We start from the raw sequence: 118,307 nt of genomic DNA, 5'->3' as shown, positions 1-118,307 counted from the left end.
AAAAATGGCTCAGTGTTTTACCACTACTTACCAGAAACTTAGTTACTATTATTAGTTGACAATAGTTACTGATAAATATTGACTCTACTTCAAGAAGTAAGCTTAGCTGAAGGCTCAGTGTAGAATTTAGGTCCAACTTCATCTCTTGATGAATTGCAATGAAATTGTATTTCAAATTTAGCATCTCAATTTATAACGTGCAACAGAAATATTTACATAGGTGAGCTGAATGTTGTCTCAAGAAAGTTGGTTAGTAGTGTCTTGGTAAAAACTGTTTCGTCCCCACCTCACCCTCACCCTTTCATCTGACAGTAGCCTTTTTTGATGTCATGAATTATATTCTCAAAACGACCTGCCTACTGAACGATGAGGGAGTCCTAACTTTTTTAAAGCAAAGTCCCAGTAAGGGACACTATAAAGTCAACTCAAAATAGCTTCTTTGAAGATTCTAATAAATAGTCATTGTGAAAACAACTCTAAAAAGGTAGTCATTATTCTACAGAAACGACTTGCTATCTATCCATTCCTTTTCAGAGGGTCCTGTAACCTCCCTCTGCCGGTCCTGTAACCTCCCTCTGCCAGGCTGAAGGAAAGATGAAGTCCTAATGTATAAAGGCCAGTCCTTGCTTGGGACAACAAGACCCCTTCTTGCCCACCTCACCCTCCCAGGTGCCTCTGCATGAAAGCTATGGGGCTCTGGATGTGGAAGGTCAGTCAATGGATGATGAAGATGATGGTGCCTCTCCACCACAGATGTTACCAAGGCCAGAAAGACCTACACCTCGTATCAAGACCAGTCCCACATGGAAGAAAAGAAGGATTAAAGGATTACAGTGGCAGATGGTTCTCTTCTAAAGGGAACAGAAGGTCCAATATGCTGGAAAGAGACTCCCCTCAGGGATGTCTGCTACTTCCCTGGGGCACACGTCAGGGACTTCCTAGCCTAGTAAAGTGCTCAAACTATTACCCATTGCTGATCGTCCATACGGGTGGTGACAAACTCACAACATGTAATCCAAAGGCCATGAAAAGAGACTTCAAGGTCTTGGGATGATTGGTGAGGGAATCTATTCTTCCACGTGCAGGTAGTGACTGAAAGAAACTGATGGACCCAGTCTATTAATACATGGTTCAGTGGCTGGTGTCCCTTCCAAAATTTTTGTTTGTTTGATAATGGGATGGCCTACATGGCACCAGATTTTGCTGGCATCAGATGGGATCAAAGGCATCGCCTCTCTCAGGAGAGGGTCTTTGGTCAGGGGCTAGCGGGGCTTATTGTTATGGCTTTAAAATAGATATAATGGGGGGGGGATATCATCAGGTTTAACAGTGATAAGATGTCAGATGACTTGCCATCCCACTTACATTAGTTAGATGCCAGAGCCATCAAGAGATGCCCAGATCCTGGAGAGGGACTGCAAGTCAGCAGGAGAGCACCTGAAGGATAGCACAAGGGAATTCCAGGGACTCCAGACAGAAAATCAGCTTCATGGGGGGCCCAATTTAAATGCCTCCATGCTAATACATGCAGCATGGGGAATAAACCAGAGATGTGTGCATGCCTGCACAGCAATGATCTTATTGGCATCATGGAAACACAGTAGAAACTCCTAAGACTGCAGCATGCTGGAATGCAAGGATAGTCTCTTTAGGAAGGACAGGCAGGGGAGACCAGGAGGAGGTGTTGAGCTGCCTGCCAGTGACCAGCTAGAGTGCATGGAGCTCCACCTTGGGAGGGACTGGGGAGGAGCTGACTTAGAGCTTATGGGTCAGGATTAAAGGGAGGGCAAGCACAGGCTTGCTACAGGCCACCTGACCAGGAAGATCAAGCTGATGAGGCTCTCTAGACAGACAGGACCAGCCTCATATTCACAAACCCTGGTCCTCCTGGGGGACTTCAGCCACTGTGACATCTGTGTGGAGGACCAGGCATAAGACATGAAAGCATGTTTTCTCTCAAACATTCTGACTGTCGCAACAGGACAGTTGTGATTGGAAGAGAGGGCCCTGCATCGGTCCTGCTGCTGTGGATGGTCCAAGTCAGAGAGAGAAACCAGGACCAATCCACTTCCTTTTATAGTTTACCTGGCCTCTCATGTAAAATAGGTTTTTTGCACCATTCATGCTACATTGTTTGCATGTGTGCAGTCAGCCTTCTAGACTGACAGGAAAAGAGTCAGAGGAGCTGGGGGTCTGTGGTGGTCTTGGAGCCCCTTCTAGTGAGGTGTCTGGGACTCTATCCTTCTCTTGACACAGGTGCACAGAGCATAAGTCTCAGGACAGACTTTCAAGCTTAGCAACTGAAAAGGAAGTTGACTCAGAACAGCAAAGGCTCCAGCCAAACTTCCTGAGTTGCAGAAGATGAAAGATGGGATTGGGAGAATGAAGAACTGCCTGCTGCAGGAGAAGATCAGGTTCAAGACCATCTAAGGAATCTGAAGGTGCACAAGTCCAGGGGACATAAGGAGATACATCCATGGGTCCTGAGGGAACTGGCCAAGGAAGTGGCTAAGGCAGTATCCATCATATCGGAATAGTCATGGCAGTTCCCTATGGAACTGGAAAGGTGAAACATAACACCCATTTATTTTTAAAAGGGGAAAACGGGAAGACACGGGGAACCATAGTCTGGTCAGTCTCACCCCAGTACCTGGCAAGATCATGGAGCAGAGCCTCTGGGAACTATGCTAAGGCACATGGAAAATACAGAGATGATTGGTGGCAGCCAGAACGGCTTCACTAAGGGCAAATTGTACCCAACAAATTTGGTGGCTGCCTATGACAGCATTGCAGTGGTGCTGGATGAGGGAAAAGTGATTGATGTCATCTATCTGCACTTAGTGCAGAGCATTTAACACTGTCCCACATGACTTGGCTCTAAACTGGAGAGATATGGATTTGACAGATGAGCCACTCAATGGACAAGGAATTGACTGGATGGTTGCACTCAAAGAATAGCATTCAAGGTTCATTGTCCACCTGGAGACCAGCGAGGAGTGATGTCCTCAGGGATCAGTACCAGGACAGGCACTGTTCAACATCTTTATTGGTGACACAGTGATTTAAGAGGTGGGTGCATGCAACCCACATGAAGTTTTACAAGGCCAAGTGCAAGATCCTATGCCGGGGTTGGGGCAATCCCAAGCACAAACACAAGCAGGGTGGAGAATGGACTGAAAGCAGCCCTGAGGAGAAGGACTTCGGGGTGTTGTTGAGAAGCTTTACGTTACCTGGCAACGTCTACTTGCAGCCCAGAATGTCACAGAATCACAGAATATGCTGAGTTGGAAGGGACACACAAGGATCATCCAGCCCAACTCCTGGCTCTGAACAGAACCATTCCCAAGAGTCACACCATGTGCCTGAGTGCATTGTCCAAACACTTCTTGAACTCTGTCAGGCTTGGTGCTGTGACCACTGCCCTGGAGAGCCTGTTCCAGTGCCCAACCACCCTCTGGGTGAGGAACCTCTCTCTAATACCCAAACTAAACCTCCCCTGACACAACTTCAGACCATTCCCTCAGGTCCTGTCCCTAATCACCACAGAGAAGAGATCAGTGTCTGCCCCTCCTCTTCCCCTCCCAAGGAAGTTGTAGACTGCAATTAGGTCTCCCCTCGGTCTCCTCTTCTCCAGGCTGAGCAGACCAAGTGACCTCAGCCGTTCCTCATACGGCTTCCCCTCAAGGCCCTTCACCATCTTTGTTGCCCTCCTTTGGATGCTCTCTAAGAGCTTAATATCTTTCTTATATTGCAGTGCCCAAAACTGCACACAATATTCAAGGTGAGGCCTCACCAGTGCAAGGCAGAGCGGGACAATCCCCTCCCTCAACTGGACTGGCTGGCGATGCTTTGCCTGATGCCCCCTAGGACACAGTTGGCCCCCCGGCTGCCAGGGCACTGCTGACTCATATTCAACTTGATATCGACCAGGACCCCCAGGTCCCTTTCCATGGCACTGCTATCTCATTCCCCAGTCTGTCCATACAACCAGGGTTGCCCCATCCCAGGTGCAGAATCCATCACTTTCCATTGTTGAACTTCATCTGGTTGGTGATTGCCCAGTCCTCTCATTTGTTGAGGTCTCCCTGCAGGGCCTCCCTGCCTTCAAGGGAGTCAACAGCTCCTCTCAGTTTTGTGTCATCTGCAAACTTGCTTAGTATCCCTTCCAGTCCTGCATCCAAATCATTTATGAAGATGTTGAAGAGCACTGGGCCAAGGTGGAGCCCTGTAGAACCCCACTAGTGACAGGTCACCAGTCTGATGTTACCCCATTCACTGTTGCCCTCTGTGCTTGACCCATGAGCCAATTGCTCACCCACCACATGATGTGTTTATCCAGCTGTGTGTTGGGCATTTTGTTCAGAAGGATCCTGGGAGAGACAATATTGAAAGCTTTATTGAAATCCAAAAAGATTATATCAACTGGCTTCCTTTGATCAATCAGCAGATTCCACACAAGTTCAGGGTCAATTGGGAGTTGATCATTCTCACAGTCATGGGGTTTCAGCTCAGGGCACTGAGACCCCCTTGGTCCATCATCCATGTTGAAGACAGAGACAAAGAAAGCTTTAAACACGTCTGTCTTGTCTCCATCCCTGTTTGGGAGGTGACCATCCCCATCCTGTAATGGGACGATATTTCTATGATATTTCTATACTGCCTATTGCCATTAATATATGTGAAAATAGTCTTTTTATTGTTCCCCACATCTCTGGCCAACTTCAGCTGAGACTTGGCTGGATGAATTTTCTCCCTATAGCAGCAAGCAGCATCTCTGAATTCTTCCCATGTCACTTCGCATTGCTTCCACTAGGCATACACCTTCCTTTTTTGCTTTATTTGCAAGTGAAGATCCCTCTCAGTCAAGCTGGCCTTCTGCCTCATCTGCTTGACTTCCAGTATTTGGGAATTGTCTGTTCCTGTGACCTTAGGAGGTGATGTCTGAAAAGGGACCAGCACTGAGAGAGCCCAGCACCTGCAAAAAGGTTTTTCCAGGGGATCTGGATTGTCAATCGTATGCAGGCCTGCAATCAATAGCAGCGTGGCTCAGTCCTTAGGTTGAGGAAAGTGACTCTCCCTCTCTGCTCTGGTGAGACCTCACCTGGAGCACTGCATCCAGCTCTGGTGCACCCAATGTATGAAAGACTGATCTCTTAGAGCAAGTCCAGAGGAGGGCCACTAAATTGATCAGAGGGCTGAAACACCTCTCCTATGAAGACAGGCTGACAGAGGTGGGATTGTTCATCCTGGAGAAGGCTCCAGGCTGACCTTACAGCACCTTCCAGGTGCTATAGGGGGCCTACAAGAAAACTTGAGAGAGATTTTTTACAAGGAAATAGAGTGATAGTACAAGGGGGAACAGCCTGTAGCTAAAGGTGGGCAGGTTTAGATTAGATGTTAGGAATAAATTTACTGTGAGGGTGGTGAGGCAATGGAACAGGTTACAGAGAAGCTGTGAGTGCTCCATCCCTGCAAGTGTTAAAGGCCAAGCAGTATGGGGCTCTGAGCAACCTGGTCTATTAGGCAGCATCCCTACCCATGGGAGGGAGTCTGTAACCAATGACCTTTAAGGTCCCTTCCAAACCAAGCAATTCTATGGTTCTATCATAGCCTTGCACTCAGGGCAATGGAAAGCTCCCCTTCCAATGGAAGTCACTGTGAAGGTACGATGATGGATCTGACCACTGGCTAGGAAATAAAAATAATAACAATTTTGAATCTAAACTGTAGGTTTTTTCTAATGTTTTGATTATATTAAATTAGATTATAATAAAATTTATTTGTGAAATTATCTGTCTGTTTAACACTGTGCTGCTGTTATGTATCTTCAATCCAAAGGCAGAGGCTGCCCATCAAGAGATTTTCTGGAACTTTTCCCAGTACCATCCAGCAGCATTATTTGATCAATTTACTTAATGGGAAAGTAAGAGAGGATTACTGGACAGTGAGTAAAACTTCTCTTCTGAGATAATACAGTGCACTTAATGACAAACTGTATGCATGGCTTTGTCAAAAGTTTTTAAAATTTCACTACGTGCTGAAGTGTGCTCAACTTCTCCCATTATACTGCATTATAATTCTGTTTCATCAGACTGATTAACAACTTTAACTCAAAGTGGGTAACTTAAAACCACTTGCAAGCACTGCTTTCAAGCAAATCGAATTTATACTTGTCAAAAGAAAGTGCTCAAGCCAAGTGTTTAAAAGCAATACAATTTAGTGAGTATGTTCACAACTGCACTGACATGAAAGACCAATAAAAAACAGATGTTATTCATTTAAACTTTTATTCTTCTATCTCCACTTTTTCTATGCTAGAAGTCTTCAACATCATGCAACTCTTACTCTCTTGCCTCCATCTCACACTCCAACAGTTGTTTACTAATCTTAGCCCAGAGCTGATGAATATTCCCAGAGCTTGCACTCACATGCTCTGAAGCTGGACAGTCACCTTGAAGTCTAGAGAATGGATCAACTACAAACACACTGAGACAAGATGCTTAAAGATTTTTTTAATTCATTTATTACCTGTGCACAAGAGAAGTAACTACCAATAGAAACTCAAAAGCTATACAGTATTTTTACTTGGTGGTTAAAAGTAATTAGAGTATCATATGACCATGAATGAAAATAATGTCTCCAATTACAAATCAGAATATGTTAGAATCTCAGTGGAACAAGCCAAAAAGCCTTAGAAGCAATTCCAGAGCACAAGGCTCTGCACTGTTTAATTTGCACAATGACAAAAGTAATTTACAGTTAATCTTTGTGAATACTGAGATAATGTTATAATGCAAGTTTCTGTACAGTTAACTGTAAAGAGACAACCAGAACAGTAATTCTAGTATATTTTAACTGAACTTGCTTAAGCATTTTTTCTGAAATGGTTACCAAAGATCCTGGAAGATTCTACACCAAATCCAAGTCCTATGACTTTTTTTCCTGTGTTCTTTTTTTGGTGTTTGTGGGGGTTTTGTTGGTTTTTATTTTTTTCCCATTACTTATAATCTCATTCTATTGTAAGGTGTAAATCTCTAGAAATGAGCTGTCTGCATTGTATATATTGTGTTTATACAATTTAAAGCAAAAGATGGTACATTACTCAAGTGGTATAAATCTTCCAGCATTTTGCTAGTCAAGAAAAACAACATGCCAAAATCACAATGAGCAGTATTGGTACCCACAGCTTCAATTAATTTGTTTCCTTTTTTAATTTGTAATCTACATAAATTACTACTAAAGGATACTGTTTAGGTAGTAAATACATTGGCCATTTGTAGGTCAGACAAAACTTGTTCATCCAACTGTGAAAGCTGATATTGTTTCAAAAAAAAATCACAAATAATGCAGAACAAAATAACTGACGCATTCAAGAAAGTGAAGACGCATTGATTCCCACTGTTTGAAGAAAACTACTGCACTCCACCTTCAAATGCATCAGGCTGGTTTTAGTTATAACAAGACAATCCCAAGAGTCAGAATGAAATAAAGCAATTTGAAAGATTTAAGAGCTGTTATCAAAAATAAATTACATTTTTTAAAGTTAAAAGAAACACTGCTATGAAGGCTGAGAGCCAAGCAGCCTTTCAATAGCTGCATTGATGTCTCCTCCTGTTGCTATTAGTGCTTGTAAATTTGCTTCGCGGTTCAGAAAGCCCATTGCACTCAGCTGTTCCAGTTGTTGCTGAAATCGAACTTCTGGGTTTTGTAACTGCTAAGAAAAAAATTTCGAACTATAAAAGTGTAATACGCATATAGCAAAATACAGAAGTTAAATGTAGTTTTTTTCTGCACCGCTTTGTCTTTCCTAATTTTTGACTATACCTTTTTCAATTTCCAAAAAATATATACTGACAAATTCAATTAGCAATTGAATAATTTTTTTAACAAGTCAGCACCTTCAAATCTAAAGAGTAACTACACTTATATAACATTCCCAAATAACTGCAGGAAAAACTGATTGTTTGATAAAAGAGGATTAAAACTAAATTGGGTAAATTTACGTCCCATGATCCATTTCTTAAAGATATACATATATGTATTTTTTTAAAAATGAAACAGAGTTCAGCCTAGTAATGTGGAACAGCAAAGAGTATGATGTTGCTGTCACCAATATTGACCATCACAGGCCTTATTTTTCCTTGTCATAGAAATCCTCTCTTTTGTAACACTCCAAGTATTTGTTGACTAAAATCACCAAAATCTTAATTGTTAGAAAGCTTGAGGCTAAGGCAGCTGTGCTTTGAAAAATTCTGCTTACACAAACTTATGGAAAAAATATGCATTATTTAAATGGTATGACCTTCAGAGGCATTCTTTTAATCAGAACAATAACATGCTGGGACATTACTTTTTAAAATCAATGACTCAATTTAGATTGGTACACAAAACTTGTGCAGCTACTGCTAATTTCGCTGTTGTTCTAATTCAGCAGTTTCACACATCAAGAAATTACCACCTGTATTTAAAATCTGCATATGGTTACAAACCAGTACAGTGAAGATGTAACCTGAAATTTAAGAACTGCCCCCCAACCTGCTTCCCACAAACAAAACTAAACAAAATGTTGACCCAGTAGGGTAAGATTTGACAGCATAAGTGAAAACATACAAGAATATGGTTTGCTACAGTAACACCCATGAACGCTCTCAAGTGGTTAGATAACAAGAGAAAAAAATCTGTCAGATCAGCAAAACTGAACTAACTCACGCCATGGCAAATGAAGAGGGAAAAAGCAGGACTGCCCTTTCCACCAGGAGTGCTGTTTCACACAACACTCCTAGAAGTTGTGTCTCCTCACCACCCTACTACTACTGGAAGTTGCTACCTCTGCTTGACTTCTGGAGCTCTCTGGAAACCTTTAATCCCACTCAGTATGTTAACAAAATGCACTGCAATCTGGAACTGCAGGATATTAGAGTACGAATTCAGGCTGCAAATAGGCAGAGAGTGGCTATTCCAAAGAGGGGGACAGAGATTTAGTTACAGCTAAAGAGTGACAGCAATACAGGCAAAGAGCACAGAGGTAACAGTGTTCAATATGCTTAAGCTTTACTCTTGCGTGAACCTGCACTACGCTTATCAGTCAAACGTATCACCTTGATCTGCCGCAATCTGTACAAGCATTTCTGAAACTCCAGGGCATGAAGATGAGTATATAAAAATCAACCAACACTTTTACTCAAATTTGGTGGTTTTTCAGTATTTACTTACACAGCTGCAACAGCACTTTTAAGCCTCCTCTGCTGCCCTTTGACCAGAAGCATCCGGGGACCCTCCCTTCAATTACCAGCCTCCTTTCCAGTGGTTTACAACAAAAAAAGTAAAGCAAAAAGTCAAAACATCTAAAATATAGTGACATACTTTACCTGAGCATTTGCACCAGCAAGTGCCTGCAACATCTGGTGGACAAACTGCTGGTGACCAGGTTCAGCAGCTCCTGAAGCTGGACTTGTATTTTCAGTTGAAGCAGAACTAGGTACAGTGGACTCTGTAGGAGCTCCACTGCTTCCCAATCCACCTAAACCAGGATTAAATCTGTATAAATTACAGAAAAAGAAATACACCACTTGAATAATAAATACTAGCTTGTCTCTTCTCATTTATTTAATTACTAGGTACAAATTCCGTCAAAGAGTACTTTATTTAAATTGTCATCCTCTAAGAGAAAGACCAGAGTTATCACTGTTTAGAAGTACACAGCAGGCAAAAATGTGACAGATTCCAAAACAAGTGTAGTTAAACTAAAAAGAGGCAGGAAGAGGAGTGTTTAATAAAAACTTCATGAATCTCTAAATGTAAAACGAATGAACAATACAACAGAAAAGCTCCTGTCTAAATCAATTCTTACCCTGGTATAAGCCCCGGTGCTTCTGTTGCTAATGTCTGCAAGCCCTGCTGAATCTGTAGCAGAGCCTGCATTGCTCTAGGGTTTGACATAGCTGATAATGTGTCCGGATTCTGCATCTAAGAAAAGGAGAGAAACTCTTAATCATATGCAGATGTTCCAAGTTAATTTTTATCATTAGATCTCTTATAGAATCTGACACAATTTCAGAACTTGTTTTTCAATTTTGTAGTTGAATATTTATGGAAAATCCTTTAGATATCTTTTCTTCTGTGAGAAAACTTCCATAGAAAGTAATCAATGAACTCTCTAGATGTGGATAAAGCCTTTCAAATGACAAGTACACAAGGAGTAGTATTTTTCATTACAGACCTCAATCTTTCAAAGCCATATGTCTGTATTAGTAAAACATTATTCTAGAATTAGTATCCTATTATCAATTATCATACTACTGGTAAGCAACAATGCTCAATGTGATGAAACTTGCCCAACAGATATCTAAGAAAAACTAATAAATTTCTTTTTCCTAGCTAATTTTAGATCACAGCAGTTTGGTCATGACTATTTGTACACATCTTCTCATATGCAGTGCCTTCACAACCTGAAATGTAAAAAAATACATTGCAAAGTATACAAGCAAGTAGATGTATAACATTCAAGGATTCTCACTCTACTGTGACTTCAATTAAAAATTTGCTTTCACATCAACTAATGATTTAAAAGGCAAATCCTTTTTCATTTCTGAACTGAAGCACCCAAAACCCTGACTATTTTAGATACAAACTCAAAACTAGTGGCTTAAGCTTACTTCTGCTAAGAGATGGAACAGATGAGTGAAAAATAAGTTTCAGATACAAATGACACAGTTTTGGTAGCCAGACCTACTTCAAATAGCATACAGGCTTATTAATCTTAGCACCCTTCCCGTGGCAAGTAGACCAAATTACTTTTGCTGGAAAAACCCTTTTGATTCACATAGAAATCACAGATTAAGCTGCCTATGGTGCAGAGCAGAATTGGAGAATAGGACATGAAGAACTCTGCTCTGGAGTATGGATGCCTAAGGAGACTTCAGCACACAAGTTACTACTCTCCATTCATCTCTTGGATTTTTATCTTCCTGATAGTCAAAGAATAACTAAATATATAGATGGCAAAGGTTACTTAAATTTTAAAAAGGAAATGATTTTGGGTTCTCCAATGAAAACTGCTGCAACTAGTTTACTGTCTGATATTTGAAGCTGTCTTACAGAAATGGTGGCCCAACTATTCTCAGAGCACTTAGGTGACCTGGATCTTATCTATTAATGTTATTAACTCCAGTAGCAGCAATTCTTTCCTAGTTCTGCTGGGCAACTGCCCTTCATTGCAAAAGACGACTTCCATTATGAAGACTCTATGGTTTCTGTGTCCCAATCCCATGATATAAACACCAGTAGATAAGCAAGGAAGTACAAGTTGCAATATTATCAACATTCTGAAAATATCCAGGTATTTCTTGACTTTACCTCACCTGCTAATGTTGTTAGTCACCTGACCTTACACAGTGAATACAACACAGAACTAGCTGATAAACTCCACAGTGATACTGACAGGACATACCCACATGAAACAGAAATTATTCTTACTGTACATTCATTAATTACCATTTATTCACATATTTCAAAACATACATGTGGTACTAGCTCCTCAGATACTACTGATTATCACAAAGCGGTGGCATTATAAAACACCACACCCATTTATGTGGTTGAAACAATATAAACAGTACCTTCTAAACACTGAACTTGCTACTATAATTCAAGTATGTGCTAATTATTTTACTTATAAAACCTCCTGTGTGCAGTCAGATCTTGGCAATGTACATTTACACTGATCTGCAAGGACTGCCTAATGATGGCATTCATGCAGTGGATTTTGATTCCTAGAAAAATCATGCTTGCTCCTATTTATGGAACACAGTACTGCTACACACTGTGTCAACTAGTATCAAGCAGATACCTGGGCTGCAAGCACAATGTTAAGAAGACAATCTTTACGGGTAAAAAATGTCAGAAACCACTTCTTTTGAATTAGCTAATGACTTTGGTCTTTCAATGTGTGCCATAAGACCTCTTTTCCAAATATATAAGGCAGGTTTGAAGAAAGTAAAGCATAGTGAAACTAATTAGTAGTGGGAAAAGTACTAATCCTTTTAATTTGTGAAAGAAATCTTGTCACAAACAGGTGTTCTCTGGCTCGTGTGTAGTAAGAATAATTATTCCATCTAAGCAAAAAAGCAAGAGCAAATCTAAGTACTTGTTCTATCTAACTGCAGACAACAGTCAGTTTTTTGAAAGGGATGGAGACATTAAGCAAGAATATTATTAGAGGACAATCTGACTTAGTTTCTAAAGCTAATAAGAACATATTGCAAAATCTAGCTATCAGCCAAAGCGAAGACAGGCACCAGTTTACTAAAAATATTGCTTACTGACTTCCAGACAATTAATAACGGCTAGTATTTCATCTTACTTGCTGAAGGAAAGTTGGAAGTTGTTGTCTCATTTGTTCCTGAAGTTGAGGATTTCCAACAAATAAAGGATTATTCAACATCATCTGTAGGACAAAAATATTTAACTTCAAAGATCAAGCAGTAAAATCCACAGGAGGTTTTACAGCAACTACTGACATGGTAATAGTCAATGAAAATAACTTCAGATTCATGAATAGTAATCATCTACTTCTCCTTTGGCCAAAACTTTTTGGAGGTGTTTTGCTTTATTTTGGTGTTGCTTGGTTGCAGTTTTTTATCTTTTAAGTAAATGAATTTCCAGATACAAATGAGGTAGGCTTGCCAATTGTTACAAGAAAATCCTTTTCTGCTCAGCCTCAACAACACATCTAAGTAATAGCTCCCTGTAAACACTCCTTGAAGTCAAGGATATTTCCAAGTGAGTATCTAATAGAGAAAATGTTTTTTCAATCTCAGTTCAGGATTTGACTTTTGATACTACTGTTTAAGTAAAATTTGAAAGCACTTCTACAATACCATTCATAAAACAGCATCTCCATGTTTAGAGGGAGCACAGGTCACAGAAGTGAAGTTAAAAACAGAGTAATATCTAGATATGGCACCAAGTCCCCTCCCTTCACTTCTTCGAAGTTATTGGGGGTATTTATTTACCGATAGATCCACCTTAATTTACCAAAGCATTTGTTTTGTCCTTTTCTTATGCTGGGTCACAAGTTCAGGGCTATACAGAATGTACATAGCCTTACAAGTTATTTTAGAAGCATGTCAGGCATGATGCAAAATTACAAATTGAAGAAACTCACTGTGACAAACTGTTAAATGTAAGTATGTAATAATTTCAGTGAGTTAGAGATTAACATTAAAAACAGGGTAATTCACTGCACATAGCTGTAGAGCTATTTGAGTTTTGTGTTTTGGTTTTTTTTTACTGCAATACACACAATAAATACGTCACTACACCAAATGCAATTTACCTGTACTGCAAGATCAGGATTCTGGCTTAATGATTGCATCATGCTTCTCATGTAGGGTGCAGACAACATATTCTGCATAAGTTGTGGGTTTTCTGTTATCTGCTGCAATAAGCTCTGCATTCCTGGTGTGTTGAACATACCAGCTTAAAAAAAGTAAAAAGCCACTTTAGTAAACATCCTGACTACCACCAGATATCTAAAACCAGGATACAACCATCTGCTTTTTATGTGTTTTAGACCCTGAAATATATCTTACTGTTCTTCTGCTTACACAGACACATCTACCCTATCCAAGCAGTTCCATTACGTATCCACATTATTAGCTGTTTTCACATTTGCCTTGAAATAGAAAAAAAACACAGTTCATCTAGAGGTTCTCTACTTTTGCTATTTTAAGACAACTTAAATTTAAACAGTGTTTAAGTAACACTATTATAGCCCTAAATTATTTTTCATATTTTTTTCTACAGAGAACTTTGATACTAGTAAAATGTTCTACAAAAGTAAATAGCAATAAAAACTTTGAATCAAAAACTCTCTTTCTAATGAAAGAATCATTTCAGCAAGCTTCAAAGTACATGCAAATATATACAATTGCAGTAACAAACACACCTCCTAGTCCAGGCCCCAAATTCGGTCCAGTTGAGCTCTGTCCTGTAGTGCCAGAAGTGCTATTTTCAGCATTACTACTGCCACTGCTCTCACCACTAGTGCTGGTATTTGTTGTGGAAGTCTGTGAGTTGGATTGAGAAGCCCATGGATTTGGCAGAGGATCTCTATTTTCTGTACGAGATGGCTGACTGTCCCCTCCTGTTGATGCATTGCTTACTAAAGAAGCAAATGGGTTACCTCCAAACTACAGAGAGAGGAAAGCAAACATATCATCGCCAAGTTACCTTTCCAAATGAATCATAAAGATAAATGTTTACAGGTCTTAATCAGTTATACTCATGATTCTACAGTAACTAAAGGTAAATATTGTGAAAAGACACTAATATTGAGAGATACTACGACATCCAAAAAAATTAAATCACATTTCTAAGTAGTGTTGCTACTACACGGTATTTTTATCACAGTAAGATGGTATCTTGTATACTGGTTTCCAACTTCAAAGCTTTTTATTCTTCTCATCTTCAGTTCGAAGTTACTAAACACACCCTTAAAAAGACTTTACTGCACCTCCAAATTTTAAGGCAAAGAATTAAAGGAATTAAAAATTAAGTAATACAGAAATATATTAACTTTAAAATAGCTTCTCAATCACACAAAGTGATATCTATACTTCTTCAGGCTTAGAAGAATACAGGATTCTTAAAGTTCTTTCCTCTCAAGAATAAAAGGCTACATAAAAACTTCCGAGTTTCAAGAAATGTTTTGGCAAGTACACATTTGGAAATTTACATTACTTACATGCTTTTATTTAAAAAAAGAAATATTCACTTTTGGTGTCATTTGTAATCTTTTCTCACCTGTTCCTGTGCTGCATTCAGTATTGGCTCCTGAATATCTGTGTACATGCGTCGCAAGGCATTGTATCCCCCTGGTATACTTTCAAGGTTGCTCAAGGCCCGATCCTGGTTTCGCATCATTTCCTGCATCATTGCAGGGTTTCTAGCAAGTTCTAGTGTCTAGAGAAGTGGAACGTTTAATCTGTATTAATAAGAAATCCATTCTAAAGTGAAAACGTCAGCATTCGGCAATATCTCAGTTATCCCAGTCTAACCCGGTTTGAAATTATGATCAAAGCTGAATCAAGCCTAAGTGTGAGTCAACACAATTCAGTGTTTAGCCAGCATTCTACCACAACAGACTGGGTCAGGAAGACTGGTTAAACATAAGAAAACCCCCAAATGAACTACTCTTTTCTTCCTTCATCTTTTCCGCACAATATATTCATCATTTCTAGCACCATTACAGCAGGCAACCTATAGTATGAACTTTAAAATAAATACACACAATTTAAAAAGCATCTAGTTATCTATTTGGGTTTTGATACATTCTGCAACACAACATATCTTATGTATCATCTAATTTTAAAAGCATTTAGAAGTGAGATAAAATGAGAATTATTTTTGCTAAATTCATTGGCTAGACAACAGGCTTTAAGTGCAGACAGGCATATCCAATTCTAGCCTCAGAAGACATGACTATACAGTCTTCAATGTCTTTCAAAACTATGTTGCACGTTTTCTGAATTATCAGTCTATTCTGAACAATAACAAGTAGAAAAATAAACATTAGTTGTCTATGGCAACCTTTTATGGATTTTGAATAAGCTTAAACACTTCAAGAATGTTCACACACTCCACTAAGCATGTTCAATTCCTGCTCTGTTGTTTATAGTTACAGTATAATCAAAGGTCATAAACAGATCTTTCTACATACCTGTCTCATTATATCTGGATTATTCAGCATGTGACTGATTTCTGGATTTCTCTGTATCAGTTGCTGCATTTGAGGGTTAGCCATAATTAACTGCCTCATCAGGTCAGGATTTGAAAGCATGCTCTGAACAAATGGATTTTCCATTATCTGAACCATCATTTCTGGGTTGGACATAAGTTGCCGTTGCATCTGACTTTGCAACTCCGAAAAGTTTGAAGTATTTAAGCCCAGGCTACTCAGACCTGCCAAACCTCCAAGGCCACCTTTAAGAGAATGAAAAAAATATAATTGAACTTCCAGTTTCTAGTATACTTCCAAACACATCCAGGTCCTTTCTAAATACAAAATATTTGAACATATCCCACACTTCAAAAAAATGAAAATGAATGGAAAGTCCCATCTTTGCAAGGCTGTTAAGGAGTCACCCACTAGGAGTTTGCTTCTTTAAATAACAAAAATCTAAGAAACTGTATCTTAAATATAACTTGCTACAATTCTAATAGCTTTTCTTCTCACTTTCCACAGCCAGGATACAAGAGATGTTTGGGGCTTTAGGTCCAGGTCTCACCCCCTCAGCAACACTTACCAACTGCATTTGTAAAAATCATTTATCTGTCTCCTCTTGGTTAGTCTAAAACCAAGAGAGAACTCCAAATACAAGTCATACTCCCTATTCTAATTAAAAGCAGAGTTTCTCTTGGCAGTAATACTCCAAGAGCTAATTATGTTTTGAATTGCTCTCCTTTGCTGAGTCCAAATAAAAAATTTCAGGTACTAGTCAGACTGAGGAACCATTTAAACCTAAACAATCAATTCCTTACTATAGTTGGCTTTTCCAATCTGCCTTTACCCCACTCTGCAAATGCAAAAGAAGTGAAAAAGAATGAAACAAACCCCCGACTGCAATTATGAAAATACGTTATTATTTTAAGTCAATAGACTGCAGCCTCTTTATTCATAAAAGCGAAGACTCATAATACTATCAGACTTGGAACCTGAGAAACACTTAATTGTAAGATTAGCAGCAATTTTATTGTTTCTGTTGCAGATCTTTGCTTCGTGTTACAGGTCCAACTTCTATGATTCATCAATTCTCAGATAACAGGAATTCAGATGCACGTTTAAGGAGCACAAGGACACTGGAAGGAGTTTCATTATCCAGAGTGCCAAAATATAACATCAGTAGCGCCTTACTACTGAAGGTGAAAGGTGCAAGTCTGAAGTTTGTCGTGAAACAGTGGCACAGTTTGCCCAGAGAGGTGGTGGGTGCCCCATCCCTGGAAACATTCAAGGTCAGATTGAATGGGGCTCTGAACAATCTGATCTAGTTAAATATGTCCCTGTTCACTGCAAGGGGGTTAGACTACATGACCTTTAAAGGTCCCTTCCAACCCAAACTATTCTGTGATTCTGTATAAAATTAAGGAAACAACTTTCCTCTGGTAACTTACACATCAGAAACCTTCTACAACCAATTAGAAACATACGTGTAATCAGTTTCTTGGCTGGTGTGTTTGGAGGGTTTTTTTAAGTTCTGTCTATAATAGAATAAAGCTTCAGGGACAATTACCTGAATCCAAGAGAAGACACCCACAATGCTACCTAACCAAAATTCTTACCCAAGCCAAAAGGGTTACTATTTGTTGAAGTTGGTGTTGAAGTACTAGTGCTTGACATTGATGTGGTAGCAGCACTCCCAGTGGTGTTTGCCTGTTGAGCTGGGTGGTCTTGTGATCTAAAAAAGCAATTTTAAAACCTGTGAGTTTAAAAAGTTATTTTAAATAATGCCATTTAACATAGGAATAGTATTATATTTGAGAATCTTAAATTACATTTTGATTCTTTCTCAAAAACCGGTTATCCGCAGGTGGCTTTCTGAAACAAATCTTTCTCAGACACGTGCAATTTTTCAGAACAGTAGTTTCAAATATTAAAAATACAGATGGCTACCACTGCAGCCATTACCATTTTCTCATCCTATCCTGGGATGTCTGCCAATGAATTGTTTCCTCTGTCCTTATCTTGCTTTAAGGATCCATGCTTTACGCCACTATACTCAAATACTACCGATTACCTGCCTGCGCCTTGAAGAAATAAAGCCCAACAAATTTAATGTGGCATTTGTTTCACACCACATCTTTAACTGGAAGCTTTACTGAATGTGAAATTCAGTTATTGTTGCATTTCACTAGATATAAGACTCAATAACCTTTAAGACTTCAAGAACAGGCTACAAATGTAGTTACATAAAGCTAAGGCCAGCAGAATGTAGAGCAGGCACTAAAGGCTGCCCATATTATATACTCACCACACCTTTCTACTGCAGGCATAAACACAGGTGTTGCCATGTAGCAAAAGAGATCAAGGAACTGAGCTTGAATAAAGCCAGTTTGACCTCTCTGTTCAAAAAGAAAAGAGGCTAGTTTGAAATCCAAATCAGCTCTCTAGTCTAGTTCAACAATCAACCTAATAAATGCCTGTATTTGCAGTATTACAGCATAAAATAACTTGTAAAACTATTAATTCAGACTTCACACAGATTTGAAAATTTGACAGTACTCCAGACTTCATACTTCAGTTCATCTCGGAGTATCTTTCTGCTATAACAAAATTCTGTGCTTGTTCCACTCAAGAGAAGATCAGAAAAAAGAAACCCCAGCCATACCAAAAAAACCCATGCTTGAGAGATGGCTCAGATGCAGAGGTTTTCTAAGAGTTCTCTAACTCCATTAACAGCAACTGCAAACACAAGTACCATTGGCCAAGGAGCTGTAACTTGAATGAGGAAGATTATAGACTGTATATTGACTGTGAATCTCCTGTTAGAGATATTTGGTTTTCTTCAGTCTAGAAAACACATAAATCTCTTCTCCATAAGCAAAAGAAGAATAATAAGAATAAAATCCTATTTGTATTTTCAACTGAGAAACTGTTTTGAGAAGCAACTATACCTCTTCATGTAACAAACATGAAAGGTTCTCAAAAGCATGACAGAAAAGTAGATGAAACTGAAACTTGCAGTTCATATTTCTTCCATGGAAACTGGGGTATACACTCTGAAGATAATGGTTTGAGTGAGTGTCAAACCTGTCAGCTTCAAGTCTTTGAGTGAGACTCCTGTAAAGTGCACATCATCTTTTATATCCACTTTGCCATTATGATTCCTCCTGTTGCTTGTGAACAAATTATGTGTTGACCTGGAACTCTATTCAGAAATCCAGTGCATCTTCACTGCCCATTGCTAATCACTCACTGCTACTCTGACACCACATAAGCCAGGTTAGGAGACTACACTGAAAGTTTGTATCATTCTGGAAAATGTAGCACAGTTAAAAATCACCTCTTTTTCAACAAGGATTGGTTGGAATATATGAAGATTCCTATTTGAAAGTTACACACCTAATATTCTTTAGAAGGGAAAAGATCATGTTCAGATTCAGTTTTGGAAAAGAACCCTTGTCTGTTTAGACATATGGCAGCAACAGTAACTGCAACAGTCAACAGACAAGTAAATGGCATAATGTAAAGTGGTTGGGAACAAATCAATCTTGATACTCATGGCCAAAAATCAGCACTTGCCAGGCCACACCAGCATGGTCTAAATCTTGTCTTTCAGGACAAGCATAAAATTCAGGTATTTCAGCAAGAAGAATATTAAGATGTTTCAGGATAACATTATACTTTCGCAGAGGTGATTTTCACTGTGCTGACATTTCTCTCTAGCAGGTTTTAGGAGCATATTTTTACTTTACTCAAGCAAAGCTAGTGGGTGAAAATACTAATGCCTCATTTGAAGACAGCATAGGCACATGTAGATTTTGTTTGTACTTCCTTGTCCAAGACATGATTAAAACATTCTGCAGATAGTAGTAATACATTCTTCTAAAATTATGCAAAAAAGTAGGAGAGAGTGAAGAGATAGATTGCCATGCTGATAGGACAGATCCAGGGACACCACAAATTCCCCAAAAGCCACAAATGTGGCATTGTTCATAGGTGCTCCTTTGCCCAGAGGCCAAGTCCAAGAAGGTACCAGAGACTGGCACTGGTATTTCAGTATGTATAGCTATTGTAGCTCCAACCTCTGAACCCACTGAAGACTGCACAATCAAAAACATCCTGTTAACACTACTCATGGAGCCTCTCTGCCACACTCAAAAAAAGCAACAAAAAACCAGCAACAGTAGAACAGTAGTTCAGATAAACAAGGTACAGAATTGCAGTATTAACTAATATTGTATACAGGTTTGGCATGGAGGCTTGTATCAGCCTAAATTTCAGGCAGAGAAGGCACAGGACAGGGAAGGGAGACCCCTGAGAGTGCAAACAAGTGTTTAGACTCCAGAACAGAGAAGATAATCCTTCCGGGATGTGAACATGGAATTGAAGATAATTTCAGAAGGCACCTACATTTAATGCTAATGCAAGTGTTTATATTTCATGTTAATGTTACTAGCAAGCCTTTGTGACTTGGTGTGGCCTGGAAAGGGAAAGCTGTTCTGTTCTCTTTTTCTGTTCTCTCCTATGTTCCATTCACTTTCCTTCAACATCTGACATTTTCCTGTAAGAGGAGATCCTCATCACAAACAGGAAAGACGTAAGTAGAACAGGAGCAAGAACACTTTCAGTGTAGATAGTGAACATGCTATTGACTAAGCAAGCTACATTTGAGGGATCTATTCCTCTACTTGTTGAAAGGATTTTTGGGCACTTCACAGGATGCGCAGATGACACAACTCAACTGATACAACTTTCTCACCATCATTCTAAAGATACCTCAAGAAGCCCAAATCTCAAGTCTGTTCAGCCAGAGAAATTCATTGCACTAAAGCAGTTGTTAAAAAATTTCTTTCCTCATTTTACCAAAACAGTGAGTCTTTACTCACTGTGTTAGTAAAACAAGGAAAGAAAATTCACTGCAGAGGAAAGAAAAGGAAGAGGAGAGTAGAGGGGAAGGGAGGTGGAGGGGCAGACAAGAGAGGAGAAAAAAGCTTTTCTGAAGCTTTTCATGCATGAAAAGAAAACCTACACAACATGAATCTACAGAGTAAGAGCTAAATATCTAAGAACTATGGAGCCAAAACACTGCCAGCACTAAACCCAAGAAGTTAAATAACAAACAAACAAAAAAAAAGGCAGGAGATGCGTATTTAGAATTTGAATCCAATTAAAATACAAGATAAACCAAAGAAAAGAGCACTGTACTTTCAGACAGTTATTCTGCATCGGTTATAACTAAGGAGCTGATTAAAGTGACTTGGTCAAATCTAGGCTTGCCCTACAGAAAGCTATTAAGACTTTGCAGTATTTTTACTTCTTAGAAGTAAAACTGACCACTCATCATTAAGGTTACCTGTTTTGTGTTTTGATAACCAGGTGAACAGTGAGTCCATCATGAATTCCGTGCTGAGTCAAAGTATCTTGATCTTTTAAAATTTTTCCAGCAAATATCAACACAAGCTGATCAGTGTGGGACTTGAAACGCTTAGAGATTTCTTCCTTGAACTAAACAAAAAAATTAGTTCAATTAGTGCAATTAAATACTGAACTGTAATTTTTTAAAAAATTTAAGAACAAGCTATTTTTTACATTTGCTGTATTACCTCACCTGCACTGCACAAACTAGAAATACTTTATTAAGTTTTCTAAACCTATTTTTTTCAGAGAAAGATAGGAAATATTTCTTTTTCATACAAAAAAAGAACATGAGAAGAACACATCTAGATCACTAGTTATATAACTAGTGATAACAAAAATCTTATTTCTCTTAAAGACTACTGCAGGTTCAATCAGGCACACATTCATGAAAACAAATACATACTATTATATAAACTACTGAAACACATACATATATATGCACATGGTCAAGTACATATACATAATTACATACTAGCAAGTACACACTAATATATATACATACACACACACCACTGAAGCCATCCACTGCTGAAAGGCTGAGGATACAATGTCACAAGTAGGATAAATCTGTCTAGACTTTTGCTGGAAATGAGTATCCTTGTTTCTTGGACATCTTTTTGCTGCCTTCTTTCCATGTGTCAAAACCAGCATTCCTTCCCACAGAAGCAAAAGTTACACCTTAGGTAGCTCTGCTTCCTCATTCAACATATGACACAGCTATATAAAATGCAGCATAAATTGCAAGCCAGGGCATGGTGAATAGCTACATTTTTCAGTTCACTAAGACATTATTCCCCCATTGAAACAACTGAACACAGAAGCCCACTCTATACCTTCTTGCCTTCCTATTCAATAATAACCAAGTTCTGCTTTGAATGAGTTCTAATTGAAATTTATTCTTCTCTGGAAAAACACTCTCATCAAAACCAAAAAATTCACGAAACTTGAAAAGGAATATATCCAAGAAAAGTGCTAAGGACTAACTTCATTATAAGAATGCCAGATAAATGTATGCAACAAGACTAGTCTGCAGGTTAAGTAATTTTAAAACAATTCCAGGTAGTTAGAAAGTCTTTCAGAAGCTCACCCTGTTTAAAATTTTAAAATTAAGTTGACCATAGTACTTCAAAAAACATCTCCAACATCCTACAGAATTCTCATTCCATATAGGAAAATATAATATTAATCTTGCAACTAGTTATTAATAATTGCATTTTATAATAGGCAGGACTAAAATAGTAAAATACCACTGTATTATGCTTTCAAGGTGAGTCACTAATTGAAATATTTTATAGCATAGGAAGAGAAAAATAAACAGAGTTAAAAAAAAAAAAGAGAGAGTCCAAGAGACAATATACATTAAAAGACTCTGTGTTTGTGCAGGAGATTGCCCTTGGTTAGTTAAAAGTCTACACTGAGTTAGTTCCGGTTCTTGAAGAAATCACTTTTAAGTCAGCCTTAAGATTTATAAGTATTCCAGAAAAGTCACTTAGTCCATTCCTTTGCCAAATGGATTACTTATCTGAATTATTTCTATCAAGTTTATCTAGTCTGTTCTCTGAGGTCCCCAGCAACATTTTTCCAAGAAACTTATTTCACTATCCTATTTCTTTACTGTCCTTTCCACAATGGACAACACAAACAGATTGTTGTTTCCCTTTAAAAAAGGGATTCCGGTAAGCCTAATCTTTCCTTGAGGGAAATCATTCTAATCATTCCCATCACCCTTTGGACTTTTCAAAACCAATTACTCTGTTAAGAAAAAGTGAGAAATCCATGTGGGAAAATATTCATGCTGACTTATTTAATAGCTATAAAGTCTAGACATTTTGTAGAATCCCAGAAGGCCTAGCGTGCATGTCTTCAACACCAACAGTCAGATGGCTGTGGAGCTAACCAAGGATTGTTGGTAACAAGAGACAAGAATTGTAGGTAACAACCAAGGATTTTGGTTGTTGGAAAGAACAGGATGTGACTGGAGAAGGGGGCCATACAGAGGTAGAGGGACACTTTTCCAGGGCAAACATCCTTGTTGTGGCTCCTGTAGATAAGCACAACACAGTGCAGGAATGAGGCTGAGAAGTGGGCATGGACTGTAGGGCGAACCAAGACCAACAAGACACCCAAAGCCCTATGACCCATTTCCAGAAAGGTCTAGAAGAAAGGACTGCACATGATAACAAATTTCCATACAAAGTGAGAAACTTATCTCCGAGGCAAGGAAAGCCTTTCTATAAAAAGGTATCCCCACGAAGCCCAGGCACATCTGAGCCCTCAGGACCCTGGACTCCCTCTCAACTGGATCAATGCTGGATCACCAATCCAATGCAGGATTGGTGATCTCTTTTTCTCTCTTTCTTTCTTATTTTCTTTTTTCCTTTCTTTCTTTCCTTCTCTCTTCCATCTTACCCCTTCATTCAAAACCCGCTGCAACGTGCTCATAGTAGGGACTTAACATACTAGTGCCAGGTATGTAATTTACAAAGAAAACTTCCCAAGGTCTTGTGGAGCCTCTGGCTTTTGTCATTCCTTTCTGTGACATCTCACTCTTTAAGTGGAAGGAAGTATCTATGAATCTTGAGTGCTCACTTCTCACTTCCACCTTAAGGGTGGAATATCACACCTTTTTCTGCTGTTCAGGCAGTTGCATCCTATTCTGCATTCTCCTAGTTAATTATTGTTAATACACATTCCAAACCAACATAAAACCAGTAGAAATATTTACAATTTGGTACAAAGCTAAAGCATAAGAATAGAAGACTACCATACAGTGACAAATCAAAGAGTAATGTCATTTACCCAAACTCACCATCATATTTTCCACAATATGTTGTAACAGTGAGGTCCACAACTTAATTCTCATCAGAAAGTTGATATCGTAGTATATAAACAATATTCATGGAATCACAGAATATCTCAAGTTGGAAGGGAACTATAAAGATCATCAAGTCCAACTCCCTGCTCTTTGCAGGACTACCTAAAACTAAACCACATGACTGAGAGCACTGTCCATAAGCTCCTTGAACTCTCACAGGTCTGGTGCCACGCACTTAGTGCCAGCACTTTCCAAGGGACCCTGTTCCAGGGACCGACAACCCTCCCAGCAAGGAATCTTTTCCTGAAGTCCAATCTGAACCTGCCACAGCTTCATTCCACTTCCTTGTGTCCTACTGCTGCGCACAAGAGAGATCAGCTGCTCCCCCTCTGGTGCCCCACCCCAAGGAAGCTGCCATGCAAAACCAACGCTACAGTAAGACAGGAGTGCAACCGTGAACGTACCAGGACCCACAAAACAACCTTTATGACAACATACATGCATTATTCAAGTGCACACTAGATTTCTTTCCAGTCACAATAATAAAACTGCAGAGATTAATAAGCCAGTTTTGACTGGGACATATTTACATAAAAAGCCTACTCAAGATGCAGTGGAAATATTAGGTCTCTTCTAGATTCACTTTCATTTGCCACAACTTTGGAACCTCTGAAATGACAGGACATAAGCAGCCCATAAAGGGAAAAGTGCAGCAGTGCATAGTAGTGGAAAGGGCTCAGGACTCATGTTCTAGCCAGTTCTTTCTATTCCTTCCAGGGATCCTTCAGCAAGCCACTCCATTTCTCCAAGCTCTGACTTAGGAAAAATGGTTAGCTATACTTCTCTTCCCCATAAAAGCACCTGGTAATCTACTCCCTCCCTGTTTCCTGTGTACCTGCTCACTGGCAAAGCAAGCAAACTGTCAACTCCTTGATTTAGATTAAGCACTATCCTGGTTCTGGCCAGGAAAGGGTTAATTTTTGCAGTAGCCAGGAGGAGGCATTGCCAGAACCCACTGGTTATTCTATAGCACTTCAAGTCACTGCCTGCAGCAGAGAAAAGGGACTCTTCTGGGGAGAAGAGGTTGCTTCTGGTGGAGAAAATACGGTGGAAGAAGCCATCTGGTATTGTTTGTTACTGGGGTACTTTTTCCCCATGTGAATCATTCCTTTTCTTGTACCCTCTGTCATTGGTATTGTTGCCGTCACTATTCATTTTATCTCATTGCTGTTTCCAGTAGATTGTTTGTATCTCAACCTGTGATCTTCACCTTTTGTGCCTCCAATTCTCCTCTTCAGCTCCACACAGTGGGGAGAGAGAGGGGAAAACAGAGAAGCAAGAGAGAGCAGCATGTGGTTCGGAGAGTCTCGGTGGGGGCACTGAACTGGGGAGAACCATTCCTAAACCATGACAGCACTACTTAGCAAGAGCCAAAACGTTGATGTGTTATCAACATTATCCTTGTACTTAATCCAAAACACACAGCACCATACCAGCTACTAAGAAAATTAACTATCTCAGTCAAAATCAGGACACCATGTCACCATATATTCCAAATTCTTAATATTTTGCCCTAACTTTACTCCCAGACAGGGACCTTTTTACAGAGCCAAGGTTTATTGTCTCTAAGTCGAAACGTTGCCTGGCTCTAAAAATTTTAACATGACACCTCTACCACAGCTAATTATTTATTAAGGTTTTCTGTGCTGTTGGCAATTTTGAACTGTGTAAAAGACCATCTTTAAAAACTCTGTGATAATGCTGACTGAAGGTGATGGATTTTAGCAAAACAAACTCACGGGAGGAATGCAGGCCCTATGTGACATGGATAAAGTTTAAAAAAAATAATCAGAAGAAATACATGAATATTATGGTGTTACTTTTATGCAGATAAGTATCTACACACAAAACACTTCATAGTATTACTTAAATAGGTTTTCTTATTTTACTGTATCTGCCAGTTATTTATCAGAAAACATTTGCTGAGTACTATGGTCGGATAACTGATACCTTTGAGTTACATCTAACTAAGCCAACTGTCAGGAAAGTCATTATACATTTACTTCTGAAGGTTTTCTTCAATCAAATGGCAACCTACCATCACTCTCAAACAATTTTAATTAAGTTTCCAAAATCAGAAAAAAAAAAAAAACAGCTTAAGAAATATGAACCAGAGTATATTGCAAGGCAGACTCCATAAAGACTCCCATGGATGCGTTACAATGCACTGAGACTTCAGATGATGGAAAACCTAATGCTAAACAATTCAGGCACTCTAGTGCCTTGACTGTCAAGAGAAAGCTAAATCACAATCCTGGAAAAGAAGAATAAGTTGGATTCCAATATATACCTTCAACCTCCTTTGTTTGCACCATTCAGTAACCCCTGGATTACAGAAAAACAGAAAACCAGAACTGGATTAGGTTAAGAAAATTGAAATTAAACTGTTCTTTTAAAGTAAAACATTACATAAAATATTAAAAGCATATGTAAGCCAGGAAAGATGTTCCACTACCAATTTACCCAATGTTCTGTTTAACATTTACACCTCTGTGATCTTGATAAAGCAGAACACTTTTTGGGATTGTAAGAACCAGGCATAAACATGAAACCCCGGATTTCTGAATTTAAAGTATCAACCATGAGCTGGACTCAAAGTATACAAGTTTATGAGATCTCTATTTGACAAATAGCAGAGTCTCTACACAATGTGTATATATTTATACATATAATTAATTCTGTGGGTCAGGTTTTTTATCTGTAATTTACTCTAGTACAGAAAGCAAGTTTGTGTTCACCTAGTTTTAAAAACATATTACGAGCTGTTAAATATGCTATTACTGAAAACTATACTTCACACTGAAGAGAAAGTCCATTAAATGTTTAAGTTAAATAAAAAAATGGAAAAAAACCCCAAACCTTCAAAAGAACCAAATCTGTTTTCTGTGGAAGTAAACTCAATTTCACTAAGTTTTCCAGATGGGCATTGCTATGAAATTTTCATGTAATCACAGGACTGACAACAATTCTCTGCAAGAACTGCAAGCTTCTGAAATTATTACTGCAGATTTACTATATCCACTCTTTGTTGGCCTAGAAGTTAATAATACACAGCTAGTCATGTTACCCTGTTGCAGAGTTGCGATGTTCACAGAATGCACCACTTGTAGTGCGCTACACACTGGTGGACAGTAACTCTGAACCAGTTACAATAAACTGCAAATGTCAACATGAGGCATTAAAAGAGCACCATGAAGCCTCGGAAAGCTTTAACTCTTCAAAACTACCTCCCTGTGTAAATAGTCTAAACGATGAAGGTAAAACTGTTTTCCATGTAACTGATTCCAACACCTCACCACTCAAACAATTCAAGCTGTTCACTAAGACAGGAAGGCTTAAGTTGTTCCTAACATGAGTGCACCTTTTCTTTGCCAAAACACATTAAATCAACTCTGCTAGGCAAGAATTGCAAAGATTGTATTGCCATGAACTCAGAAAATAAATGGAAATAAAAAAATTAGGACAAGAGACAGTCTTACTGAGCTGATACTCTAGTATCAATTCTGTCAGGGTCAGCTAAAGTCAACAGGTTTACAGGTATTCATCTTCAGCCAGCATGTAGTCATGAAGTCTTTACACTGAGCAAGATCAGTACCATACCCAGTCAAGAAAGCAAATATTTGGTCCTTGTCCTAATACTCAACCAAACTGTGCTCAGCAGAATCAAACAGGTTTCAAAGAAAAAAAGGCAGACACTTGCAATCAACTGACCTCCCAGAGCGGCTTTGTACTTGAAGGTCACTTTCCATTCCAACTTGCATACTCACTGTTCCAGCTGCACAAGATCAGCAATAACAAATCCTGAAGTCTTCTAATATAGGAAAAAATCTTGACAGAAAAGTTGCAGGCCTGATTTGCACTCATGGAACAACATAAAATATGATTTGTGCAGCCCTAAATTGGGCCCTGATGAACCAAAACATTTTCCTAGAAAATCCAGGTTACTGTTCTGGCAATATTCTGAAATGACTGCAGAGAAATAAACAAGTCAACTCACTAAGTCATAATATAAGCTACAGAAATATACAACTGAATGGGGTTTATTCTGCTAGGTTGTTTGGGTTTTTTGGTTTTTTTTTTTTAACAAGCTGCAAGTTACTGGCCCACTTATCTCAACCATACAAACAACTTGCTGATTCCAGATGCATTTGGACAGATGTTCAATTTGTCTGGTATTTGAGATTAACCTATTTTCAAGGTTGGCTCAAGAAACATCACATCTACTGTTGATGCCTATTACTATCAAAAGCTCATTTTTACAGTTTAAGAGAAACAGCCAACATTAGTCACACTATGGGGACAGTGCATTTTTTAGTGTTGTCACACTGCCTGGGACTTCACACAAATGGTCGACTCATTGGTGCAATCTTACTTCACAGGAACGAAGACATAAGTGCAGATCTAATCTTTAAACAGCAGCTCCAAGAGAGACAACACTCAGAGCTAAGATATCTGTGGACAACAAAGACATTTGATGTAGTGTGCTCTGTTAACTCCCTAAACTTGCATGGCTGCTTTCAGTAAAAATTCATGCTCTTGCTGGGTTGTACAATTATTTCAGTTTAAGACAATTGCTTACTTGAAAGCCTGGTAGCTCTACCAGTATTCACATCTGAAACAAATTTGTTAAAGTCAAATATATTCTGAAATTCACATCTTAAGTAAATCTGTTTATAACTCCTGAAGGATACAAACTAATTGCTAACTGCTTTTCAGGAAAAATGCAATCCTTGGGTTAGATTCAGCTTATGAATCTCTCTTTTGAAATACCCAAACAAAACAAAAGCCCCCAAACTGCAAAGACTTTTACAAAAACTGCATTGATGCTGCTCACAAATCTATGGAGAATAGAGAAGTGAAAAGCACCCCTTTCAGACTGAGATTGCTGGGAAAGCAGTGAACAACATTAAAAAGCAAACACAGTCATTTTACCTTTGGGAGAAATGCCTAGATTAAGCTTGCAGAGAGAGCAGCTGATAGCACACAATACTGCAGCTGCCAAAAGACCAGTTAAGACGAGAGCAGTCTCAACCCACTGGCAGCTGGAGAGAAGCCCTCAATGAAACTTGGGTCTGGGACACATATAGGCCAAATGCTGATGTTAAAAAAAAAAAAACAAAAACAAAACCAACCAAACAAAAAAGACTCCTGAATCTAAAAAAGATAAAAGGGTAAAAAAATTGAAAGAAATATCAGCATTTTCTCTCTTCACAGCAACTAGGTGGAGCAAGAGTCTAACAGGTTAGCCAAGGTGGTAACACTACATTTGATACTTGGGAACCTTCATTTTTTGTATCCTGCTCTGATAACCAGGCAGTGTCTTTCAGTTTATGCATAAGGAATGATTTCAAGTTCTGTATCTAGACACTAATGGCACTCTCACACAGGTAACCTTTTTTTGATGAGGTGTGCAGTACCAGCCAAGCTAAAAAAAAATGTGGAAAAACACAGACTTGCCACATTCGGAGACATTTCAGTGAGAAAAATGGGAAATCCTAAGGAAATTGCAGGAGGCTCTGAATCTAGCAACATTCACAAGCAGGAGACTCCTGTTTTTTACGTTTTGATTACACCTTTTCTATGATTTGTAGCTTTCTAATCTAAACAAATGAAGTTCTAGTCGACAGTTGCATGGCAAACCTTCAAAAAAACCAGAAGACTTGCAGGAAATAGTGATGATGAATCAGTAGGCGTTACTACTTCTGTTGAGACAGAGGCACTATGGGGCACTCACCTTCACAAAAATTGTAATAACTCAGTTATCTGACAATAGTGCCATGCTAAGTACCATATCCATAGCTAGTACATTTAAGTACAGCAGACTGCAAATTTTACAGAGTACAAGGATATGACTTCCTCAAAACGAAGGCCTATTTGCTGTTTTTAAAGGCAGTGTTAGACCAAAAGAACTACTGGAATTGCAGAGATGCTGGTGAATGTATATATTTTCTACAGTCATGCTAGTCAGCCAGTGAGAGAACTACTGCCAAACTGAGTCAGCTCGACAGGACAACTCACACTCAAGGAATGAGAAAAGAGAAGGCTTCGTGGTGACCTAATTGCAGCCTTGCAGTACCAGAAGGGAACTTACAGGAAAGATGGGGCAAGACTATTTACCAGAGCGTGTACTGGCAGGACAAGGGGGAATAACTTCAAACCGAAGGAGTGTAAGTTTAGATTACGTATCAGGAAGAAATTCTCTGCTGTGAGGGTGGAGAGGCACTGAAAGCTGTGGGCACCCCATCCCTGGAAGTGTTCAAGGCCAGGTTGGATGGGGCTCTGAGCAACCCGGTCTAGTGGAAGGTATCCCTGCCCACGGCAGGGGGGTTGGAACTGTATGATCTTCAAGGTCCCCTTCCAACCCAGGACAGTCTATAAAATCACAGACTCTCTGTAGTTCAACAGGGAGGAGAGAAGCCGGGAAGAAGGGACAAGGAGGAGTTTCTCCAGTGCCCCCGCGAGTCTCAGATGGCAGCGCTGCTCTCCTGGGCCAGGATCGGCCGTGGGGCTCGGCCGGTGCGGCCCGAGCGCGCAGGAGATGCTTCGTCACCGGGACGGGCCCTCGCCCCGCGCCGCCGCCGCCCCTCACCTGTCGGATGCTGCTGGTCTCGGATACGGCGAACTCCTCCTTTTCCTTGGGAGTCTTCACCGTGACTTTGATGATCCGCGGCTCGGTGGCACCGGCGGCGTCCCGGGTAGGGGAGCCTGGGGGGCCCCCCGCGGGATCTTCGGCTCTCTCCGACATGCCGCGGGCAGGGCAGGGTAGGGCACGGCACGGCACGGCACGGCACGGCACGGCACGGCACGGCACGGCACGGCACGGCAGAGCCTGGCCGAGGTTCCCAGCGGTTTCCGGCGGCTCCCGGCGGCTCCAGCGGAGCGCTCCCGCCGCGGCCCCCACACCGGAAACGGCCCGGCCGTCGCGCGCCGTGATGACGCAGCCCAACGGGGAAGTTACTAGAACGGGGAGGTGCCGCGCGCCCCCGCACCGCGCGTGCGCGCGCCCCAGGGCGGGGCGGGGTCTGAGCTGCGTGACAAGACGGGGCGTGGCCCGCGCGCTTTTCCAGCCTTCCCGAGCCTCATCCCGACCGCTTCCATCCCCGCCTCCGCGAACGCTACCTTGTGCGGCACATGCGCAGTGCTAGGTCCCGTTCTGGGATCCTCAGTACCGGAAAGACAAGGACCTACTAGAGAGGGTCCAGCGGGGGCACAAAGATGGTCAGGGGTCCGGAGCATCTCTCCTGTGAGGAGAGACTGCAGGAGCTGCGCCTGTTTAGTGTGGAGAAGAGCAGACTGAGAGGGAATGTCAGCAACACATGCATGTATCTCGAAGGCAGGGCTCAAGAGGATGGTGCCAGAGTCTTTTTGGTGATGCCCAGCGACAGGACGAGGAGCAATGGCCATAAATTAAAACACAGGAAGTTACACCTCAACATGAGGAAGAACTTTTTTCCATTTAGGGTGGCAGAGCGCTGGAACAGCTGCCCAGGGAAGTAATGGATTTTCTCTCTCTGGACACATTCAAAACCCACCTGGACATATTCCTATGTAACCTGCTCTACATGACCCTGCCATGGCAGGGGTGTTGGACTGGATTATCTCTAGAGGTCACTTCCAACCCTAACTACTCTGTAATTCTATGTGATTTTAGATTTTAGTCCCATATTAATCTGTGTGCTTTAACCACCTAGTTAAGGTGGTTAAAGTGTGTGGAAGTTACTTTAGTGGTACACTTCTAGTGGTGCTAAGGTGGTACTAATAAGTAGTAGAACGAGCCTTGCCAACAAACTTCATTACACTTTCACTCTTACACAACCTGAGGGAACGGCCTGAAATTGTGTCAGGGAGGTTTATCTTGGACATTAGGAAAATGTTCTTCACCCAGAGAGTGGTTGGGCACTGGAACAGGCTCCCCAGGGAAGTGGTCACAGCACCCAGCCTGACAAAGTTCAAGAAGCATTTGGATGATAGTCTTGGGCACATGGTGTGACCCTTGGGGATGGTCCTGTGCAGGGCCAAGGGTTGGACTAGATAATCCAACTCAGAATATTCTGTGATTCTGTAAATCTGCCTTTGCCAATACCTTTACTGGTGATTTTGTTGAGCAACACAAACCACCCACTTGCAACTGCCCTTCACCTGCCGCACCAGGCCCTCCCACCCCACAGGCAGCACAGTGCCTCACCCACACAAGTCATGGGAAGCTTAACATTTATTGCCAGATGCAAGGGGCATGTGCTTTGGATTTTCAGTAAATCCACAGGGAAGGTCACCAGGAGTTTCCCAGCTAGGAGCTGGGAGTGCAGGTGCCTGCGGCACAGCTGTGGTTTGCAGGAGTCACGATCTGTAACACAATAGTGCAAGCTGTCACAGGGACCTGTCATGACATGGAGGGGTTTGGTGGTGGAAGACTCAAGAAAACTAACTCGGCACAGTTTGTGAAGATACATGAATGAAATAAATCAACACCTGATGCTTTTAAGTTATTTGGCAGAAGCCAAAGGGTAATAAATACTAAACATTGACTACTTTAAAAGTATTGCTACAGAAGTGGTCCATAGCTGGGAATCAGATTTTCCTCAAACTTGCACCAAAAAAACTCAATCACAAATTAAACTTCATATCACCAAGTCAGGTATTCTTCCCAAATATGCCTGCTTCTCAGGAAATTCAAGGTGTCTATTACTGTTTTGTTTTGAAATACATGTGTGGCCTTGAATTCTAGACTCAAATGTCCTTTTTTGCTCAAATAGTAGCCTGAATCATCAGATGATTTTCTGGTTTGGTCTGCTCTTGGGGTAGAGCAGACCTCTTGGAAGTTCTCAGTAGATTTGTTCAGCTGGTACTAAAAAAGTGTAATACAGCACGGTAGGCTCCAACTCTCTAACATTTTTAGTAAAGGAATGTAAGACCTGCTAAGACTTTAAAATAGGAATACCAAAGGCTGGCTGAAGGGAATTCCAGGTTTTGCCTGTTTGTTTCACACAAAAATTATTCCAGGCCTATTTAAGTTCTAAGCCTTTCTTTGGTCACACTTGTTCCTTTCCCACATTAGTTGCTATGCTACAGGGCATTGAATTCTGCTGCAGCAGAAGTCCTTTGGATTTTTGATTCTGGAGAACTGAAGCAATTCATCGAATTATTCTCTCTAAATATCTAGCAATTTAATGATCTCTTGAAACAGATTGATTAGATTTTGGGAAGAGATAGATATTCTGGATTTCCTAATGCAAAATTGCTTACAAATACAAATACGTTGGAAAAGAAGTCACATCTCAAAGTTATGGGCACCAATGATTTGATTAGAAAAAAGTCTTGGTCTTGTAACTCTTGGTAAATATTTCCTATGGGACAGCAGATAATGAAAACACACCTCCCTAAATAAAGGGGTTTTAGTTTGAATCAGACTGGTAACAAAGCAGATTACTTAATTTCAACCAGTAGTGTTCTATCTGTCAGGATAAGATTATGCACACCCTATGCTGTGTGGTTACAGGGTTCGCGGTTCTGAAAAGTGGTGTTAGTACATCCTGAAGATATAGTATTTGCAAATTATTTTCAAAGAGTTGGCCAGAAAACAAACAAACAAACAACAACAACAACAAAAAGGTAGGTTTTAGACGTACAGGTATTTTACTTTGTTTCTTCCTTAGTCTCTTCTCTGGTTCCTTCCCTCCAACTTCTGTGTTTTCTGCTTGTTCCCTGGGTCAGAGATTTTCTAATCTGTCTCTAGTCAGCCAGCTCCATTGTATTTCTGCAATGTTCCACTTCAAGAACTATCCCCAAATACGTAAGATCCCAGGATTTAACACTGCATTCAGTGCTACACAAACAATTCTGCATTTCTATAGCATATTGCATTCACAGTTAACATGGGACAAAAGAAACATTTGAGCTTAGTCTTTTTAGCACAAAAGAAATTGTTTATTACTAGGCAAGCTCTGAAGAACAATATAGGGCACTTTCCAAACCTAACAGGTATGGAAGATCTTTAGCCATGGTATTTGTACATGTCAGTGCCTACATTTTGCAGCTGAAACTCATGTAGGTATGAACAGGATACAGATAATAGAATCTTAGAATCATAGAACAGTTTGGGTCAGAAGGGACCTTCCAACATGTAAGTCTAGCCCCCTGCCATGGGCAGGGACATCTTTCACTAGGTTAGGTTGCTCAAAGCCCTGTTCAACCTGACCTTCAATACTTCCAGGGATGGGGCACCCACAAACCATTGTTACCAACTACCTATCTCCAACCTATTTATCTTTAAATTCTACTCATCTTTCCTTGCATTTATGAGCTACAAATTGCTAGGAGTTTTTGTAGATTCAGTCCAATGTTGAAGTGGTTAAAAAATCAATATGTTGTCATGTTTAAGAGAAGTTCTTTTAAAGCTGCAGTGTAACAAGAATGGAGTCCTGTATTTTGTCGTATCTTCTCCTATTACATATAGCAGTGGCGGTCTTAAAAATAAAAGCTAGACACGATCCCAGTATGGCGGAACTGGAATAGTTTATTGAACATGAGAACACTATTTTAAAGGATCTGGGGCTGGACATGTTAATGAAGAGGACGAGCTATGTTAATTAGATAATTACACAAGTTTTTACTACCGTCACCCAATGGGTTAAATATTTCCCTCAACCAAGATTACATAGGGGGAAAGGGATTAAAGGGGTTTAGACATGGTCTGATACAATCATCTCAAGAGTCCTTTCTGATTTCTGCTGGAGCCAGGCTCAATCCATAAGGTAGAACTTTAACAGGTCTTGTGAGAAGGGTCCAGCTCCTTCAGACCATGAGGTGTTTGTCAGCCCTTGTTTTCCTTTGCTGAAAGCTGGGTTTGGGCTCCCACATCTGCCCTTTTTTTTTTTATTTTTCTAAAAAACAAAAAACTTGGAAAAAACTTTGATTAAACGTTTGCTAATGCAAGATAAAATACAAAGCAATACAAATATTACCATAAATGTTTTCTTTAACAAGAGTATTAAATTTATCATGCTAACTAAACATGTAATCTAAGCTTTGATTACTGTTTTTTTTCTTCAACTTATCAATGCTTTGATGCATTAGTTCAGAGTGAGGTAAAAACAAATTCTATAGCTGCATTTTAGAAGCAAATGTATTCTTAAATGGATCTAACAAGAAATATTGCAGTCTTACTTTTAATACCACAAGTGAAATTAATTTTAACAAGGAGGCTCCTTTTTCAAGGAAATGTACAGTCTTTTATATACCTGAGATGGAAAGTATGATTATGCAAAGGCATTGTGTGTCAGAATAGTTTGGGCCACAAGGTTTGGCATTATAAAAGCATGTGAAGGAATCATAGCTGTTTTAAGGTATTCTGCATATTGCTACAAAAATTATTTTCTTAAACTTAGCACTAACATTAAGAACATTTAACCAATCAAAAAGACTATCAAACATTTTTGGATATAGAAAAGTAAACAAGGAACAAAATGCAAGAAGGAAAAATTCCAAACAATGTTAAACTAAATAACCCTGGATTAATACAAAACTTGTTTAAACAACTTAACTTAGTTCCATTATTTCTTATTAGAAATTACTCTTATAAAATCTTATTTAAGCTATCCTCTAAAGATCCTATTGACTTATAAGCAATTGATTTTGAACCAAACTTAATAACTTGATGACTTCAGGGTTCGTGTGCTTCTGACTTTTACCTGAAAGTTTTTTAGTGTTTGTTTTTGAAAACTTTTATTTAACTTAAAACATCTCTGCAAATGAAATTCTATTCAACTCAGGGTGATATGCTTTCTGTTTTTTATCTAAGGGTGTTTGTGCACATGTGAGGTAATGCGCATTTGTGAATAAATCAGAACATATTAATTATTGTATTTTCACACGCATGCATACATTCACACATTCATACTCGATGGCCATCGAACAAACATCATACAAACATACCTTTGGGTTTCATTTTACAGTGTCTTTTGGTTATGAACTGAGAAATTGGCATTTTTTGTTTCTCACCCTTAGATCAGTAATATATGTTTTCTGTTTTTTATGATAGTATAACCTGTAAAAACATAAGCATATTTTACTTCATGTTCAATTTAAATTTCAAATACATATAAACATTCCTATAGTTCAAGGATAAAATATATACTTCTTCTATTTTTAAGGCAAATATATGTCTTTCCGTGTTAAGTTGGCTTTTGGACTTAAAGAAAATTGTTATTGCAAAAACTTTAAAATTTTGAAAAATACAGCTATGCATACATTTAAAAACAATTCTGGCTATTAGCTATGGAAGGGTGTCTTCATTCAGCAAACGTTCTTTGCTTCCTTCGCTTTCCCCCTTTTTTTTTCTTTCTTTTGTTTGTTTGTTTGTTTGTGTGTTTTGCGGAGGGGGACAATCTCTCCATTGGTAGCGTTTTGTTCGCCTTACTCACACTATTAAACTGAAACAGGTTGATAAACAAAAGGGTTTGCAAAAAAAGACCAGTTCTTAGTTTAGGCTGCAAAGAAAAAGGAAAAAAAATCAAGGAAGGGGGGTTTTGCTGCTTTGCTTTGACTACTGCTGAAGTCGGCAGCTTTGTGTCTGCCCCGCTCCGTTTGTCTCTGGGGTCCCTCTGATCCTGGGTTTGTCTCGTGCTGTTGCCGCTGGGCTTCCACTTGCTCCCTCCTTCGCCGACGGTCCCGCTTGGGCTTTTTCCTCCCTCGGACCTCTCCCGGAGCCTCCCGGGCACTCCGTGGGATCCTTCCCGCCGCCCACGCTCTATAGCCCCGGTTTTTGCATACATCGTGTTCTACTCGTGTTTGTTTCTCGCGGTGCCTCTTTCGTTTGTGTGTTTCCAGGTTCCGGGTCCTTCCTGCCTTCTGCTTGGTTCCCGCTCGGGTCCCGCTGCTGCTTCCGCCGGCACGGGTCTCTCGATCTCGTTGTTTGCTGGGGCGCCGGAGGTGGTGGCCCTTCCTCAGGGACCTGCTCTGGGGTGCTGACCTCGCGGCTCTGGCCGCTGCTCGGCTGCTGCTGCTGAGAGCGGTAGCGGGCGGCGCTACGGGAACTTGCCGAGGCAGCGCTGCAGTTCGCTGGCGCCGGCTCGCACCCCGGCCCTGCCCGGGGTGGCTGCAGCGGCGGTGGCCGTGGTTCTGTCTCACACGGCTCTCTCCGGGCAGCGTGTGTCGGGCTGCAGTGTGCTTGTGCGCTCCGCTCAGCGGCTGGGGCCCGTCCCGGGCAGCAGCTGCTCAGGTTTTTTCGGGCGGTCGCCGAGTCCCACAAGCGCATCTCAAGAAGGTCAGTAACGTGCAGTTCTGACATGTGACGCTGGGCCCGCAGCAACAGCTTCTGCAAGGGCTGTTCGTCAATTTTCGCGCTATGCTGCTGGAGCTCGCATTTTAAGATTAAATAAATGTGGTTTTGTTCAGAAGATATTTGAGTCCCCATTGTACCCTACTTATAATGTTACGAAGTCTTTAAAATAATTAAGCAATCTGGAGTTCGTAATCAGCTCACTACAGCAGTTCCCGCCTGCTGAGGACAAGTTTCCGTGCACGTCTTCCGCTTTCTTTCAGTTCTGACTATGCACACACCACCGAAACACAAGGAGTGCTGCTTCCCTTCGTCCAGCCAGCCGATGGCCGACGAATCTTCTAAATGTTAGAAGGTTCTCAGCCCCACGGTTGTGGCGACATTAGTGGCGGTCTTAAAAATAAAAGCTAGACACGATCCCAGTATGGGGAAACTGGGATAGTTTATTGAACACGCGAACACTATTTTAAAGGCATCCGGGGCTGGACATGTTAATGAAGAGGACGAGCTATGTTAATTAGGGAATTACACAAGTTTTTACTACCGTCACCCAATGGGTTAAATATTTCCCTCAACCAAGATTACATAGGGGGAAAGGGATTAAAGGGGTTTAGACATGGTCTGATACAATCATCTCAAGAGTCCTCTCTGATTTCTGCTGGAGCCAGGCTTAATCCATAAGGTAGAACTTTAACAGGTCTTGTGAGAAGGGTCCAGCTCCTTCAGACCATGAGGTGTTTGTCAGCCCTTGTTTTCTTTTGCTGAAAGCTGGGTTTGGGCTCCCACATATAGCTGAAATTGGAAATCAGATTCACCATATGCTAAAAAAAAAGGTTTGTTTGTTAATAATTACATGGTATTCCTATACACCAGACTAGCTAGAGAAAAGGTCTCTCTCTCCCTATTTTCAGTCCATTATAGCAGTGTCTAGATAGTATCTAAAGCAAAAAAATTTCAATGAGGAATTGACGTTGTAACAAAATCCAGTAAAGAAGCATAGAATTATTTTAAATTAGTTTATTACTATTTTTGTTCATTGCTTAAAGTACACTGAGCAGGTTGACAGATTGGGAGCTTTCTGATGCTTCAAAGAAGTACTTTTACTTGTAGTTAATAAATATATGAACTTTAATAGCTGTTTTCACTTGAAATCTTCAGAAGCAATTTCTGCTTCCTCTTGACCAGCACTGTTACCTAAAATGAAATTTATCAGGAGATAAATAGCTGAAAGTTACAACTCTTCTGAGCGCCTCCCATAGGTAGTCAATATGGTTTTACAGCATCAGTAACTTGTAGCATGAACATGGTAAGAAATTATCAGCACCTCACATTTTGTCCTTTCTGTTCAAAGAGTTCACCATCTACAAAAACGTCAGAGGAATTAGTCATTACTCTCATCTGAGAAGGTGCTGTTAATAAAAGCCTCACCATACTAACTTGTAATGTATCCTAGTAGGCAGTCTTGAAACAACTGAACCATGACAAAAATGAAATTATTCATACATTGGAAAACAGTCAGCAATTATACTAATACAATACACAAAACACATTCTGCAAATTTGACTGCAATATACACAAAGGGATTTTATTATTTCTAAAGCTCAGTAACAAATTATAAAGTGTTTTTATTACATTATATAGCAACATGCCTCACAATGTATTAAAAAGAAAAATAACTAAATGCAGAGTATTTCTTAAAAAACTTGCAAGTATATGCATTTGAAAAATGTGGATATTCACAGGCATCTTCTCCCTTCTTTCCATTGCTACAATTTGCCTAGGATAGGTGTTTCCCTATGAATATTCAGGACATGGATACATTGTCCTGAACTACATGCTTCTTTCCCATGCTCATGTATAATCCAGTCTCTGGAATATTCATGTTCACAGTCTGATGGTGTACTTTATGGTAATGAATGTGTTGGCTCATTATCCTGCCCAGAGGGCAAAAGCCAAGCCTTACTTCACTCTGGGAGTAGCAGGGAAGTGGTTGGCATTTCTTTGTAGAAGGCACAGCATTGTCAGCGTGGAAAGAAACGGAAGCATCTGCTGGAGGAAGAACCAGTCTTGCTGAGCCTCAAAGAGAAACGTGGGGCCAAGAAGGCTGTATTGTGCATGTTAGGTATTGTGGTGTCATCGAGAGGTATGAGGCAACTGAAATAGCGATGAAATTGAACCTTCTTTTCTCCTCCATGTGAATAGCTCTGTTGTAGGTTTGGATTCTGGCAAGTAGGACATAGAACAATTAAAAACTTATAGCAACTGTTGGTTGTTGGTGTTTTTTGGTATTTTTGAGTTGGTTGAGGATTTTTTATGTCAAAGCACAGAACCACATTAGAAAGCACTTTTTTTCCCCTACAAGTATGTAAATCCTCTCTTTCAGCCTTAGTATGTAAGTAACTAGTTAGTAACTAAAAGCATGGAATTTTTCATTGACAATCTCGCAGTAACTTTTAAGAAATCAAGTGCATGACATATAACAAAGCTGTTAGTTTAATACCATTCAGACCCTTTTAGATAGCAAAATTCCTTTTTGTTAACCATAATAATTTGAGGTTGTAGATGCTGAAATTATATTAGAATCCAGGGAAAACAGAACAAAAATTTAAACCACTGTTATACCACTGCTACAGCTATAAATCAATGTTGTCTCTCCCTTGAAACTGAGAGTTGTAATATATTCCTGAAGAACAGTTCAGTAAAAATATGACACTTACAGCTATCTGATATACTTCTGTATGTTCACCCTCTTCAAATGGTCTACTGACCATTGCATAAACAGTTTCAGATAATATGCTCACATTTACTGGATGACAATATTTGATGGGATGTCTCTCCAAAGAGGCCCTTCAATTTCTTTTTCATCTCTCTGCTGGTTTTCTTATAGAAAAATAATTCCTTTTCCAGTTGCTGGACTTTTACTTCATACCCTTTCAAGGTTTCTGCAATACCTTCACTCTCTTGTTCTAGAAGAAATAAAACTAGTTTAAGAACCAAATGTCAGAAATCAAGATGCCCAGCTAGACAGAGTATGTCTTGTATCTTGATGGCACTTTGCTTGCAATGTGCGCATTTTAACTAGCATGACACAGGATTGAAAAGGCCATGTCAACCCTGCTTGTCAGTTTTAATAGTATTTGGAAGATCAAGATCAGCAGGAGCAGTATATTTCAACTTTCCAATATCAGTAAATTCAGTAGGAAAATACAACAATTCTGATTATATCTTTAAAAAAGATATAATTTTCCTCTCATGCAGACACCATGTGTCTGCTCCTTGGCATCATACATGACATCAGAATTAGTGACAGCCAAAATATATCTCTGAACCTTATTCTTTTATTTTTTTAGTTGGAATACAGTATTTCTCTGTAGTGACTGAAGACAGTACTTGCTGTACGATCCATTCCAAGCAGCAGATACCTTTCAAATGATGCAATATCAGCTGTATTTTTTTCTGGTGTTCTTTGCGCTGGAGGGTGAGCTGCCTGTCATACTGCAACTTCACGTGTCCAAGTGCTGATTCTAATTCATGTATTATGTTTTCCCGGTCCATAGCCTTCATTTCCTGTTCTTCAATCTGCAGTTGTAATTTTCGTTCAGACTCACGTAGGCCAACAATCTGAGAAAGAAATACACTTATTCTGATTTATCAAAGCATTTTAAGAAAACCTTTTACCCTTCAGCGTAATAGATTAAAACATACAAAACCAATGATCTCTACAAGCCATTAGGCTTATTCTGGAAACAGACTTGCCATTGCTACCAGCTGACACTTTAGAACTGAACTGTGTACCTTTTGATCACATGGACTAGTGGATTTTTTAATACTCTGTACAAAATTTAAACTGAAACAACAGTGGCTTCCTGATTCTGAAAAACTTCCAACTTGCATCCTGCAGACAACTTGTTTACAAAATCATCCAAAGTTACAAAGACACACCATATTCTAATGCATTTCATTTTTATGTTTCCAGATATCAGTATAATTCTTCAGTATGTAGCTGTACACATTGCAGGCAACTAATGCAAAACTAGTTCATATTCAATTTAGATAAAAAAAGTAGAAATATTAGCCTGAGCTTTATGAAGGTTTCTTGAAAGCCTGCAGTCAGGAAGAATTTCAATACACCACCACTATTTAAATATGCTGCTGCTCTGAAAGTTAGCAAAACAGAGCACTGGAAAGGGGGAAGGAAATATCCATATTTGCAGCACCTTTCAAGCCAATGACCTCAAAACAAGATATACAAAGTTAACACTTAAGTATATTATTTAGGTTAACATAAAAACTAAAATATGTGAATTAATAGCAGATCTATGTAACCTGAAGAGATTTTCACCAAAAGTTTCCTAAATTTATTTTTACTTCTTGCTACCATTTCATTATCTAGAACAGTAATATAAAATAGAATAAAATATTATTCATTAGCCAAAACAAACCTTGTTGAAATAATTGATGATTATAGCTCTGAGCTCAGCAGCAGACAGGGAAACTAGTTTCCCTATTACATTATTCTCACTCTGTGAAAGACTCTGAGAAGATGACCTAAGCAAGTGCTGGCGATTATAAATACTTTCATTCTTGTAATCAATAGCAGCCTCCAGAGCTTCAATTCCTTCTTCTAGCTGGAAAAGGACATGTTCTTCCTACAGAGAAACACATGAGCGAAACTTTTTTTAAGAAAAAAAGCTTAGAATTAATCTTTCAAGACATCTTTAACTTCACTCTCAAGAGCAAAACTAAACTTAAGGGTAAGAAGTAGTAGTAGTAGCACAGACAATGGAACAGGAAAAACAAGAGGTAGAGTGCAAATCTAGAACATCTGTCTTTTCCTGCCATAGTACTCCTAGCACGATACAGAGATTGATCAGATGAAAACCAGAAGTCATGTTTCCTTTTTTATCCTTTCCTCATCCTCACAATAGTTGACTTCTGCTATTTTATTTTTTTTTGGTTGTGCTAGTTTTTACAGGTCAATAAGGAGTTTGGTGACCAAAACTTGTGTAGGGAAGTGGCAGAAATGTGTGGCCTGAAGCACTGCAGATTTATTACATCTTCAACATAATGATTTCAATCAACTCAAGTGTGGGCCATCTAGGTAATATGACTTATTTTCGCTGTAAAAATACGGAGTCCTTCAGGTGAAGTTTGTTATTCCACAAAATCCTATGAAAATACTCAGGGGATGTTATTATGTCAGCACATTGCTTGTTCTGCGTCATTACATTAAATATCTGCCTGTGATAAACTGATGAACTTCTAGTTCCCTTATTCTCATTGTATGATTCTTAGACCAATAGACTTGGCAAGGCACTATCTGAATTAAGTCCCTCTGGACTTCAGCTTCGTTACCAGCATGTAATTGGTGCTATCACAGCAGTATTCTAACATTGCTATTTACAAAAATACACAACCTCGGTTCCTTAGTTCTAGCTTTTCTAATATTTGGAGACATTATTATCTAACACTAGCTAAAATCTATATTTATCTCTCAGAGGTGCTTACTTACTTCAGTTGACAACACTTTACCATCTCTCAGTTTCTCATCCACACTATTTTTCCTTCTGAGCAGCTGATCCCTTTCCATGTGGAGAACCTGAATTTTTTCCAAAATGTCTGTCTTGTCTTCAGTGGTGCTGCCCTGAAGCTGCATACTTTTATCACACAGCTCCTGATCCAGTACACTTAAGCGAGCTGACAGTTTCACACTATCTTTGTTTAAGGCCTAAAAAAACCCACAGCAACCACAGATATAAGACTGAGATACTCCCTTTGAGTAAGAAAAAAGTAGGTGAAACTGTCACATTCTGAAGTGAAAAAATTGCTTGCTTCTTGCAATGGGACCCCATTTATTTTGTGCAGACAGCTACCATAAGATATGCAAAAGATGAAAGAAAACAAAAGCACTCAAGGTGCAGTTTTCTACATACTAAAGGGACTAGTCATTATAAGTGACAATGATACTTCAAGCACAATTCACTTTTGCTACTGAAAAACAAATATTGCAAGATATTTCCCTGTCATATTCTCTAGTTTGCAAAAGGACTGAGTCATATTCATAAATAATATGATATCATGGATATCGTATTAGTTAATGCTCTGCATTAACAGAACTCCACAGTTCAGAACTGTTTGGTTTGATTTGGTTTGCAATTTTGGAGAGAAAACGTGAATAAAAATGATTGTCTGAGTTATTTACATTTTAATCGTTGATTGGTTAAGCCACCCAGTACTTACATCACCTTTAAAGACACTTGGCTTGAGCCTCCTCTGCTATCTTGTCTGTGTTCCCTGCCCCCTCACCCCATCCCCAGTCTTTCAGTCAGCCTTAATTTTCTTAAATTACCTGGCTAGATCTCAATTTCTTGATTTCCAGGTGGCTTTTCTCTTGCAATAATGCTTCTTTTTTGGCTACAATGGCTTCTCTTTTCTTTAAATCTTCTTCTAGTTCTGCTAACTGTTGGTGTTGTTGAAGAATTCTTTCCATTTCTTCATCCAACCACTTCTTTTGCTCTTCTAATTTCTAAAGTTTCAATACAGATCCAGAGAGCATTAGCCAGGACTTTTTGGGTCAGAATTCTATTATAATGTTTATCTTTTTTATAATTACTGATAAAACTGTAGCAGACATTGACATTTCTAATGTTAACTTTAATTCTGCAACAATATCTTGGCTAAAAATAATACAGAAACTGGACTAACTTAACAAGGGGCTCAGCAATGTTATATTGCTACATCTCATATAAACAAATTTGTATCAGATGTATTTAAGTGAGAGATATTCCTTTTCTAAGAATAGTTATATAAATAGATGTCATCTACCTAAGCACAGCAACTAGGTTTAGAAGGTACCATGGGAATTCAGCTAGCCCATCATCATTGCATTATAGTTGCCCAAGAATGGCTCTTTGTGGAAAAAACATTAGGAGATAAGAAACTGTGATGTTGAAAGAATTAAAGACAGTAAATGGCATCTCTGATCCAGCTAGCATAGTCCATTACAAATTTATTCTGAAGCCACAGTTTATCAGGGCTTTACAGTTGCATTTATTTAACTTTTAAAACTTCTTTTAGCCTTTAAAGACTTTAGGTAACTCAGGTTCCAGTGTCCACATTGAAATAATGTAGGTGGCACCACTGCATAGAACACATACTTTTCTAGCCCTGTTATGAACAACCAAAAGCAGAGACCACAGTAATTTATGTCAGAGTAGAAAACCAAACAAAATAAAATCCCCAAACAACCCATGGAATATTTATAACATTGCACAACAAGATCACCCTCAAACCTACTAGAAAACCAAACCTGTTGAACTCTTGGGTCTCTGAATCAGCATTTCTCACAAATTGTAGGGAAGAAAACTTTAAAGGCCCTCCTTTCTTTCTTTCATTGAAAAAGAGTAAAAGAGCTGCTAGACTATATTGCCATTTTTTGCTACAGCAAAAAAGAAGACAAAACTATGATGGAACACTCTTTTTCCAAACAGTTCACAAAGATATATGACTAGGGATGAAAATTTTTTTTTATCAGATTTGGAATAGATTAACTACCTGTAGTTTATGTGGAGTTCCCACAGAATTATTTGTCTTCTTTTTGAAAGCAGCAATTTCTTTATCCTTCAGTTCAAGGATCTTCTGTTGTTGCTCCATCTTAAGTTGAAATTCCTATGAACAAATAAAAAGCACCATTCTTCCTGCATCAGTCAGTCAAATGCATTTAATGTCAGAGTTCACACAAGTATATAATCTGAAATACTGACCCTAAATTTACCTGTAAAATTGCAATTTAGAACTAGATATCATGTAATAAAATGAAAAAAAAAAAAAAGCTGAAAGAGAAAGGCAAACTGAAGATTTATGTGAAAATGTTTACACACAATTTCTTGAGTGCATTTATCCAGAAAGTTATTAAGTCATTACTGAAAATTATGGAAACCCTGGCAGTATAGTTTATTGTCTTTGAGGAAGCAGGGGCATCTAATTCTTTGTCATAAAGAAACAGGAAAAATCCTACCTTAATTTGTTGCTGGTCCTGCTGAAGTTCTGCTTCTAGTTGCTTCTTTTTTTCACTCTCCTCATACAGTCTCTTCTGTATCTGGGATTGCTGATGCTTCATCTGAGCCACGTTCTGCTCAAGTTCTGTTGCTTCTCTCTCACTTTGGTTAGATAAGGAAGCCAGATTCTTAGTGTCTTGCTGCTTCTTTTGTAAGGCCTGAATATTCATGTCAAATTTCAGTTAATACCAGGAAAACTTATAACTAAGACTCAACTTCATTCTTTATTTCACTGAATTCTTAGAGTCAGCAAGACTTACTAACTTCTGCCCAAACAATCACCTGATATTCCTGAGGTTTCTGAGCTATCTGGTAAAGTCGCACAGGCAGAAAAAAGGTAAAATACAGTTCATGCCTGGCAAAACAGTGAAAGTAGTAAAATCTAACACCTCTAGAAAATGTGCAGAGACATAATGGTGACAGAATGCTGGTTCTGAGCTCAAGCCAATAAGCCAACTACCTTTTTCCACATGGAACTTTTCTGACCCACCATTCTAAGATTGAGAGGCACAGAGCACCTAAGCTGGCCCTACACAGAATTTAAACTTAGGTGTAGCAGAACTTAAAAACAGAAGGTCAGTGTCAAACAAATATGACTGTACTGGGCCTGGTATTGCAAACTATCACATGAATTTGCTTAGAGCTGGAATTTATATAGTATTTTCATAAAACATTGATTTTATGGCAGGTAATAAACTTGTAATAGACTCCTTGTATAGGTTCTTTTATGATACTACATACAATGGTATATGGACATCCTATATCTCCCACTTCTTTTTTGGCTTCTTTCCTACCAAGAAAATATTGTATGTATCTAACCATGTATATGTTAAATAGCATTCTGAGTATAATAGTATTAAGTTTCTCATAAGCTACTTCAATCCAGCCAACTTCTAAAGTGTAAAACAGGTGAGAATTTTACAAGCAGAGTGTTAAGGTTCAGATATGACAGGGAGACAGAGATTTGCAACCCTTAATGGTCAGACCAGAAATACCTGCACTTTCAACTTAGCTGCATCCATCTTCTTCCGGAACTCTTTTTGTAACTTGACTTTCTCAGGAACATCTCTCACCTCTTTACTGTCCAGCTCCTGAAGCTGCTTTTGTGTTTCAGCCAGTTCCATTTTGGCCTGTTCAGTTTCTTGCTCCAGTTTAGTTATCTTCAAAGAATATTGCCTACTTACAGACTGAGCATCCTTACCTTAAAGACAGCATAATAATCAGTTGAAATGTAATACTCAATTTTGTAGTTGAATCATTACTTACTTTGTTCTGGCTAAATCAGTAATTTCTGATTCAATTTCCAATACTAAAGGAACATGCAGTTCCCTTGTAACTCTGAAATGGACATAAAGGAAGGAGTCCTATATATGAATTTTTCACAAGTCACCTGATGTCACCAAAAGCCACCTGACTGCCAAATTTAAATTCTTCTGCCTATTGTAGTGTTTGCCAAAATGGCTCCCTGTATTTCGTAAATTTGTTTGGGTTTTTTTTCCAGAATAATATGCCATTTATTTATTACTCAGCTTTAAGCTTAATAATTAGGAAAAAAACCTTGGACAGTGTTTCTACTCCGTGACTTGTCCTGTTTGGGCAATTGGCGGTGGGGCACAGAATCTTCCTCAGTGCCAAAAGACAACCTCAAGAGAAGGTAAGCATAGGAGAGGAGTGTGATTGAAGGAGCTGAGAAAAGAGATCCTTACTGTCACCATAAGGCTAGTTTCTGTATCAGGACAGATGTGTAAGGGATGTAGGCTAACAGGGACACTGACCTTTTCCCTCATCCACTTCCAACTCCTGTTCCTCTACTGTGCTAAAACACAGAAGATACAGGGATGTATCTTGTCTCCTATCCCAGACACCATATGACAAATACATGTCCATGAAGAGATCAGTAGCACTGAGCTTACATGAAAAATTACATTATTGTTGGATAAGAGCAACAATCAACAAAGTACAAAAAGTATTTAACAAATACATCTGCATATCATAGCAGAGTAGGCTGTAATCAAAATTTACAGCCTTCAGTGCAATTATAGCAAGTAATCAGCAAAAGTTATAAATCTAAATTGTTAAAAGTATTCTTGTGTAAGGTAGCTATGTAAAAACTAAGACATGCAGGACTTCAGTTTTTTTGTGGCTTTTCTTTTTTTTCTGAATATCTTCACTCCAGTTATCCCTATAGTAGCCAGTTACCTGTTCTTACTAATTCCTTAATAAGTTCCTCTTTCCTTTTGATATTAAGTGCAAGTTCTCTTATTTTTTGCTCAGTCTCAGTGAATCTCAACTCTGAAATCTTCAACTTCTGCATGTTAAAAACATGAATTTTCTGGAGGCTGTCAATCTTTTCACCTTGAAAAAAACAAAGCAAAATGGAGATAAAAAATCTGGAATACATGCTGTACCCAAAAAGGTTCTGTGTGGAGTGCTTCCACATGAAGTAAAATAATCAAAAGGAGAGAATAGCACCAAGAGTCTTTTCCCTGCTATGCATCTAAACAGGAAAAGAAATGTATGCACTTGCATTTCAAGATTCTAAGCATGAGGAAAAATATTTCTGAAAACATTTCAGTGCATTTCTGGTAAGATAAGAGAATCCATTTTGTTTCACTGAAGAAGTACTAAGGATTATATCTAACTAGCTTTCTGGATAACAAATATTACTTAAACACTAAGGCTACTGACATCAGTTTCAGAAAGGGAAAGAAGAATAGAATCTTGAAAGCCTACATTGAGCTGTAACTAAAAAAATATTCGTATCAAATACACACAGTTTGCTGGGAAAAATAGTTACATGTCCTAAAGACACTCTTGCATATGCTGATACTGTAATAAGATTTGCTCTTATGACTTCCATTTTACCTGTGGCTGTGTCAATCTGTAGCACAAATTTGTTGGATAAACCAGACTTGTTTATTTGACATTTCATGTCACTTAGATCAGGAAGAGTGCACAGAGAAGCCTGATTTTGTGTCCATATTTGGTTTATGGAATGCCTAAGGAAGAACGATAAACATGCTAAACTGCGAATACACAGGGATATAATTTGCTTCGCGCAAATCTTATGATTCTAACAGAAAAGAATACCAAACTTACCACGGCATTTGTACCTTCTTTCCCATCTATGCTCCACACCACCCCCGATATTCATGGCAGATTCTGGCCCCAAACCAAGGATTATGCAATCTTTGTTAAACCTATGTTTATCAAACTTATTCTGCAATATGCCCAGTTGGTCCCACAAGTTTACCGTAAGTAACATTACAGATAGTCTCATATCATGGCAGGATTAGGCAGTAATTCTACCTTTATACCTATGCATTTGTCTGTAACAAAAGTTATAGAACAAAAAATTACTTAAATGAGGTTTTGTCTTTGCTGCCTGTATTTTCTTCCTCTTCATCACTCTGATCAGAGAGGTGGCAGTGAAGGACTTTATCCTGATCTTCTATCTTGCTCAGTGTCATCTGTCTGCGAGCATGGAATTCTGCCATTATCCTGTCCAGGGAGAAGGCACAGGGGCTGGTATACACCTGCCAGAGAGCACACAAAAATAGTGATGGGTAAAAACAGCTGCAACAATTTAGCAATTCTTTACTGATATTTTAAAAAAATATTTCAATTTAAAATTCTGACATCACCTGAGCTTGTAAGCAAAATTAGAAGTTTTCTCTAATAACTCTGAATACCTTTGTAACAAATGGTTTTGCAAGAGCTTCAAATGTGAAAACAGGCACTGTTAGAAACTTGTTATTCCACATATTCAATACAGTCGTAAAAATAATAATTCATTTTTGTTAATGTTTTGTATTTGAACTCTCAAAACCCCCAGAAAACCACCAGAAAATATTAGAGCCTTAGCACTTGTAAGTAGGAATTTTAAGCCTGAATATTTTGGATAATTGTGGCATAGCAAGTGTTGCAAGAAAATAATTTTTCAGAGTCTTTCATGAGAAGCTAAGCAGTATCTGAGAAAGCCACTGTCATGTCATGTCTAATTATTGGCCCATCATCATTACAAAGTAGAGGGGCAAAAATGTAAGATTTGGGTAGACCTTACCTTTTGGGTCTCTGTACCTGAAGGTGGGTGAAGGGAGCGTAGCAGATTTTTTGTGAGTGGGACACTGTAGGGCCTCCTTGCAAATGCTGACCCATCTTCACAAGCATTTGAGATACCTAAAGTTTTCACATCTGTAATCTTCTCTAATTTTTCTTTTAGCTGATCAATAAGCATTTGCTGTTCTACCATTTTCTCAGTCTCATGGGGAAAAAATAACAAAGCAAAAGTGAGCTCTGTATCATATTCACTATTTCTAAATTCCATACAAAGGTCATGAATCTTGTAAATCACTCACTGACCCTAAATTATTCTGCTGGGCACAGGCAAATTCTGTAACAAACTACAAATGCTATGACATATCATCAATCCACTCACACACCAACTCCAATAAATTTTAGACACATTTTTTTTAGAAAAACCTATCCCAGTTAAGTTACATGAGCCTATCTAGGCATCTAGTGAGAGGCGGACAACATAATTAGCAGCTTGAAATTCCTTTATATGGGTGTTTATGGAGAAATAAAATGGGAATTCAAAAAAAATGTTCAAATGAAACTCATGGTCTGAGTCTTATGAATTAAACATGTGTATGGGCTTCGTCTTTCTCTTTGAGCACTTCCACTTGAAAGATTATTTGTAAAAATAAACATAAACATGTACATGTCCTAGGATGACTTGCTGCTTTTTTCTTCCACCCAGCCTCAACTTTTGTTGGTAATGATAGTTTGGAGACCTTGTCTGCTTCTCCTACAGCATTCTCTGTACATCGTTCAAAAGTACTTATGTTATCTAAACAGATTTATCCACAAGGCCAAGATTATATACATTTTCAATTCACTCTCTTATTTTTGATTCTTTTCAAAGTATGGTTAAAATCTGGCCTTACAACAACAGAAAAGCTGAAGAATAGCTCATGATACATTTTGCATTCTCCTACTTTGAGTATAAGTTTCTATTCCTTCTTATGCTGTTCTCTTAGATTGAAAGTTCCTTCCAAACACAAACATACAACGCCTTACATATTGATGTTGTTTTGGAATACAGTACATATTATCCCTATGTTATAGGAAATAGAATATATGTATGAATATCACATTTATTATCATTTTGGAAGCAGCAACAGCTAACTGATTGACTAGAAGGTATTATTTAACCCTTTTAAGAATTTTTGTCCCTGACACTATTGTACATACAACCCCACAGTGTAACACCCATTCCATAAATACATATCTTTATAAACATTTAATACCTAATACTTGTTACTTTTAAAGTTTTTATTCTATCATGTATCATTAAATTACATATTCCTGTGAATAAAACTTAAAATATTTGACAAAAATACTTACTTTTCATTATTCTACCTGTTTTTACATAGAAATGGCAGTTTAGTGAAATAAATACCAAAATGGTGCCTGAAAGCTCTCAAGCTTCTCTGCTGTCTCCAATACTGAAAGTCATGATCTTTTACCTACACTGTTACATATTCCTGTATCCTACTTTGTATCCTCCAGAATTTATATAAGCATTATCACAGTGTATGTTGACACTATGGTGTACAGGTTAAAAATAAAAATCTAGACAGAGGTGACAGAAAAGAAAGACAGTGACAGAGGAAAGAAAAAGATGATGACTAGTATACTTACCTTTCAGTCATTGACTATGCCCAAGCCATCAGTAAAGAAGAGGAAAAAGGAGACAAAGTATAATAAGGAGAAGAGCACTAGCTATCCATGTTTATGCTTTTCTCTTTTAAAAAAGTTATATAATAATTTATCTGTCATCCATGTGACAGGCAACACCGGGAGAATGTTAACTATTCTATCTGCAGTCTTCTTGATCTTAAAATGTTATGCACATGATAGCCATCTTAATTTCATTAGCAAGCACAAGATCTAGAGAAGGAAAGAGGCAAGAAGCCTCTTTCTCACTATGTCTCTTTCCATTATGTCACTCAGTTTTCTCTATTAGTAAATGATCAGAAAGTTAGGATGGAATTCTGTCTTGTGAACTCAAAATGGAATAATACTCTAATTCTTAATAAAGCTATAACAAAATCAGTCCTGAAACTACTTAACAATAATGCAAATCCTGAAACATAACAGGAAGGCATGGGGAGAGTGAATGATTCATCTCAGGTTATACAGGAAGGTTGTGGCACAGCTAGGCTTACATACAGACTTCAAGAATCACATTATTGTGGTTCATCCACTAGATGAACCCAACTGATTAAGTGATACAGCTCTAATTCAATCAAAATGTTTCTAATATTGACTGGTAGTTAAATAAAAAAAAATACAGGGACTTGTTGAATGCATTCACACAGTGGAAGGATGGTTCAATACAGATACATGCGTATCAGTGGAAAAATACCTGTAATCTATGTGTTTCTTGAGCCTCCTTTAAAGATTCCAGTTGTTCTTCATTTTCCTGTAGTAATGTCTTTATCTGATTCTGTAGTATCTGGACTTCACGATCCTTCTGGCTGAATACTTCTTCATCCATAACTAGTGCCTGCTATATAATACAAGAAAAGTTCAGCTGGGGAAAAGGGCGGAAAGTGGAAAAGCTGGAAAATAAAAGCTCATTTGTTGTTAAAAGACATGATCAAAACTGCAAAGTTTTGAGGTATGTATGGCAAATTATCTAAGTGGTTATCTGCAGTTTCTACCAGTTATTTTTTCACTTCCGTTTCATCTATTGATTTTGTTCTGACAAGTTTCATTCTTCCAAAGGGAATAATTTACTCATAACCAAAGCTCCTTTACTGAAGTATATATCTGAATTCAATTATTCTCCTTAGCATGCTGTTACATGCAGCCACAAGATCTCAGCATCTTGTGATTAATACACTCATCAAATGAAAAAAATAAGAACAGCTGTTCTTGTTCTGAAACTCAGATAACAGCTTAAAGAAACTGTAAGAATGCTTCTTCAGGTGTTTGTCTGAATGAATAATCCAATACTGATTGAAGGAGACTTCCAAATGTTGTTACTCTTCCAGGAAGCGTGCAGAAGCCAAATACAAGATACAGAAACATAATGTCAACCCACAAACCTTCTCATTCCCGTTCTTCCTATTTTTTTCTCCACGAGTCCTGCTGGTGGAGGCACAAATTAGTTTGGCTGTTACCTATGGCTAATTCACAATGCCAGGATTTTAATTTTGTGTAAGACAGCATTATACAGGCGATCATAGCTGTTAGAAAAGAAATGGGTATGTGCACACAAGAATGGGTCCACTATTAGCTACTAAATCTGGCATATGCAAACACTGCTCTACACTCTGTAGTTACTCATTTATTTTAGCCTTTCCTTAACCATCTCCTCCTGGGGAAATTTAAGTCTAAGCTAAGCTCTTACACTGTTTTGAATATGGAAACAGGGGGTTAAAATAAGCCACAGAAGACAACGAAGAAGAAAAAAGTTGTGACTTAGATTGCTTGAGAACAAAAAAAAGACCACATCTGTTTATGCAATTGCCTGATAACAGTCTACAGACATGGCAGTTTGGTGTGCAAACTAAAAATGTGTTGATGTTACAAAATTCTAACTTGTTGGAGCACTGTCTCCTTCCACTACACGACAGACTCAAATTAGTTTTTCTAGCATTCATCTTATGTCAGAACTTCACTCAGTTTCCAACTAGTGTACAGTTGTTTTAAGTTATAAAATAAATTTGAGACTGTTTATCATACAACAATCTGCATTATTTCTTACATTTTGTTATTCATAGTCAACATTTTAACTCAGCATATCCAAAATTTGTACTTCCTAAATGTATATGGGGATGTTCCCAAAAAGATTTATTTATTTGATCATGTTTCGGTTCTGTGAGGAGACATTATCATGCTAGAGAAGGCTGAGAGCTCTTCTCTCCGTAGGATTGCCTAGGATTATTTTCTGCTGTCTGAGAAACAGCTAATTAGAACTACCAGCAGGACGGGACCCTTATGGGATATCTGCATGTTAAGACTCATATATCTTGTTTTGAAATTCTCACCCCAGCTAGAAAACCATAAACAAGTATGATGCCACTAAAAAGCAAGAGCTGATATCTAACACAAAAGCAAGTGTTAGAAAAGTGATTAGACAAAGAAATCTATAAGTAGTTCAGAAACACAGTTAGTTAAAGGCATGGTCATGAAAATAAAATACAGGAATTTTTTGTGAGAATACTGCTGAAGAAATACAGGTTAGGAAAAGCGCAATAAGAGTCACCACTGGAGGCTGCAGGTGGCTGCCCTCTTCTGATCCCTATGTCAATCCCACAGTCCCCAGCAATGGATCCCAGTTGCTGCTTCCCTATCTTCTAGTTCCAGACTGTCAACCCCACTACTCCAGCTCTGGAGCAAACAGGTAGCAATTAGCTCCTCTTGCTGTTAGACAAAATCTTTACACACATCTTGAAGCTTGGTCATGGATAGGGACCGGGTAGCTTCCAGCTCTTACTGTTTCTGTTTCTTTGCTTTCCTGTCCTGCTGCAGAACAGGCTGCCTCTTCTGATTCTTTCTCTCTCCTCCTCTGAGCAGGAGCTGCTGCTTCTCTTACTAAGTTGACCTCTGCCTCCACTTTTCTTCTTGACTACAAGAGCAACTATTAGAGTTGAGGGTTCAGTCTCTGGTTTAGTGTCTTGTTTGTGTGGCCTCAGAGCAAGAGACCTCCTCAATGCCTGTTTGTGGGCTTTTAGATCAGGAAAACCTCTTGCATTTCTAAGAGCACTGTACAGTGACTTTAAAGGCATGGGCCAGGTCTAACACAGTTTTACAAGTCATTGTGTTTCACCTCCCCTCCTTCAAATGATGTGTTAGTTTGATGGGTTAATGAGCCTGTTCAGGCACGAAATCCCAAGCTGTCAGAGGCAGCAGTGACCCTGTGTACCTTCCCAACTCCTCCCATACACACTGATACCCCAGATATCAATCACCTTAGAGAATGTCCCTGTGTGGCATCCCCAATTAGCTGTTTAACTTTATGAACAATAATCAAAATTGGGATCACAACACATCACTATAAACATGGTCTGGTTTATAGAGGATACCGAAAGAACTTAGAAGCCTATAGGCTTCAAGGCTATAAAAAACTGCCCTGAGGGAGAGGAAGGGATAGGTGTCATTTTTCCCTCTCTCCACAAAATGTCTCTCAGAGAAGAGGGGAAAAGTATAGTTATTAGTTCTTGGTGTACTGGGACACCCAGAGTGCAAGACCCAAATACCAAATTAGGCTGATGGCTGGTATTTTTTTCATAGGTCTCCCAAGCAAAGGAGAACAGAGTGATAAACAGCACACAAAGCAGGAAAATCTGAAAACAGTCATTAATGTCTTCTGGAGGCTGTTGTATAGCTAGAAAGGAATCAAGCATCTTATTATTCAAGGAAACACGCAAGTCAGCACCCAAAGCAAATATGTAGCTTCATGACCTGCAACAGTCACTCAAATAACAACAGGTATAACACCTAGAAGTTTAATCTAGCACACAAATCAAATCTGTTATACCTTGAAGACCTTCAGCCACAGTTTGGGTGCAAAAAAAGACTGTTGTAGGTTAACCTCAATAAGTAGCTAAGCATACACAGCTGGTCTCCATACACAGCTGCTCTCTCACTTCCCTCCCCACCCCCAATGGGATGGAGGAAGAGCAAAGGAAGAGTGAAACCAAGAAAATTCATGGGTCAAGATAGAAACTGTTCAGTAAGTGAAGGTGGAGGAGAGAAGGAAAGTGAAAGAAAATAAATGATGCAAAGGCCACCACCTCCCAAGGCTGACTGATGCTCAACCAGTTCCCAGGTAAAATACAGCTAATCTCCCTAAATATTCTACTCTCCCTTTTTATTGCTGAGCATGATGTTGTATGGCATGAAATATCTCTTTAGATAGTTTGGGTCATCTGCTTCGTTGTATGTGCGTTTCCACACAATTTGTGAATTCCTCAATCTATTCACTAGAGGGGCAGAGGCAGAAACAGAGAATGCCTGTTGCTGTGCAAACACTTTTTAGCAAGACCTAAAACATTAGTGTGTTATCAGCATTTTATTGGTTACAAATCTAAAACATGGCACCCTAAGAGCTACTACAAAAAATTAACTTCATCCCAGCCAGACCTAGCATACTAGCACAGCTAAAAATAAAAATCTAACAGATAAAACCACTCAGTTCCAGAGTCATCTTGAAACTTATTAGCCAAAATATAACCTTTACTTACCTCTGTCATGATTAAGATGACTGTGTATTCAATGATCCATTAAAATAAACCTATGTCCCAGAGATTAGCCAAACAAAATGATACAAAATTGCAAATTAAATTTAAATTGTCAAATTGTAAGGTGACATCTTTATACATATTTCAAAACTGAATTCAAGTTTTGGCAGATTGATTTTTCACTTAGTTACTTAAATAGTGAACTTATAATTAAATACCTGGCATTTCTTTAGTTCCTTCTTTAGCTGAAGAATCATGACATGATGTGGCTCTGGGCTGATCTCAGTCCTTGTGTCAGTTTCTTGGACGGTGAGAGCTTCCTTCCTTACTTTCTGTACCATAGTGATCCACCTCTGTAACCTGTCCCGCTGACTTCTTCTTAAGCTAACGTCATCATTCAAATCAAGTAGAAAGGGGAAGGCTTCATCTACACAATTTCTGTAACTGAAATACTGAACCTGAAGGCGGGTGAGCTGCTCCTCGAGTGAACTGATACGAGCTTTTTCTTCATTTAAGTCATGTAAATACTGATTACTGATCTGCTGGTTCTGCAAAGCATCCCGAAGTAATCTGATTTCAAGTTCCATTTCATCAATGCGGTCTTTTTCAGGGTTGTAATTTACTACCGGCTTATTTCTAATATTTTTGGCTCTGTTAGCATATTTGAGAGAATTTAAAGATTCATCAAAGTCCAGTGAGGATGGACTTATACATGTTATCATAACAGTCTTGGCATTTCCTCCAAGGGAGTCCTTCAGAATACGAGTGATTTTAGCATCCCTGTATGGAATATGTACACTTTTCCTTTTTGGGTCTCCAAGGGCACTGATGACATTTCCCAAGGCTAAGAGACCACTGTTGATCTGAATTGATTCTTTGAAGCGTTCACCAGTATTTCCAGTTTTTGCTACCCTCTCTGATCCTGCCAAATCCACAAAATGAAACTTCGAAGCGATCAAATCCCGTGCAGTATCAGTATTTTTTTGAGACTGTGCAGATTGCTTCTGACAAATACTGATGGTAAAAATGGCATGAGATCGACTAGAGTGCTCATTCATCTGCGTTGTGCCTGTATGACGAGCCGCATTGCCACTTTCCAGCAGGCTTATCACTTCATCTGCACATTCTACTTGGAATTCTTTAGCGCCAACAATCACTTCAAACACCAAAACAGGTGCAAGTAAGAATAATCCAATTAATTCTAAACTCTTCAGCAAAAGTTTACAGTAATAACTATAAATAAATATTAAAGAAACATACGAGCCTGCATTATTAGGTGGTCATAGCATATAGCTACAGAAAAAAGAAGACATCAATATGTGAAAAGCATGAGGTACAACACGTCTGAACCCTGCAGATATTTAATATATGGATGTATTGTGTCAGCATTTGAAACAGTATCATAGACACAAGACACAACTCATTTACACATTGCACATTGCCTTACACAATCCACAGTCTAGTGCTAGCTGGAAAAAGTATGAGCAAAGTCAGCTCAAAGAATATTTTGCAAGTTTAAAAAAGAAAAAAATACTAAAACCAATAAGATTTTTAGTAAAAATGATTCCTGGCCTGTGGTAAGAACAGAATTTTTATCCTAAATAGCTTGGATAATTGTGTCTTTGGGGTAGGTATCTGTTAATAACCTAATAAAGTAGAAGTGTACTTCTACAAAATACTCCTTCCAAGCATATTTTTTGTCATATTTTTCTTTACATTAATGATGGAAAATGTCCTAGCACAGTTTACTGAAGCTGACTCAAACTGTACTGAAGAAGAGAAATAGTTTAAAGTGTATTGTGGGATCGTTTTGAAGCAATTATATTGTCTTCAAGATTTGTGCTAAATTAGTGCCTTCTTCCAGCTACAGACAAGAAAACCATGACAGCTCAGTAAAACAAGTATAACAATAGTAAATACAATAATTAGAATATAAACAAGCAAACAAAAGCCAAACCTCAAACAGTTTGAGAATAAAATATCTCTGATGTGGATTCTTCTAGCATTTTCATGTGGTGAACAAGATACCTAGAGGGTGTCAATCTCAAAGCCTCCAAAAATATCTACTACTACAAAAAAAATCTACTCCTCTTAATGGTTTAATCTTAAAATACTTATTCCAGTGAATAATGACACACTATTTCTAGACAGAATTTGCAGAAGCAATAGTTGCATATTTATCATTTGCCATTTCCATCTATATTGGAATATCCACCTATTACTCACAGGCATCTAACCTCAAAACTGCTTCAAATAAGTTAAACTGAGTTTATATTCTGAAACTTGAACTATTTTTTCCCTAGCATTTTCAAGAGAAGGCAAGAATAACTTGGACACACAAGTGAAAACCAACTTTACCAGGGTGAATTTATGCTGATACTTTTGGTCTGTGTTTGGCCCTGCCACCTGTGAAAGCTTTGCTCTTTCCCTGCCAAGTTATGGGAAAACAAGCACTGATAAACCGGAAAGTTGTCCTTGAAGAGAGCTTCTTGTATAAACTGTTTTAATTGGTATCCTGCGATTGGCTAATTGTCCTCCAAGGTCGCTTGAAGGAGAGATGGAGGAGGAGGAGGATTAAGGACGCCCCCAGACTCATTTGGAAAAGACTCCCCAAGTGCAGTACACAGGCACAGGGAAAGCCACGCGTGCGCAGAAGAGATGCACTTACATAATAGGGGGTGGGACTGAGGGCCTCGGGCTGGGCGGTGCTGGCCACACCTGGGAGGTTGTGGTCACTCAGTTAATTGTATAAAAAGCAGATAGTGCTTTCTTGGAGGGAGCTAACTTTATACCAAGGAGAACGTTGCCTTTTGGCGGGGACGCCTGCCAGTTTGTGAACTTACTGACTCTCCAAGGATGCAGCTTCTGCTATGGGTAATTATAGGCATGCTAGGTCTGTAAGATAACTTTATGGGCAACAGCTGGGTAAGTGGGGAGGTCGTGCTGGGGGCTTATTTCTCTCCTCCTTCCTCCTTTTTGGGTTTGTTTGTTTTGTTGGCCACCTCTTGGTAATAAATATTGGTTTTTGTTAAGCTTTTAACGGTGTCTTGGTTTTCAAGATTCAGTATGGTTCGAACCCTCCATAATACACCAACACATCAAATTTTAGAGCTGAAATCCTACCTGTATTTCCCTTCTCATCTTCTCGGATATGTATTTCTTTCACAGAGGTCTCCAGCTCCAACAAATCTCGAAGTTCTTCCTTGTAAACCTCTATATAAGATACTTTCACATAGAAGTTAATATTACGGTTTTCAGAAATATGCTGAAATAATTCCTGAATAGCCCGTGGGATTATGCCTTTTTCATCCACTGCAACTGATGCTAAAATACAAGCACAAATTGCACAGAGGCTTGCAGTTATTCTGTCAGATAAATTAAAAAGACTGAAAACTGAGAGAAGTCTGTGAGATTTGCTACTGAATATTCTCGAGCACAAGTCCTATGATGAGAGGCTGAGGGAGCTGGGGTTGTTTAGCCTGGAGAAGAGGAGGCTCAGGGGAGACCTCATCACTCTCTACAACTACCTGAAAGGAGGTTGTAGCCAGGTGGGCACCCGTCTCTTCTCCCAGGCAACCAGCAGTAGGACAAGAGAGCATGATCTCAAGCTGTGCCAGGGGAGGTTTAGGTTGGATATTAGGAAGAAATTTTTTACAGAGAGAGTAATCAGATATTGGAATGGGCTGCCCAGGGAGGTGGTGGATTCACTGTCCCTGGAGGTTTTTAAGATGAGACTGGATGTGACACTTGGTGCCATGGTCTAGTAACCACGGTGGTGTTGGATCAAGGGTTGGACTTGATGATCTCAGAGGTCTTTTCCAACCTGACTGATTTTATGATTCTATGATTCTAAGGAATCTGAAGAGCACAGTGTTCACAAGGATTTCTGTAAATATTTTTTTTCTGTGGGGCAGAATATTTGTTTGCATCCATTAATAGGATTCAAAGTTCTAAATTACATGTTATAGTTATGAAAGTTATGAAAAATATGGAGTCCGTTTTAAACCTACACTCCTTAGAGTACAGATTTCTTCTTTATCCTTACTCATTAGGGTTGGCAATGACATCTAGAGGGTTTGAGAAACTACAAATGCTACTTAAATTTAAAAAAATCATCAGCACCTTAGTGAGACAAAATATATGACCAACATTTACAGTAATTTCCTATTTTTTCGAAGTAGACATGGAACACTAACACCAAACTCTATTTTTGTTTTTTAAATATTCAGCATAGGGCAATGCTTCCATTATTAATTTGTGTTCTTTATTCAAGAATATGGAAACTGTTTGTCTCTGAGAGGATACCCAGAATATTTTTCACCAAAAATCTAAAGGGTTGGTCACATCTAACTATGAATTTAGTAAATATATTTATAAAACTAAAATGTTGTCATTCCTGGACTGTGAATGGCTTTAGATCGTGGCACTCACTACCTAAACAATTTGGCTAGCAATGTTACTTAGAGGAACATTAAATAACTGCTAGTGGAGGGAATATAAGTGAAGTTACAACAGTAAGCAGAATAAAGAGGACAATGGTATGAGGTTCAATAAGGCCAAGTGTCGGGTCTAGCCCCTGAGTTACAACATCACCATTCAGTGCTACGAGCTGGAGGAGGAACAGCTGTAAAGCTGCCTGGCAGAAAAGTACCTGGGGGTGCTGGTCGACAGCAGCTGAACATGAGCCAGCAGTGCCCAGGTGGCCAAGAAGGCCAATGGCATCCTGGTTTGTATCAGCAATAGTGTGGCCAGCAGGACCAGGGCAGGGATCGTCCTTCTGTATGCGGCACCGGTGAGGCCACACAGCAAATTCTGTGTTCAGTTCTGGGGCCCTCACTTCAAGAAAGACATTGAGGTGCTGGAGCGTGCCCAGAGAAAGGCAGCGAGGTTGGTGAAGAGTCTGGAGCACAAGTCCTGTGAGGAGTGGTTGAGGGAGCTGGGGTTTTTTAGCTGGGAGAAAAAGAGGCTCAGGGGCGACCTTACTGCTCTCTACAAACCACCTGTAAGGAAGATGTAGCCGGGTGGAGGTTAGCCTCTTCTCCCAGGTAACAAGTGACAGGACAAGAGGAAACAGCCTCAAGGTGCACCAGGGGAGGTTTAGATTGGATATTAGGAAAAATTTCTTCATGGAGAGGGTGATCAAGCATTAGAACAGGCTTGTGGACTTAGCAAAGATCAGTTAATGACTGGACTTTATGGTCTTATGGTTTTTTTCCAACCTAAATGATTCTGTGGTTCTATGACTCTAAATAAAAGGAAAATTTTAATATCTACCAAGAGATTTAGAATAATCTATTTATATCCATTCGGAAGAATTAAATCAACTAAATAAATTTCTTTGATGTCACAGAAATGTCTCTCAAAAAAACCCAAACAAACAAAGCCAACACAGAGTGAGCAAGCAAACAATTAACTACCGAATGCAGGAATTTTCAAGGTAAGATAAACACAGCAAAAAACTTGAAAAACACTGCATTTCAGAAACAAATTCTAGTTTAAGTTGCATTTTAAAATGTGGAGTGTGAAAGAGCAATTTATAATTTTTTTTCTTCTTAGATATTTTTGGTATAGCCTAATTTATGGATAAGGCTTTAGAACAGTTTAATTAATCACATCAACTTTGGAAACCTTTTTTTCTTACTACAGCTTTTCTCATTAACCCTTAAAATTCCGCTACATCATCTACTGGGTAATAAACATTTAACTTGCACAAACACACTGCTGACCAGCTTAAAAAAAGAACCTACCAATGTGGTCACCGCCAATGGTGTAAGTCTTCCCAGAACCAGTCTGTCCATATGCAAACACTGTAGCATTGTATCCCTCAGTCAGAGACACTAGAAGAGGCTTAATGCAAACAGTATAAACTTCTTCTTGGGTTGAGCTTTTGCCAAATACAAAATCAAAAGTGAAGACGTGGTCCTTTCCAATGATAATTTGTTTCGCATTTGGGACTAATCTGACACACACTTGGTGGTTATGAAGTATTTCTTTGGAAAGCAGAGGTCTGACTCGGACTGCAACTTTAACTGGGATCTCCTCCATGCCAGGCTCCAGCCCTGTGCTTCCCATTCAGTGTTCAGATAGTCAGCAAGAAATCTGTTACTACTGCTTTGTTCACATGATTCGCAGTTGTCTGCAACTAAGAAAAAAAGTTTTCCACATTATATAATAAATAAGAATTAATTTCCTAAAATAGAAAGTTGATATTTCCTAAAGTATAAGTAAGCACCATTACAATCTTGAAAAATACCTAATATAAAAGCAGCTATATTAATAAATAAATTTTACCTCTAATAATTTCCAAGCTAGCAGACTTAAGCCTGAGAGTTGCCTGATTTTCTATTTGAACATAACACAGTCATATGAAGCAATTATATTTTAAGAGCTCGTTAACAGACACTGTTGATAAAGCAAACACTTACAATGAATCCTCTCATTTTCCTATTCCTGCATTCGTATTGCATAGGCAACATAAATCAGTCAAATGGAACCTTTTACTCCAAAAGTTGTATGTATATACCTGAGTTTTAAAACCCTCTTCCACTTATGAAGCACCAGACACTTGTAACTCGGCAAGCACAGAGAAAGAAGTTGTGTTACCTATGAAGGAAGTGTGATTTTAAATGTATCTGGTTACTACATGTAAAAGCCTTCCTCTGATTTCGATCTCCATCTTTAAGCACATATGTGGGAGAGAAACCCTATTTCATAGGATTCTATTTTATAAAAGAATGTGGGAATATGATATATTCCCAGTACACCGAAGTTACAGAGATACTTCGGTGTGGATGCATCGTTTGCCCTTGGCTGCCATAAGGCAGGAGCAAACATACTGCCGTGATGTTGTGCGGGCGGCCCAGAACATTTTCCGTCTTTGCCGCTTCTCCAAACCTGAGAAGGAGCCGGGAACGGGATCACGTCTGGGTCTCGGGAGCCGCCAAGGGCCGCGGAGCCCGCCGTCCCCCGGCTGCCGCCGCGTCTGGCCGTGCCGCCGGACCCGTGCGGAAGGACGGCAGGAGAAGAGAAGGCGGTGGCGGCGGCCGGGCCAGCGGCACCAGCGTTGGGCCGGTCCCGTCGCGCCGTTTACAGCCCCTCGCTAGGCAACAGCCGCCATGTCGGCACCGCCCGCGCCAGCACCGCCCCCAGCGGCCGGAGGAGCGCGGGGACGGACGGGTCGCCATGGGGGTGAGTGGCAGCGCTCCGCTCCCTCCCTCCTTGCCCACTTCGGGGCCCCTTAGTTCAGTAAGGACTTTGATGTGCTGGAGCGTGTCCAGAGACGGGCAGCGAAGCTGGTGAAGGGTCTGGAGCACAAGGCCAACGGGAGCGGCTGAGGGACCCGAGGGTGTTTACCCTGGAGGAGGCTCAGGGCTGACCTCATCACTCTCTCTACAACTACCTGGAAGGAGGCTGTCTCATGGCTGGGCTTCGCGAACGAAGATTTGGGAAGGGCTCTACCCACGCTTGTTGCAAGCGCGTTGGTGGCTAAAAAGGCCAATATGAGACAGGCACGTCCGGTTGCAAAAGGCACAGCAGAAAGACTCCCCAGGCAGTACACTCTGCAAGGCACGATTCTTTCTGCGCTGTCTTTTCTCCTCGAGAGTGATCCTGCGTGCTTTCTCAAAAGCATCAGCAGCGTTACAGATGGTGTGTCTCCAGACCTCCCGATTGGAGGCCAGAGTAGACCAGTTCTGGTGATCAATATGGCCAAGGCTGAGATGTTGTTTCAGGGAGTCCTTGTATCTTCTCTTCGGGGCTCCTCTCTTGCGGCAGCCGGAGGCAAGTTCACCATAAAGCAAGATCTTAGGGAGGCAGTGGTCCTTCATCCTGGAGACGTGTCCTGCCCAGCGCAGCTGTGTTCTCAGTAACATGGCCTCAATACTTGTGACTGCTGCTTGCTCTAGAACAGACGTATCGGTCACATACTCTGACCAGTGGATGTTTAGGATTGTGCGGAGACAGCACTGATGGAAGAGTTCTAGAGACGCAGGTGGTGGCGGTAGATGACCCATGATTCAGATCCATATAAGAGAGTAGAGAGCACAATGGCTCTGTAAACACTGATCTTTGTACTTTTCTTCAAGTGTTGTAGCACGGTAGGTATCGGCCTCTTCTCCCTGGCAGCGAGGCAACTAGCAGTAGGACAAGAGGACACAGTCTTAAGCTGTACCAGGGGAGGTTTAGGTTGAACATCAGGAGGAACTTCACAGAAAGGGTGATTCAGCATTGGAGGCTGCCCAAGGAGGTGGTGGAGTCACCATCCATGGAGGTGTTAAAGGAAAGACTGGTCATGGCACTTAGTGCCATGTTCTCGCTGACAAAGTGGTGTTCGGTCATAGGTTGGAGCTGATGATCTCAGAGGTCTTTTCCAACCTAAATGATTTTCTAATTCTTTCCCTCCTTCCCTTCCTGCAGGGAGCAAGCCCCCCAACCCCTGTTTTCCCAGGGGCTGCCCACACCAGTGAAAACACAGACACACACTGTGCCACATGTGTCACCACAGTGTTTATTGCATGAATGGACCAGTTCCGCTCTCACCTCTGAACGTGTGCCGAGCACCTGCTACCTCCACACCAGTGTGAGAGGGGATGGACCAGCATTAGGTGCCAGCCATGGGGAGGCGAGGTGCACCGCGAGATATGCACGCCCAGGCAGGTACATACACAAATACAGAGCTCGAATAATAATAAACCCTGCATTAACATGGGCTGTCTGGCAAAGTTTACACTGTTAATCCAGTCAGGACAAGCAAAATATTAAGAGGAAAGGGAAAAAAAAAAAGGAAGAAAAAAAAAAGCAAGTTGTTAATACATCACCAGAAAACAAACATTTGATTTAACCAGCTCCAAATTAGTGCATGACAAACCACTGTATGAAAAGCAAAACTGCAGTTCAAAAGATAATGCAACAATATAACAGCTATCCGACTGGATTTAGTAATATATACACCGCACTCGGTGAAACGGAATATCTTTCATGTCTTCCCTGTGATCCCTGGCATAGTCCCAAAGATAATAATCGAGTAAAACTGCATTGATCTTTTCACGCATGTCCTGACCCTTCTTCTGATAGAGCTCCTGCAAATGCTTACAAATCAATGCACAACACCAAATAGAACAGCCACGGATCTCTACCTCCTCTTTGTCTCCAGACTGGAAAATTGTTCCTGTAGACACAAGAGACAGCAATCCATTTACATGCAAGAGACAGAAAGACAAGGACTGTCTGAATTTGCTAATTTTTTTCACCTTCATATTTATTCTGTTCTAGAATCCAGTTGTCATGACTTACACTATAACTGTAAACAATAATTTTCTAATGATTAATTTTACCATATGCACTTAGAAGTTTACCTCCCATTCAATTAAAGCAACAGAACAGGCTATACTGCACATCATATGACCATTTCTTTGCTTGTAGAGACAAAAAGGATAGTCTTTCATTATGTATACTTTTTAGTATATAGTTACTACATTTTATAGTTTATTTTCTGCCAGTGTAACTCTAAGATAACCCCCCCCAAAAACCTAATGTAAAGGGAACCATTGGAATGGCCTGAATGGGAATGTTCTCATTAGGATTCATGGAAAGATAAAATGTCCATCTAGTCTACTTAATATATAGATACACACATAGACATACATATGGCCATTCTATTAAGATCCATGGACGGTTGCATTCATCTGTTTATCCTGCTGAGTAATTCTGCAATTGCATAACAGCAGACCTATCTCTAAATGCAGTCATTTTAAAGTGGAAAAAGGATTTGCTTATTTTTTTTATTCACTAAAGTTCATGCTTAATAAGTATTGGAAGTTGGAACCATGCTTAAAAAACGAGACTCTAGTTATATGCAATTAAATTCATTTAAAGTAGTATTTTTTTAATGGACCTTTATAATATTGCTTTGCTTGTTAACTAGAAGTTCAGTACAAATAAAGAGGAATTCCCATGCTTTTACATTCGCCTCTGAATTAATGAAGAAATCATTGCTGAAATCATACTGAAAGATAGTGTTGGTAGCAGCAGCCCTTCAAAAACTTGGAAATCAACAAGCTTAGAGTTTTCTTTAATCCCTCCCTTATCAATGTTTAATCCACAGAACAGTCAAGTCTTTATAGAAAAGAAACCTTAAAACCTCATTCAAGATCACTGTTAGGGAAAAAGTTCCTTACTCTTACCTCATCACTACATAGGAAATCCTTGTTCCTTGGAGGAAAAAATATACATAACCTTACATGTTACTAGTTCTAACATTACATTTTAGAACTAGTTTTAGTCTACCATGTCAAGAGATAAGATTACTTAATATTAGTAAGGGCAGAACAAACCTTCACGTAGTTTCTTCATTAATTCTTCAGAATACTTCATTGCTTTTAAGTGAACAAGAACTTGAGGAATTCTGTAGTCTGCAAATATTGTTAGACTAGAAATATCATCAAAAAAGCCATCTCCTTTGCCTTCTAATACACTCCATGTATCAGCCACAAGTATTTGTGCTCGTTTGTAGAAAGACACCTTCTTTTTCTGAAGAAAGAAATTTATGGATTATTTAAGTGCCTGAAATATCAATAAATGTAGTGAATAACATGTAGTTATAGTTATCATATGGTTAAGCATATTACTTAACTAGAACAGAATAAAAGTGCAACACTCTGAAACACCTTTAAAATATACAGAATACCAAACTACAAGCAAGGATTACATGAAATGCTCATTAATAAACTGAAATAAAAGAATAACATAATAGAATTCACCACAGTGGAATTCTATTGTTTAGTATCTGCTTGGATCTCAGAACACATTCATGTTGGTATACATCCACTTGGCAAATACTGGACTTGAAAGTCCAGCAAACATTAATTTTCAGACACTCTAGCATTTTTAATTTGACAAGAGAAGCATAATAGGCATGTGTTGGATTAGACAATTACAACATTTTATTAATCAATTTATCTGTAATGTTAAGGAAATAAAATTCTAGGAAAACTTTATTGACTGCTCCTCTGTGTTGTGCAGAGGAGAGAGGAAAATTAATTCCAGTGGTAGATGTACTTACACATACAATATTTTCCTAGATACTGTGTATGGTTCTATTTTTGTCCTAAACTTTTGTGACTACTGACAAGGGTAAAAACTAATGATATGCTATGAGCTCTAAGCTATTGAGGTTTTCACACTATGATGAATGGAATGTGTGACTGCATCTGCATTTTTAAGGAAAAAAGTATTAGTGCGTTGCATTTTTTCCCTCTCTTTAAAGCTAGATGAGATTTTTGACTTTTGACAACATGTGCTAAACAATATGTAACTGGAATGGTTAACCTGAATTACACATAGGTGAGGATTCAACTTATTTCTAGTCTTATTCTGCCACCTTACTGCCACCACAGTTTACAAATATTTCTAGTAAATTTTCCCATTATTATTTTCAACAGAAAGCACGGAAAGCATTAGGTAGATGATACCACATCTCAAAGAGGAAGAACTTCTTTATTGTGCAGGTGACTGAGCACTGAACAGATTGCCCAGAGAGGTTGTGGAATCTCCCTCCTGGGGTATTCAAGAACCATCTGGAAGCAATCCTGTGCCATGTGCTTTAGGATAGCCCTGCTTGAGCAGGAAGCTTGGACCAGATGATCCACTGCAGTCCCTTCCAACTTTACCCAGTCTATGATTCTGTCTGTGAAAGAAAGTACAATTTGTCGAAAAAACCAAACTTTTTACAAGATGGCAATAGAAAAAAAACCCTATGATTCTTTTTTTTTTTTTCTGCAACACCCTTCTTTTCCAGGAAAGGCTACCACATACAGGGATACTTACATCTTCTCTCCAATACAATGTGCTAGTATCAAGGGATACATCTATTATGGCCTACTGATATTAAAGGAAGGGAGGAGTACTGTGTTGGCAAAGAGCAAAATGTGATAGTGCAGCTAGTAAAGAAAAACAGCAAAGAATGTGAAGATCATGAGAATTTTACAAGCGCGGTCCCAGGTGACGGCAAATAAAAGATAAATACATGAAATGTCAATGACTGGAAGATCAAAAAAGACTCCACTATGTCTTTGTCAGAACACAAAACCCCTGATAATGTGAGTATAAAGTAGTCTAAAATTTAAACTTCTGTTGGGAATCAAATGCAGCACACCATCTAAATATGAACTATCCACCCAAAGAGAAAAAAATGTTTTGGAGATTTAGGTTGTGGTTTGCATTTCCTTTTTTCAGAAGAAACAAACATGGGCAATTTCTATAATTAGACACATAATTTTGAAAAATATGTTGTGTATGTGTTTGGAAAAACATATAGCCAAATAATTGTGTTTATTCTAGAAGTTCCCCTAGAAGGTTAGAACTTAGGACAGTTGTAGCAGTCTGTGACAGTATGATTCTAATGTATAATTTATTTTATAATTATGTATACTTCTACTATGTAGAGTTACTGGAAAGCACTGGTTTGCTCTTGGATATCTCACCATCTTTCTAGTTCCCTCCTAACCCTTTACTGAACACAAAGTCTTACTTGTGAGACCTCAACCTGCTGCCATAGAAATGACGTTGAAAATGTGACCCATGTCACCACCTTCAAAATACAGATCTTGCTTACTGAAAGCAGAAGAATAGCTTCCATATTCATGCAACTGGCTTTATTGCTGTGTCAGTGCTTACGATCTAGGGTCATTTTTGGAACACCTTTTCATTCTGTAGTCTGCTGCTGCTTTTAGGGAGGCTTGCTTTATAAAGCATTCGTCATCATCTCACGAAAGACATAACGTCAATGAATACAGTCACTATAAAGATAAGAAAATACTCTATCACTTTACGTGTAAAATATTTCCTTTTTAATCATAAAAATTGTTAAAATATTACTTAATATGTAAAAAAAAACCCCAAATTAACTAAACTAATAGCTTCAAAGATTAAATAGAAAGAACCTCTGATTTTTCATGTAAGCATATCTTACTTCATAGCAGGAGACAAAGGAAAATAAAATCATGCCACCTACTAAAGGATAGTAAATGCGACAAGTTCCAAGCTCCAGTGACTGGTATTCCAAGGAGCTACTTTAAAACGACTGCACAGACTATTAGTATAGGCTGCACTGTTACTAAAATAAAGTCTTTTGGACTTAATAATATAACAGCTGAATACAACTGCACATGCAGCTGAGCACAGGAGCAGCTACTTATGTCACAGATGCTAAATGCAGATCTGTATAGGAGAAACTGGGAGACAGAAAATACCAGATGGACTCTGCTTACTTCCCATCAGTTTCTTTCAGGAAAACAGCTCCAAAAATCTTCAGTGTACTGTCAACATGGATAAAAGCATGAGTTACTTCTAACCTGTACTCATTTGTGTAAAGCCTGTTGAATCAACAACAGTTAGAGGGTGGAGTCCCAGTAGCTGTACATTAATTCTACCAGTTTAATTTTCTTCATTAGCTGTGGAAAACTTCAAGGTAAAAGAAGAAAGAAGATGGGGGGAGGAGGGTTGGCTGCAATTCAAGGGAAGGAAAAGAAAGGAAAAAATATTTTGATTTTTCAGGCAGGAATTATCTCAAATACCATCCACTTCTAAGGAGTACACAGGAGGCGTGATCTAACTGGGAACCTGGAGTATATAAAAATAAATTACAACAAAGTAATGAAGACAGAGAGCATATGAAAAAAAAAAGGCAGTCTTCTGGTGGGAAAAAAAGTGACTCAGTGACTCCTGTCCTGTCTAGTTGCAGACTATCCAAGACTCTTTTACTGTTACTAAATTGCATGATTTTGTTTTCAGAGCTTTAGAAGTAGCTTACCTCAAATACAGCTTCATCTCTGTAAGAAGGAAAATTTTCCAGTACGAGATGTAGTAGTTTCTGAGCACTCTTCTCACTCATTTTAACACAGGTAAGGAAAGATCCTCCAAACTTCTCTAACAGAATTATTCCACTTTCGTTCAGCACCCGATGTCTTTCTTCAATCAAAGGTATAGGCACTTCTGTGTCAGAGCGAAATACATGCCTCAGTTGTTCAAGCGTCATGGTGGCAAAATATGATGCACTGGTGATAGGTATTCCTTCAGAAAAGTTAAAATGAGATGTTTAGGCTATCGTAACATATCCCGGGACCTAGCACAGTGGTCTGCTACAGATGAAAGCGCTTGTACAGGAAGATCTAAAAAGTCTTATCAACTCTTACAATCACCTTAGTTTTCAGTGATAATCGCACTCACAGAGCTGCTCAAAACAAAATTTGTGAGTGCCACAATGCTTGCTTCTATAGAGAAACATTTCCAGCAGGCAACCATGGACCCTTTCTTATTTTTTGTACATAATTTTTCCCGGCTGCTTAGTCTTTGTATTTTGAGTACGGTGTTTACGTAGCACGCTGGCAAATATAGTCAGTAACACAGCTAGAGCAGTCAGCATAGGCCTGTTTTCCCCTGCATCCTAATCCCGTTGTGCATTTACAAAAATGTCTTAATGCTAATGCCCCCTCAATTTACAACCAACCATGCAGAAAATTAATTAAAACTTTCATTTATACCTACAAACAGATTTTTTTTTCTTTTCTGAGGACAGCAACCAGAGTGAGTGCTAAAGTGCTAAACTACAAAACTTTAAAATATTGGTTTTAGAGGCATATGAGTTTTCAGACTCACTGGAGCTGCTCTGGTATCAGATTAGTCCAGACGATTCTCAGTTTATGCCTCATTTTTTTATTTGTCATGGAAACATACAATTTATCCTAAGAACATACGTGAAGTCACCCACAGCTGACTACTGCCAATCCTTAGAAATCTTTCGAATGGAAGAGATAACCCAGAGCAACGAGTTAGGTAGCTTCACTAAGAGGATGTTTTAGAAGCGTTTCCAGTTACCTCCCCGGAGCTCTACGGGACGGCCCGCACATACAGCGCTATCGAAACAACGAGCAGCACTTCACAACAGCGGGTCCCGCTTCCGAGGCGCCTCCTTAGTTCTACCCTCGACGCTCGGCTTCTATCGCCCTCGCCCCGGTGCCCCCGGCCCGGCCCCGCTCCCCCGGCACTCACTGACCCTCGTCCAGGGCCCTGTTGACGGCGGCGCAGAGGGACCAGTAGCCGCTGTAGATTTTATCCTTGTACTTCACCAAGTACTTCTGCTCCTCTTGCTCGGACCAGAAGGAGAAGTTGAGAGTGTCCACCAGGAACACCCAGTCCACTGCCTCCTTGCCGGCGGCGCGGGGGTTCAGCTCGTGGAGACTCTTCCACCCCGCCACCCCGAACTCCACGGCCGAGGCTTTGTCAAACAGGCTCTCCGCCACCCGCCGCGCCCCCTCCTCGTCCACGGAGACATCTTTGCTGTGGTCGGCGATGAACTTGGCAGACTCCAGGGGGGACGGGAAACCCTCCATGCGGGGCAGGACGCGCACGCCGCCCAACCCAGCCCCGCCGAGGCTGCCCGGGCTCACCCAGATCGCGGCCCCGCTCCACCCCCACCCCGCGAGGCCACGGCCGTGCGCAGGCGCGGACGGGGCGGGCCCGGGCGGCTCCCGCGCGGCGGGGCGCGCACAGAGCCCGGAGGGGCAGGAGCGCCGGGGCCGGCACCTGGGGAGCATCGGGATCGGCCCCCGCAACCCTGCCCGGCTGCAGCAGGATACAGCCTCTGCTTCGAACAAAAGTTTGCGTGTTGATACTTGCTGAGCTTTCCTCCCGAATTAAAACAGGACAGCACCAAACTAACGACCACTCACAACCCCACTCGTCCGTACATATGCAAGCTGGAGGCACACAAAATTCGGCAACTGTTCCAGTTCACTCGCATTTCGCCCAAAACCTTTGCCTCGATTGTAGACTTCTCCCTCTTAATTAAGGTTCGTTGGTTAATCAGCCAGGTGCCAGCTGCCTTCCTTCTGACAACACACAAGGCTGATGGCACTGTATACTTTCTACAGGTTTGTTACAGCTCTGCCAAGTAGGCCAGCCTTGCACGCAATGTCTTAGCTCCTTGCCTTAACCATTCCATTTAATGAGTAGCTGCTCTAAAAAGGCCAAGCTTAACCAATGCTCCGACAAACCACAGGCGGAAAAAAAATTCCCAACCACCAAAATAACAAAACACAAAAGAACCCAGGCTTAGTCTGGACCCATCATATCCATATGTGCAACACACTTCTACATTTTTTAATCTGTTTTTATTCAGGAAGTGAAATTAAAACCTTTAACTATAAATACAAATGCCAAGGTATTACATGAGATATCTAGAGGCTTTATATGTTTTTTTAAAATTTCTCACAAATAATTCTTATGGAATTCAACATACATCTGGGAAACCAAACAAGTTTAAGTTTTGCATACAATTACAAGTTACAGAGTTAGATACTGTTAATTTGCCAATTTGCAATTTCTACCTCATACAAAAAAAAGCTCAGGAAACAGCTATAATTTATTCAGAAATGGTAGAGCAACTGTCATTTCTAACAGCGTTATCTGCATTAAGCAAGCTGTCTATAACCAGGTGTACTTTACCACTGTTTACTCAGTGACATCACAAAGTTTTTAAATATTTTATTTATATACTGTCACCAATATATATATGTACTGCAAAGAGGGCCAAACACTTGCAAAAATGTCAAGTTTTACACATCTGTGTGAATATTTTAACTTTTTTTTTCCCCCCAAACAGCAAAGTAGTCATTGTTTTCACACAATTTCTTTTTTGTCAAAAAAACCCACATAACTCCATCTATATCAAGGAAGCTGAAGAGCAAGCTTAACAGCAACTTTAATTCATATGGGGAAAAAAACCCAACCAAACTAGGTGTATTCATTTTAGTTATTATCTTATGTAGACCTGAAGAAAAATGACCACCAAGAATAGGTTCACTAAATTTATTTAAAAATCCTAAAATGTTTCTTACAAAAAAGCATTACATTCTGCACACTGCTCTCAACAGATACCAGGGACATGTGGCCTACCAGAATTCATCCCCCTTTAAAATAAGACACAGTGTACATAAAAGCAGGGTGTACACAACAATTACAGAAAAACATTACAATTTACCACCAACGATGAACAAAAATAGAATTCAATCTCTCTGCTGCTTCAAAATTTCAGTGTTAGTCTCGTGCTCCCTCCCCCCATGTATTTGTAAGGAACTAAAACATTACATCTGGTGGACAGTAAAGATTCCACTACACCTCAAATGCAGAACACCTATGAAGCAGAGGAATGTTGGCTTTTTAAACAGAAGCAGATTAAAAAAAAAAAAATAGGGGTGCAGGACTCCTTCAGTTCTTCACTAGTCTTAGAAAAACTTTCCAGAATACTGCTTCACACTATAAAAAAGAAAAAATAATCTTGCATTAGAATCCTTCAACATCTGCATACTGCTTCACACTATAAAAGAAAAAGAAAAAAGCATGTATTAGAATGATGGACCATACATCTTGCATCAATATTCATAATGACATTTTTAGAGCAGATTAAATTACAAATTCCTAACACATTTAAAAGTGAATAATTATATAATTCTAAAATATCAATGGCTAATAATTGTATTAGTATATTTATGGTACATTTAAATATTAATACTCTAAAGCCAAACATTCCAGTTAAAACATTAAAATCTACTAGGACAGCCAGAAGTTAATAAAGCAAATGTTATCTGAAGCTGTTAATATTTGGTAGAAAAGGCAAAGTAATGTCAGCAAGGTGTGAAATGCTGCATAACAGCACCAAATCGATTTCAACTTGTCCTGTAGAGGCATGGTCTGTGCCATATGGCAGACTGTGATTTGTTGTCAATTTAGTTATCTAAAAACAACAAAATCACTAGTCTTCCACACAGAACTAGGCCAACATCCACTGAAATCTTCTATATTTTCTACAGGCTCTATATAATTTATTACAAGTACTTTTTTTGCAGCAGTTTTCACCAGAGAAAGGAGAGGACTGCTTGGTTAAGGTGTCTTCCAGCAAGATTAGTTTTGAGGGTGTCTTCATTTTAATTAGAATGGAGAACAGAAGAAAATCAAGGCAGAACTAGCACTGGAGAAGTTAGCTTCAAATAGTTACTTAAAACCTGCCTTCTTAAAAAATTGATTCACAGAGCAGTTTTATAATGTACACGTCAATTTAAAACTGACAGTAGAGAGAATATTAAACGTTAACTTGCCTGTTCTGCAGCAAATATTGTGCATTTTGTATCTGGTCCTGTGTTCCTGTGATAGTTATTATCCGATCTTCTGAGCCTTCTAATGGTTCATCAATTTTGATTGAAGCTCCTGACTCATGACGTATTTGTTTGATTCTCTGGCCTCCCTTTCCAATAATAGATCCTGCCAACTAGGGAAGAAAGCAAAAAATTCATTTCCCAATACAACTTTCTTTCTAAAACAAGTTAGAAAATCCCAGTAGCATTTAAGTAGTTTCTACAAATTCAGTTTTAAGAGTTTGAATGGAAGCTTACTTCTTTACAGCCTAAAAACATCCCCTGCAGTATTAATTGTATAAACACAAGTAGGATAAAACTGGGAGAACCAGCTGCTCATTTGTAAAAAACACGTTACACAGTCCATCTCTATTACTGAGTATTAACTCTTAGTAAAATTGTTTACTGAGTCTCTGAAGATACAAACCAATCCAAGAATACTCTTGGTGATTTGGAAACACTTGTTTTGTATTAGAAGTACTTATCAAGCACTCTAAGTACTTCTGATTCACTTCAGTAGTCTGAGAAATAACTGTGACTTTTTTTTTTTTTAAGAAAAAGCATGAGTTGAAAGCAAGTCAAATTTACTTACATCTTTGGGAATCGTTACTTGTGTTGTGATGATGGGTCCACCAAGATCTCCATATGAACCGCGCCCCCCTGCATAAGAATAATCTGATTTAAGTGTATGCATCAAGCCCTTTAGTAACTATGTAATGAAGTACATGTAACAGTTTTACATAAACACTTACCATAACCAGAGCCACCCTCAAACTGTAAGAGAAAGAGAAAAAAACTCTTAAATAGTGAATAGCTATTCTTCATTAACACATTTTTGTCCTAAATATTGTATTGTTAACTTTGAGCCTATCTTATGCAAACATCTCAACCCTCAACCTGACTATAAATATAACTGTTGTGCTAGCAAAGGCATCCTGAGGCAAAGAGGGCAGATCAGAAAAAAAAGAGGTGAGTGGGAGATCTCTCATTAACCTCTGTCCATTTGGACAATGCTCTAAGGCACATGGTGTAATTCTTGGGGCTGTCCTGTGCAGGGCCAGGTGTTGGACGTGATGACCCTTGTGGGTTCTGTTCCACACAAGATATTCTATGATTGTGTGATTCTTATCCTGCCCTGTCAAAACCTGCCAGTTTACCATGGCAGTCTCACTAACTCAGCTTCTCATAGACAGCTCTTGATGCTGACCTACTTGTGACCCTTGGACTAAACAAACATTCAGATTACAAGATCAGAGTACAACCTTACTAATGCTACTAACATAGCTCAGGAGAAACTCAAGTCTCCGGTTTTGGTACAAAAAGTTTACCCAGTGACTGTCAATCCTCCTACTTCATCTACACCTTTGGGAAAAATCCCCAGTAAGTTCTTAAGAACAGCTCTGTAATTTGTCTCTTGATTCAGACTATGCTACAATACTTAATATCTTTGAACAGATAATCATGACATGAGTTACTTCTTTTCCATTTAAACCACCAAATACAAATCACTACAAGCACTCCTAGCCCCTTTTTATTTTTAAGATTTGTAAACTTGTATTTGACATAAGTGTTTTGCTTCATCTAATGAAATAAGTGCTCGAGACTCCATATTCATATTTTCCCACAGAAGCAGAGAATAAATACACAAGGTTCCCTTGAATTCAACTTTTTAGAGACTCACGAGTTCTGTGACAGGAAGCCGGGGCTGCCTAAAGCTGAAACTGCTAGCAAAGTTGGTGGCATCTACACAATAATATTTTAAAAAAGAGTAAAAAAAAAAACAAACCACCTCAGTGTGCACTGACTGCAAGAGATGAGCAAGGAGGAAAAAACTGAGTGCATCTGCCCTGCAGACATCACAGTGAAGGAACGGGAAAAGGTGCTCCAGGCACTGGAATGAACACCGTCCTTCAGCCGGTCGAGAGAACCATGTTGGAGTAGATGGCTACCCTGTATCCCATGCAGGATGCTACGCTGTGACCAAGCAGATAAGCCCTGAAAGAAGCTGCAGTTTGTGGAGATTCCAAGCCAGCACAGATACCTGGCAGGATCTCTGGGGGACCCACACTGAATCAGTCTGTTCCTGCAGGACTGTACCCCACACTGGAGCAGTTCTTGAAGAACTGCAGTCCAACGGAGAACGCATTTGAGGCATTTATGAATGATTGTATCCCATGGGAAGGACCCTATAGTGGAGCAGGGGAACAGTGTGAAGAGGATGGAATAGATATAGGTGTGATGAACTAACCTGCAACCCAACATTTCCTATCCCGCCTGCACCATTCATGGCAGAGAAAGTACAAGAGCAGGGAATAAAGGAGTGGAAGTTTAGTCTGGGAAGAAGTGAAGGGTGGGGAAAGGTGTTTTTAGTTTTCCTCCTTGTTTCTCACCATGATATTCAATGTGGCAGTAAGTCTTCCCCAAGTCAACCCTGTTTTGCCCATGATAGCAATTACTAAGTGATCTCTCTGTGTTCATCATGAGCTACAGACTTTCTGTCTTGCTTTCTCCCCTCACCCTGCTGAGGAAGGAGAGTGAAAGAGCAGGTAAACTGGCTGGGCAGCCAGTCAAGTTGAACCAACCACAACTACTTGTTCACAAAAGTTAAATTTTACAACTTTCCCAAAAATATTACTTACCATCTACCTTTTAAGATCACAATGGAAGCTACTCAGATCAAAGTGCTGAGCTTGTCCTCGGTCCCTAAGCAACTTGTATTGTCACATTACTAAGCGATACAGATTGGAATACAACATAATAGAGCTTGTACTGGAGTATAAATATGAGAGAATGAAGGATTCTGCTTAAGGCTTAATTCAGAGGCTGATCATACAGCATACTGCATACACAGAGACATATTCCTGTTGGTATTTGCCACAGGATTCCTTTTTGGACTAATCTGTTTTAAAGAAAAATCCTTTCTTTGATTACATCTGCTTCGCCAGACTACAGAACAACATAACTTGATAGCAGATTCTGTGTTTATGTAAGCTAAGAACTGACATTTCATATCAATTAATCAAAAATATTAATTTGGTGCCATTTTGCCATCTTCAAGATAGCACAAACACCTGCTGTACTTCATAACTTCTACAGTGGAGTCACTACATCACTGAACAAGGGACGGGCTACAGATGCCATCTACCTGGACTTCTGTAAGGTCTTTGACATGGTCCCCCCACAATATCCTTCTCTCCAAATTGGAGAGAGATGGATTCAAACGGGTGGACTGTTCAGTGAATAAGGAACTGGTTGGATGGTTACATCCAGAGGGTATTGCCAATGGCTCAGAGTTCCAATGGACATCAAGTGGTGACCTTCAGGGGGTTGGAACTGTGAACAGTGCTATTAAATGTCTTCATCAATGACACAGAAAAAGGGATGGAGTGCACCCTTATCAAGCTTGCAGATGACACCAAGCTGAGTGGTGCACTTGGGTCTGGGCAACTCCTGGTATCAATACAGGCTGGGATATGAACTGCTCAAGAGCAGCCCTGCCAAGAAGGACTTGAAGGTGCTAGTGGATCAGAGGCTGGACATGACCTGGCAATTTGCACTTGCAGCCCAGAAAGCCAATTGTATCCTGGGCTGCATCAAAAGCAGTGTGGCCAGCAGGGCAAAGGACGTGATTCTGGCCCCCTACAAGCTCTGGTGAGACCCCATCTGGAGTGCTGCATCCAGCTCTGGGATCCCCAACATAAGGGCACAGACCTATTGAAGTAAGTCCAGAGGAGGGCCATCAACAAGATCAGAGGGCTAGAGCACCTCTCCTATAAGAAAACTTGAGAGAGTTGGGGTTGTTCAGCCTGAAGAACAGAATACTCTAGGCCGACCTTATTGTGGCCTTTAGCAACTGATGGGAGCCTACAAGAACACCCGAGAGGACTTTTTAAAAGGGCATGTAGAGGGAAGAGAAGGGGCAATTGCTTTAAATTAAAAGATAGTAGGTTTAGTTCAGATATTAGGAAGAAATCCTTGTGCGGGCATTGAAGCATTGGAACAGGTTGCACAGAGAAGCTGTGGATGCCCAACTCCTGCAAGTGTTCAAGGCCATGTTGGATGGAATCCTCAGCAAGCCTGTCTAGACCAAGGTTCTCTGCCCACGGCAAGCAGGTTGGAACTAGATGATTTTTAAGGTCCCTTCCAAGGAAAATCATTCTATGATTCTATAACTTTCTTCCCCAAAACCTATCTGATTGAATGGTATATTTTCAAATACATTCATAAAAAAAGCATTGTAGTTTATCCAAAAATATAAGTAATAAGCTACTTTTAATATTTGCTGTTTGAAATTAAAAAAAATAGCAACGTTATGAAATTAACACAAAATATATATCCTAAGTGTATGCATCTACAATGCAACAGTTATGGAAAAGTTACCATTTACAAAATGAAAAAAGGGTGTAAAAGAGGCAAAAAAGAGGTACTGCATGCAGTAGCATGCAGAAAAGCACGCTACTGCACAATTCCACATTTCTATTAACATTACCTCTCGTCAAAGGACACACTATTAGGACTGACAATAAATTCTGAGTCCAAAGAACAGCTTTATCAAGTGTTTAATAGATGCAAGTTGTGACAGACTACACTCAAGATCTCTTAAGAAATTCACCCAATCACTTAACTTGTTCGACAAAGCAATTTTCAGAAAATAGGTTGAACACACTCACCAACTCTGGTGGCTGCATGTCATCACAAGCATCCACATGACACTGCATCATCTTCCAGACACAACATAAAAGGAGGAAGAAAGGAAGCCCAGGTCATACAGAGTTTTAGTGAACTTGGCAAGCAAATACAATGCATACTAGTACAAAGACACCTTAACACCATAGCAAAGACTTGAAATGTTCTGAGTTAGACCACTCTCAAGACTCATTCCCTTTTAATTTTATTTTGAGGGAACTGTAAGTGGCCACACTCATGGTTTCACCTTCTTTCTGTTGTATTAACAGATTTCTCCTCTAGCAAAGAAGGTCAGAGAGCTAATGGCAAGGTAAAGCTTGAACAAGCCTTTTTTTCTGCCTTTTAAAAAAAACTTCAAGTGCTATTACATATAAAAATACTTTGCCATGCATTAGAAAAACCTTTTATTTCTGCCATCTGTTGGAAAATGAAGGCTTAGTAAGATTGACACAAATAACTCCAAGTGATTATGCCAACAGAGGTCAAGCAGGAAGGACACTGTTTCTCCTGTTCTACCAATTCATTTCCATATACCTCATACAGCCAAGCAGACTAAGAATCTACTGCTGACTAACTATATTAGAAATTTAGTTATGTTTCTAGAACATGATATCTAGCATTTCTTTCTTTCAGAATTTTACAGTTTCAGCAATTGATGTTCATTTGTGCACTCTAAAACAAGTTTCTGAAACAGGGTGTCTTAACATAAATAACAAAATATTTTTTGCTGCAGACTCATTTGTGCTGGTCACTACTAGTACTAGAATACAAACCAGATGATAGACGGGCTGGGTAACACAAAGAGCTTCACTTTTACATCAAGTGAAAGAAAACGCATGCAGTCCTAACTGATGTAAAATTCTTTTGTCCTAACTTTTTCTGGGTTTTATGAGTGACCTAAGAGTGGAATTTTGTTACTTCCTTCCAGGATCTGCATGAATAAATAGTACAGTTGGCATACATTCTTCCTTTACTAATTTTTTACATGTCTGTTAATGTCACATCTCTTAAACCTGGGAATTGTTTCATATTTTCTAAAACTTATGTGTCTTTATTCAAGTGTTTATACATCAAGACACATATATATATATAAGTTTAAAAAAAAAAAAAAAATCAAGAACCAGGAAGCATTTGAAGGAGCAAAAGCACATCACAAGTCCGAAGACACTCACAACAGTGTGAAGAGACAGTCCACTTAACAGGAGACATTCTGATTTAAATCTACATTAACTCAGATTTTAAAATTTTTAGTACTTTGAACATTGTAGTAACTGAGATAAATGGACTTCACGTGCTTGTTCACTATTTTCTACCCATCCAAGTGGTATCTGAGTGCATTTCTGTATCTGAGACACCACAAAGAATGAATGTGTTAAAAAAGAAATATAGGAAATTTAGGATTTTTCAGCTGACAACAGCCCTTATGGTCCACAGGCATTTGATCTGGAGTACCTACACACTGAAACATATAGTTCCATTTGCAGAGAAACAGTACAAATCTGTACTTTGGGAAAAAGCTTCAGAGCAGACTATAAGCCAAATGAATGTTTTTAACAGCAGTGCATAATTATATTACAACTGTAAGTCAGGCTAACAGACATCATCTTAAGTGAGTGACTCTACGTTGGCAAGAGAAATTAACCTATCTTTTAAAATGCAAATTGTTTTTTCTCATCTCAATCTTTAAAACACAGTCAATCCTGTTATCTTTCTGAAATTCCAGAACACTCACAGCTCAGCATCCAGTCTTAAACTGGACTCACAATCCACCTGACGAGTCATCAACCATTCAATCTTTCTGCCTTTATGGAAAAGAGAACTGGCAAAAAAAGTTTCTGTACATTCAATTGCTATAGGACTTTTGAGATGTTCCTCTATTCTTACCTTTTATTGCATCTATGTAAAATAGGATCCATGTGAAATAGCACTTTTGCTCTCTAAGAGCAGCTTTTCCCATCATTACTTAGATCACAAATCACAACAACATTGATTTACTCTAGTTTAAAACTTTAGCTAGAGAACGGTTGCTATATGAAACAAAGGGTAGCACAGGAAAACCTTACATTTCTGGCACGACACTTGCAGCTGCAGCTTAACAATCAACCTGAAGACCTCCTTTCTGCTTCCACAGTTTAGGATACTAGAGTCATGATTAACTAAAACTGGAAATTAAATACAATCTTTGCTGGGAAGCAGTGCTCCCTTTAACTAGGCTATGATACTTGGTCATAAAGGAGTCAAAGTCACAAGCAGCTTCACTATGAAAAGCAAATAAAAGTGCTTTTTTTGCACAAAAAAACCCTAACTGAAATGACTCTACTTGCTTGTAGAAACTCACATCAACAAAGTGAAGGTTAACCTGACAGGCTAAACCTAGGTCAAAATGGATTTTCTATTCTAGCTGGAATGGAATAAAAATAGAACACACCACTGCCCCAGAGTCTAGCTAAGTAAGATTGTGTTTAACCAGATGCCTGAAGATGGACAGGCTGCTCAGTTTATGTACTCTAGCACTGGCTTTATTAGCTGCAAACAAAAGAACACAAAACCTGATTCTTCCAACCAATTCTTCCTGTTTCTTAACATGTAACAGGGGTAACACTTTTTTTTTTTTTTTGTAACTGTGTGGAAATCTTTCATTGTTTCTAGTAAGCACATGACATTGTTGCAATTTTTAGTTCCAGTACTCTTACTCCCAGGCAGGACATGTGTAAAAGCACATTTAGGTAGCTCTTTTCAAAGCTCTTTTCCACTTCTTAGCTTCATTTAAAAGAAAAAAAAAATCATATTATGTCACCTGTCATCTTAAAGAAGGTGTCAGACAAAGTCCAAGGAGAAGAGAAGGTTTTTTACTACAGAGATTCACTCTGTTGTGGTTTAAGCCCAGCTGGCAACTAACACCATAAAGCCTCTTGCTCACACCACCCACCCAACCCTCATCACCGAGGAACTGGGGAGTGAATCAAAACTATAACAACAATTTACTAATTGAAACAAGGTAGGAGATAACAATAACAGTAAATAATAATCTAAAGGGGAGCCAAACCCCAAGATAAAAAAAACCTAGTAGCACACAATACAACTGCCCACCACCCAATGACCACTGCCAGACCTCTTTGGCCAGTTCAGGTCACCTGTCCTGGCCATGCTCCCTCCCGGCTTTTTGTGTACATACTCACCGGCAAAGCATGAGGGATTGAACAAGTCCTTGACTTAGCATAAACAATACTTAGGAACAACTAAAACACCAGTGTATTACCAACATTATTCTCATACTGAATTTGAAACACAGCAACGTACCAGCTACGAGAAGAAAGTAACTATCCCAACTAAAACCAGGATAACCTCCCAGTTTTTCTTCTGAGGAAAGAGGAATCCTTCCTCAAAACAGCAGATAAGTGCTGGGAAGACACAGTTCAGAAGCAACATAGAAGATTATCTGTAATCCCTTGCTTTGAATCTCCATATAATATGAGAGATTATTTTCTCTCTCAGCAATTATTAATTTAGGATGCAACTCAGCAGTGGTCCTACCTCCAAGACATCTGGAATTACCAGAAAACAGACAAGAATTGATTCAAAAGAGCAATCACCTTCCAGATCAACTACAGCTCTTCTCAGATAACATTCTCTAATCTGCATTATAGTATCTATGCTCATGTTTTCTAATATTTAGTGTTAAGAATGTTTGTATAACTCATTGTTCTGACATGTTTTCTGTAGTTGAAAAATCTCCTAATTCTATTTCTGTCATCCTGATTAAAAAACCTGAAAGACGGCCAGTGCAAAAAAACCTGCAGGGGTTAGCACAGTCAAACTTTCTGTATCATTTTTGATGGCAGAAAGGAAACAAAAGAAAATAGGTCTTGAATACCACTTACACCCCATATACTCCTCCACAGGAGGACTATTTGTATGGACAAAACATTTTGATTTTACCATCAGAACCATGCATATTCACATTGAGGAGCATATGTTCATCAACAATATCTTCAGACAGCACGCTAGCTGTGGTTACAGAACAGAACAAGGCCAATTTTAAACTCGTACCATGCCATCATAGCGATCTCCTGGTCTGCCCCTTCGGTCATAGGACATCAGATCTCTAAAATGAAAAAAGCAGCAGCACGTTAATTACGTTATCTGTATTATGAACCAGCTTGTTTATTCTAATCTAAATTTTCACACTGATGGTTCACATCAAACTACGCTAACCAAGTACTGAATGACAGAAGTTACAGAAGTACCAGCTACAATCCTGGCAACTTACTATGGTGCAGTAGGTAATTAAACTGCAGTACTTTTCAAAATACTCTTGTCTAATACACATTCAATCCTGCATAATCACTAACAACGTGGAAGCATGGAAAAAACACCGGAAATATGAATATGATTCAGGAAAATATATACAACATCAGTTTTTGTATAATGCATTTATGCAACAACTCACCCGCCACGAGGAGGTGGTGGAGGAGGAAGAGGAAGATTACGAGCTCTGCTGCCACCTCTACCACCACGACCCGGTGGAGGTGGTGGAGGTCCTCTGCGAGGGCTCATATCATCATAATCTCTTCTCGAGGGAGGCATAGGTCGTCCACCACGACCAGGAGGCATTCGATCAAAGCCTCCCCTTCCACGCATCGGAAAGCCCACTGGACGTCCCCTTCTATCATCAAACATCATTGTGAAGCCACCGTAGTCATATGTTTCATCATAGAAATTGGGATCATAAGGCTGGGCCCGTCCTTTAATTGGAGACTAATACAAACAAACAAAACAATCCCCCCAAATCAATTAGGACAATTACAACTGGCATACTTAATTAATACAGCAAATATGTAAGTATGAATTCATGCATTTGGAATATGGTTTTGATTTTACAAGGTTACTAAGAAAGAAAATGCTGATGTGTGACAGAGAAACTACTGTTACTTATCCATAGCTTATAAACTTTGTCTTCCTTCCTCTTCAATTTTTTCATTTTAATGATATGCAAAGCATGAATAACAGCCCACTAGTACCAAAAATTGCTTTCCTCCCCCATAAGGTGCACCCCAATTTTAAACAATAGAAACAGTTTCAAAAGTTCCTGACGATCACTTTGCTCTTGGGAAAGTAGGACATACTGAATTCAAAACAAACTGCAAGACATTGTTTTATATCTAAGATTCATGAATGCCAATGAAAGAATAAAATAAATTTAATAAATATTACCTCAGAGATAAGATCCAAGATAATCTTGATGCACTCAACAACCCTATCAGGTTTTCCACCAATAAGCACCACTCTGTCAGTAGAATGAGGACAACATTCTTGAAAGAGCTTAATGGTGGTCTGAGTGTTCTGTAGAAGAAAAAAATTCAAGCTTGTCAAATATATTTTAAACAACTTTATAAACCCACTAAAACATTTTAAAAGAAAAAAATCCAAAATAAAATTAAATTCCAAGCTACTTAAAATTGCATGCTTGCTTCTGAGTTATCACAACAAATTTGAAGATGACATCTTTTAAAGATCAGTGGTAACATAAATTTTGTATGAAGATGGAAAAAAGTTCAATTTTCTTTTATTTCCATTATGACTAATTTACACCGTTATTTAATTAAATATTAGAAAAAGGACCATATAGCCATTGTGAGCTTACAGGCTGTATTAACCCTCAAATGAAGAAAACATGCTCTGGATGCTAAGACAGCAATGTTGCCAGGATTATGTCTAGTTATCTAGCCTTTCTCAACCCATGCACAGACCTGCAATGGCCTCTGATACAATGCCAAAAAGGAAAACGTGTTTTCAGCTCACAGAGACCATTACCCTTTTTAAATCTTATTCCTTCACTGAAAGAAAACAATGGTCTTCTAGCAGTAAGAATAATTAAAAAAAAAATAACAAAACCAAAAATAAAGCTCTTCTACAGTAATATTCAGACATCTACCATGGAGATGCTTTCGCCCTAGACCATTTTTTATGTCCAATGACACAAATAATTCTAGACTATGCAGAAGTTCATTCTAAAAGGAGTGATGAATAAAATTTTAATAAAACAGAGTAAAAATCCTCCCTTTAAAAACAGTATTCTACCACATATACTGTATAATCAAGTCCTAGGCTCTGTCACCACTACTCCTTCTGAGGGTCTGCAAGGAAGTTGCAACGTACAGCTCCATCTCAGAACATCAGAAGCACGTACACAGTACGTTCAGTAGGAATTACTGCACAGAAGATACTTACACTGGCCTCTTATGAACAGAAAACATGATTTATTAAACAAAAGACAAATCTAAGAGCAGGAAGCAAGTACCTCTCTGAGTTCTTTAATTTTAGCACCCTTGACACCAATAATTCCTCCTGCCAAACTCTGGTGAATGAGAAGTCTTAATTCACAGTCAAAGTCGCTGCCTTTGTAGTGTTGATACTGTATGAAAGATGCATATAGAGAAAAAATAAAATAGAAATAAGTTTTAAATACTTGGCATTTTAAGTTTCTTTTCTTCAAACAATGGTATGACTTATTGCTGAATTGTAAACCTGTATTTCCTTTGATAAGATCACAACTACTTATGCACCACTCCTCTAGCTGAAGTATCAGTTTTCCTTATTTATTACATTACTTATTACATTATTTATTACCTTATACTGCACAACTTGCAACAAAGACTTAACAAGGTACTGAACTGTGCAACACTTAATTTTTTGAAAGGGGGAAGGCTGTTCAAAATGTTAATTTAATAAACAGTGACAGATTGTCCTCCACCAAAAAAACGTCAACATGTAGTGTGAGCCATAACCCTTCCTTAAAAGGCCTCTGGCATTTATTTTTTTAATTTCCTGTATGTTAAAAGCAGAAAGTCATTCAGAACCATCTTGTTCAAAAGCTAATCTTTTACCTTTAAAACAAAATATTAAGAGACATACCTCTTCTAAAGTAGGGATAATCTTCTTCAAGATTTCTCCAATTGTCTCTATATCTGCACTTATACTCAAAATGCTGTTGAAAGCCACAATGCCAGACAAGATGGAGTAGGTAGAAAAGAAAAAGCAGAAGTAAATTTTTTAAATCATCACAGACAAAATTTTAACAAGATACACTACAAAGAAGAGTTTACAATTAAGACTCCCCGTTTTAAGTAAACCTGTTTGCTCAATTTATAACACATGCATCTTTGTTTATGCCCAGTATATACGCATGAGAAATTTAAGATTAGGTAGGTCTTGCAGAGAGAGAAAGACAGAATGGGCTTTTGGAAGGGCTCAGATTAAGTGGGCAAGAAATTGATGCAGAACTGAAAGTAGAAGTGAATACTCATGTTCCCCGCCACCACTAATCAGGATACCTTCACTTTACATTATGCTGGCACACCTTCTCATATTAAAAGGGAGGATATGCAAGTGGTGAACGTTGTATCTGGAATAAGGTTATGAAATCAGATTACTAATGGGCTCTCCAAGAAAACAAATACGAATGCAGGACAAAAAAGACAAAACAAATGAGAAGTGAAGGAAAGCGAACCGGAATTAGCATTTCATCAGAAATAATTATGAACAGGCAATGTTGAGGGGAGCAAGGTGGGCCACAAAGACAGAGCGAAAGACTATTTTGAACCAATTTGATTTACAATGCAGCAAATATGCAACACTTGAAGCTGTGCTCCTTCCATTGAAATAAAATTAGTGGATTGTTTGGGTGGGCAACTCACGTAAAAGTTCAGTGACAAAAAGACTTAATGGGGAAAATAAGACAGAAAACTTGAAAAAAAAACAATACACCGTCTATAAGGGGATACTATTTAATTATATCAAAGGCAGGTAATAAAATACATTTCTCTCTTTCTAATCAGGCAGTGAGGCATAAACTGTTGGGACATACCGCTCGGGGCCACTGCTGTCTGGGACTGAAACACTGGCATTGTACTGCATTGGTCATTGGCGTTCGTGGATGTTGGCATTGGGCATGGGTATTCAATCAGAAGTTGTCAAGTATGGTACCCGTTTGGCAACGAGCACATTTTTGGGCATAGCCAACCAGGGTTTTCACATGGGCGTTCAGGGGCGGATGGGCCAACGTCATGGTGGGCAACGCAGGGGCAAGTCGATCCAGTACATGGGCAACGGAGATATATGGCCAAAAAAACAAGGAGAGGGAAAAGGGGGAAAAGCAATAAATTTTAATTTAATACAAACTATACTCATTACTCTCAATTAATGAAACAAGCTTAAGTTGTTCTGAAGACTAACACAATAACGGATTGCTACACCGACTGTGGCTTAACAGTATGGACCTTAAAAATGAGTCACTTGATCTGACTAAACTACTTTTTACTTTTAACAAATGACGTTTCAGTAGCAGGCTGGCTCATGAGGGTAGACACAAAACCTGTCGAGACTGATAGTACTAGAACCTTGGGCAAATCGGGAAAGTTTGTATTCCAGATCAATCTAAATTATCTGGACTTAGGTGACACACTGATTTACTCCAAGAGAAAAAAAAAAAAAGGAAAGAAAGAAAAAAACCGATAAAAAACCCTAAAAGAGAAGAAAAAAGAACAACTATCTGCCAAAGTTAGTGAGTATATGTCTGATTCCTGACCATTTCAACTAAAACCTCAATTCAGTTGCGGTAGTTGCTGAACTTAGTTGAAACTGATTTGTAATGATAAGTTGCCAAATCTTATGTTGAACAGAGTCTTGATAGGAAAAATTGTTGAAATTGCAGTTGATGTTAAGAACAGGAGGTACAAATGGAATTTAAGAAGAGTTGCCAAGTTTTATAAATACACAACGTTAACGCTCAGCATGTGCCTAATCACAAGAGTTAACCCACTGTAAAGTGTGAACGAGCAGTAAGTCATGACCATTTAAAAATGCTTCCAAGTAACAGAATCGAATTTTCCCTTAGTGTTTTATACCCATATTTAAAGAAAGAAACCTTAATGTTTTTGTTCTTCATGTGCAAGCTGTTAAGGAACAGATGGATGATGTCATATTGCTCTTTTTAAGGAAGTTAGACAAGTCCTCTATCACTGGGTTAAGCCAGCCACCTGCAGTGGTTTCAGCAGTACTATAATTGATTCACACATACGGGAAATGGTGCTATTAAGGGGTTTAAGCTTTGTCAACATTTTTAATTAGGATGTTAACTTGCTTGAAGTGTGTAATTCAGCAGAATCCTATTAAAAAGTGAAGAGATTTAATATAAACCTCTCATCCCACGAGTCAGGCTGGGTTTTAATTGCAATAGAAATTGAAGAACTAAGTTATCTACTCTAACACTCAATACGAATGGCTTGTAACTTGATTATTGATGCCTACGGAGTTGAACTGCTCCCATTTCTAGAAATGCACGCAATCAAGCTTTCGATGTAGTGCTCTGAAAGAACTGGTGTTAAATTAGTTCAAACTCATATATACTCACATCTGTACGAAGTGCTTTAATATTTTTGCCACCTTTTCCAATCACAGCTCCAGCATTCTGGAAAATAGTTTTCAAGAAGTTAAGTTATGACAGCACAGCACAGACTACATTTTTGAACTCAAGACTAAAAAGGGTAAATCTATTTTTGCATTACCCTGCTGGCCCAAGATGTGAGGGCAGGCAAGCACTCCTTTAGAAAGCTTCAAATCAAATTGAAACAAACGGATACAGTTTATCCATCTTAAAAAAAATGATGACTAAAAGCTCTTACTACCACCAAACAGCAGAAACAAAAATACTCAGTTTTGCCACTAATATTTCAATTACAAACGAAGTTTCTAGGCAATTCTGCCCATGCTAAACTTATCTCATAGATTGTATCCCTTGCAAAAAATACCATATGAATGTAATATAGGTCAATGATTTGCTTGATTTAATTGATAATTTTGTATTTTTTCTTTTTTAAGAAGTACCTTTGCAAATTTCACTTTTGTGCTCCCAATATTTGATAATTCCAAGGGCTAATTTTGGTTTATGCCTCTGTAATGCAATTAATTTCTCAGAGCACTATATTCTGAAAAAGGTTAAAGTGAATGTTAACAGCCACCTACTTCATTCAAGCTATCAGGAATAAAGTGGCACATAGTGAAGAACAGTAATTGCAAAACTAAATTTTTACCAGGTTCTCTCAAGGATTACATATAAAATATTGCTTTTATTACACAGATCATACTTATGCTAAAAGCATGCAAAACATTTCATGGTACTCCATGTAAATCAACTGTTGGTCAGAAATGGCACATGGAATTAAGGCAACATTCTTCCATGCCAACACAAAAGACTGAGATACTTCAGAAATGACAAGTGATCCTGGAGCAAGTGTAAACAACAGAGGAAACTCATATATAGCAACTTTTAACTATTTACACTTGTCAACAAAATCCCTGCAAACCTTGAAGTATTACTCTCACATTTCTTCCTGCTGACACAGTTGAACAAGTTCAGTAGATCTGTTCAGGAAGGTTACTAAAATCCTACATTTTCATATGTCATATTTAATTTAAAATAATTAGCTCAAAATTCCCTAAACAGTTTCTCTTCCAAAGACTCACAGACAGTCATTTCCCTCAAAATAACAACATTCTACTCAAATGCAGACCTTATGATTTCTGTTGCTCTACTTCTTCAGCAAATAAATCCTTAAAAAAAACCCCCATATTGATCTTCAGGACTTACCTTTTTAAAAGAACCCCTGTGGACAATTCCATTGCAATACTCTTGCAACTACCACTCATACACATTGAAAGTTATTCCAATAAGTTATCTCATTTTAAATTAAGCATATATGCTTTCTAAACTTCTATTGCAACATACACTCTGTCATCATCTTGAACAATGCTACATGCAAAAATGGTAACAACAAGAAAGCGTACTTTGCTCTGCAGCAAGATGCGCAGTTCAACCATTTCATCTGTGTTTCGAGATCTTTTGAAGGCCTGCTCTTCCTCCATATCTTCTGCAGGACGTTTGCCTGTAGAGAGGTCCATAGGGGGGAAACATAAACACTTATTTAACTTTCTAAGTTGCAATAAAATGGAATACATGCCAAATTCATGCTCTGCACTACTAATACATTCTTTCATACTGGTCCAAAACCAATTACAAAAGCCTGTTCTGAGCTTCCATAGCATGGAAAAAAGTCTTTACTTCATCAGCTTCCTTACTGGCTAATTACTAAAAATGCATTTAAAAGATCTATGAACTTCGGCTTAAATGAGAATGTTGTTGAGAAGTTCATGACACGTTTTTTAAAGCAGCACCTACTTCATATTTATTTATAATTTACAATATATAATTATAATTTATAATTGGGGAAAACCTTTCAGGTATAAAGCTACAATGTAGTTTGTCCAACACTAAAATACTGGTGGAATAACAGTAAAGTAGCACTTCAGATACTGTTTGGGAAAAACTGGCACAAATCAGCAACAGTGATGTCCTAGCTTCCTTGGTAATTATTCCCAAGAAATTCTGCATGAAGCGCTTTCGAGTATTTCTCATACTGGTATTCCTGCATGTACCAACTGCAATAAACAAAAAAATGGATACAGCGGATATTCTTACATGTTCACATTCTCCACACAGCTTTGAAATACTTTTTAATCCTTAGTCATAACTTTCAGTTACTTATCTCATGTCTAAAAGATGCCAACAGAAAGATTACGTCTTTATGCTTCAAAAAATATGTAATGCCACATTCTAATTAAGACCAAAAATATTTAATACAGAATGCAAAACTACTGCTGATACAAACACATGGTAAAGTTAAATCATTACAACATTATTAACAATATTTTAAAGAGGTTCTTTCTAAAAAGAAATAGTCCTTTAAAACATTTACCATTTGTCTCTGTGTTGGTAAAGGTCTCTTCCTGTTGTTCAGTCTCCATTGCCTTTTTTTCTTATGTGGGCAAGCAAAACCTGTTGAAAAATAAAAAAGATGGTACATCTAGTCTGTCAAAAGGCAAAATGTACATCATGCTAAAGCAAAAACAGTAACAAAAATAAATGCCTGCTGCTAGAACTTACCGCTATTATATATCCTTGCAGAGAAAAACTCAGGTATTCTGGGCGGGATCAAAATCCAACAGCCTATTGCTTCAAGAGCCTATGAAAACAGCATATTTCAGTTGCGAGTCTCCTCACGTAACAGCTCTGATTCTCACTACAACCAAAACACAGAGATTTGACCTAAGCTGTCACAAATCTTTTCTTTATAAAAGAAAAAGCATACCCAAGATAAACGCACCACTAAGAGGAGATAAAAGTCAAGTCTGTAGACTTACATAAACTCTTACTGTCTGAATTACAGTTTTTGGGCACACAATAGTTTTAAGTAACACATTTACTAAAAATTATTTTGAGAAATTTAAAGTGAACTGCATTCAGCTCTTATTTTTAACATGTTATATGATAAACGTGCCTTAGTTTCACTTCATAAAAGGAGTGAATCTGCTCCTGTTGTTCAGGTATACACAATTTAAACTTGAAAATAAGCCCCTATTATGGTAATTGTCAGGATTACTTTTACAGATTTTCTACGAACATACTAGCAAGCATTTGAGCATGCCTGCCAATCAAGTATAACTGATGAACAAAATACAAGTTACAACTTCTAGCTACGCTAAAAAAAAAATCTCTTTTTAGAAATACCATCCTCTGCGTATAATCGTCATATAATCCTCTGTGCACACACAAGAACTCCAAAAGCAACTGAATCTCACTATGATTTTCTTAAATAGATTGCAACCTGCTATTTTTAAGTTTATCTTGGAATGCTAATAAATCACATTAGAGAGAAGTGCAGACAAAATAAATAATTTTGCAACTTATTATCTTAAGAAATGTGATTTACAGGCAATGCAGCAAAATCATCATATGTTTCCCTTCATATTGCACTAATTTCAATTGCCGCAACAAGTGGCAGGCACTCATTGTGTTACCAACAGAAAAAAACAAAACCAAAACGTGATTGTAACTTTATAAACACACTCTCAGACAGCTGTGTAACTGGTGCCCCGCCTGTAGGAGCTAACAGCATGCACTGCCTTCCCAGGCAATTGAAACGAGCTAACGGGCACGCAGAGTTAACGACACCGGCATCTCAGGCATACATTGCCAAAATCTGTGCCGCTACGCGTACGAAGAGCAGGGAACGACCAGTAACGGTGTAATAGCCTTCTCGGACCCTGGTTAATCTATTTCCAACTATCCCAAGAATTTCAGGGCTGCAGGGGGCGAACTGTAATATCAGTTACAGTTACAATTCACGGCTAAGTCTCCCCTAGTCAAACCTGCCTATACGTCAGGTGCTCTCCAGCCTCGCTCAGCTAGGTAAATCGAGGACGTTAAAATCACTAATTGAGTAGAGCTTCTTAAAAACACCGAAACGCTAAAGCGGCCACGAGAAGCGGGACCAGCGACCACAGACCTAAGAGCTGGGAAACGCCAGCGCGCCTCAGTCCCGCTCCCTCCAGGACGCAGCGACTCTTGCCACATGCCTGCCTGCCTCCCTCCCTCCGTCTTCCCTCCCTTTCCCTGCGCCTCCAGCCGCCCGCCCGGCGCAGCAAGGAGCGCGGCGGGAGCAGCGGCGCCGCAGAGCACCCGCGAAGAAGCAGAAATGGCGCCCTCCGAAATGGCGCCCGCCCACCCGCCCGGCCACGGCGAGGCGGAGCCGGCAGCGGAAGGGTCGCCGCCGCCACCACCACGCGGCCGCGGGGAGAGTCAGCCGGTTCTACCCGGGCGGACACAAAGGAGGCGTCCGGCTGCCCGAGGCACGACGGAGCGCGGTAGCCCCGCCAGCGCGGGAGCTCCGCCCGCCCCCGACAGCGGCGCGGCCGCCACCCGGGGTGGCCTCAAATGGGCCTCCGCGGCTAAGCGCGGCCCAGAGCGCACTCCCTGCGCCCGCCATAATCCGCCACAGCAGCTCGCCCCGGGCACAGACGCAGCAAGGGCGGGCACGGGAGGGCGGCGGCCGCTCCCCCGCCCTTGAAGCGCACCCGCTGGCGCTGCGGAACGCGCGCTGGCCGGGCGGCAGCGCCCACGGCCGAGCTGCCCGCTGTCCCCGCGGGGCACGAGGGAATCATGCCGAGATGGCGACACCCCGCTCTCTTCCACGCAGACCTCACCCCGCTGCACCGCCATCCCCTTTGGAGCTCACGGGAGCCTCGAGACCGCGGCGGCCCCGGGGGCTGAGGCCCGCGACAGTGGCCCCAGGCCCTCCCGCACCGCTGTGTCACGCAGCGGCGCCGAGCGGGACCCGGCGGCAGCTCTGACGGCCTAAGAGAGGCCCGGATCGGCCTGCACTCTCCTCCCGCCCTCTCTTCCTCCTCGCCGGCCTCGGCCACACTGCGCCGCGGGTACGCATACCTGCGCCTGCCGCCGGCCCCTCCGCGCACGGGAGAGAAAAGACAGCAACCGCGGCCGCCGACGCGCACACCACCTGCGATTGGCTCCGCCGCCCTTCTCGAGCGGCGCCGCCGCCGCCCCATTGGATGAGGCCGCTGCCCGTCACCGAGGGCGGGCGGCGCCCCGCCTCGCCCCGCCCTCCGTGAGGGACAGGGCGAGACGAGCCCGGGGGAAGGCGGTGCCGTCAGACTCGCGCCGCGGCCGGCCAGGTTCTCCTACCTGAGCGGCGGGAGCCGCGCTGTCAGCGGCGCGGGCAGCGGAGGGCGGCCCAGGAGAACGGGAGCGGCGACTGCCGGAGAGCGAGAAAATGGCGGCTGCCAAAACCCCGCCTTGTGCGCGCCGCACGGCGCCGGCGACAGCGAAACTCTCGCGATGATTGGATGCCCTCCTGCCATTGGCTGTCAGTGCGCGCGGCGTTTGTGTGGCGCGCAGGCCTCCGAGGAGCCCCGGGAACGGTGAGTTGGGAGCTCCGCGCCGGGGGCTGTGGGGGGCGACCCCACCACCTCCTCCCGCCTCTGCTCCTCTCCCTCCCTCCCCCCTGTCACCTGCTGAAAGCTTGTGCAAAAAACCAACCAAACCTGGTGCTCCTTAAATATTCTTACGATACTGCTTGTTTTCTGTGTGGTCTGCTGAGCTCCTCGATCGCCCTTTCTAAGAGATTGAACATGATCCAGGAACAGTTAGGCAGCCTTATATCTTTTTAATGTTTGTATCAGTGATCTGGATGCAGGAGTTAAATGCACTGCAGGTGCGCTGTTGATACCAAATTGGAAGACCCTGTTGACTCTTTCGAGGGACAAGAGCTTTGCAGAGGCATCTGCGTAGATTGGAGCACTGGGCAATTGTCAGTGGCACTAAAGTCAACAAGAACAAATACCAGATTCTGCCCCTGGGATGGAGTACCGCTGGACACGAGTATAAACTGGGAGAGTATCTGGAGAGCAGCCACTACACCCTACAGAGGGATCTGGGGGTGCTGGTGGGCAGCAGCTCAGTGTGAGTCAGCAGTGTGCTCGGGCAGCCAGGAGGGCAAACCCCATCCTGGGGTGCATCAGGCACAGCATCAGCAGCTGCCAAAAGCGGATCATCCCGCTGTACTCAGCCGTGGTGTGGCCTCACCCTGAGTCCTGTGTGCAGCGCTGGGCCCCACAGTTTGAGAAGGACGTGAAGGTCCTTGAATGGTCCACAGGAGGGCACAGGGTTGTGTAGTTTGGAGAGAAGGGGCTGAGGGGTGACCTCATTGCTCTGTACAGCTTCCTGAGGAGAGATGTGGAGAGGGAGGTGCTGGTCTTTTCCTGGGAATCGGTGACAGGACACCTGGGAATGTTTCAAACATCAGGGGAGGTTCAGACTTGACAGTAGGCATAATTTCTTTACCAAGGGCAAAGAAGTTGGTGAAAGGTCCAGAGAGTAAAGAAGCGGCTGAGGGAGCAGGGCTGGAGAAAAGGAGGCCAAGGGGAGACCTTATTGCTCTCCACAACTACCTGAAAGGAGGTTGTAGCAAGGTGGGGATCAGTCTCTTTGAGGACACAGCCTCAAGCTGTACCAAGGGAGGTTCAGGTTGGACATCAGGAAGAATTTTTTCACTGTAAGGGTATTTAAACATTGGAACAGCCTGCCCAGGGAGGTGATGGCATCACCATCCCTAGGAGTGTTCAAGAAATGACTTAGTACCGTGATCTAGTTGACATGATGGTGTTTGGTCAAGGGTAAGACATAACGATCTTGGAGATCTTTTCCAACCTGAGTGATTCTGTGACTGCAAGAGGGTTCTCAAATATAGGAACAGGCTTCCTGGAGAGGTGGCTGATGCCCCAAACCTATCAGTGTTTAAGATGCATCTGGACAACATCCTTAATAATGTGTTTTAACTTTTGAACAGCCCTGAATTGATCAGGTCATTGGACTAGATGATTGTTCTAAATCCCTTCCAACTGAAATACTTCTGTTCTGTTTGTGCTTAGCTACTTCCTGAACTAACAAAAAGCTAGAGCTTATTAGCCACTTATGTCTCTAATATGATAGTTACCAAGACTTGGTAGTGTTGCAGCCAAACCCTGGATGGAATCTCTGGATAACAATGTTTCGAGCTAGCTTTCTGTTGTAGGGTAAAAGCTTTCATCCAGTTGCAGACTGAAAGTCACCCCTCTATACAAGTTCTAATAAACCCCAGCTTGGTTCTGTAGTGTCTCTTACTTCTGTTCATAACAGTGCTGGTGAAGTGGGATTCAGGTCAATTTCTAAAGTAAACAGTGTTAACAGCAACACCCACAGAACTGAAGCAGTAAAAAGTACAGAATATATATTAAACAACTTTCTTTTGGTTTGGGTTTTTTATCCACTTTCCATCCACAAGAAATCAGTTTCAGTTGTATGTTTCTAATTAAATCAACAGAAAAGAAGTCGCTAAGCACGGTTGCTTATATAAATCTCCGTCCTTCCCTGATATTTTGCACACACTTCCAGCTAATTGCACATAATTTTTAAGCTGATTGAAGTATTAAATATTGGAAATGCATGTGAGTTTTAGTGTCTGTAGAATGTTTTGAATTTAAAATTTCTATATAACATGAGCATGAGACTTGTCATAATTTCAGCTTTTGTCAGAAGAGTAAATATGTCTTTTTGGATTCTGTTTTAGGGAATTCACTATTACTATAAAAGAAAATGTCTACATCTAACATTGCAGCAAGAGTGGAAACCTGGCTTTCATCCACATGGCATATTAAAGTTCCTTTGACATGGCTGGAAGCATGTATTAATTGGATCCAGGAGGAAAATAGTGGTAGTAATTTAAGTCAAGCTCAGATTAACAAGCAAGTATTTGAGCAATGGCTTCTTACTGATCTAAGAGACTTGGAATATCCCATTTTGCCTGACTGCATCTTGAATGCTCCCAAAGGAGAGTTGTCAGGCTTCTACTCCATACAGATTGATTCACTGGTTGATGTTAGCCAGCCAGCATATTCTCAGTTGCAGAAGCTAAGAGGGAAAAGCACCGTAAATGAAGAAGTAACAGCCAGTACTCAGGCATTTCAGAAGCCCTGGGAAGCAAAGCCTACTCGAATGCTGATGCTACAACTAACTGATGGAATACACCAAATTCAGGGCATGGAATATCAACCAGTGCCTGTCCTGTGCAGTAATCTTCCTCCTGGAACAAAAATCACTGTACAGGGTAATATTGCATATCGTCTTGGAGTCCTTCTGCTTAAACCTGAAAATGTGAAACTGTTGGGGGGTGAAGTGGACGCTCTTCTTGAGGATTATTCTCAGGAAAGAGTCCTTGCTAGATTAATTGGAGAAACTGAAAACTGTAATTCTGTTGGACAAGCTGGTCATGAACAGATTTTTTCCAGGCCTGTGGATGAATCAGAACAATCTCTTGGCCCTTCAGATGAAGAGCTTTTAGCCGGTCTTGATGAAAATAATGAATTTACTTTAAACAATGGAACATCTTTAGAAAGCGGATATTGCAGCAAAAGCAACAATTTTAGTACAGCCTCAGGTTCACTGACTGTACACAATGGAAATGTTTTGATAGAGAAATCTGGAAGCCCTTTTCCTCATTCAGTTGAACAAGTTTCACCTCCCACAGAATATGCTGATGGCTTTTTAAATGACTTTCCTTTAGAAGATGACTTTCCTCTGGAAGAAGAGATGCAAATAGATGAAGTGACACCAGTGGTCATGAACAGAAACACAGGTTTAATTACTGAAAGACTTCCACATACACCTAGAAGATCATGCAATTTGTCTTTAAATGGCATGTGTGAAAAAAGTGATGTGAGTGAAAGAGATAAACCTATGGAAGCTATCAGCAAGGAAAAGAATTTTGGAAAAACAATATTTGATGAAGGTGGAAATAGCATGAATAGCTTTTTGCAGCTCAGAAGCGTACATCAGACCTGCAGTTCTTCAGATTTTTCTTTGGAAAATCCTCCTGAAGAAGGGCAGAATGATACAGACTTAGATGAAAGGAGATGTAAATCCCAGCAGACTTCTGACTGCAGTGTGTTAAATGGTGATCCTGTATTTTTCTCAAAAACAGATCCAGAAGCAGTTCAGCAGAAGCATGATTCACAGACCTTTCCTTGCAGAGCAGTAGAGCCACATTTAGATTTAAATTCTTCACCTTTCACATATATTTCTCTTCTCCTTGCAAAAAAACCAGAAACTGTTACAATTCTGAAAGTTAAGTGTTTTATTGTTACTCTCACTGGAAACCTCACAAACAGCAATGGGTCCTGGGGTATAAAGGCAAAAATTTCTGATGGTTCTGCTTATCTTGAAGTAGATTTTGCTGATGATATTCTAACAAGTTTGATTGGCTTTTCGGTGGCTGAAATGAATAGGCTGAAAAAGGATCCAGCTTTACGTCTAAAGCTTAGGGATGGTTTAAAGAAATGTCAAAAACAACTGATAGACCTCTGTTGTTTGATGACTATTGAGTTTGATCCATTTGAGTCTAAAAGTACTGTGTTAGTCCTCCAGGATGCTGATACAAGGCATCTAGAACAATTGAAGAAACGTTTGAATAGATAACACGTGTAAACTTGCAGACTGTGTATTAGGAAGCATTTAAGTTACATTTCCCTTGGGGGACTATTGGAAGTTAAATTTTAAAGTTAAATGGTGTGTCTTTTATCGGGAATTATAATGGAAAACTGAGAGGAGGAGATGACTTGTCAGAGCAAAACCAACAGTTTGTTTCTTATGATGATAATATTGAAATAAACTTTCGAATATTTCTGTCTTGATTTAAAACACTTATGCATCATTTTCATTCTGCAATATCCCGTGTGTTCTGTACTGGTAATCCAGAGTGGCAAAATTTGTCAGGAAACATATAACAACAAAAAAAAGTCTCATTATTATACTATTTCAAGTACTTACCTGATTTTTAAAAGGAAGATGTAGGAGACTCTCAGTCTTTTCTTGGAGGAAATCAGTTGAATAAATTTAAATAAAGAATTATTGTTTGAATACAGTCCCTTCTGACTCTGCCAATCTGAAAACTCAAATATATATTCAGTGCGCAAGAATCTGGAGTGTAGAGCAATGAAAGATTTTCTCCTAAAGGTTCAGGTGTGGAGGGAAAAAAAAAACCAATTTTATGCGAACATGAGATTAAAAGACCTGTATATTTTTCAAAATAAATAAAAAGAAAGAAGTATTTTAAAATATTTCATTAACAAAACTATTATAACATATGGTGATTCAATTTTTTTGTCATGTTAGTGTTAATAATTACTAATAGTTTTGAACCTGCAGGCAAACTTATTCATTAACACTTCTGATTACTCATCAACCTTTTCACAGAGTAGTCAAATACTGCAAACCTGTTGTATAGTATATTTAATGTTGGTCTTAATTTTGATTCATCTTTTTTTTTTTACTTTCTGTTTTTAAAAATGTATGCAAATATATTAAGGTTTTCACTTAAACTTTGGTGGAAGCTGTCCAGTCACTTCAAAAGAAAAATATACATCTTGATGAGGCTATAGAGTATCAGAAACTATTTGATTAGGGTTTATGTTCTTTTTACTGGCCACCCTTTTCTCCTCTCTTGTTTGTTTTTTGTCTGTTTTTTTTTGTTTGGTTGGTTTTGAGTTTTGTTTGTGCTTTTTGGTTTGTTTGTTTGTTTTTTTGTCCTTTGGTTGTTTGAGTTGGGCTAGGTTGTTTTCCTGTGAAATTAGAAGAATTAAAATTCTGGCAGGGGTAAGAGGATAAATGAGAGGAGCAGTCTGCACAGTGTTGATGTGCTGGCAAAGAATGTAAAATTGGTGGCCATTTTTTCAATTGGCCTGTCAGTATCTTTCTTCAGAGGCGTTTCTTTCTCTGAACAATGTCTGTTAGACCATTGAGAATTGCTGTAAGAGACCGTCAGTATTCCCTTACTAATCCATCCCAAAACTGAGAAGCACCTTCGAGACTGTAGGAAGTGTCCCAGGGATGCAAGGGGTGCATCATGGGAGTTGGAGTTCCTAGACAGCCCACAGAGGCACATGGGCAGTGTGTGCTGTGCTGTCCTTGGTCAGGCGGTCACATGCCCTCCTTAGGGGTTATACGGAGGACTTTTCTTTGAAATAAACAGATTTGGCTGCTTGCCACCTACCTGCCGAGTCGAGTCTCTTTATATTATATTAATATACCTACAGAGACTTCAAGGAAAATGAGGTAATTTGCTAAGTAAGGTAAAAATGGAGGGAGGTGAAGGAGAGGGAATCTTGAGGTTTTTCACACTTGAGGCATGAGGGGTTTTAGGTGTTATTTTATACATTTTAGAAACACATAAATTCCTGTGTTGCCTTCCTTCTTCTCAACTTTCCCTCCCCACTCAGAAGAGAACCTGATCAAATTATAACACAGTGAATCACCTTTGGGTTTATTTTCTGAGAGTTTTGGGAATTGCAGATCATTTAGAACTGTAACAGCAAAAGCTTTTGTCTGCGTGGAACCTACATTGCTGGATCTTTAGTTATTTTCAGAAAGAATCACTTGTTAGTAGGAAACTGACCAAGCTTCATTTCTGACTGTAAACATTTTGTATAGTTTTATGGGACTATTTCTCCTACAATGAGTTGGGAAACTTCCTTTGAAGTTTTTGCCTTGCCATGTAAAAGGATAGGAGTCCTTAATGTTCAAAAGACAGGAATAATCCACTTGTGCAAAACAAGAGGAATGTCATTCAAAATGCAAAGTCAAATTAAGTGTTGTGCTTGTTTTGGATGATGAAGTCACACCTGCCCCTCTTTGTGTTAAAGTTTAGCCATCTCTGCTAAAATAAATTCATGTGTCTCCTGTCTTCTTCCTCCCTCCAGACCCTCCCTACCTTAAAGGCATTGTTACCTGTCTGACTTTTTCTTCTCACTCTGTTGTCCTTGTCTTTGTTTTCAATATGTGCTTCCTGGAAGGCCACCCTCGTACCTGTTATCCAATGCAAAAAGGAAGGTAGATCTCAATACTGCTAGCTGTTTACAGTTTGAACACTGTAGATATTTCAGTGCAATTTTCTGGTATATAAGGTTTCCAGTTTTGTATTCAAGCTTTTAGAATTAATGAGAAGTACTGTATAGTTTTTCTGACAAGAAAGGAAAGTACATTGGTGATATTGAGATAGCGTGCTTAGTTAAGAGCAATATGTCAAACAGAAAATGTCATACGTGACTGTTTGTACCAGTCATTGGCTCCTGCCTTATCCACTTTATTTACTCTCAGAACCAACTGTCTATTACCAAACATAATGTTTTGGTGCTGTGTTTGTGTATTGTGTGCTTATACTGCCTCACTGTGCTGAGCAGTGGTGGGTGTCACAGTTCTTCAGATAATGACAGTTCTTTACAGGCTGAATTCAAAGCATGGGCTGCAACCCTAGCTGACTGTGGTTGAGATCTGGAGCAGAGGTATGACCACGTTTCTATTGGAGAGTACAACAGAATTCCTGTACCAGCTGCTAAAGGCAATTGTCATGGCAGCTACTCTCATAAGTTATATGTAGCCTTCTAGCAGAAAGCAGTTTCTGTCATCTCTTGTCTACACTATATCACAAACTAACTTTTTCTTGTTTCTGTTGTTTCAGATGCTAAGTGGACTTCTGCACTTGCAGCATATCTGGCTGCAGTTTCAAAAGTGTGTTCCTCAGGAATGTTTTCATTAATGGGAAAAATAAGCTGCATTTTTTCGTTGCTGGTCACAGTGAAAACTTCCAACTAATTCAGTTTTAATATATGAAACCTACAGTATTGTCACACAATACATGGATGTTGTTGTGGGAGGCGTGTCCAAGGCACAGGGTACGTGCTGGGGCAGAGGAGCCCAGGGGAGCATACGCCGACATAGGTAACCACATTGGTTAAAGAAGTCACATGGTGTTAAAGGATAAAACCGCGCCGATTTTGAAATAAAGCCTCTTTGTTCACCATCACACGAGGAGGTGTCTTTCGTTATTATATAAGGACATTTGCGTCCCCTACATGTTGTGATATTAACAATGAAAGTTTGTTCTTCCTGCCTTTCTTAGAGTTATTAAAGAAAATGAAAACAATAACTTTGCTATGGCAGTGGTAGGTGCCTGAATCAGAATATCCCATTTACAGCTCTGTCACTAAGGCAAACTAGAGAAAAGAAAGTTCTCAGAAACTTTGTTGTGCCCTACTTCTTTTCAAGGTACTCACTCTGAAACTGAACAAGGCAGTGCCTGGTCCAAGAAATGTGGCAGGTTTCCAAATAAACTAGGCTGACAAGAACAGCTTGAGGACTAATATAATCCTACTGGATACTAGTTTGGCCATAAATATGCATGTCATTATAATCCAGCAACTTCTTTCTCGTTGAATGAAGGAAGTGTCCTGAAGAAGCAACACCTTGTGACATGAACCAGCACCCTCAGCAGTATCCTCTCTGGTCCCATGGGGAATTGTATGTATCTGCAGGGTAAAGTACTCTGTTTCGACAAGGAGGTGCTGGTACATGTGACCTCCATAAGAAAGACACTTGGACTCTGTAAAATACCAATTAAAATACTAGTTATTAGAACTAGCACTTTTTGATAAAGGCAAAGGCCATTCAGGTGGTATAATCTCTGGTACCAAGTGGCAGCTACCTGCTGGCTCCTCTGGTGCTGTGCTGGTTTAAAAGTTAACCAGCAGGGGAAATGAACTCAACTCAGAAGAGAGATTATAAATCAGAATAACACTTTAATAAAATAATACAATAAGTACAATTATACAGACAAGCAATTGGTTTTAACCCACAAAACCCAAATGTATAACCCAGCACCCTGGGGCATGAACAAAGTGGTGTTCCTTGTCCCCCCCCCCCAAGTCCAAAGTAAAGGGAGTTGTTCTACCTTTCTACAGTTCCTGTTAGTAGGTTTGGGAAAATTGGAACTTTTCCTGTCATCTGCTCAAGGATCTCCTGCTTCTTTTGGTATCTGTATTGCATGTGTAAGCTATAAGTTATGCCGGGTCCTGCAGCAACACCATAAAGCACTACAGCCTTTCGGAAGAGTGGCTTGAGAGCTGTTCAGCAGAAAGGGACTGGGGGGGGCTGGTTGACAGCCAGCTGAACATGAGCCAACAGTGTGCCCAGATGGACAAGAAAGCCAATATCACAATGGCCTGTACCAAGAATAGTGTCTCCAGCAAGATCAGGGAAGTGATCATGCCCCTTGTAAGACCCCAGGCTTGCAGTCCAAACTCATTGAAGGGGTTTTACTTTAAAAATATAAAAGGCAGGACACGTCCTAAGGATGAAGGACCACCGCCTCCCTAAGATCTTGCTTTATGGTGAACTCGCCACCAGCTGCCGCAAGAGAGGAGCCCCAAAGAAAAGATACAAGGACTCCCTGAAACAACATCTCAGCCTCGGCCACATTGATCATCATCACTGGTCTACTCTGGCCTCCAATCGGGAGGTCTGGAGACACACCATCTGTAACGCTGCTGATGCTTTTGAGAAAGCATGTAGGATCACTCTTGAGGAGAAAAGACAACACAGAAAGAATCATGTCTTGCAGAATATACCACCTAAGGAGTCTTTCTGTTGTGCCTTTTGCAACCAGACTTGTCTATCTCACATTGGCCTCTTTAGCCACCAGCACACTTGTAACAAATGTGGGTAGAGCCCTTCCCAAATCTTCGTTCGTGAAGCCTAGCCATGATAAAAGGCTCTAAAAATTCACTTGCCAAATTTATTAAAAGTTCTTTCATGCCTTGAGAGGGCACAAGGGAGAAGACATTACACACATTTTCTCAGGAGGTAAAACAACATGCTTTTACTGGCAAACTTTAGAAAATAAGGGAACTTTGCAAAAGTTTAAAGGGCAACATTCAAACAAAATAAAGCATTCCACAAAGCATTGACTTAGCACATGATACCCCATGCAACTTAGCAAAATCCAACTCATCCAGTGCTAAGTTACCCAAAATATCAAGAAGGGAGATGAGGAGAAGAAGTAAAGAAAGGTAAAGAAAAAATAGACAATTAGAGCTACCACCCAGAGTCCTGTGCAAGTCCAGTTTCCACATGTCTAGATGGTAGGGTCCAACTACACATCTTTATTTTTATCTGCTCTAGCCCTCTGTGCTGGTTTAAAAGTTAACCAGCAGGGGGAATGAACCCAACTCAAAGGAGAGATTATAAGTCAGAATAACAATTTATTAAAATAATACAGTAAGTACAATAATACAAGCAAACAATTGGTCTCAACCCACAAAAACCCAAATGTGTAACCCAGTACCCTGGGGCCTGAACAAAGTGGTGTTCCTTGGGCCCTGTTTGAGTCCAAAGTAAAGGGAGAGGGGAAGAACCTGCTGGTGGGAGAGCTGCTGCAGTCTGGCCAGAACTGGTGATCGCAGTCCAGTGGTGGTCTAAGTCTGGTTGAGAGCGATGAGATGCAGCCGTCCTCTGGATCCCACGAGTGGGTTGAAAAATGTTCCAAAACTCCAAGATTATATATCCTCCAGTTCAGGCAGGAATGCTTGGTACTCTCCTCAGGGCGGGGAGTTCACAAAGGGTGTGAGGACAGAAACATCCTTCTATCTCACAGGCCTCTTAACACCTAGTTTATAGCCTGAGGAGTCAGGCTCTATGGGCAGAGGGTGCGAATAGTCTATTGACAACAATAGTCTAGTTTCTGGGAAATGACATGGAAGGCTATAGAATACAGTTTTGGGTTACACCCACCATGATGAACTGATCTCAGCTGTCCTAACTAGGACACCCTCTGTGGCCACACCATCCCAGATGGGACTTCTGGCCCATTGACCACTCTAGGGCTGGGTGAGAGGCAGTGCTCCCAATGTGCCAGCCATTCTGGGGCTGGGATAAGGGCTCCAGGGGTTGTGGTGTAGAGGAATGCTCTGGTGTGCTTGTGACTGACAGCTGCTCTGGGGCTGCCAGAGGAGGCTCGGGGTATGGGACAGGGCAGCACCTCACCACGTGAAATTTGACTTGTCCCTTCCCCTCCCACACACACACTTGGGTTGATCCGAGCCAGTAATTATTGTAACAATCTAGTGTCTCACATTCCTGTGCTTGGTATTTGTGAGACCAAACTCTGAGTTCAGTTCTGGGCTCCTCACTTAAAAAAGGATATTGAAGTGCTGGAGCGTGTCCAGAGAAGGGCAATAAGTGTTGTGAAAGGACTAGAAAACATGTCTTGTGAGGAATGGCTAAGAGAGCTGGGTTTGTTTAATCTTGAGAAGAGACTTCAAGGGGGGACCTCATCGCTCTCTACAACTACCTGGAAGAAAGTTGTAGTGAAGCAGGGGCCGGTCTCTTCAGCTGTGCATGCAATGGGAGGACGAGAGGAAATGGCCTTAACTTGAGACATGGAAGATTCAGAATAAATATTAGGAAATTTTTTTCACTGTTAGGATGGTCAGGCACTGGAATAGGTTGCCCAGGGAGGTAGTGGAGTTACCACCCCTGGAGGTGTTCATGAGGTGTCTGGATCTGATGTGTTTTAGGGGTTACAGAGGCAGTGCTGGGTGGGCAATTGGACTGGATATCTTAAAGGTCTCTTCCAACCTTGACAATTCTATGATTATTCTATGAAAAGCAGATTATTATTTCCACTGAAAGGGTCTAGGGCTTCCATTATTAATGTTATTAATTACAGGCCAAGAATGACATAATGGTAACATTAACTGCAGAAAATGAAAGTCTGATCTCACTTTTAAAGTATTGACAGAATCACAACCTTCACAAAGCATAGTTTCAGATTAAAAAAATACAGCATTAAAATGCTAGGGTGAAAATATGCATATGTTCAAAGAATCTGTGATGGAAAAGAGTGTAATTTGTGATTTAGGATATAAAGTGCATTTAGGAAATAAATATAATTACGAGCTAAATATTCACAACTGACTTTCTACTCCTAGGACAATTCTTTTAATATTTACAATTACAATACAATCATCATTTAACAGATGTGTATTATATATTAAATTTGGCCAAGCATTATTGCTATTAAACAACAAACTCGTCATTTATGTAATGAAAAACAGCAGCCTCAATGCTGCTGACAACCTAAGCACATGCTTAGGTAATTTACCCCCTTGTACCAGCTATTAGTTTAATTGCCCTCATACAGTTTCTCCAAACATGAAAACGCCATTAAACAGAAAGTGTAAATAAGGATCTACTTGTAATTTAAACCATTCAAATAATCTTTCATTAGATCCATTTTTGTGAAAACACATATGTTTTTCCTGAAACCTTCTATTTACAGATCAGCAAGTCAAATGCAAATATTAATGAAAAATTCCCTTGAGCTGCTAAGACTATTCTGCCAAGTGTATGCGCAGCAAGGGCCTATATAAAATGAATATTATACCACTTTAAATATATGTTAATGTATGCAGGAACACTGAAATAGGTTTTACTTTTTGTTTTACAAGAGGTCAGATGCAAAGGCAGGCCACAGCTGCTAAGTACTATATGATCACATTTGATAGGACAGACAAAGACAAAATAGGAGAAAAGTATTGCTTGTAGGGTCCATTGCTATTCATTAAAGGACATGAGGCTGATACTCATGGTGTTTTCAAAGTCAACATTAGTTTTTATTTTTTACTTTTTTATTTTATAATACTGTTGTAGAATATGAGTTATAATCTTTTAATGTAAAAGACAAAAAGTGTGAAATAGTCCTCTGTCTCCAGCAAAGTACTTTATCAACTGCCATTAGTATTAGTGATGGTAGATGACTGATCAACAGCTCAAAAAACTCCAAAAGTCTGGTTTTATTCTGTCAGCTAATATCAGTTGGATGACTGTTCTTTTTCCAATTGCATTTAAAACTCCTGATTCAGTGACTATTTTTTCCTGTTCTGTTTTTTGAAATGCAGAACTGGGAGTTAGTTTTTATCATGCCAGAAGCATGTTCTAGTATTGGGAAATTGGCAGTCTGCATTTCTGACTTTATTTTGGGGATGTAAATGATTGTTAGAGGAGACGAATCTGTTAGGGGAATAGGAATGGGTGGTTAGTGAGAAAGTAAGGTATCTTAAAGGAAGTGTACTTTAGCAAGGTGTTTCCTTACTTAAGTAGAGGGGGAAGCAAAATCTTAAAAAGAAACAACATTAAAAAACCTAAGCATCATTTACTGGTTTTAATTTAATTTGTTTTCTGTAGTAAAATCTGTTTGAATAAATTAAGGTTACTGTTCTAGGCAAGGAAGCAATGTGCTTTACAAATGTGGTGTATTTAATGTTGGTCTAGTGGTGTGCACAGAGCAATCAGTACCAAAATTTTTATTGGACCCTCTTGTTGGAGTCTGAAAATTTGGATATCAGAAAAAGGAACTACTGAGTTTAAATAGAATCACACTCTTCATTGACCTCATCTCTGTGGAATTTTCCCCCTCCTCCAGCAGGATGTGAAGAGACTCTTTGAATGATGTTATCATATGTCCTATTGTTGCTCTCTGGAACCTGTGTCATCTGTAAATTTGAATGTCTTTCCCCCATGGAAATCCCCAAAGATAAATAGGCTTTTCCCTATTGAGGTAATTCCTAAGACCCCAAGAAGTGTAACCTGGATTTTTCCCTGTTGTCATCTCTGTGAAAACCCCAAAATGTGTAAATCAGGTTTTCCCCTTACATCATCCCCTGAAACCCCCTAATTGTAATAATTGTAGTAGGTGCAACCCCCTGATGAATATGTAGACCCTAAACCCTTTAAATATGAACTGGTAAGTCCAATAAAGCATTCCAGTTTCTTGCCGCCAAACTGGGATTGTGTTAGTTTAGACGTCCACACCCTCTCATAGCAGAACTCATCTACAAGAAGTATTCCTCTGTGTGTCAGAACTTAAGACTGCTGTATTTCTTTTTACCATACTGTCTAATCTAGAATATAGTTGGAAGCAAAAACTTGTATGTGTATTCTACAGAAGAAGCCTGTGAACCATTCAGATGTCTGGGGTAACTTGATGCCTTTCAGGCACAGAAAGTGAATTCATTTGGTTTGTATGGGAAACAGGTTCAGTGCAACTACATTACTTGTGGTACAATTGGCATGGACTGACAATTGTTGGACATTATGGTGCTGGCATAAAGATGCTTAAACTGGTATAATTTGTGTCAGTTTTCAGAAGGCTGTGTTATAACCCCAGTTTATAAAATAGTGTCTGTGTTGCACCTTAAGATATAGGTGGAATTTGGCTGACTGAAAAAAATTAAGCACATGATCATTTCATATCTTAGATCTATGTGAACCATCCAGGACACTAAAAGAAGATATTAGATCTTTTTTGCCCCTGTTTTAATGCTTGCATAAATCTTCTGTAGCTGAATCAAAAACCTAACCATTAGCTGCTGGGTTAAAAATTCTTGGTAGTTGTTGGGCTGGATTATAACTTCAATCAGTTCCCTGAGGTATGAAGGAGGAAATGCTGCAGGGATGGAAAGAAGCAGAGTGACGGTCGTGGAGAGCTGCGTATGATGGTTTATTGTGTGTGAAGCCACAGCCACTGTTCTGCTGAAGGATAGCAACAGGCATCCTTTGGAACCAGCAAGAGGAAAATAGGATGAAAATATGGGAAGAGGCCAAGTCAAGAACAGAAGGGAAGGAAGCTAAGAGGTTGAGCTCTGTATCAAAATGAGAAAAAGCTTATTGTACCCTTTGTTTTTTTCCATGGATCAAATGTCCTTATTAGGACCAGTGAAGAAGAATAAATAAAGGAAGACAGAAAAAGGGAAATTCAGAACTGTCTGGGATGTTGAAAACTGTAAGTGATTGAAGAAAGTGTAATTCAACTGAATGAGAAACTAAAAATGGAAATCATACATATTAATTCTGATTAAAGATACCAATGAGGATACACAAAATAATTAGGATAAATTGCTTAGTTTGAGGGGGTTTAGTATGCATACTGTGTTTTCTGTTTAAATTTTCCTATCAAAAGGGAAAGGAAGGCACAGTGAATCATTATTTCCTCGTAAGTATTCCTCTGAACTTAAATTTCTTACATCTGGAAGTATTAAAGTATATACTGTACTTTTGTGAATGAGTACAAAAACAATATAGCAATAGCAACAACAACAACGATCAATGATAACAATAATACCAATACCAATAATAATAACATTAACTCAATAATAAAAATAACAACTACAATAATATATATTTCTCTCTGAGAGGTAGTAACAGAATCATAGAATTTTTTAGGTTGGAAAATACCTCTGAGACCATCAAGTCCAAACATTAACCTAATAAACCATTACCTTTAGTAAAACTTTAAACAGTGTTGAATGATGGTGCTAACTTCCTTTTTCATGTCAGAATTTGGAAGGCCATGCAGTGCAGGTATTATTCAAGCAAAAGAAATTGTATGTTTAGGGCTTTTCTCTCAAGGAAAAAAATATAGTCTGTCTTACCGTATTTTGAACTCAATTCTATACCATTCTGTTGAATCACTGCACTAAATTCAATGCAATGAGTAGGGGCCTATTGCAGCAGTTTGCCCATCCCTCCATCGGCTAGGAGCACAGCTTTCTTCTAGGTACCAACATCCTGATTCCTGTAAGCTACATAAGTAAAGAACCAACTGATTCTAATTAGAAGGAAGAAACTCATTTTGTAGTATTATTTACAGCAGTGAAAGGGGCTGTGGTTGGAATGGGAGGAAGGATGCTTAATGCTGAGTTTTTCCTGATGCTTTTTAAACAACACGTTTATCTGTTGTTTATTTCTCTAAGTATCTTCTCCAGCTGTGCAATTGTAATTCAGCAGTATCATGTATTCTCACTTCTGCATTAGTAAATACCTAGGACCTGCTGAGCATTTATGAAATAACCTCATAATGAAATGCAGAAAAGGGTTCTAATTAAATTTTAAAGTTGTTGAACAACTATTTTACTTTAAATGAGAATTTTCAACCTATGTGTCTTAATAAGTTCTCAGAATACATTACTAAAAGTATATAAGTGATACAGTAAACACAAAATATGACTTTCCAGACTTCCAGTGCGGAGAAAACTATTTGTAAACAAAATAGACTCATATACAAGAATTTAAATATTAACTTATGGTGGAATAACAGGGCAACCACATGAAATATTTAATATATTTTTAATTTATAAAAAACAGTACAGGAAGACTGTAAAGGTTGATATCAACTACCTTTGTAATTTAGTATTTTGTCTTTGAAAATGTCCAGTACTGGATATGGAGGATAGCATGGCAAGAGTATAGTGCTACATCCCTGACTCTTTTAGCAATCTTAGGCTTGTGGACCCCGTTAGCCAGAGGTTGTACATTCACATGTAATAGCCCCTGTTGGAAATCAAGAAAATGCAATAATTGGACTACCCCTACACCAGAAGCTTTGGTGAACATAAAAAGTTGATTAAAATTTGATTCGTGTATACCATCTCTGATCAAGGTACTGCAAAGCCTTTATGCAAAGAACAAATATTTTTTCAATATAAGATATATTAACTGCAAAACTTACATGTAAAGGACAAATATTTTGTCAATATAAGATAAATTCCTACTATGCTTGCATTCCTACCCCTTTCTGTTACCACACAGACCTTATTCAGGATAATCTGTTTAAAAAAAAAATCTGATATGTGCACAGTCTCTAATACTTATACAGTTAATGCCATAATTGCCACACCAGTAGTACTACTTGAACTTTAAAAATAACCCCCCAAAAAACAAAGATGTCCACACAAGTTAATCTGTCTAAGCATGAAAACTGATTAAAAATGCTAATTGAACATTTGTAAGTAGCATTAGATTAGTCACTATAATATTAATTAATAATTGTTTGGAATTCATACCATCACTACATGAAATGGCAATTGCAGTATTCATTGAAAGATCTTTCTGAGAACTGTTAAATTCAGTGAGGATAGACAGGGCTAGTCTAAGGAAAGTCTTCATTAGATTAGAGAAATAAATACACAAAACTAGTTATATTATTAAGGACAAGTATCTCAATCACACAGAAGCTTTACCAACAGTCCTGTCTTCCAGTTTCTGACTTTATTGTTGTGTGTATTGCTCATACTATTTTTTCGCATATTCTCCCTGTTCTGTGTGCTTGAAATATAAGTTCATTAGAATTTGTACTATTTTTTAAGTAGTGTGTAAGAGTTCTACACTCACTTGTAACTTTTAAGTATGTAAGAGTAAAAACATAAAACATAATACAACAAAACATAAACCAAATTTAATAACCTCAAATATAAAGTAATACTAACCCCCTAAACCAAACTCCCTAACCCTTAATATGAGCCCTATCCTTTAACCTAACCCTAAAACATAAAACAATAAATATAAAACATAAAAATAGAATCATAGAACAATTTAGGTTGGAAAAGACCCTTAAAATCATCAGATTCAACCATTAATACCACATTGCCAAGTCCAACACTAAACCATGTCCCTAAGTTCTGCATCTATACATCTTTTAAATACCTCCAGAGATGGTTACTCAACCACTTCCCTGGGCAGCCTGTTCCAGTGCTTGACAACCCATTCAGTGAAGAAATATTTCCTAATATCCAACCCAAATTTCCCTGGTACAGCTTGAGGCCATTTTCCTTGTCCTATCACTTGTTACCTGGGAGAAAAGCCCTGTTTGCATCTCACCACAACCTCCTTTGAGGTAGCTGTAGAGAGTGATAGGGTCGCCCCTGAGCCTCCTCTTCTCCAGGCTAAACAACCCCATCTACCTCAGCTGCTCCTCATAGGACTTGTGCTCAAGTTTCTTGACCAGCCTCATTGCCCTTCCCAGAACTGAACACAGGATTCAAGATGTGGCCTCACCAGTGCTGAGTACATGGTGACAATCCCTTCCCTGGTCCTGCTGCCCACACTATTGCTGATAAAGGCTGGGGTGCCACTGGCCTTCTTAGCCACCTGAACACATTGCTGGCTCATGTTCAGCTGCTGTCAATCAACACCTCCAGGTCCTTTTCTGTCAGGCAGCTTTCCAGTCTCTCTGCCCCAAGCCTGTAGTGTTGAATGGGGCTGTTGTGACCCAAGGGCAGGATCCAACACTTGACCTTGTTGAATGTCATACTGGCCCCAGCCCATAGACCCAGCCTGTCCAGGTCCCTCTGAAGAGCCTTCCTTCCCTCCAGCAAATCAACACTCCCATCCAACTTGATGTCACCTGCAGACTTACTGAATGCACTTCATCCCCTTGTCCAGATCATTGATAAAGATGTTAAACAGGACTGGCCCCAACACTGATCCCTGGGGAACACCACTTTTGACCAGCCACCAACTGGATGTAACTCCATTCACCATCACCTCCAGCCAGTTTTTAACCCACCAAATAGTGCACCTATAGAAGTCATGAGCAGCCACTTTCTCTAGAAGAATGCTGTGGGAAATGGTGTCAAAAGCTTTATTAAAGTGCAGATAGACAATATCCACAGCTTTTCCCTCATTCACTAAGTGGGTGACCTTGTCATAGAAGGAGATCAGGTATGCCTTTCCTAAATCATGCTGGCTGGCCCTGACCTCCTGGTTGTCCTGTACGTGCCACATGGTGACACTCAGGATGATTTGCTCCATGACCTTTCCCGGCACTGAGGTTTAACTGACAGGCCTGAAACTCCCTGGATCCTCCTTCTGACCCTTCTTATAGATGGGCATCACATTGGCCAGCCTCCAGTCATCTGGGACATCCCCAGTCAGCCAGGACTAATGATAAATGACGGAAAGTGGCTTGGAGAGCACTTTCACCACCTCCCTCGTATCTTCATGTGTATTCCATCTGGCCCCTTAGACTTATGTGTATCTAAGTGATGCAGTAAGTCACTGACCATTTCCCCTTGGACTAGGGGAGCTTAATTCTGTTCCTATCCCTCTTTTCCAGCTCAGGGGCTGGGTATCTGCCCTTTCAAACACAGAAATCAGTAGAATAAATGCTTTGTTCAGCAAAAGCTGTTTTTCTGTGTTCAGGTTTACAATCCTGAAGACGATTGAGGCTGCTGATTTCACAAGATGAAGACTATCAGAATGCAGCAGTTTTCCATCATGTTCCCTCCTTGCTCCTGCATTTTGAGTGATGAATAAGAATACAATGGGAAAGCAATAGCGGAAGTAGAGTCAAGATTTCTGCTCCAAGAAGCAGCGAACTGGCATTTCTTATATTACATCTCAAAAATATTAAGTTTTTTTTTGTTTACTTACTGATATTCAAGCCTGAGGATGCATACTCTCACACTTTTCTCCACAATCACTTCCCTACAAAGTCAAGGATTCTGGGTTTCATTTGATTTCAGGTAACCACATAACAGCTGGAAGAGGGGTAACACTGTCATCTTACTCTGATATGCATTCTATATTTACAGATACTCCCATTAAAAGTAGAGTCCCTGATAGTAACCGCTTTACACACATAATGCCTCCCTTTAGAGGCTTTCTGCTTTAACTGTGCTGCACACTGTGTGCTTCTTATCAAAACTGAGATGACTGTTAAGAACTTTCCCTATAATTGCTGTCACTGACAACCATTGCAATCTGGTACACAGCGCAACAGCTAAGATGAGAGGAGTTTTTCCTGAACTGCAGACCTCAATGTCTGAGAGAGAGAAAGGACCAATGCAGTGAAGAGGACTGAGTTCTCAGAAGACAGAAAGTAATGAAAAGGAAAAGGTTAGAGGAAAAGAAAGCATGAAAGATACAGCAAATCATATTTTTATAAAGGGTTATCCAGGGACAGAGGACAGTTCTGAGTTTCAGAGTACCTAGACAGAAGAACAGGCAATGAAAACTGGAGGTACATGTAAGACGAATGCAAGGGTCAGACAAATGGAGAAAACGGAAATTTGGGTATGTGGAGGCCTGTAGAAGCAAAAGGAAAGAACAGCTAAAGTGACAAAAATGAATAGATGTGGGAAAGAGTCTGAGAGTGAACTGTAAGATGATGGTAGGTTGGCAGATGATGATAGTTGGGAGACTGGAAACTTGCAGAGCAGGAAAAAAAAAAAACAGCTTGATAGTATGGCAGAAAAGGACAGGCTGCCAGGCTGGAGATGTAGTGCCTAGGATCATAGAGAAATGAGACAGATCTCTTCAAATGTGTTTTCCTATGACTGTAAAATTATAAGCAGCTGTAGCGATTTTAGGGTCAAAATATAGAATACTTTCCTTTTGGAAAGCATCAGATATTCCTAGATACCATCAGATATTCCTAAAGCTGTCCCAGGTGTGGATGGATTTACACCTAGAAAGAATGGGTCTACTTGAAAGGTGTTTTTTATCCTAACAAAAGTGGACTATAATCTATAAATGTGCCATTTTTGCTTATAGTTGCTGTATAGTTTCTGCATCTACCACTTAGAATCATGAATGCATTTTTTGCCAGTGGAGTCCTATTTATGCCAAGGACTTCTGCTGGTACAGCTCCTGTTGTTCAGCAGTCGTATTACTTAAGGCATCTCTGGTATAAACCAGGGTTCTCTGAGTAGTTTTAATTTTAGGACTCCAACCTGTGCAATACATTATCAAGAAATGGAAAAGAAAATATGGTCACTGTAGCATAAAGGGAAATCTTTGTGATATCCAGAGCTTAATCTACAAGACATTAGCTGCTGGTGACTAACTCCAGTACTAGAAAACTGGAGGTTTTCCAGTCTTCAAAATCATGATCTATTTTTAAAACAGTATATCTCTTAGTTTGCAGAAGTTGCTTATTTAGTAAATTGTTTTTAAAAGTCAATGTCTTTCATGGCCAGTCTTCGCGAGCGAAGATTTGGGAAAGGTCATTACCCTTCGAGCCTGTGCAGTGGATTTTTTAGGTGAGACACAGTGTGCGCTGAACTGAGCCCACCCTTTAATCCTGAGGTTCATCTGCCGGGGCCGAGCGAGCTCGGACAGTGGCAGCGAGGTCCTCAGGACGTAGGTTTGTTTAGAGTGACCTTCTCTTAGATGGATGGCCTTACAGGGCTGACGAGCTCCATCTGCCTGGAGGAGTTCCCTGACCGGGAATCAAACCTGGGCCGCGGCAGTGAGAGTGCTGCACCCTAACCACTAGACCACCAGGGGGCCCCCTAAATCAGTGTATTTATATTTATATATATCTACATTGTGCAAATCTGCAACCTCGCTTATCAGAATCCCTTTTGCACATTAAAAGCCAAATTTATTCTTACTGACAGCCTTTGCTAATTCAATTCCTGTTCTTCAAATAGGACATCATAGCCTATTTTTTACTGTTCTTTGGTTTTCCTGGAATAAGTAATGAGCTGTGAATGGTTTGGAGAAGTCATATTCCTTTGAAGAGTTACTTAGGTCATTTAATCTAAATCATCAGTAAATACTGTGTCTGTAGTGGGATTATCAGCATACACAGCTGATACACAGTATACACAGGCAGACCAAAACTATTGACCATTTTTCAAGATGCTAATTATTTTAAAAGAATTATGCTCTATCTTTATGCATGTACGATACGTTAAATTGGGCCTTTGAAAAATTTGTATTTACTAACTCCTTTCTTTTTCTCAAACATCCTAACCGGGTCAACCAACCCATTGTGAGGCCTGTTTTAAAACCCTAGATACTGCTAAGATGCTAGGGAATACGATAACACTAATGTATACATGCTACCCTTGCTGTTTTGGTATCTAAATAACTCATTCAAATCAGTATTTAGTCAAGTAGCAGATATTTAACTTTTTTTTTTTTTGTATTACTGAGGTTAAGGTTGATATAGATTTCAGGAAGTGGTAGGTTTCTCTAATTATGTTTTAAAACAGAGGATTAAGCAATGTTAGCATTGTTAGCTGTATTAATGTGTTATAAGCGGAGCTGCTGTAATTAAAAAAAGAGTAAGATGGCATTTCCAGTTTCTTCTATTTTCAATTCTATTTTTCTCTGTACAGATCTTATTTATCCTGCAGAAAAAGCTGTAACAGGTTTTCAGATTTTTTTGTGGCCTTTGTGTGTGTAATGCAGAATTAGAGCAGTTACTCCTGAATAAGTTCTATAATTTAGTCTTACTGTAACATAGAAAATATTTTGCACTGTCACAACACATTGCACCTATCAAATAAATTTCATCAGAAGATCAGAAAAAATTTATTAAAGTATTCCAGCCTCCTGGGGAACCTGACACTTAATTGATGTTGTTCATTTTTATTATGAAATTATGAAGAATACTTCTTTCAAATACATTTGCATTTTCTTTCTAGGTATTTTTGAAAATAACTTTTAAAACCAACTCTTTTTTCAAAAAGGAAACTTAACAGCACTGCGCAGAACCAACTTCTGCTCCCAGGATTGTTTTTACTGATGTTATTCTTTTTAATAGAGTTCCAACAATCAATAGAAATTGTCCTGAGCAGAGTCATCTGGAATATAGAGTTAATTATTCTGTGTACTGTGACTTGCTACAATGAATGGAGCTAACGATATGCTTTTATTCTCTCCAGCAAAAATAAATTATCTATTATCATGTGAACAGTACTAAAAAAAACCCTATCTTGATTTCAATAGGACTCTGTCCATTTCCTGTTAAAAAACCTACAAACGATACTAAAAACAAATTTTACAAATGCTTGGGCAACCACAGATTAAGTAGTCAGAAGAGAATAGTCACTAGTTCTTGTTTCAAAGGAAATAGAAGAAATGTTCTTTCCTGCTCCTGAAGATGAGAGTTTATTAGACCTTTTAGCAAATAATTTGGTTTTACAGTACATTACCAGGAATTAGTGAGATTGGTTATGTCCCTAATTATGTGGGTTTTTTAAATGTCCTTAGTCTAGTTTGAAAAATTTTGAAGTGGAAGTTTATTATGGTTACAAAATTGTATAAAAGAGCATAGCACTCTTAAAATGGGGGTCACAGGTGGAATGCAGTAAGGCTAATATGAAAGGTAATGGAAAAATTCACTACTTCTGTTCAATAGTTAAATTATGCGATTGGGTAAATGGATTTCTCTACTTTCTAGGAGTGTGCTTCTACATTAGTCTAGCAGCAATTAGAGACAAGAGGTTGCTCTGCAAATTGTCTCCATGAACCATCTTCATATTGTGTAAAACATAAAAAATTACTCCTAATCAATCCACTTCAATTTTCCGTCTAAAAATAATTTATCATCCCTTTTTGGACTAGAGCACTTCTAAAATGTTTTCCTGAAATTAACCAAAAGGAGGTGGTATTTGTATCAGTGAGCAGATTATGGTTTTGTGACGTAAATCTTACTGCGTTAGAATAAGAGACTGCATTATTACCTAAAAGTTCTTAACAAATCGATTAATGCTTTTAGAATAATTAGTCCACATTTCAGATGTAATAGTTGTCTCTTATTTAACAAATAAAGGATGCATCACTTGATTGCTAATAAAAGTCTCATAGAATAGAAACATAGAATATCCTGAATTGGAAGGGACCCAGAAGGTTCATTGAAATCCAACTTGTCGTCCTGGACAGGACAGCCCCAAGAGTCACACCATGCACCTGAGAGCATTGTACAAATGCTTCTTGAACTCTGTCAGGCTTGGTGCTGTGACCACTGCCCTGGAGAGCCTGTTCCAGTGCCCAACTACCCTCTGGGTGAAGAACCTCTCTCTAATATCCAAACTAAACCTCCCCCGACACAACTTTAGGCCATTCCCTCAGGTCCTGTCCCTGGTCACCACAGAGAAGAGATCAGTGCCTGTCCCTCCTCTTCCCCTCATAAGAAAGTTGTGAGTGCAGTGAGGTCTCCCCTCAGTCTCCTCTTCTCCAGGTTGAACAGACCAAGTGACCTCAGCCGCTTCTCATACGGCTTCCACTCAAGGCCCTTCACCTTCTTCCTTGCCCTCCATACTAAGCTTTCTAAGAGCTTAATATCTTTCTTCTATTGTGGTGCCCAAACTGCACACAATATTCAAGGTGAAGCCTCACCTGTGCAGAGCAGAGTGGGACAATCCCCTCCCTCAACTGGCTGGTGATGCTTTGCCTGATGCCCCCCAGGACACGACTGGCCCTCCTGGCTGCCAGGGCACTGCTGACTCATATTCAACTTGCCATCAACAAGGACTCCCAGGTCCCTTTCCATGGCACTGCTTTCCAGCAACTCATTCGCCAGTCTGTCCGTACAACCAGGGTTGCCCCATCCTAGATGAAAAATCCAGCACTTTCCCTTGTTGAACTTCATTTTGCTGGTGATTGCCCAGTGCTCTGATTTGTTGAGGTCTCTCTGCAGGGCCTCCCTGCCTTCAAGGGAGTCAACAGCTCCTCCCAGTTTTGTGTCATCTTCAAACTTGCTTAGTATCCCTTCCAGTCCTGCATCCAAAGCATTTATGAAGATGTTGAAGAGCACTGGGCCCAAGATAGAGCCCTGTGGAATCCCACTAGTGACAGGTCTGATGTTATCCCATTCACTGTTACCCTCTGTACTCAATTCATGAGCCAACTGCTCACTCACCACATGATGTGTTTGTCCAGCTGTGTGCTGGATATTTTGTCCAGAAGAAACCTGTGAGAGACAGTATTGAAAGCTTTGCTGAAATCCAAAAAGATTCCATCAACTGGCTTCCCTTCATCATCTAGGTGGGTGACCTTGTCGTAAAAGAAAATCAGGTTTGACAAGCAGGACTTTCCCCTTATGAACCCATACTGGCTGTTACCAATGACTGCATTGCCCTTCAGTGTTTTTCAATATCTCCCAGAATAATCTTCTCCACAATTTTACCTGGCACTGAAGTGAGACTGACAGGTCTGTAGGTACCAGGGTTATCCTTCTTGCTGTACTTGAAAACTGGGAAAATGTTCACCATCTTCCAGTGAATCAGGACCTTTCTGGATTACCAAAACTGTTCAAAAATCATTGAGAAAGGCCCATAGACTTATAGGAATACATCTGGAGCAGCAAGTCCTACACAGCTTCACAGTCAACTGAGAGTTCGTCATTCTCACATCCACAATTCTTCAGTTCTGGGGCACTGAGACCCCCTTAGTCCATCATCCGTGTTGAAGACAGAGGCAAAGAATGTATTAAACACCTCTGCCTCATCTCTACCCCTGTTTGTGAGGATGACCATCCTCATCCTGTAACGGGCCAATGTAATTTCTGCACTGCCTTTTGCTATTAAAATATTTGAAAAAGTTCTTTTTATTGTCCCCCACATTTTTGACCAGCTTCAACTCTAACTGAGCTTTGGCCACACAAATTTTCTCGCTACAATGGCAAGTAGCATCTCTATAATCCTCCCACATTACGTGACACCGGGCATATACCTTCTTTTTTCCCCCTTAGCTCCAAAAGAAGATCCCTGATCAGCCAAGCTTGCCTTCTGTCTTGCCTGCTCAACTTCCAACATTTTAGAATTGCCTCCTCCTGTACCCTTAAGGGATGGTACTCTAAAAAATGACCAGCGCTGATGGATGCCATCACCTTCAAAAACATTTTCCCATGGGACTTTTTCACTACTTCTCTAAGCAGCCTGAAGTCTGATCTCCTCATGTTCAGGACTGAAGTTTTGCT

General features: G+C 39.7%; 5 protein-coding genes across 21 annotated transcripts; 1 reads left to right on the top strand and 4 right to left on the bottom strand.

Annotated features, from left to right (window-relative positions):
* Positions 1–6,497: 6,497 nt before the first annotated feature.
* On the bottom strand, positions 6,498–30,916 carry UBQLN1 (ubiquilin 1). 2 transcript variants are annotated; one of them, XM_051801444.1, is made up of 11 exons: positions 30,604–30,916; positions 21,075–21,226; positions 17,341–17,456; positions 15,722–15,984; positions 14,806–14,964; positions 13,949–14,192; positions 13,337–13,479; positions 12,362–12,445; positions 9,851–9,966; positions 9,369–9,537; positions 6,498–7,714 (listed from the first exon to the last, which is right to left on the bottom strand). In XM_051801444.1, exons 1-11 carry the CDS (start codon positions 30,757–30,759, stop codon positions 7,559–7,561), a joined length of 1,758 nt encoding a protein of 585 aa, XP_051657404.1. In that variant the 5' UTR covers positions 30,760–30,916; the 3' UTR covers positions 6,498–7,558. The 2 variants fall into 2 exon arrangements, with proteins under 2 accessions (XP_051657404.1, XP_051657405.1); XM_051801445.1 differs by having other exon boundaries at positions 6,498–7,711.
* A 7,393-nt stretch (positions 30,917–38,309) lies between these two features.
* On the bottom strand, positions 38,310–62,707 carry KIF27 (kinesin family member 27). Of its 7 annotated transcripts, none has more exons than XM_051801341.1 (18): positions 62,501–62,707; positions 61,354–61,748; positions 58,730–58,930; positions 55,825–56,762; positions 51,781–51,924; positions 49,411–49,608; positions 48,708–48,883; positions 48,213–48,346; positions 47,547–47,702; positions 46,421–46,548; positions 45,308–45,505; positions 44,845–44,958; positions 43,640–43,816; positions 42,803–43,018; positions 41,733–41,939; positions 40,713–40,911; positions 40,092–40,256; positions 38,310–38,484 (listed from the first exon to the last, which is right to left on the bottom strand). In XM_051801341.1, exons 2-18 carry the CDS (start codon positions 61,676–61,678, stop codon positions 38,432–38,434), a joined length of 3,729 nt encoding a protein of 1,242 aa, XP_051657301.1. In that variant the 5' UTR covers positions 61,679–61,748; positions 62,501–62,707; the 3' UTR covers positions 38,310–38,431. The 7 variants fall into 7 exon arrangements, with proteins under 7 accessions (XP_051657301.1, XP_051657298.1, XP_051657296.1 ...); XM_051801338.1 differs by having other exon boundaries at positions 46,343–46,548; positions 51,781–51,921; XM_051801336.1 differs by having other exon boundaries at positions 46,343–46,548; positions 62,501–62,706.
* A 1,385-nt stretch (positions 62,708–64,092) lies between these two features.
* QNG1 (Q-nucleotide N-glycosylase 1) lies at positions 64,093–71,090 on the bottom strand. The gene is made up of 4 exons (XM_051801484.1): positions 70,656–71,090; positions 69,414–69,673; positions 65,938–66,133; positions 64,093–64,772 (listed from the first exon to the last, which is right to left on the bottom strand). Exons 1-4 carry the CDS (start codon positions 70,990–70,992, stop codon positions 64,540–64,542), a joined length of 1,026 nt encoding a protein of 341 aa, XP_051657444.1. The 5' UTR covers positions 70,993–71,090; the 3' UTR covers positions 64,093–64,539.
* Positions 71,091–72,455: 1,365 nt separating this feature from the next.
* Positions 72,456–93,209, bottom strand: HNRNPK (heterogeneous nuclear ribonucleoprotein K). Of its 7 annotated transcripts, none has more exons than XM_051801480.1 (16): positions 93,077–93,209; positions 90,479–90,557; positions 90,292–90,370; positions 89,323–89,433; positions 87,890–87,946; positions 86,345–86,388; positions 85,393–85,465; positions 84,779–84,892; positions 83,692–83,820; positions 82,928–83,235; positions 82,528–82,582; positions 78,462–78,512; positions 74,544–74,565; positions 74,384–74,466; positions 73,756–73,925; positions 72,456–72,977 (listed from the first exon to the last, which is right to left on the bottom strand). In XM_051801480.1, exons 3-16 carry the CDS (start codon positions 90,337–90,339, stop codon positions 72,944–72,946), a joined length of 1,299 nt encoding a protein of 432 aa, XP_051657440.1. In that variant the 5' UTR covers positions 90,340–90,370; positions 90,479–90,557; positions 93,077–93,209; the 3' UTR covers positions 72,456–72,943. The 7 variants fall into 7 exon arrangements, with proteins under 7 accessions (XP_051657440.1, XP_051657438.1, XP_051657439.1 ...); XM_051801478.1 differs by having other exon boundaries at positions 90,479–90,614; positions 93,077–93,190; XM_051801479.1 differs by lacking the exon at positions 93,077–93,209 and adding an exon at positions 92,819–92,923.
* RMI1 (RecQ mediated genome instability 1) lies at positions 93,174–100,989 on the top strand. Of its 4 annotated transcripts, none has more exons than XM_051801428.1 (2): positions 93,174–93,312; positions 95,499–100,988. In XM_051801428.1, exon 2 carries the CDS (start codon positions 95,525–95,527, stop codon positions 97,400–97,402), a length of 1,878 nt encoding a protein of 625 aa, XP_051657388.1. In that variant the 5' UTR covers positions 93,174–93,312; positions 95,499–95,524; the 3' UTR covers positions 97,403–100,988. The 4 variants fall into 4 exon arrangements, with proteins under 4 accessions (XP_051657388.1, XP_051657391.1, XP_051657390.1 ...); XM_051801431.1 differs by lacking the exon at positions 93,174–93,312 and adding an exon at positions 93,419–93,438 and having other exon boundaries at positions 95,499–100,989; XM_051801430.1 differs by lacking the exon at positions 93,174–93,312 and adding an exon at positions 93,834–93,853 and having other exon boundaries at positions 95,499–100,989.
* The last annotated feature ends 17,318 nt before the right edge of the window (positions 100,990–118,307 follow it).

This window comes from Manacus candei, unplaced genomic scaffold, assembly GCF_025592945.1.
Source record: "Manacus candei isolate 608988 ecotype Guabito, Panama unplaced genomic scaffold, ASM2559294v1 h1tg000051l, whole genome shotgun sequence".
In the NCBI taxonomy this organism is placed as follows: domain Eukaryota; kingdom Metazoa; phylum Chordata; class Aves; order Passeriformes; family Pipridae; genus Manacus; species Manacus candei.
The sequence above is the reverse complement of the archived record's forward strand: the minus strand, read 5'-3'. Positions and strand labels throughout refer to the sequence as shown.

What these genes read in the sequence shown, in the direction of transcription:
- HNRNPK (XM_051801480.1), bottom strand. Translation starts at nt 90,339, where the DNA reads ATGGAGACTGAACAACAGGAAGAGACCTTTACCAACACAGAGACAAAT. An exon ending in GAGATCGCTATGATGGCATG is followed by an intron (nt 78,513 to 82,527) that starts GTACGAGTTTAA and finishes TGTGTCTGGAAG; the next exon opens with ATGATGCAGTGTCATGTGGA. An exon ending in CAATATTTGCTGCAGAACAG is followed by an intron (nt 72,978 to 73,755) that starts GCAAGTTAACGT and finishes TTTCTTTTATAG; the next exon opens with TGTGAAGCAGTATGCAGATG.
- QNG1 (XM_051801484.1), bottom strand. Translation starts at nt 70,992, where the DNA reads ATGGAGGGTTTCCCGTCCCCCCTGGAGTCTGCCAAGTTCATCGCCGAC. An exon ending in GAGATGAAGCTGTATTTGAG is followed by an intron (nt 66,134 to 69,413) that starts GTAAGCTACTTC and finishes TTCTTTCTTCAG; the next exon opens with AAAAAGAAGGTGTCTTTCTA. An exon ending in AATGAAGAAACTACGTGAAG is followed by an intron (nt 64,773 to 65,937) that starts GTTTGTTCTGCC and finishes TTGTGTCTACAG; the next exon opens with GAACAATTTTCCAGTCTGGA.
- RMI1 (XM_051801431.1), top strand. Translation starts at nt 95,525, where the DNA reads ATGTCTACATCTAACATTGCAGCAAGAGTGGAAACCTGGCTTTCATCC.
- UBQLN1 (XM_051801444.1), bottom strand. Translation starts at nt 30,759, where the DNA reads ATGTCGGAGAGAGCCGAAGATCCCGCGGGGGGCCCCCCAGGCTCCCCT. An exon ending in AGACCAGCAGCATCCGACAG is followed by an intron (nt 21,227 to 30,603) that starts GTGAGGGGCGGC and finishes TTTTTTGTTTAG; the next exon opens with TTCAAGGAAGAAATCTCTAA. An exon ending in TTCCAACTTTCCTTCAGCAA is followed by an intron (nt 9,967 to 12,361) that starts GTAAGATGAAAT and finishes TCCTTTTCTTAG; the next exon opens with ATGCAGAATCCGGACACATT.
- KIF27 (XM_051801336.1), bottom strand. Translation starts at nt 61,678, where the DNA reads ATGGGAAGCACAGGGCTGGAGCCTGGCATGGAGGAGATCCCAGTTAAA. An exon ending in AGGACCAGCAACAAATTAAG is followed by an intron (nt 44,959 to 45,307) that starts GTAGGATTTTTC and finishes ATTTGTTCATAG; the next exon opens with GAATTTCAACTTAAGATGGA. An exon ending in GAACTCCACATAAACTACAG is followed by an intron (nt 43,817 to 44,844) that starts GTAGTTAATCTA and finishes TTGAAACTTTAG; the next exon opens with AAATTAGAAGAGCAAAAGAA.